General features: G+C 50.8%; 1 protein-coding gene, 1 long non-coding RNA gene and 1 pseudogene across 6 annotated transcripts; 2 read left to right on the top strand and 1 right to left on the bottom strand.

Moving 5' to 3' along the window:
• The first annotated feature begins 10,038 nt into the window (after positions 1-10,038).
• Positions 10,039-125,867, top strand: RNF144A (ring finger protein 144A). 5 transcript variants are annotated; one of them, XM_040622850.1, is made up of 9 exons: positions 10,039-10,162; positions 36,158-36,355; positions 85,183-85,328; positions 95,532-95,636; positions 95,786-95,846; positions 101,569-101,776; positions 105,394-105,541; positions 110,829-110,918; positions 121,593-125,867. In XM_040622850.1, the coding sequence occupies exons 3-9, from the start codon at positions 85,194-85,196 to the stop codon at positions 121,722-121,724; spliced, it is 879 nt and encodes a 292-aa protein (XP_040478784.1). In that variant the 5' UTR covers positions 10,039-10,162; positions 36,158-36,355; positions 85,183-85,193; the 3' UTR covers positions 121,725-125,867. The 5 variants fall into 5 exon arrangements, with proteins under 5 accessions (XP_040478784.1, XP_040478783.1, XP_008683606.1 ...); XM_040622849.1 differs by lacking the exon at positions 10,039-10,162 and adding an exon at positions 75,520-75,647 and having other exon boundaries at positions 35,687-36,355; XM_008685384.2 differs by lacking the exons at positions 10,039-10,162; positions 36,158-36,355 and adding exons at positions 68,887-69,187; positions 75,520-75,647.
• Positions 55,526-55,622, top strand: LOC121101132 (annotated as a pseudogene).
• Positions 111,303-115,299, bottom strand: LOC103657733. Its single transcript, XR_566954.2, has 3 exons — positions 115,161-115,299; positions 114,883-115,020; positions 111,303-111,531 (listed from the first exon to the last, which is right to left on the bottom strand). It is a non-coding gene; the product is annotated as an uncharacterized LOC103657733 (long non-coding RNA).
• Positions 125,868-130,826: the final 4,959 nt, after the last annotated feature.

Genomic DNA, 130,826 nt, shown 5'->3' with positions numbered 1-130,826 from the left:
CAAGCTCATTCCTGGAGGATCTGGGAAACGGCCCAAAAATAATTTATATTTTCATTCAGCGCCCTCTTGACTTGGCCCTGTCTGGGTCTGGTCCCAGTTCGGTACGTGAGGTTTCTCTCTACCACCGAGCAATTCTCCAGGACCAGTCGGTGCCCCACAATTCACCTCCACTCTGATATATGTGCCTGAGATAGCGGTGGGTGCTCGGGGTAAGGGTTCAGTCCACAGGACTGCCCCCCACGCCCGTCCTCAGATGACACTCTCAAGCCCAGGGCATCACCTGTGCTTCAGACCTGTAGATCAGCGGTTCCCACAACCCCTCCTCAGGTTCAATTAATTCGCTAGAGTGGCTCACTGAACTCAGAGAGACATTTTACTTTCTAGATCCCTGGTTTATTTTAAGAGGATAGAATTCAGGAACAGCCAGAGGAAGAGATGGGTAGGGCCAGGTATGGGGAAAGGGTGAGGAACTCCCATGCCAGCTCCAGGCACACCGATCTCCCCAAATCTCTAAGTCTTCCCCAACCTGGAAGCTCTCTGAATCCCATCCTTTTGGGTTTTTATGGAGGACTCGTTACAGAGGTATAGTTGATGAAATCACTGGCCATTGGTGATTGAAAATCTCCAGCCCCTCTTCCCTCCCAGAGGTCTGGGGGTAGGAATGCCAAGTTCCAACCTTCAGATTGCAGGGTTGTCTCCCTTGGCAACCAGCCAGCATCCTGAGGGCTTTTCCCAAGTCACCTTATTAACATAACAAAATCCACTTTTATTGCTCTCACCACTTAGGAAATTCCAAGGGTTTCAGGAGTTCTGTGCCAGGAAGTGGAACAAAGACCAAGTGCACATCTCTTATTATAAATCACAGTATCACACCCTGAGACCCCCTTAGCTCCTTGACTGAATAGACTGACCTCTAATCAGTGTTCTCTCTTGGGGTTTGGGTTGTAACCAACTTCCTGAGAACTCTTTCATGCAAGGAAGTAGTTACTGAGGAGTCAGAAAACCAGAGAATTTGTGAAGTTGGAGCCATGTCTTTTCAGGAGGGATGACTTATTGCTCCTTACCTCGTAAGTCAGAGATGTCACGTTTTCCAGGAAGCCTAACAGATGGTAAGCATTCAAGTGTTGTCCGAACTGACCTGACGAGCTCAGGCCGCCATGATAAACGACCACAGAGACTGTGTTTCTTACAGCTCTGCAGGGTGGAAATCCAAGATCAAGGTGCTGGCAGATCTGGTTCCGGGTGTTAAAAAAAAAAGGAAACATCAAGCCTTAAATGGAGGCATTTGGCCCCAGCACAGCAAACAAGATTGAAGGATAGTTCCAGCCTCTCCCTGGAACGTGGCCTTTTAAAAGCCCTTATGAAAGGTCCTGATCAGGTCTGGTGAGGCCATCTGCAGGATAAAACCCTGCTGTTGATTCTTCCCCCAAAAGAAGGTGTGCTGGGCTGAAACAAGCCTTTCTTCCGCTGCTAGCTTCTTGCCCACCGTCCTTCCTGCAAACACCTTCCACTGCGTATGGCTGCCGGAGGGGCTCTCCACTCGCTAAAAGGGTTACTACCTGAATTATGAATCACTTAATAAAGTCAATTTGATCTTCAAATTTACTGTCGAACCTTGTTTTTTTAACCCGGGTAATAATTCCCACTCGCCTGTCCTCACGTGATGGAGACCGCCATTCTTGGCCTCTGGGCTCCTCGACCGATGTCAGAATCAAGGTGAGGGAGAGAGCCGTTCCCTTCTCCTTCCCAACTGCAGGAGACCCAGCCTCCACACCCGTCTAAAGGTTTGTTTTGTTGTTTATTTATGTTAAGCTGGGGAACCTTCTCTTGATAGTTAGACATGGTGAATGTGTGTCTTCTTTTGGGGAAATGGGGTCTGTCCTTACCCCGTGGTCCTGGTGAGGAGGGAGCGGGAGGCATGCTGAGGACACTCCACAACCCCCACCCCCGAACTCCGGGATGGGACACGTGTGACATTCCCCAGGCGGGCGCCCCAAAACTAAGGGAAGGAAAAAACAAATGGTTAACTGATAAAGATCACAGTCCTGCAGGACAGGAGTCCCCATCAGTGTACCGATGCCTTAGTGAGATGTCTTAGTGATTTACAAGGAAAAAGCATTCTTATCTATAGCCTAACTTCCAGAGATCCATAGCTCAATTTCCTGGAGCCCTAACATCACCCTCCCCTCCACAGTGCTGTGGGCAGCAGAGGCAAAAGGGAATGTAAATAAAATCAAATGCCCTTATGACCTGCAGCCCATTGACAAGGATCTGTGATAGAGTGTAACATTCCTTAATGCTTTGTTAGAAGGAAAAACTACCTTGGCTTGACAGTAGCCACGCCCCCAGCATCCCGGGAGTCTTCTGGAGCATATGAAAGTCCTTTTGGACACCACCCTTTTTTCTTACCTCCCCCAACCCCCAAGTGTATCCTCAGCCATTCCTCACAAGCCCATTGCAGCCGCTCTTTCTGCTCACGGGTCCTGTCCTCCTGCACTAATAAAACCACCTTTTTGTACCGGAGATGTCTCAAGAATCCTTTCTTGGCCATGGGCTCCAGACCTCACCAGCATCCCCAAACTACATCATTGGGATAAGAATAAGTTCTTGGAAACACAGCCCAGTAGGTCCAACATTCATGCCTAGATATGAGATGGGGCGGGGGGAGGGGAAGGTGGGTGGCTAGATCTTCAGAGGCTCATCGAATGGGGAAGGAAAGAAGGTGCCTTCTTCATCCTAACTTTGCACTCAGCCCCATCCAGTGCCAGACACGCAGATGACATGAAGAGGTCACAGAAGTGCAGGGAGCGCAAAACTGATTGAAGCATCCAAAGGGGGGGGGGGTGCCTGAGCGGCTCACTAGATTGTGTCTGCCTTGGGCTCAGGTCATGATCCCAGGGTCCTGGAATCCAGCCCCACATTGGGCTCCCTGCTTGCTGGGGAGCTTGCTTCTCCCTCTCACCTGCTTGTGCTCTCTCACTCTCTCTCTCAAATAAATAAGTAAAATCTTTTTTAAAAAAAAGCATCCAAAGGAGTCATGGAGGTGTTACCAAAAGCATCAGTAGGGAACTGAGGTCTGAAGTATTAGGAGAGGTTTGCCAGGCTGCCAAGCGTTAGGGAATTCATGTGTGTGTATGTTGCCATGTTGGTGGTGATGGTGGGGTGTGTGTGTATGCGGAGGGAGAGAGAAAGAAAGGTTTTATGAATTGTCTGTATTTTAAGGAGATTGAATAATCCAAGACTAGCACATTGAAAATCACAGCAGAATACGTTAAATACAAACAAAACAGTTCTTAGAAAGAAACAAAAACAGAAACAGAGCACCTGGGTGGCTCTGTCGGTTAAGCGTCTGCCTTCGGCTCAGGTTATGATCTCAGGGTCCTGGGATCGAACCCCACATCGGGGTCCCTGCTCAGCGGAGTGTATGCTTCTCCCTCTCACTCTCCCTCTGTGCTCTCTCTCAAATAAATAAAATCTTAAAAAAAGAAAAAAACCAAGAAAGAAAGAAAGAAACAGAAACAAAACAGTTTCTAAAGAACTCTCTACATCTGTTTAGACCCAGAAAAGGTCTGCATAGACCCAATTCTATTCTTACTCTCCACGGTCCCCCCAGACCTTTCCATTCCCAGGCCCAAGCCCAGCTGCCACCTTCATTTCTAAGAGACAAACCCTCTGTTCTGTCGAACCAGACAATCTATCCTGGGGAAGGTGCCATCTGATTTTCCCCATTGCAGTGGCTGGAACTCTTCCCCGGTCCTCACTTACAGTGGTCGGGGCCCCCAGGAAGCATGTTCCGGGTCCTCAGGAAGCACGCTCCGGGTGGCTGTTTGCTGGCTGGAGATGCTGTCAGGACTGGCACCTGTAGAGAGTGGTGAGCAGAGGGTCTGGGATATACTTGCCGTGGACCCTCCTTGGACGGATCTGTGGGCTGGGACCCTTCAGGACTGGCCGGGCTTTAACTCTGCACGACAGACCAGTTATTGGAAGGAGCTGCCTCCAGAAAGGGGGTGTAAATTTGGTGCCGCAGCTTCCTTTGGGAGAGGATAATTCCTGGGAGGTGAGCTGCCAGCCTCCCACACGCCCAGCGGCTGGGGGAGTGAGTGCCTAGGTTCTGCGGATGGGTCTGGACGAGGCACTGTAGCATTTATTACACCTGTGAGATCTCACCCAAACCCCGGTCGGTGGACGCAGGGCCACGCCTGCCCTCCCCATCCTATATGCCTCTAACACAGGATACCGTGTGGCCACACCCACGAGGAATGTGCTCTGGGCTCCCCACCTCCTGTCCTGACACACTCCTGGTTTCCATGCTGTGTTTCCTTTCTGCTCAACTGATACGGGAATTCTTTCCCGGTTCCCTTATCTTCCAGGCTCTTTGCTACCTGCCTCAGACGAGCTCTCACGCCTAACACTTGGCAACCTGTTCTCCTTACTTGGTGATGCACTTTGACTCTCTTTAAGACACAGTATGATGAATTAATGCTACTCGAAACCCATCTAAAATGAACTCATTAGTTGGTTTAGACTAGACGAAGCTGCAGTAAGAAATACACCCTAAAGTTCGGTAGCTCAACACATGGGACTTTATATTCTCCTGGGAGTTGAGCTACGGGGAGACAACTCAGAGGTCCAGGCTGATTGCATTTTGTGACCCGATCATAAGAGGTGGCTCTGTGATCAGTCCGAGAGGGGTGGGCGGGTTAGAGGTCTTGGAAATCTCCTTTGTCTCAGCCCCAAAAGGACACCCCCACCCACAGTCTATTGAACAAAATGAGTCTTATATCTCTGCCTGACTGCAAAGGAGTTTGGAAATGTGGAGACACACGTGGATATTTAGTGAGCGTGCAATGTCTGCCCACAACTACGTCCCCCTCATGTTGAATATAATTTAATCACTCCTTCAGAACGGAAGAAGGCTTTTTAAATTCTGTTGAGCCACAAGGGCCATATTCTATTGATCACTATAGAAAAGCAGTGTAATAAAATGTCGAAAGAAGTCTGAATCTGCCAGGAGCCTTGAGTAATAGCACCGTTTCTGCCCCAAGCTCGCGGTGCTCTTGGGATTGTCAGAGGCCACTTTAAAACTCGGTGTTTCTACGTGTGTGATGAAAAGATCAGACTCAGCCTTCTCTCTGGTCTAAGTGTCTATTCGGAATCTATGGCATTTGCTTCTGAGCCACATAGAAGTACTAGTTAGCGAGAGTCGTAGAAGACGCGATTCATTTACTTCAACAAATCCTCACTGAGTGCCCAGAACTTGTCCGTCTTGAGCTGAGCGTGGTGGTGAGCGGGGCAGAAAATGTCTGTACCTTCTGGAAAGATGCCAAGGAAAAAAGTCTTACTTTGTTATTGGCATAGTAACCTTCTTCTTTATGATAGTGAATCTTAAAAATAAAGCTCCCAGTGATTTCACCTGCAAAAATGAGTTTATTCAGGAAGAGCAGAGAACTGCGATCTGGGACAAGCAGGCTATGGAAAAAACCATAGGCGAGTCCAGCAAACAAAGGAGAGGAATACTTTTACGAAGGAAACCGGGAAGGTGGGGAGGCCGTTATACACGGAAAGTCCACTGGGGAAACTGGGAGCTGGAACACAATGGCCCCTCCTTGGCTGAGCGGTGACAGTTTCTCGCTGGCTCGGCTGCTGTCCTAGAGGAGGGGAGCCTTCCTCCCTCCTGTGCGCGTAGTAAAGTAACATCCGCCTGGATTTACGACTGACCAGGGGTGAAAGGGCCTGAGAGCTCCCTCTGCCAACCTCCTGACGCCCCTTCGGTGAGGTGTCCCCTTATTAATGTGCACACTACTGTTTATTTTACAACCTCCGTATATGGCATTTTTATTTTTGTCATGACACTAAGGCTCTGCACTGTGGTCAGACGTGGGCACCTTTTCGCTGCATGTATCAGTCTGCTAGAGCAGCCGAAACAAAATACCAGGGGCTAGAGGCCTCAGACCACAGAAATGGATCATCTCACAGCTCTGGAGGCCAGAAGTCTGAGATTAAGGGGTTGGCAGGGTTGGCTCCTTCTGAGGCTGGGAGAATCTTTCCCAGCCTTCTCCTGGCTTCTGGAACTTGGCTGGCAACCTTTGTCAAGATTCAGTTGGTGGAAGCATCACCCAACCTCTGCCTTTGCGCTCACAGAGCATCCTCCTTATATGTGTGTCTGTCTTCAAACCTATTCTTCTTATAAGTCACACTGGATTAGGGCCCGCTGCCCTCCAGTATGACTTCATCTGAACTGAGGGCGTCGGCAGCAACCTTATTTCCATAGAAGGTCATACCATGAGGTAGTGGTGGTTAGAACTTCACCATAAGAATTTGGAGGCTCGCAAGTCAATCTACAGCAGTGCTCTTAAGTGACAGCAGGGCTGAATTTTTGTCTCCGCCTGTATTCTCTTCTTTGAAGTTTTGTTTTTCTTCCTCAAGCTATTATTCTTCTTGTTTTGACCACTTATTTCATGTGATAGTAATGTAAGCTTGCTTTTTTGCATCTTCCTCCAGCCTGCCTGGGAAAATCGCTGGAGTCTCGCATTTTTTTCTAGCTCCAAGGGTGCTTGCAGGGCTGGGGGCAGGGCCGCCTGAGGACAGCCCCTCTGCATCCTGTCTTATGTGGACGTTCTGTGCAAGGATGGGGTTATTTGGGATATGTAAGCTGGGAAAAAAAGAGGAGGCCTTTAATTTTTTAAAATATTTTATTTATTTATTCATGAGAAACAGCAAGAGAGAGAGAGAGAGAGAGAGGCAGAGGGAGAAGTAGGCTCCCCACTGAGCAGGGAGCCCGATGCGGGACTTGATTCCGGGACCCTGAGACCATGACCTGAGCCAAAGGCAGACGCCCAACCAACTGAGCCACCCAGGCGTCCTGGGGAGGCCTTTAAGAGGCAGGAGGCAGGAGTGCAGACGAGGGAGCTTTCCCAAGAAGCCCTGAGAGTGGCAAAGACTTGGCATTGCCCTGTGCCTCTCAGGCCACCTGGGCCACCTGGGGAGCTGAGCCTGTGAACGAGAAACTGTGGCCAGCCTGCTCAAAAGGGATAGCGTGGCTTGGAGGAGGCTGTCAGAGGACCTGGCCACATGTTGAGGATGAATACAGGTCACATCCCACATCCCCAGAACCATGAAACCCTCCTGATTCTTACGTATCCCAGCCAAGAGAGTCAGTGGCTGGCTACTCTCTGGCAACAAGGAATTGCATCTGAGTTGATTTTATTTTATTTTTGTAAAAAGATTTTAGTTATCCATTTTGAGAGAGAAAGAGGGAGAGAGAGAGGGAGCAGGAGCAGGGGGGAGGAACAGAGGGAGAGGGAGAAGCAGACTCCCCGCTGAGCAGGAAGCCCAGCTGGGGCTCCACCCCAGGACTCTGGGATCAGGAGCGGAGGCAGATGCTTAATTGACTGAATCATCCAGGTGCCCTCAATTGATTTTAAAAATTAAAGAAATGGTGCATTTTCTGTACTTATAGAATGTGTGATTGCAAATTCATACGAACTGTCTAAAATGTTTTTATTTTAAATCATGTGAATCTTGAGCTGCCCCTAATTTCATGTCGAGAGGAGAAACGTGAGAATGGAATTCCATTTCTCCAGTCTCTGGACCACGTATGGTGGCAGCCTGTTCACTGCCCAGCACAGAACCTTGCCTATAGTAGGTCATCAAAACGACACTTGTTCCACGAGCGACTGATGAGTCAAAAACACTTAGGAACAATAGGTATCTTCTAAAATGGGCTTGACATGACAGACCCTTGGGGGGAGACGGCCCCAGGTCATGACCTGTGAAGGCACTGCACTGATGAGTGGACATGACCTTGAGAGACACAGGCGGCTTGTCACTGGAGAGAACTAGGATGGTCGCTCCAAGGCAAAGCTCAGAGGAGATGATTTCACTCTTTATTGGGTGCTTAGCATGCCCAAGGCTGTACGGAGGAAACATAGACAAATGACTTCATCGCTATCCTACGGAATCTTAAGATCTAACAACCAGACAGTAAGTATCCACAACACAAAGTGTGACAGATGCCGTGATCAACACAGAAACACAAGCTCAATGTTCGACAAGTTCAGAGTTCTGGGGATAGGGGAAGAGGCCACGGATTGGGAAGACTTTATAGAAAACACTTGTGTTTGAGATGCATTGGATGCAAATTACATTATCACTGATGGCGTCCTCGTTCCCTGACAATCTCATTAACGAAGACAGAGTGGGAATGAAGTCGTTCCCACAGGTCACTACGGAAGCACGCACCCATCTCGGTTACACACTTGGCAGAGAGCACGGTTCTGCTCCTCAGCACCCTCCCTGCCAGACGCTTCTTCCCAGCTCCTCTGACATGATATCTACGTCCCTGTTTGCCATAGAAATGGTACCCAGTACGGACCATCCAGCACGGAGTACATGGGCTCATTACCATTCCTGGCGGATTTGCAGACATCCATCTATCTGCCCACTCATCCGTAAGTCCTGTCACACCGGGTCCTGCCTCGTGCCACCACCAAAGTCCAGGAGGGGTGCATACATGTTCTGTGAGGCTCTGACCCTACGCAGAGCCACTCTCATCTCCTGTGGGGAGCTTGGAGTAACCAAGTGTCAGGGTTCTTCTCATGTGCCTATTTCTTTCTTTCTTTTTAAAGGATATTTTTATTTATTTGAGAGAGAGAGAGAGTGAGAGCGTGAGCTGGGGTGGGGGGTGGAGAAGTGTGAAGCAGACTCCCTCCTGAGCAGGGAGCCCGATGAGGGACTGGATCCCAGGACCCTGAGATCATGACCTGAGCCGGAGGCAGACACCTCACCAACTGAGCCATCCAGGTCCCCCTCACTGTGCCTTTTTTTGGAATAATGACACTTCTATTAAGAATTTGAGAGGCCTCAGAGGTCAAGTGCCTGTTCATATCTTTGAGGAGGGGAAATATTTACCAGAATAACTTCTCAATGTAGATGAGACAGATTTATGCTTAAAAAAAAAGATGCTACATTGAGAATCTTGTGTAATTGTTTGAAGGAAATGGGAGAAATAAAAGCTAAACACTATGAAGTCCTTATAGTTTGGCGAATCAGTTATTTTGATACCCCTTTGTGCATAATTGACCTATTTAATCTCTCCCAAGATCGTTAGGACACAGGTACTATTATCACCTGCATTTTCCAGCCTCCCCCCCGCCCCCAAATGGAAGCACAAAGAAGTAACTGGTTAAGCGGGTCTGGTAGTTGAAGGCATTAGAATTCAGAGCCCACAGAGGAGGGAATGGTGTTAAGGAAGCTCTCATGGCAGGTTTTTCCATAATTCTGGAGAAAAGAGTCTATGCATTGAAGAAGGCATTGTTTCATACACACCAACAAGTTTTGTTCAGCTATGCGTGCCTGTCAGGCATATAATTTAACACTTGGCGAACTTGTAGCTACTAAAGGGAGTGGCAAAAATAAATCTTGCAGGAATTCTGCCTTCAACGGTCTTCGACTGCAAGGAGCCAGAAACTCTAAGAATAGGAGGTGGATTGCTATGCCTGGATCTCGGGTATCCGACCGTCCAGGTTGGCTCTCCTCCATCCATCAAAGCAACCAGGTAGTAGGATGGAAAGACATCGCCGTGACGCCTTGACAGCAAGGTCCTCAGACGGCAGGGATAGGGCTGAGCTTGTGCGGGCTCCGGTCTGGCCTGGGGCCGCCTGGGACTCGAGCCCGGGCCGGGCTGCCCAGCCCAGGGCTCTCCCATCACCCGGCTGAGGCTCCAGGGGGTCACCCGCTTCCTTCCCAGCTGGCTGACGCTTCCCCAACCCCGAGGTCGGCGGGCTGGAGTTCCGGCGGCCGCAGGCGAGGCCGGACCCCACAGTTCCCGGGGAGCCGCGGGTAGAGGCGCCGCCCAGGGCGGGCGGAGGGCGGAGGGCGGGCACGCGGCGGGCGGCAGGGGGCGCTGCGCGGCGGGCGGGGGCGCGGGCCGAGGCTGGGCGCCCGCGTCTTTGTGCGGCTCGCCGCCGCCCACTCTCCCCCCGCCGGCGGTGCGCCCCGCTGGAGGGCGGGCAGGGGATAAAGGGCGGCTCAGGCGGGCGCGGGCACGGGAGAGCGCACCCCGCACGCGGCCCCGGACACCCGGCCTGGGCGCAGCGCTCGGAGCCCCGCCCGCGGCCAAACGGGAGCGGAGGCCCCCGGAGCCCCGGCCGCGCGGGACCAGGTGGGTGACGCGCGTCGCTTTGTGTCGGCATCGCGGGAGCGGGGCGCGGCCGAGGGGGACGGAGGGATGTGGCCGCGCGGGGCGGGCCCGGCCGGGGTCCCGGGCGCTGGGGTCGGGGCGGGGACGCGCCGGCTCCCAGCCGAGGGCGCCACCCCGGCCCGGCCCTGCCCCTCGGTGGCCCCAGCGGCGCGGCCACTTGGGAAGCTCGGGTCCCGCGCCGCCCCCGGGCCGGGAGCCGCTCTGCAGCGGTGCGTCCCTGGAGCCCCGGCCGGGCGGGCGGGGGCGTCTCTCGGGCGGGGGGCGGCCGCAGGCCGCGGGCCCCTGGGTCTGGCGAGCGCGAACCGCCTGGGCGCGGGAGGCGGCGGGAAGGTCAGCCGCGGGAGGCGGCCGGGTGCCGCGCGTCCCCCGCTTTCCCCGTCCCCGCACCCGGGTGGCCGCGGCCGCTGCCCTCCTTCGGAGCCCTCCGCTCCTGGGGGTATCGGCACTCCGCCCTCCGGCCGTGGCTCCCCAGTGCCCCGGCACCGTCCTGGGCGCCGAGCTCTGGTCACTTAGGCAAGGCTCTGGTCACGGGGAGGAAGGGGCTACTTATTGTACCTTAATGACCTCCATAGTCAGGTCTAGGATGGTCACTTCGAAAGTTCTCTCTGCCTTTCTTTCCAGTGAATAAAAAAAATTGTCCAACAAATACCCTGTGCTTGTTTTGTGCCAGGCGGAAGTCTGGGTAACGGAATAGGGTTAGAGAAAGCCCCCTGAGAATATCCGGAGCAGGGGCTGCTGCCCTGGGGGAGGGGTGTCTGGCCCCTGCACTGGGAAGACCGCTGACTTGGACACATTGCAGTCAACTGTTCTGGCAAGGAAGCTGTTTCGTGGGAGTGGGGCCTGGGGAGCGGTAAGGACACATTGTAGTGAATGGGGTGGGGTGTGCGGGGTGCCCCCGGGGAGACATGAGCGCGTGGAGGAGCTGTGTTCTGAAGTCAAGGGTAGGGCACAAAGTAAATTCTTGCAGATGCCTGTGGAGCAGGAGTCCCCTGGAGGGAGAGGAGGGTCCGGGCTGCTTTGTGAGGGAGGGCTGTTGAGTCAAAGCTGGAAGGTGGGGCAGGTGCCGTGTGCTGGAAAGGGCATGTGGTGGGAGGGACCTGCTTGGCCGAGCAAGGGGATGGGAGCACAAGGTGTGTGCAGGCCGGAGACCTTACCCGTGGGACTGAGCTTCCCTTCCCCAGTACTGAGATGAGGGACCTGGTCCTTTGTGGTTTTCTAGTGACTTTATAATTTTGGTTTTATTATTTTGTAAAGAGTGCGTAGGAAATCTGAGTGGAGAGGTTAGATGGGGACAAATCATGGTCTTTGAACTGCAGCCGAGTTCGGTCTTGATCCGATGGCAGTGGGAGCCCTTGATGGTTTTGGAGGAGGAGGAGACTGAGTGAGTGAATCCTGCTTTGTGTCATGAAGGAGTTGTTGTGCACTGTGCTGAGTGCTACCTCTAGAATCCGACCCCCATCCCCCACCGCCCACCTACTGGGACATGAGTGTCCCCCTGTACCACTTATCAGAGGTCAGGCATGGCTTGCACACCTCAAGAGAAAATGGGATGCAAATAACCTAATTTTAATGGGATGGGAATTTTCCAGATCCAGCACAATTGGAGTTAGGAAGTTTACATGTTTTAAGGGGCCCTGATTCTAATGCCAGTAGCCCCAGAGAACTAAGGAACGAGGGGTGAACTCAGATGCTGGGGGGTGGGGCTGTACCCACAGGCGGTACATGGATGGAAGAGCGCTTTGAGGTACGTGTGTTTTATAAGCATATTCAGTGCCCCTGGTTTGACAGGGTGTCATTCCTGCATCCAGATCCGCACTAGAGCACGGTGCTTCTCTTGTGGACTTGCTGTGGTTTGGGACTTGGAAGGGACCCCACACACTCTTCCGTTGAAGCTGCTGACGTTTAGCGGGTGAACTTGGGGCTCAGCCAGAAGCTGGGAGCCACGTCGCTTGTTTTTCCCATTGTGGTTCATAATTTGGCCCTGCTGCCTTCTTTTGTTCAAATCTCTCCTCCTCTTGAGAGCCTTTCTCTCTGGTGGTAGAGACAGGAGGAGGCCTGTCCTTGCAGACTGAGAATCCCAGGGCTAGATGATCGCTGCACATTCCTAGCCCAGCTGCTCATTGGGACTCGGAGAGGAGAGAGGTCAGGGACCCCAGCCTGGGGACCGCCACACGGGGCTGTGGCTGGCTGGGCCCGGCATCAACGCAACTGCCTGCTGTTCTGTCTCCTGCTCTGCACTTGGGCCAGGGAGAATGGGGACACGTCAGCTGCTCTAGGGATCGGGTGGTCTGGAGCCACTCAGGGGGATACTGAGGCCTCCGACGCTTAGCAGGGCATCTGACCAAGCAAGGACCACCCCTGCCCCCGGATCTCTGGGCATGGCGTATCAGAGGGAGCCAAGAGGCTCGAGCAGAATGGATTGCTTCTGAGGATGATGGACCCTCTCCGTAGTCACTTGGGAGGCTTCCTACTGTGGCGATCCAAGAACTAAGTTGAAGGTGTCTTTCCTTAGGACTAGGAAAGTCATTTAGGGTAATCAGTCTCACACCAGCTTCCCCAGTCCTTTGTTTCTGCGTTGCTGACACACATGAATAGCTTTTCTTAATTAGCTGAAGACATTAAATTGCACCGACTGTTCACCTACCTGCTGGGGACGAGTCCGGAAGGACAGAGCTTGTACCACCTCCTGCCCCAGCTGTGTGACTGAGGGCAAGGGTCTTGGCGTTCTCACGTGGCCCCAGTTCCTTCCACTGTAAAACTCAGGTGTGGGCCGAGATGATTTCCAAGATCCAGAAATAACAATGTCCGCCTTAAAGGTGATTTCCGGGAGAAGCCGCACTGCGGGATAACTCACCAAACACTACCGATTTTAAGGATTTTTTTGAGAAGAATGGCTTTGCCTACAAAGGATGTGTTGAGAGATAGGCTTTGGAGGGGGTGGTTCTCGGCGACGAGAGTGTCCATCTTCCTTCACTCCTGGAATCTGAAACCTGAATTGGCACGTAGTTCCTCAGTGGCCTGGACCCGGAGAGCAGGGCTTCCTCTGAGGAGTAAGTTGACAGGTGGATGAGATGTTGCAGAGAAAAATCAGCCCCCTGCATGGCGGGAAGTAGTGTGTCAGCCAGCATTTTAGAGTTCACCGGGTGTGTGCCGCAGGAGAGAGCGGACACAGTGGTCAGTCAGGTAGCAGGCCCTGTGGCCCGATGGGGCCCTAGCCGTGGACCCAGTTCTCCAGGACAGGCCCTGCTACTGTCCCCACCGTGCAGAGGACGGAGGTGAAGCAGGCAGTGGTTGGGTTGTCCACGGCCATGCACATGGTAAATATTGAAGCCCGTGCAGGACTCTGAGTCCTCAGAAAAGGATATATTCTGTGACCTTGGGGCCGCCACAGTCTGGGGGTGGAAGCCAGCATGCTTGCAGACTGTTCTAACAGTGGGGTTGGTGTGCTGAGTGCAGCGGGGCGTGGGGAGGGGTGTGCCTGTTGGAGCCGGCGATGCCAGGGACTTGAAGGATGAATCCAGTTAGCCGGGCCACATTGGAGGGTCAAGGTCAGATTCTGGGCCTGGGAATAGCAAGCAATGGCCGGGGTGGGCTGGGAGCTTAGAGCCGGTTGTGCTGCTAGGGTCCTGTTCTCCAGGAGGCTAGCTGCCTCTGAACGCTGTTCAAACCAAGATTCCCAGGTGTAGACAGTTGCTTTTGTGGCTGGTGTCTTTTAGAAGTGTGGGATTTTCCTTGTTTCGTTTTGCAGCCTCTGTGCCTCCATTTCCCTTCCCCCCCCCCTGGAGGAGATTTGCTTCAGAGAAGGTGAGCAGAGCGATGGCAGCAGCCATCGTTTTTACAATCCAGGAACCTGCCCTCTTGTCTTCAGGGCCCCCTGAGCAAGGCCGCTGTGATTGCCCTGGTCGTTCGCGGCCTGTGGCCTGCTGTTGAGAACCTCGGAGCTGGGAGTCAGCCGCAGCAGATGACGGGGCAGCTGCAGGCTCCCGTAGCTTCTGCCCCAACTGGTACAGCTCTGTGGGCGGGAGCCTGCGCCCAGACCCAGTAGAACAGAGGGGAGCTTCGAGACCCACAAAGTTCGTATTGGCCGTGTCTCTAGTAGGGTTATTGGTTAAGCAGGGTTTTGTGTCTGTGTTCGGAATGCCTCCTACTTAGTGATTTTCTTTGGACCTTTTTGGCTGCCAAAGGGTCAGTTTCCAAGCAGTTTTGACTTTGGGGAAGGCTGCATTTTAAGGTTTTCTGGAGGGAGGTGGGCCTGTGCAGGCTGCATCAACCATGGAGAGAATGCCTCCCGGACTCTACTGACCTCCCGCTGGCCTGTGCACAGTGAGGGAGCCCTTCCTCCATGGTCTGTGTGCCTCTGGACATGAGTTAACCAGCTAGTGATGGGGTGGGCTGTGAGCCTCCCTACCTGCCCTCAGTGGCTGGCTTGTCGGCAGGCAGGCTCTCCTCCTCCCATCACTTGCCCTTCCCCGCCGCCCCCTTCCCCGTCAGGCTTGCCTGTGTCCTCTGCAGGAAGGACAACCTGCTGGTCGGAGAGGCTCTCCCTCTCCCCCGGCTTGTGGGTGATGGGAAGTGTCCCCTTCCCAGAAACGTGCAGACCTCTGCGTAAGGCACCTGCTTCTTCCTTGAGGTAAAATGTTCTCTTAAACAGGTGTTCTGAAGCTAGATTCAACACAGGAATTTTTTTACTTTCTTGGGAAGCTTTGTGTCGACCCCACTGGGGTCCCTCATCATCTCTCCATGGACCTCTTGTCACTTGGCTGCTGGGACACCCTCAGCTACCCTATTGCTTGTTGAGTAATGAGTGTGCCCCTTGGTTGAGCCCTTGGGATTCTTCACTGCTTGGCCCCAGCCCGTCTCTCCAGGGCTGTTCTCCCAGCAGCCTCCAGACAGGGGCCCTGGGGCATTCTCCTGCCATCTCCACGTGCCCCCTTCCTAGCGGTCCTTCCAGGTGCAGAACACGTATTGCTTTCTTCTGAAAGATGTAGAATCATTAACGTGGGGATTGTGGGGGGTCCACTTCCCAGATGCTGGCATCTTGCAGATGGGACACTGGAGGTATACAGAGCACAGGACCAAAGTGCAGGCCCCTTCCCTCCAAGCCCTGGCTCACTCTCTCCTGTCTGCAGGCCAAAACGTTCTCTCCTCCAGCTCCTTCCTTGGCAACTTTTCCTTCAGAATCTGAGATTGCACTTAAACTCTGTCATCTGATCTTAAGTGATGTATGTCACTGTCTGATTTCCTCTGCTAAATCATGAGCCCTATAAGGTAAGAAGTTACTCATTTCTGCATTACCTTAGCGCGTATCGTGCACTTTCTAAGCACATTTCTGTTAAGTGATTGAATACAAGATCGAGAAAGCTGGCTTACAAGGGAAACGAAGAAATGGGATTCCAGTTTACGTTCTGTCCTCCAGCGTGATCCGAGCAAATTGAGAGATCTGGGTTTTCTCCTTTGGGGGGTGAGTCCACTGAGCAGCGCACCGCAGGACTGTAAGACGCTGAGCACAGAGCTGGTGGGAGGGTCCGTTTGGGTTGGAGGCTGCAGGCTGGAGCGCAGCCCTGTGGGTCAGGGGTGCAGGGCAGAAGGCCCTGCCAGTCCCGGGCCCCGTGGTTGTGTGGGCAGCAGACCTCGTCAGTTCCAGGGTCAGACAAGAGCTTTGGGCTGCCTGGAGGCGGCCGTGTACCCTGGGGCACTCTGTGATGCTGGGGGAAGATGAGGCCCAAGTGGGCCTTGCTCTTCCGATGTGCACAAGGACCATGGTGTGCGACTCCTAGTGTGTGTAACGGGAACTCTGGAGATGGGCGTGAATAAGTACAGACTTGCAGGGCCTGGATAGCGTTGAAGAGGCAGCTCTGGGCTGGCGTGCCAGGAGGCCCAAGATACGGGGCCAAGTGGGATCTGTGCTTGAGGATACGGAGTCCGGGCTCTTGGTCAGGCCCTGCCAGGCAGGAGAGGGAGGTGAGTTCCATCGGCCTTAGGAGTTTGGATTTTTCCAGCGGGAGACTGAGGTGCTCTGGGTAAAGAGGTGGTTGGGGTTCCTAGAAAGAGTGTTTGTCAGGTAGACGCACTTTGCCCATTGATGCACGTGGTTCTTCCCACTGAGGAACTGAAGCGTGTCAGCTGCAAAGATCTTAGAGCGTGTGTGCGGAATAACTCATAGGATCCAGAGTATTCTCTGTTTCTTGAGTGCCTTACGCTCTCCTTTGGTCTGTGGTTCCAGTTTCCATTGAAAAGCATCACACAGGGTGTGTGTTCCAGAAGGAAGCTTTGCTTCGTGAAGTGTGAAGTCTTGGGGGGCCCCCGGGGGCCCCTGTTTGTGAAACAAACAGTCCCGGAAAGTAATTTTTCCTGACGCCCCCATTGCCGCACAGTACCCCTAGGTAGCACACACAGCGGTGGGCGGGAGTCCTAGGACAATGGAATAGAAAGGGCTTCCAGAAGACTTTCAGAGCTGGCACCTTGGGATGGGAATTTTTTGGCTACAACCGTGTCTCCTTCTCCCTAATCGCTTGGCAGGCACGGCGGTCCCAGTGCCTGGTGTGGATGAGACAGAGCTGGCGCTCTGCTGAGATCACAGTCACTTCTTTCTTCTTTATGTCTCAATGAAGCGTTAGCCACAGGCCCTGGGAACCGAGACAGTGCGGTTATGGGAGGCCACGGCGTGGCGGATAGGGCCGACGGAGCAGAGAAAAGAAGAGAAAAGGTGTCTGTATTCCCTCAGCTTATGGGGCCCTAAGAACCCGCCTCTGTGTCGGGGTGTGGTCTCCTCCTGCCAGGCCTGGGCACTGACGTCTTCCTGACTCCCCTCTGTCCACGTGCGTGGGGGCTGTGTCTACACTAGCGGGCGTCCCCCAAACCTCATCCCCAGTGTGATGTGTGAGGAGGTGGGGCCTTCGGGAGGCGCTTAGGTCATGAGTGGGGAGCACTCATGAATGGGATCAGTGCCCTAACAAACAGACCCCAGAGAGCCCCCCGGCCCCTGCTGCCGTGAGGACACAGTGAGTGCATGGCTGACTGGACCTGTCAGCACCTTGATCTGGGCCTGCCGGCCTCCGCCACTGTGAGAAATCCATGTGTGTTGTTTTCAGGCCACCCGTCTCTGGGACTGGGACTGTGGTGGTTGGAATGCACGAAGGTGGGCAGCCGCGGCTAGTCACCGGTCCGCCGGGGTTGGGCCTACTCCGTCGGCACACGTTCTCGTGATCGCCTACAAAGACCCTGAGGCGGTTGCATTCACAGATGCGGGGGTTAGGAGGCCAGCTTATCTTTTGGGGACGCAGTTCGACCTGTAACACATTAATTGTATGTCTTTTTCCCGTATGTTTGGCTCACGAGCAAGGACTTAGAGAAGCGGGTTCCTGTTTCCTCCGCGGCGAAGGGAGGGGTGGTTGGTGGCACAGGCGCTGTCCTGCTCTGTGCTGCTCACGAGAACCAGGTTCTGCTCTTTGGCTTCTCTGTCCTCGGCATGTCGCCCTCTGTCCTGCTGGGCGCCCCGGGGTCCTGATGGCTCAGCACCGCTGCCGGCTCCCTTTCCGTGTTTAGGTGGCGGGAGAGGTGGGACAGTTGGGCTGCATCTGTCCTTTCTGTCCCAGAAGAGCGGGCTTTTCAGAAAGCACGGCGGCTGCCTCTCTGCGTGTCCCGGTGAACCGGGCTGCCCAGCACTCGGGGAAGCTGGGGAAGCGAGAGGCCGCGGGGGCCAGGAGGACCGTCCTTGAGCGGACTGGACAGCACAGGGCACGAAGCCCGCTGCCCGTGTGGTGCGTGGCCAGACTGTGCTGCCGTCAACTGCCCTTGCTCGTCTCACCCGCTCTTCTTGGAAAGGCAGGAGTCCAACAGGCTGAGGTCCGGACCGGTGCGCACATGGCTTCGTGGTCTGGGTGTCTTACCAACGTGGCACGAGCGCATCGGAGCCTTGCCTGAATGTTGGCCGTGTCGGGCGTGGCGGGAGCAGGAAATCACTGACTGTCACGTTCATCTCTGTGCCCCTTAGCGGCTGGCCCGGAGTAGGTGCTCCATAAGTATTTGTTGAACTGAATAGGCCTCTTTTCCCTTCAGAGACACTTGGGTCCAGAAGCAGTCTCGTCCGATCCTCCATTCCTTCTTTTGTTCTTTTGCCCATTCATCCGGCAAACCTCCTTGGTTCCAAGACGGATGAAGGGATGCGCAGTGAGGGCCAGGACAAGGCTTGAGGGAGGGAAGGGGGCTGGGGAGGCCTTTCCAGAACAAGACAGGGTACAGTATTCTGTAATCAGCAGGCAGTATGACCCTCTTAAACTTTTAGAATTTTGTAAATTCCAGTTTCGCTCCAGAAAAACAGATGGTTGGGACACACCGGAGTTCCTTACCCTCTGGCAATGTCGCTCACCCTCCACTTTCCCTATTTGTGAAATAGCTCAAAACTTAGGGTGCATACTTTTTTTTTTTTTTTAATGCTGAATAAATATTCACTGAGTCCTCATCCAGGTACTGGGCTCTGGAATATGCAAACGTGAGCACGTCTCAGAAGGGAATGTTTTCAGTCTGTTCTTAAATGAACATTCCCATATCAGCTGAGTGGCCAGGGGGACAGTTCTTATCTGTTAATACTTTAATCACTCCCACGACTCCTCCTCCTTTGGCTCAATGCCCTGCTTCCTTGACGGTGACCTTGTTTTCTCTCAGTTCCTGGCCACGTGCAAGCTTGTGGGCACAGGCTTTCTCTGGGGACCAGCCCGGGACCAGCTTGGGCTGTGTCCTTCCAGCCTGGCAGAGAAAGCTGCTCTCTAGAAGATTGGGTTTATCTGGGGAGGGCAGGACCTCTTCCCGGTGCAGCATAGGCAAAGCAGAGTGGACGGGCAGAGGGAGAGAGCGCGGAGGGCTGGGCCGTCCAGCCAGTAGCCGCTGGCTCCCTGGGCTCCGGAGCCCTTGGACTGCGGCCAGTCCCAGGGAGCTGTACTGTGCGTGTGGAAAGCACACCAGGTTTCCAGGATCTAGTGTGAAACACAGACTATCTCAGTAATAACTTTTGTATTGCTTGCATGTTGACGTGATTTTATTTATTTAAATAAAATGTTACTAACATTAATTTCCCTTGCTTATTTTTACTTTTTAAAGAAATGTGGCAGGAGCTCCTGGGTGGCACCGTCGGTTAAGCTTCCAACTCTTGATTTTGGCTCAGGTCACAATCTCAGGGTCGTGAGATCCAGCCCTGTGTCGGGCTCCCTGCTTAATGGGGGGAATGGGGAGTCTGCTTGAGATTTTCTCTCTCCCTCTGCTCCTCCCCTTGCTCTCTCTCTCTCAAATAAGTAAATCTTTAAAAAAAAATTTTTTTAGGGGCGCCTGGGTGGCACAGAGGTTAAGCGTCTGCCTTCGGCTCAGGGCGTGATCCCGGCGTTCCGGGATAGAGCCCCACATCAGGCTCCTCCGCTGTGAGCCTGCTTCTTCCTCTCCCACTCCCCCTGCTTGTGTTCCCTCTCTCGCTGGCTGTCTCTCTCTGTCAAATAAATAAATAAAATCTTAAAAAAAAATTTTTTTTTAAATGTGCCAGAAAATGTAAAAATCACAGATGCGGCTCACATTATATCTCCTTGCTGTATCTGTTTCTTTGCCATAATGCTGGTCTGGAGGGCCTGGGCCCAGCATGTTTTTTTGGGGGTTCACAGGGCTTTCGAGCAGCTGCGCCCCTGTGTAGAGGGCCCAAGCGGGTGTGCGTGTGCTGGGACTGGGGTCACCCACTGGTGGGCCGCCCAGTGGGCCGTGTTCTCGTTGTCACTCTGCACCGACAGCGTCTGGAATTTAGCCCTGGATGCTTGAGATTCCTGCTGACATGCCCCATGTGTGCACCCTCTTCTCTGCAGCCTGTATTGTTTGGGGTATTTGGGGTCAACTCTTCAAGGGACTGAGCTCAATTCAGTATCAGTTCAGATGCAAATATCCTTGGACTGTGTTTTTTCCAGTGTATAAAATGAGGAGGTTGGGTTGGACAAACCCAACACTTTGCTTTTTGAATTTTGCCTCGACTCTCACCTTGGCATCAGGCTAATTGCTACAGGTCCTCCTAATTTTGCCCCTCTAGGGTCCCCGTGTCTCTCTCCCAGCCCCCGCTGTGTTTTTCCAGTACACTGACACTCTCCCCACCAGCCTAACAGGATCTAGGGAAGGGTGCCCACCGCCTGTCCTGCACCTTCGGGCCCAGTGAGGGCTGGTGGAGAGGGTGCCTTCCTCGTTGAACCCCAGCTTTTATAGCTGCTCCGTGTTTTCTTCTGCTTCTTGGAAGCCTGTGCCTTTTGCTGGCCGGTTCCATTCTCTGGCCTGTTGTCCCTGGCTGGCTGCATTTCCGGCTGTCACCTGACATGCCCCCGTGTCCAGGGCATCCCAGGGTACTCCCCGCCCCCGCATCACCTGCTTTTCCCTGCATCCCTGCTGCCTTCTCTGCCAAGCATCCTGCCAGTCCCCCTCCTGCCACTTCCTGGGAGCGCCACGTGGCCCCTTGGGCCTCACGGTGGCCCTGAGCTGCTCTGGCATTTTGTGGGTGATGTGGCGCGGAGACAGCGTCCTTTTACTCGCCGGACACAGTAGGCACCGAGCCTCCAGCCTATGAGCTTTGCAAAATGAAATCTTTTTAAATCTTGGAAACCAATATTAGCTCCAAAGTGTTAAAAAAAAAAAAAGCCAAACTGCAGAATCGATGTTGACACACGTGTCTTATTATGTCAACAAACGATAACTGCCATTTAGTCAAGAGAAACTCAAGGCACAATTTTATAGAAATTATGTTTAACCTGAAACAAGGACACTGTTTACTGGGAAGTAACATCCCTGACCTAGGTACTGCCCTTCGTGCTTCTCTCCTCTTTCCAGCTCTCCTGGGTGGTAGAGCGGGGACTCAGACGTCCGTGTTTATTTGTCACACTTTCTTGGGGTGCATTGCGGCAGGCTGGGCTCCTGGAGGAAGGGCATGTCTTACTCCTGTCCCCAGCACAGGACCTGGTACACTCAGCTTCAGGCTGTTAAACTTTTAACTCAACTCAATCCATCAAATAAATAAATAAATAAATAAAGGACCTTCAGATCTGCCTGAAGGTTTATGCATTCTTCTTTCTGAAGCATCCCCACAGGGTGGTTTTTAAACCCAATGGCATCTATGAGCTGATTCCAAGTGGCAAACACCCTTAACTGAGCTGCTAACAAGAATAATCATCTGGAAGCTGCAAACGTCGTTCATATGATTTTAGTTTAGATTATATATGGATCTTTCCCTGTATGGACCCTGTATGTTATCTTTACCATACTGTTTATCTAGAAGTTAGTCTGGTTACAATATAACTACCATTACGTGATAATAAAGACCTTGGTTAGTAAGAAAGATTGTTTTGGTAAACACGAACTTGTTATTTAAAAGGATTTCTAAGAGGAATTAGGTAAGAGGAACATTGGCAATATGATGAAGTGGGCTCCGTCAGAGCAGGAAGTGGTTAAGTATAAATCATGTCGGCTCAGCAGGAGGAATGCATTTCTAGGCCCAGCCGGGGTTGGGGGGAGGGGAAGGGATGGCTTGAGGATAAATGCTTGATTTTTATTTGCAACCACAAATACTTCGGACAGTGCACTTTGGGGAAGCTAGCTCAAGGAAATGATACTAATGTGGGGAAAAAAAAGGGAATCTTTGTGCACAAATGCTTCTCGTGTGTGTGTGTGTGTGTGTGTGTGTGTGTGTGTGTGTGTGTTTAATAGCAGTCCCAAATGGAAAACATCTAAGTTTGGTTAAGTAAATATGCTACTCTAATTAGACAAGATTTTTGGAGATTGTGGACATGGGAAAATGTTTATATAATATATCATGAAGGGAAAACAACTGTGAGACCCAGTTGCCATGTACAATGTGGTTCAAACCTGGAAAATATGCGAGGAAAGGGATCGTAAATCGTAAGGATTGTGGCATTTTCTATTATTTATTATTATTATTATTATTATTATTTTTTTTTTGAGAGGGACAGGGAGAGAGAGAGGAGGGACGGAGGGAGAAGGAGAGAGAGACTCTTATGCAGGTTCTAGGCCCAGGATGGAGCCAACGTGGGGCTCAATCCCCTGATCCTGAGACCATAACCTGAGCTGAGATCAAAAGTCAGACATTTAACTGACTGAGCCACTGAGGTGCCCCTACTTTTGATTTTTTAATTGCGGTTATATTTTACAGTGAATAAATGATTTGGGTTTTAAAATTTATTTCATTGTAAATTTTGCCCACCAACGCACACACATTTTATTATTTCACACACAACAAAGATACATTTCAGTAGATAAATTAGCTGTATCTCCAGTGGTTGTTCTCTGCCGGGGGCTCGAAGACGAACGGGTAATGAACAGGGAGAAAGCTCCTGTTACTGATAAATGAAACAAGCCATCTGAACTCCCACATCTTTCCTGCAGGGCGCTCTTTCGGGGTGGTTTTATGTCACAGCTCTGCACATCTGACCACGGGCAGTGAACATCGGGAGTGTGGCCGTGTGGCCCCAGAGCACCTTACACGCAGCTCAGCCGTGGAGGGCAGGGTTGCAAGTCTGCAGGGAGGGGGATCCGAATCCTGCTCCAGACTGCAGATCCCACTAGGCCTTCTGCTAAGACCTTGAGCCTCTCTGTAAACGTCCCATTATTCATCTAAAAAGTGAGAACAGTAGTCGGATTACCTCCTTTTCAGGGCTTCTGCAAGGATTAAATAAATCGGGAATAAGAAAACTTAGAGAAACCTTGGAAGGCCTATCCGTAAGGCAGATTCACAAGTAACTCTGGCGTTTCACAGGTGTGAGACGTGAGGAAGTGGGGAGCGCTGCCTGCTGTACCCCCGTTCCCTCTGGAAAACACTCTCTGGTGGAATAAAATACTGCCCTTCTGGTCTACGAAAACGGAAACCACTAGAGCTGTCAAGGCTGCTACTCTTTAGCTTTTCAACTAAAACGAGGACAGCCTAAAGGAAGTCATGCCGCATTCCTCCTTTCCCTATTGTCCCCTCTTTTAATTGTTGTTTTGCTATATGTTTTCAGTGACGATGCTCATGATTTTTGCCTAAGTTTATCAATTTTATGGATCTTTCAAAGAACCAGCCGTGATTTTGTTGTTTTTCTCTATTTTTCCTGTTTATGATTTCATTGATTTCTGCACCAGTTTTTATTGTGTCTTTTTTTTCTGTTTGCTTTGGGCTTAAATTGCTTTTCTAACTCTCATTTCCTGAAAAGGCAGTTTGGAGGGCTGACTTTAGATCTTTCTGCTTTTCTAATCTATGCATTTAATGTTCCCTGTAAGCACTGCTTTTGCTACGTTGTACTTATTTGGTAAGTTTTATTTTTATTTTCATTCAGTTCAAAATGTTTGGTTTTTTTGTTTTTTGAGACTTCCTCCTTGCCCCAGATGTTATCTAAAAGTGTGCTGTTTAATCTCCAGATAGTTGGGGATGTTCCAATTTTCTGTCGTTGACTTGTTATTTAGTACCATTGTGATGTGAAAGCGAGCTTATATGATTTAGATTTTGCTTTTTTATTTGTTAAGATGGGTTTTATGGCCTAGAACGTTCCCTATTAGCTGGAGGAAAGTGTATCCTGTTGTTGTTGGATGGAATATTCTATGTGTTGGATAAATCAAGTTGATTGTTAGTGCTGTTTTGGCCAACTATGTCTTGACTGATTTTCTGCCTGCTGGATCTGTCAGTTCCTGAAAGGAGTGGTGGTGTCTAGCTATGATTGTGGATTTGTGGATTTCTTGCTGCATGTGTGTCAGTTTTTGCTTCTGTGTTTTGATGCTCTGTTGTTAGTTGCGTATATGTTTAGTGTTATTATGTCTTGGAGGACAGATCCCTTTATCCTTAGGTAATGTCCCTCTTTATCTACAGTGATTTTCCTTGTTCTATAGTTGGCTTTGTCTGAAATTAACATAGCTACTCTAGCTTTCTTTGGATTAGCATTATCATGGTATATCCTTCTCCACTCCTTTACTTTTAACTGGAGCCTTTTTATTTACAGTGGATTTCTTTAAACAACATAGAGTTGAGTCTTGCTTTTTTATCCATCTTGAAAATCTCTGTCTTTTAACTTTTATCCAGTATATTGAGACTGTTCACATTTAAAGTGATCGCTGACATAGTTGGGTTAATATCTACTGTGTTTGTAATTGTTTAAGATTTTATTCTTATTTGTTTATTTAAGATTTAATTTTATTTATCTTTTAAAAGAGTTATTTATTTATTTGAGAGAGAGAGTAGGAGTGGGGGAGAGGGACAGAAGGGGAGGGAGAAGCAGACTTCCCAGTGAGCAGGGAGCCTGACTCAGGACTCAATCCCAGGAGTCTACACCCAACGTGGAACTCAAACTTACAACCTGAGACCAAGAGTCACATGCTCTACCACTGACCCAGCTAGGTATCCCTGAAGATTTTATTTTTAAGTAATCTCTACAACCCTGAGATCAAGAGTCACAGGTTCCACCCACTAAGCCAGATAGGTGCCCCATAATTGTTTTTTAGTCATTACATCTGTTCCTGTCTTCCCTTCTTTTACTGACTTCTTTGCTTTTGAATATTGTATATAATTCCTTTTCATCTCCTCTGTTAACATATCAGTTATACTAATTTCTAACATTTTTAGTAGTTGCCCTAGAGTTTGCAATATATGTTAAGTAAACTAAGCCCACTTTCAAATAGTACTGTACCACTTGATATGTAATAATGTTATAACAATATTGCTGGGTCTTCTGTCCGTTCCCTTATGACTTTGCTCATTCCTCTTATCCATATGCTATAATTACCCAATACATTGCTATTATTACCGTTTAAACACTTTTCTTTTAGATCAATTTAAAAAAAGAAAAATAAAATATTTATTTTAATTTTAAAAAAGTTTTGTTTATGTATTCATTCATTCATTCATTCATTTATTTATAGTAATCTCTACGTCCAGTATGGGGTTTGTACTTATGACCATGAGATTGAAAGTCTCATGCTCTTCTGACTGAAGCAGCCAAGCACCCCCAAAATATTTTAACTTCATTTATTCCTTCTCTCTCTTCTTATGCTTATGTTGATCTGCGCTTTTGACATGTCACCTTCCTTCTCTCTGAAGAAATTTTAATATCTCTTGTGGTGCAGAACAGCTGGTAACACACTGCCTCAGTCTGCTTATCTGAGAGTGGTTTTGGTTTTTTGGTTTTTTTTTTGTCTCACTTTTGAAGGATAGTTTTGCTGGAAATAGAATTTTAGGTTGGTATTTTTCTGTCAGCACTTCAGATATTTCACTCTGCTCTCTTGATTGTATGGTTTCTGAAGGGAAGTCAGACCTGATTCTTGTTCTTGCTGCTCTCTTTGCGCAGTGTTCCTCCCCCTCTCTGGCTTTTTTCAAGAATTTCCCTCTGTCTTCGATTTTTGCACTTGACCATGATATGACTAGGTGTACTTTTTTTTTGGTATTTATTGTGCTTTATGTTCTCTGAGCTTCCTGAATCCATAGTTTGGTGTCTGTCATTGATTTTGGGAAATTCTCAACAATTCTTGCTTCAAATATCCCCCCCCCCCCGTTTTCTCTTCTCCTAGTATTCCCATTACGCATATGTTATTTTGAAATTATCCTACAGTTCTTGGATGTTCTGTTCTGTTTTTCTTTTTACAGTTCTTTTTTTCTGGTTGTATTTTAGTTTGGACTTTCCGTCAAACTCTCTTCAGGCTGTTTTCTCTGTCGGCTGTGCTTAGTCTACTGGTGAGCCTGACAAAGGCATTCTTCATTCTTTAGCAGGGTTTTTAGTACCATTTCCTTTGGTTCTTTCCTGAAGATTCCATCTCTCCGCTGATAGAACCTGTGTGCTCTTGCATTTTGTCTACTTTTTCCGTTAGCACCTTTAACACCCGCATCATGATTATTGTAAATTGCCTGTCTGATTATTCTAATATCTGTGTCCTCTCTGAGCTTCATTTTGCTGCTTGCTGTCCTTTCGGATTCTGATTTTCCTTGCTGTTTGGCATGCGTTGTGGGTCTCTCGTTGTTGGTATTTGGTGTAGGAACTAAGGTAAAGGGCCTTCGGTGTGAGGTTTCAGGTTAATCTGGCTGGGAGCTGAATTGTGTTCATTGTGTGCTGAAGCTGTGGGTGCCAGAGGCTCCAGTTCCTCTAGCTCTAGTTTTCATCTGCCCTGTGATCTTTGGGGTTTTCTCCTTGTTGTGCGTTTCTTGCAGCTCTTTCAGCTGTCACTCATTGTGACTGTATGGGACCCCATTCATGGGCAGTACTTGGAGGGGCAGGGGAACATTCTGTACTCTCAGGATGAACCCTCAGTCTCCCAGCAGGCCTGTGTACCCAGCCCTCTCCAGAGTATCTGGGCTATTTTGTCCCTCCTTGGGTGAGCCGAGGAGGATGCAGGGCTGGAGGCCGGTCCCTGCCCTTCGTCAGGTTAGGGGAGGCCTGCGGGATGAGTCCGTGTTGTGCGGACCGCTCCAGGCAGCCTTCATGTGGTGTCTCTTCCCTTGGCCTGAACTGGGAATGGGATTTTCTTGGCTATTTGCTGTGAGAACCTGGTGGGATTCCTAGGGAGGGGGTGTGTGTGTCAAACCACGAAAATGTAGGGGCCCCCTCAATGCTGTGGCTCCTAGGGGTTTCTTTTCACTCTCAAGCTAGTTCAGACTCAGCCTCCAGCAGTTCATGAAAATTATCACGCAGGTGTTCCTATCAGCTGTGGCCCTGGTAGATTCTCCTCCTGGGGAGCAGATCTTGGCTGTGACTCTCTTTTTCTCGCCTCTCTCCAGATTTCAGGGGTTGGTTTGCCCTGTGACCCATTTTCTGATGGTGGCAAGAAGTGCTGGATCGTTGGTTCGTCCAGCCTTTTGTTGTTGAGGATATGACCATCAGCTTCCCCGCGCCGTGCATGTTGGAGCTGAAACCTCAAGCTCCCACCCTCAGAGTTTTATACCCACGTGTGCTCTTCTTCCTTGCTCTTGTTTGTTCATTTACAAGCCCTGTGAAGGCCTGGCCATCGTAGTGGACACAGGGCTCTCGCTGCAGTGTGAAGCCGGCCAATTTTGTGCATGTGGGCTTTGACTTTCTAACCTGTAAGTAAAATGTAATGAGCCCTCTGTTCCCTTCCAGCTTTGGCTCCAACATTCTGTTTCTTCTAGATGACTTATGATACCTTGCAAGATATTTGCAGCGGTTGTGTGTTCAGAATTTTCAGTTGACTGATAACCTTTGCACTATTAGGCAGAAGATGATTATCTGGATAACCTTTGCATGGATTGTTTCATTTCTCTGTCATCTATGGGCCATGATATAATTGGTTTAAAGATATTAGGCCTTCAGATATTTTTTTTTTTAAAGATTTTATGTATTTATTTGACAGAGATAGAGACAGCCAGCGAGAGAGGGAACACAGGCAGGGGGAGTGGGAGAGGAAGAAGCAGGCTCATAGCAGAGGAGCCCGACGTGGGGCTCGATCCCAGAATGCCGGGATCACGCCCTGAGCCGAAGGCAGACGCCCAACCGCTATGCCACCCAGGCACCCAGGCCTTCAGATATTTTTGAAAAAAATTTACAATGAATGACTTGAATAGAATATTTCCAGGAAATATTTGATTTAAGTGTTTGTTTTTCAAAATGAAGTACAAAAGAAGCCAGACACAAAAGGTCACTTATTGTGTTATCCCATTTGTATGAAATATCCAGAGTAGGTAAAACCTTAGAGACAGAATGCAGATCGCTGGTTGCCAGGAACCAGGCAGCAGGGGGTGGGGTGGAGAATCCCTGTTTAATGGCTGATGTGTCTTATTTTGGGGTGATAGAAGTGTTTTGGAACTAGAGGTGCTGATTGTACAACATTGGGAACGTAGTAAATGGCACTGAATCATTCACTTTAAAATGGTTAATTTCATGTTATGTGAATTTCACTTCAGTAACAATATATAGTACATTAAAAATTCAAAAATCTAGCAGTATAAAAGCTTTTATAGTGCAAAGCAATTCTTTCTCCTACCCCAGACCTTTAGCCCCCAATCCATTTCTTACATATACTTGCCTGCCAGCCCCCCTCACCTCCCTTGGTAAATGGGAAATACTGCATATTGCTTTTTGTTACTTAATCTGGAGATTTTTTCCCTTTATCAGCACATAAAATATACCTTATTCCTTTTCAAACTACATAGTCAAAGGAATTATTTTCTAATTTCTTTAAAGTTGGTGTATGCTTTATCTCACCATTCCAATCTTTTTTTCTTCTGTAATCTCTACTTCAACAAGCTTCTTATTTTGTGCCTAATTCCGTATCTATTTGGATAAATCAGTCAGCGCTGTGTGAGCAGGTTTAAAGCTACGAATCCCCTTCATTTTTAGGAGTCATTTCTCAGAATCAGGAATGATGGTGGAATTAGCCAAATGCCTTTTATCACAACAAGAGAATTTAAAAAACAACTCATTTAATTAATTGATAGTCAGTGAGCCAATGAATTTGTTCCATAGCTAATTTCACAAATGTCTTCATTACTGGAGAAAGTATTTTATTTTCCCCCAGAGAAGACAAATGTGGAATAAGTAACTGCAGGACAGCTCTAAAGGGACGCCTGTGGGGCCCTCTGTCCCCCAGCGTGCGCGGCCCTTAGTGTACAATGCCTGTAGACAGAGATCGCTTTCTTGAAGCCAGACAAGACCTCTATTCATGTTAAAGTCAAACAAATCGCGTGTGCGAAAACCTCCACTTACCATGGCTGCTCAGGCTGAAATGCATAGAACTATGTTGATTTTGGGAATAGTAACTTGCATGTTGGACAGCAGCTAAAAGAAATTCTCAACTTGGAAATTGAAAGACTGGGGAGAAGCAGGAACATTGCCTTTGGATTCCTTTTGTGTCTGTGTGTAAGGAGTTGTAGGTAAGTGGGGGGCTTTCTCTTCATGAGCACAGTTCTGTGCTGATGACTAATCGGCACCAAGTCTGAAAGTGCATTCATCATGGAGAGGAGGGAGAGAGAAGGAGAAGGGTGGGCTTCCACTAGCAAATCCCTGTAGAGATGTCAGAGCAGGCCACACTGAGGATTTGCCTCAGGGACCCGAGAAGGCAAAGCAGTGGGGCCTTTTTGTGGGATTTTAATTCGTAGTTGCAATATGTTGTACTTAATGTGATCTTTTGGGGGCCAAACAAAAATAATTTGTTTTCTCAATGTGTATTATCCCATGGGCAATATACTACATCAAAAATCTTTAGCTCTAAAAACTTAGAGTTATAAATGTAGAAATTTTTTTAAAAAGTTCAATTAGGAATAAAATGAAAAGTAAAATTCCCTTTAGTCTAAAGTGATTATCAACGGGTTTTCCCTTTTTTCTACATTCTTCTAGAAAAATTATGTGTGAGTGTATTATTGAAATTTACGTTCACAAATTGGATTGTTGTGTGAATTGTTTTGTACTATGTCTTTTTATTTGCTGTTATGTCTTAGACATCTCTTTATACCAACCTGTGGAGGTCTGGCTCCTTCTTGGCTTGCAGGGATGACACCGTATTATTTATTCACCTTGTCCCTCTTGATGGGCATTTAAGTAGCTTCTCAGTGTTTGCTCTTGCAAAGAATGCTACCACGGATATGTTTTTACATACACAGGATCTATTTTTGCCAGTCTATCTGTAGAATAAATAGGGTGGCACTTGTGGGTCAAAGGTGTGCGTGTTTTTTTAATATATATTTTTAAAGATTTACTTATTTATTTGAGAGAGAGAGAGTGGGGGGTGGGCAGAGAGAGAGAGACCCTCAAGCAGACTTCATGCCCAGTGCAGAGCCCGACAGTGGGGCTCGATCCCACAACTGTGAGATCATGACCTGAGCCGAAATCAAGAGTCAGACACTTAACCAACTGAGCCACTCAGGCACCCCTGCATGTTTTATATTTGGCTCTATTTCCAAATCATTTAAAAAATGGCACCCATCATTACACTCCTAAAACAGTAAATGAAAATTCCTGTTACAGCACACTGAACAATATTGAGTTTTTATCCAGCTATGTTGAATTTTTAGTCATTGCTGGTCTGATGGTATCTTTTTTTCTTCTTTAGTTTCGAGGTTTGCTTTAAAAGGCCTCCCCCCCCCCAAATAATTTAGTCTTTTTTTTTTTTTTGGTAAAGTTGTAGTTTTACCTTTAGGCATTGTTAGGAAACAAGCCTGATTTTTTTCCCCACTTGTAGCCTTTGTCCCAACACTGGTTAATGAAGAACTGGTCTTTTTCCAATTATTTGGAGACACTACAAAGAAGTATTTGAAGTATCTGCCTAGCAGAGGCCGAATGGTAGAGGGTAGAGGCAGGAGCTCTGCTCTGGACCGACTCGGGCTGCCCTGACCGGCTGTCTGGCCGCAGACCAGGGCTTTACGTGTCTTCTCGGGCATGATCGAAGCTCTTGTGCAGTGACTGTGTTCTTGCCAATGCTGCACCTGCCACCGGGTCCGCGAACGTATTTATCAGGGTGGGGTTGACACCTTTTCTCCTCTTTGCTGCTTCTAGCCATTGCTCCTCTTCCTCCCCAAACATCCCCTGCTCCCTTGAGACACGAGCATCAGACTTTCCCATCCCTGTTCCCTCTTGTTTGAGTCCTCTGCTGACCCCCGCCCCCCCGACCCTCCTCCTTGCCCACGGAGGATTTACCAACAAATCCTCTGTCTGCCTTCCTGTTACTGTTTTTGCCATTTGTCCATCTACATGGACGATCATTCTGAAACTAGGATCCTGTTTCTCCCTAGATCTCCTTTCCAGTCATCTTGCCTTCCGTCGTATGTCAGCTGCCGATTCCCGGAGGGGTGCCTGGTGACTCCGACATCTGCGCATCCACCTCCTACTCTGTCACCGTCCTCCCCGAGTGCAGCTTGTCCTTTTGCACCTGGTCGTCAGAAATAGTTGTCCCGACTGGGACCATCAGCCCTCTTTCCTTCTCGGTGTTCACTGCCCCCTTACGTTCTCACTCCCTTTCTTTCTGGAAAGTGGTCCTTTCTCCTCCTTCCGTGGTCACCTGGCAAAACCCAGCTTTGGCTAAAACACAGTTTTCTGCTGCCGTGTCCTTGTGCTTGAGCTGCTGCGTGGGGCTGGGGGGGCACTCATCCTGGTCCCCTGCCGCCCTGTTCTGACCACAGTGGTCCTGATGCTTATCTGAGGGTATATATGTATGTATATATAATACCTGAGTGTATATATGTGATATCTGAGTGTATGTATGTATATATATGTAATACTGAGTGTGTGTACATATGTGTATATTTATATAATATCTGAGTGTATAGGCATATATAACACATTTCTAAAGTTTTTTTTTTTAAGATTTTATTTATTTGAGAGAGAGATAGAGAGCACAATCTAGGGGAGAGGCAGAGGGAGAAGGAGAAGCAGACTCCCTGCTNAACAGGGAGCCCGATGTGGGGCCCGATCCCAGGACCCTGAGATCATGACCTGAGCCGAAGGCAGCCACTTAACTGACTGAGCCACTCAGGTGCCCCAAATTTCTGAAGGTTTTGAATACTTATCCCTAACCATGTTTCTTTTAGTGATTCCAGCTGTTCTTTGGTGAATTAATTTAACAGGGAATAATCCTATATATAACCCACTAACAGGACCCATTTATGTATTGACAGACATACAGTTGGTGAAAGAAATAAATGAGAATAACTTATTTAATTCATACTCTCGCACCAGATTGGCTTTCTCAGGTTACCCAGACAACTGATTCCTTTGTTCAAAATTCAATGCACTCTTTGTGTTCATATAAAGAAGTGAATTAATGAAATTATATTGAAATGAAATTGAAATTACCATAGGGGCATCCCCTTATGAAATGAGAAGACTCATCTCATGCTTTAATGTGTCGTATTTGCTTCAAGTGGCAAAAACGACTAAAAGTAGTTTCTTCTTTAAGCTCTTAAAGGGTAATGTGTGGATATGAAGATTCCTACAAGGTTTGAACTCCCTGAGAGTTTAAGATTTTATTTATTAATTTTAGAGGGTGGGGGAAGGGGGAGAGAGAGAATCTAAAGCAGACTCGCTGCTGAGCATGGAGCCTGATGCAGGGCTCGATCTCAGGACCCTGAGCGCATGACCTGAGCCAGAATCAAGAGTCGGATGTTTAACCGACAGTGCCACCCAGGCGCCCTACATCCCATCCATTTTTAAGTCTTTTTTTTTTTTTTTTTTTTTTTTTTTTAAAGTCATCTCTACCCCCAACATGGGGCTTGAACTCAGGACCCTGAGATCAAGGAGGAGCCTATGGAGAGTCACAGGCTCCTCCGACTGAGCCAGCCAGGCGCCCCACATTCCATCCATTTTTGTATCACTCCTACCTGGTATCTCAGCAGATGGGGGAGTGCAGAAAAGGTTGATAGCTGAGGACTTACCAGTGGTGTTTCGGCTCCACCACCAGTATGTGCATTCCTGGTGCTCCGCAGGGCTGTGCGCTAACAATGGCAGGGCTTGTGCGGAAATGTCAGGACAGGCACTGTCCGCTCACACTCCCTGCAGCTTCGTAGGCAGGCCAGTGCTAAGAGCAGCGAACCGTGGCTGGAAGCTGCCACAGCTCCCACTCCACATGGACAGAAAAGGCACCGTGGGAAACACCGTGGCACTTTAACTCCTGCCTGGTTGTTGGGCTGGGGTAGCGCACGCGCAGGCAGCTCCCTGGCGGTGGGGCTCCGGGAAGGTGGGGTCAGGGGCTTTGCAACCTGCCAACAGCCTGAAAGCCGCTGGGGCTCACGGCACGCCCCTCTGGGTCGAGAGCTCTGCAGTCAGCCTTCCTTCATACATCTTTTTAAAAGGCAGCTAGAGGGGCGCCTGGGTGGCAGAGCGGTTAAGCGTCTGCCTTCGGCTCAGGGCGTGATCCCGGCGTTCTGGGATCGAGCCCCACATCAGGCTCCTCCGCTGTGAGCCTGCTTCTTCCTCTCCCACTCCCCCTGCTTGTGTTCCCTCTCTCGCTGGCTGTCTCTATCTCTGTCGAATAAATAAATGAAATCTTTAAAAAAAAAAAAAGGCAGCTAGAAAAATCTCCTGGTGCACCAGCAGAGCAGAGAGCTCTCCTTTCCGGCTGAAGATTATAATTCTATCTCCTGGCTCTTCTTGCCTGGGAGAAGTGGCAGAAGCAGGTAGTAAAAGAGACTGTATTGTATTGTGTTTTGTTGGAAGCGTCTGGATTTATTGCCAAGTACAGGCAGAGAATAGATTTGCAAAAAACGGGATCAGGTGTTCTGGAGTCAGTATCTCGATGTGTCAGCACCAACGAGGTGCAGCTTTCCACAGTGGAGAGGCTGGCTCTGTGCCAGAGCCAGGCGACGCAGGGGGCAGGTCCGACTCTCAGCCTTCACGTGGAGGCTTTGGACCCTGGAGCCTGGTCTTGAGCAGGAGTTCTCTGGCTCAGGCCGCGCGTGCCAGCGCTTGTCAGTTTAGTCAAAGAGCAGCAAGGAAGGAGTAGCTGTGGTTTTATCTGCCGGGATGTGTCTCATGTCCACTCAGATTTAAACATTTGCTGCTCTCTGATGCCCCGCTTTGAAGTGACTAGAAGATCTGAATTGTGTTCTTTACTCCCTGACCAGAGACGCCTAAAAATAAGGCAAGTTCAGATTTGGTGTTAGGTTCCTGAGCAGACGCTGCACCTGAGAAAAGAATTTGGGGAATTCAGGGGTTATCTCGCCTTACTCTTTTTAAGCTTTTTCCAGTTGATGTTTCTTTCTTGTCTTTGTTTTTTTTTTTTTTTTAAGTTCATTTATTTAAGCAATCTTTACACCTAATGTGGGGCTTGAACTCAAAACCCTGAGATCTAGAGCCAGACGTTCCACAGCTGAGCCACCCAGGCGCCTCTGATGTTTCTTTTTTAATAATAGTTTCATTGAGGTACAATTCACCATTTTAAAGTACAGTGAACCCTCGGACAACACGGGTTTGACATGCATGGTCCGCTTATACACAGATTTCGTTCAATAAATACAATAAATACGGTACAGTTCTGTCCATGTGTTTTATCTTCCTTATGCAAGGAAGATCATTTCCTTTTCTCTACGTTACTCTATTATAAGAATACAGTATATAATACATCTAACATACAAGATATGTGTTAATCAAATGTTGAACATTTTTATGTGCTTATTGGCCATTGGAGTATCTTTTTTAGAGAAATGTCTATTCACACTTTTTGCCCACTTTTGATTTGGGTTATTTGTCTTTTTACTATTGAGTTGTATGGGTTCTTTATATAATCTAGGTAGACACGAGGTCCCTGTCAGACGTAGGTTTTGTATGTATTTTCTTCCCTTCTGTGGGTTGTTTTTTACCGTATTGGTGTTTTTTGACACCCGAAATTTTAAAATTTATTTTTTTATTGTGTGTGCTTTTGGTGAGGTATCTTAGAAACTGGTACCTAATCTAAGGTCACAAGGATTTACTCTTATATTTTCTTTAAAGAGTTTTGTAATTTTCACTCTTACGTTGATGTTTGACCCGTTGTGAGTTAGTTTTTTGTGAAAGGGATAATAAGGTCTGTGTCGTGATTCATTCTTGTTGTGTCTGTACCATTTGCTGAAAAGACTGCCGCTTACCCTTTAAAACGTCATGACATTCTTGTCAACAACCAGTTACTCGTTAATGTATGGGTTTATTTCTGGACTGTCAGTTCTAATCCAGTGATCTGTGTGTCTGTCCCTATGCCAGGGCCACACAATCTTGATTACTGTAGCTTTTTTTTTTTTTTTTTTTTTGACATCAGAAAGTGTGACTCCTCCAACTTTGCTTTTCTTTTTCAAGGTTCATTTGACTATTCAAACTCTCTTGGATTTCCATATGAATTTTAAGATCAGCTTGTGGATTTCAAAGCAACAAAAAAAAGAGAACCTGGGATTTGAATAGACATGACATTGAATGGGAAGATCGGGTGGGGGGCGTTGCTCTCTTAACAGCATTGTCGTCCCACCCATGTGCACAGCGTGTCTTTCCATCCATTTAGGTCTTTGGATGCTCAGAATGATGTTTGGGTAGTTTTCACTGTACAAGTCTTGTACATCTTTTGTTAAGTTTATTTGTAATTATCGTGTTCTTTTTGATACTATTCTAAAGTGGGTCTCTTTTAACAGCGTATTGTTTTACTCCATTCTGTCAGTTTCTGCCTTTTGGTTGGAGTGTTTAGACCATTTTATATGATTACCGATAAGGTAGAATGTATGCCTACCATTTTTGTGTTTGTTTCCCTTGGGTCCTTTGTCTTTTCTCTTCCTTTATTCCTCTGTTGTGACTTTTTTTATGCTAAGTCGTTTTTAGTATACTATTTTAATTCCGTTGTTTATTTTTTTATTATTTTTATTTTTTTTAGATTTTATTTATTTCTTTGACAGAGATAGAGACAGCCAGCGAGAGAGGGAACACAAGCAGGGGGAGTGGGGGAGGAAGAAGCAGGCTCCTAGCGGAGAAGACTGATGTGGGGCTCGATCCCATAACGCCGGGATCACGCCCTGAGCCGAAGGTGACGCTTAACCGCTGTGCCACCCAGGCGCCCCCCGTTGTTTATTTTTTAAAATATATTTTTGAACTATTTTCTTAGTGGTTACCTTAGGGGTTACAATTAAAATAGTCTTGTCTTATTTTTAAGCTTTTCCGTGGACCTGAATCTGTCCCTATAGGAATCCAGTTGGGAGAACTCTGATGGCTGTGACTGGAAAGGGAGGGGACAGAAGGAGTAACCAGGGACAGTTTGTTATCTGAGAATTATCTGTGTGGGTGGATTTATCTGTTAACTTCTTGGTGGAATTGGGTTGTTTATACCACAGACCTCTCCAGTGAACGGTGATACTTCCCAAATGTTTGATCTGATACAGTTTTTAGTAACCTGATCAGTAGCCTTCCCTCCTGGCTTGGAGATCTGAAAGCCCGGTGCTGGGGTGGTTGGAAGTCAGCATGGTTGGAAGCTTCCTCCTGTAACCTGTTCTCTGAGCTCCTGTGCTCTCCTCACGTTTCCCAGGTGTCGAGCCCCCTGCTGAGTGTGATACGCTCCCAGTCCCCAGGTCTGGAGGGACCCCAGTGCCCAAGACCTTCTCCCATAGCTCCTCATGGACGGCCTGTCTTGAAGGGAGGAGCCAGCTGAAAGCACGTAAGCAGGTCAGGACACCAGGATTTGGCCAGAAGACAGTTCCTCTCCTCCCCTCAGGACTTCGTGGAGGTAATTTTGAATTTGGAAAATGAAGGCTTGAAAACCCTCATTTATGTCTTAGTAGAATCTCAGCCCCTGGGAGGACTATAGCCCCGCGTGGCTGGATTTTTCTGTACCTCCTAAGCTACCCCGTGTAAGCAATTACCTAGTACACGTCTCCTGAATTAATTTTAAGGATGGTTTTCAACGTATTATGTTAAGCTGTTATAGTAATTAATATTTTATGAAGATTTCCACATGGGTCCTCATTTGCTGCTTATAACAAGCTGTGAAGTTGATATTGCTAGTCTCATTTGGTAGATCAGGAAACAGGTTTAGAAAACGTATGCAGGGTCTCACTGGTTCATTAATTCATCGAGAACCGAAGGGCTGTGCTCTTGGGTCCTGTTCTAACTCAGGACACGCAGTGAGCACAACAGACACAAACCCCTGCTTTCATGGGGATCCTAGTTTAGTGGGGGTGTGAGAGGATGGGGGTGGGGACAGGCATGGAGACCGACCACGCAGCTGATGGTGTGAAGAAGGAAATTACATGTTTCGTTCGTTACAAGGCATGAATGTAGTGGACTAGAGAAAAAGCAGACTTAGTTTAGGAGGGTGGGGCCCGTTGCAGTCTTAAAGGGAGTGGTTAGGAAGGTGTCATTGAAAAGTTGACATTTGAACATGGATTTAAGGAGTTATGCTAACTAACCGCTGGGTGTCTGGGATAAGAGCATTGTAGTTAGAAGAAGAGGTGGATGCAGAGGTTCACTGGCGTGTTGGAGAAACACCCAAGGAGGCAGGGTGGCCGGAGGGGAACTAGCAGAGAGAAGTGAGGTGGGGGGTGGTCAGGAGGTAACGGGAGCCTGACCACGTCTAGCGTTGCGTACTCTTGGGGAGTTCTAGGTTTGATGATGGGAAATCAGTGCAGGGTATTAAGCAGAGGGGAGAAAGGATCTGCGTTCCATTTTATGTTTATTTTTTAAAAGCTTTTATTTATTTGACAGAGAGAATAAGCAGGGGGAGGGGCAGAGGGAGAAGGGGAAGCCGTCTGCCTACTGAGCAGGGAGCCCAACGCAGGGCTTGACCCCAGGACCCTAGGATCACGACCTGAGCCAAAGGCAGATGCTTAACTGACTGAGCCACCCAGGAGCCCCTGCATTCCATTTTGATAGACTCATTCTGGCCTCTGTATTGATATAGGATGTAGGGGGTGGGGGATGAGGGTAGACGAGGAGACCATTTAGAGGCCAATGGAGAAATCCATCACAGTAATTCAGACAAGAGGTCACGGTGGTCTGCTCCACTGGTGGCAGTGGAAGTACTGAAAAGTGGTCACATTCTGGGTAGAGTTGGAAGATAGTGTCCTTAAGATGTCCCGGCAGAATGGGTGTGGGGTATGAGAGCAAGGGACACGTCTGTGATATGTCAAGGATTTTAGCTGCTGTAACTAGACAGAGTTGTTACCCAGTGAGACAGGGAAGTCTGCAGGTAACGAAAGTGGGGATACAAAAAGAGATTACAAGTTCGGTTTTGAGCATGTTGGGAGATCCTGAGACAGATGCTGAGTGCACAGTTCTGCACGGACCCCACAGTGGAGCACTGTGATCTGAGCTGGGGTATAATGGGGCTCTTGGGCCTGTGGATGGTATTTAAAGGAGTACGATGGGATGAGATCCCAGCGAAAGGAGAGTTTTGAGGACCAGGCCCTGGGACATTTCTAGCTCTCTGAAGAGCAAGAGAAGAGGAAGAGGCAGCAAAGGAAACCAAGCAGGAACAGCCAGAGATGTAGAGGAGGACCAGGAATGTGGCGTCTTGGAAGCCACATGAGATCATCTCAGAAGCTGATGGTCCGGGTGACATGAGGACTGAGAGTCCTCTTGGATCAGCGCCATGCAGGTCATTGGTAGCTTTGGTAAGAACAGTAAAATGACAGGTGGGTCTGGTGACCATGACAACAAGAAATGCCATTGGAGTGGGTTCAGAGGGAAGGGCGAGGGGGAGGAGTTGGAGACAGATTGCTACAGCCGTCTTGAGGAGCTTTGCTGCAGGGAGCAGAGTACGGGGTGGTGTCTTCTGGGGTAAATAAGGCCCAGAGCATTAATTGTCAGTTGGAAGCATTAGCATTGTACTTAGAGGCTGGTGGCGATGCTTCAGTAGAGACTGGAAGATTGATCATGGAGGATGGGGCGGGGGTGGGGGGATGCTGCAATCGCTTCTTGAGCAGGTGAGAAGTGCATCTGTGTACAAGCGTACTTGCTTTAGGAAGGTGGCGGGGGATAGGCTAGTGACAGATACGTGGGGGCCCAGGTGTGCTGCCCACTCTGCAGTTTTCTCCTGATTGTGTTTATTTTCTTTGTGAAATAGGAAACAAGGTGGCTAGCTGAGAGGGCTGTGGTGGAGAAAGGGTTGCAAATTTGGGGAGACAAGGGAAGGAGTGAAAAGTCCTCTGGAAAGAGTGGTCACATGGTAGCATTAGGGGACACACCTGCAGCAAGACCCCTATCCGTGTGATTGTGTGTTTCCTTAGACAGCTCAGCAGGGGAGGCGAAGGCACCCAGTAGGTCAAGAATTGAATTCTCGTTTGGCCAAGTGGAGGGGCCAGAATGAGAGGGTGGCCTGAGTTGACAGTGTATGCAGGAGGGAGGTGGGCCCCACGGAGCTTCAGATGCCGATGCAGGGGGGTGGCAAGGAGAGGAGGTGCAGAGGAGGGTCAGCGCTGTCGGGTTAGGGCACCTGGCAGGAGTAGCTGAGGGACACCGGTGCTGGGCTGCAGTTGTGCAGGGAACCGGGGACCTGGGACATTGGCGGGTACCTAAACTCCAGCGTTCCTCCTTGGAAGCCTCCTCGTTACCCTCCCTGGCTCCCGCTGCCTGACTTCAGAGGGCCTGCCCGAGCCGCCCCGCTGAACCCCGAACGGCAAGCCTGTAGCCAATCCGCCCCGGGAGCGGTGCTGGGAGTGTGTGGCTAGCAGCACGTTGCTTTGTGCAGGCAGAGGGAGGTGTGCGGAGGTGTGCGGCCCTCCGCACGGTGGAAAGGGAAGAGGAAATGTGGACGTTGACATTCACAGCTGCTCCTCCCCTTCTTCACATGCCTTGGAAACTATGTGCCTGCTAACCTTTTGCTTTTTAACCTTAACTTCAACATGTTTGGGTGATTGCATCTTTCTGTGCAGTGCACGTACCGGCCCGGAGATCTGGAGCGCGTCCTCAGGGTGAGGGAGACGGGAAAGCCCCCTGGAGAACATGCATTGCAAGGCCGGTGGAATGGCCTTTTTTCCTGCCCACAGCCACCCCCCAGGACGCTCTGTTTGGGAGTCTGTCTCCAGCAAATTCCAAGAGCTGTGAAATGGCTTCATAGTCACAAAAGATCCATGTTGAAGAGGCCAAAATACCAGAAAATGACATTCCAGCACCCGCAGAGCTATTTTTAAATGTTTAGGATTTATAAAGAGAAACAGTCTTCATGGAATATAAACCACCCCCAGTTCACACTTCTGTGATTGAAGTAGCTAAATCTGAAAGATAATTCTGGTTTGTTTTTCTCTTCAAGCGGAGAATGTCATTGGTGAAAAAAAGATGTCTTGGGCTGAGCAGCTCCGACCCGACCTTGGCCGTGACCGGCGCCAGGAAGGGCCGGAGCTGAGCGGGCTGCAGCTGCGCCCCTCTGCCCCGCGACCTCTGCCCTGGGCTAGTGAAGCTTTAGGGCAAAGGTCGTTTAAAACACTAACTAGCATTGAAAATATCAGTACCCTGCTTGAGTGCTCTTGGCTTCGGAGTGGCTGCGGTGGTTCAACGAGCAATATTTTTAGAAATGGGAACAGTTGAAGATGCTGTTGTGATTTGCCGTGGCTGAAGGCTCTGTTCAAATAAATCCTAACAACCGCATTTTCCACTTGTAACTCAGTTGCCGTTTCTTTTCATTTATTTTTGTCCCTTTTTTGTTTGCTGGAGAACCTTGGGCGGCTTTCGTCTCTGCTGCTCTCTGAAGGCTCTGCAAGCTGGCAGGTGTGTGGCCCGGGCCGGACTCTGCAAGCACTCTGGGTTTCCACCTGCCGGGTTTGAGGGTTCGAGGGCTCGAGGGTTTGAAGGCTCGAGCGGCAGACAGAGAGAGAACGCATTCCTGGGACTGCAGGCCTCCTGGACAGGTCAGCAGCTGACGTCCGGGGGCCATCGGTTACGTGCAAGGCCATGTGTGGGGCTGGGAGGGGCCGGAGAGGGTAGGCGTTTCTGCTTTAATGTTTCTCTTTGACTGAAGTTAGCGAGCGTACCACGTGGAACTCTGTTCCCCAAAGGGAGGCAATGAGGAGTGGGTGCTGAGGCTGGGAAGATGCCCTGCCCACTCAGACCTTGTGAGCCTGCTGTGGGAAGGGGACGGGGACAGAGAGGACAGAAGTCTCAGGAACCACATGTGCCAGACCCTGAATACTTGGACTTAGAATCTGTCCCGTGGCTGGTGGAGAACCATTAAAATTTGTGAAAGGTAGTGATAGGATTTTTCCAAAAAGTGTTGTGGAGAGATTCACTGGGGGCTATTGTGCTTCCAATGTGAAGAAAAGTTTGGAAGCAGTGAAAGAGTTAAAAGGGAAAGTTTGATCATGTGACCTAACAAAATTAAGGGACTTCCCCTCACCCCTCACCCCGATTTAAAAATACAGTACTTTTTTTGGTTATTCCTAAAAGCCTACCAACAGAGCCTCATAGACACATGCATACACATTTACCAAAGAAATCTCATGCCTTCTCTTGTACTTAGAGTTGCATAAATAACATGATCTTAGCTACATTTAACATTGCTTGATTAAATATCAATGAGGAAACCATTAGCATCAGGTCATTATAATTTATTATCAAATGGATAACATAATTCAATTACCTCAATCTCATTTTCATTCTGACTTTGCTGATTTTAATAATTGATTTTACGAGTGTGTTCCATAATTTATTTCTAGTATTTTAAAAAGTATCTCTCTATCAACACATTTATTTGAATTTAATACTAAGGTGATAGAAAGGAAGTCTGATTGGCTGATTGGTTTGGCAGTGAAAAGGGTCTTTGTCTTTTAGAACAAACTAAATATGCAAGTAATATGCACAAACATGTAATTGAAGCATTGTTATAATAAAGTCATGCATTGAGATATTTTATATGGAAAGGCACATTAAAATTTATATTTTTTCAAATTCTTTCTGAGTATGTTGGTTTAAACAAGGTACCTCTGTGAGAAAATGTAATGAGTACAAATAAGCAACATCTATAGCCGTACTGACGTACCTCCCAGAGATTGGACCTTGAATGATTGAGGTCTTGATAATTCATTTTCTTACAGATCAGGTGGTTTCCCAAGATTTTCTTTTGTAGGATGATCCAGTGATTAAATTATTGGCAGTTCACTGAAACTAGTTTTAATTTTATTATTATGTGATTTTTGGCATATATATGGAAGAAGTTTCATTTTTACACACATGATCTGTTCTCGTATATGTACTTATGTACAAAACTATCTTGAACTGGTGTTCTGTGGGAGTCCCGTTAGTAACCATGCCCAGCTATGGGAGCAGCCATATGTGTTGCAATCCGATGAATTATTTGCTGAGTTTAGGACTCATGTGAAGACCATGAATGGGCAGGGTTGGTGTGCAGGTGAGGAGGGGTGCCCATGGGCTTTGGGCATCCATCCCTGGAAGTTTAGGCCATGCAAGATGGCCACACAGTACCACATAATTTTGTTCTGGGTCCTCTTTGTCCAGTTCAAGTGCAACACTGTGGTGTAAGCTGAAGGGAGTACCATAGAATATAACCTTATCACCCCCCAGTAAGAAAATCAAATGCACTGTGGAGTTTTGAAAAATCGGAATGGAGAGCATTCTGTGATCTCTCCACTGTATAAGTAAGTCAATGTGAGGATTAACAAAAGCAGGATGTTTTGTGTGTAACAGTTTCAAGATGGGGAAAAATCATATTTCCTAATCTTTGAAGAGGGTGCTAGCCTGGAGAAAGCGTTTCACAATAATTTTTTTCTTTTTTTTAAAGATTTTTTTAAATTTATTTGACAGAGATAGAGACAGCCAGCGAGAGAGGGAACACAAGCAGGGGGAGTGGGAGAGGAAGAAGCAGGCTCATAGCAGAGGAGCCTGATGTGGGGCTCGATCCCATAATGCCGGGATCACGCCCTGAGCCGAAGGCAGACACTTAACCGCTGTGCCACCCAGGCGCCCCAACACAATAATTTTTTTCAAAGGAATCAAGAAGTTTTCAGTAGAATAGAGAATAAATCAAAAGTGCATGGTCTGAGGATGATTTTTGTTCTGTTATAGGACAGGACATGAAGGATGTCCTCTCTACTGAGGATCATGAAATCATGGATGTGAAGAGCTGGTGTTGGAGTTAAGTCTGGACCTCTGTAGGCTAGAGCTGCCTCTGGTGGTGGAGCTGGAGCCGTGGGGAGGGCGTGGATATCGTCCAAGACTTCTGTTCAGAGATCTGGCCACCAGCCCAGCTAGACCATCCATGTTCTCGTAAATTCATAGATGGTGAATCAACAGCGGGCTTTCTGAATCCATCCAGGGTCTGTCTTTGCTCTTAATCTCAGAATTCAAGTTTTTAAAATTTACCAGTTAAGCTGGTTCCGTAATTTTTAAATAAGTACACATACATAGTAAAACCATTAAAGTAAAACTACAGAAAGGATATTAAATAGCAAGTCAAATTGCCTCTTTGTTTTCCCCAGAGAAAACCAGTATGATTTTTTTTTTAGTTTACCCATCTAGAAAAATTTAGTGCTCATGAAAAGATACCCTTTTTATCTTTATTTATTTAATTAAAAAAAAAAGATTTATTTATTTTAGAGAGAGCACATGAGCCAGCAAGTGGGGGCCATGAGGGACAGAGGGAGAGGGAGAATCCTGAAGCAGGCTCCCCGCCGAGCGTGGAGCCCAGTGGCACAGGGCTCGACCCAGGACCCGGAGATCCTGACCTGAGTCGGCCACTTAACTCACTGAGCCACCCAGGTGCCCCAAAAGATACCCTTTTAAAATCTAAACCAGGTAAGCCATTGGACCATTCCAAAGAGGGCTTTTAAAGAAATGTCAGGTAGGACGTGATACATAGAAGTCCTGGTGTCTGGGAGTTACCAGGCACATGTGATGAAAGTCCGTGAGCCTGTGTCTTACACAAAGACGTTGTCATACTGTGGCATCCCCGTGAACGTTCCTCCGAATCTTCCCTTGCTGGTTTAGGTGGTCTGTGTCTCCCTAAACTATAGAATTTTACTCTTAGAAATGGGGTCATGCTGTGAGTAGACTTGTTCCCTCAGTGCTGTTTCTGCGACTTAACCACGTCGCTGTGTAGCTGTGTGTATTCACCTTACCGTTCTCTAATATTAGATCGTGTGGACACCGAGCATCCATGTGTCTTCCTGCCGGTGGACGTTGGGTTATTTCAGTGTCTGGCATAACACATTCTGCTTTTGATATCCTGGCACATGTCTCTGCTTCTCTCGTGTATCTTTTTCTTGATTATATAGTTAGGAGGAGATCCCGGGCCTGAAGAAAGGCTGATTCATGACCAACTTAACGAGGAAATACAATGACTTTGGAAGTGACTATACCAGGTTGCATTGTGATCAGCAGTGAAGAGGTTTCTTGTAAGATTCCTGCCTGTCTTTTCCCAACACTTAGTATTCTTAGGCTCCTTAAGTTTTGCCCAGTTAATAGTCAAATGAGTGTAATGTGCCCTGGGCACTGAGCTTTCTGCGCTCTTAATCACCACCTGTTTCCTCGTCGTAAAAACACCGTTCTTCTCTTTGGTCTCATTTTCTGTTGGATTGGATATGTTCTTCTCATTGATTTGAAAGCATTCTTTATATATTCTGAAGACTAATATAGGTTTCTTGTGTTAAAATATTATCTCCCAGTTTTTGGCATGTATTTTCACAAGATATCTTTTGATGAATAAAAGTTCTGGATTTTAGTGTATTTAATGTGTCAACCTTGCCCATTTATGGTTACGGCCTTTCATTTAAGATACTCTTCTGTATCTTGAGGTCAGAAGTTACTTTTATATTTTCCTTTACCAGTTTGAACATTATATGGAGTTCTTTTGGTATGTGGTGTAGGAATCCAATATGATTTTTATCCATAGGAAAAATAATTTACCTAGTACCATTTATTGAATGTTTTCTCCTTTGATCTGAAATACACATTCTGTAATGTATTCTGTTTCCATATGAGCTTAGGTTTCTTTCTCATCTTCTGTATTTATGTGTTCATTAATTTGCCCACCTCTGTATCAAAGCAGCATGCTCTTTTTAAAAATTATTTTATTTACTTGAGACAGAGAGAGAGAGAGAGAGAGAACAAGCAGGGGGAGGGGCAGAGGAACAAGCAGACTCCCCACTGAACAGCGAGCCTGGAGGCAGGGCTCCATCCCAGGACCCTGAGATCATGACCTGAGCCAAGGGCAGACGCTTAACTGACTGAGCCACCCCAGGCGCCCCATCATTCTGTTAATTATTGTAACTCTCTACTAAGACTTGATATTCGGTCCCCTCACCCTTTTTCCTCTTATTGAGTGATGCTTGGCTGTACTCAGGCTTTTGCCCTTCTGTAGAAATTTTAAAGTTAATTTATGAAGCAACATTTCATATTTTTATTTTAAGTTAATGATGACAATTATAACAGTAAAACCTTTTGGGTGTTTGCTTGAATTGCATTAATTCTGTACCTCCGTTTAGAAAGACTTTACTTTTTTTATATTGAGTCGTATTCATGAACATTGTATCACTATCTTTATATTTGTCTTCACAAATGTTTTTTGGTAGTTCTGTACTTTTCTGTAGCTGGGTTCCCACCTTCTGTGTTCTCCTAGGTACATACATGTTGTATCCATCTGCTCCTAGGTGCCTTGGTTTGGGACACTTTGGGAGATGGCATCTTTGCTGGAGTATAAAAATGTAACTGGCATTTGTATTTTGATCCTGCATTTAGCAATTTTACTGAGCCTTCAGTATTTCCAGTATTTTGACTGTAGATCTTCATATACAGAAAGTCATGTGTGACTAAATAAAGTATTGTTTGTTCCTTTTCAGTTCTCCTATTCTCTTGTTTTTGCTGTGTGAGTTTGGGCCCTTAATACAATGTTGCATTGAAGTGATAGAAGATGTCCTTTCCTTGTTCCTGATTTTTTTAAGGAATGTTCTAATTTAATTAAGAATGATGTTGCTGTTGTTGTTTTTTTTTTAGTGTTCCTTATTAGGTTAAGAAAGTCCCCTTATGTTTCTGTTTTGCAGAGTTGTGTTTTATGTTTGTAATCATAAATGCATATTGAGTTTTATCAGAGGCTGTTCGGCGTCCCTTAGGATGACCATGTGGTTTCCACTGTTTTTCTCTTACTGTGTTGTATTACAGGTATTCCAATGCTAAACTCTGTTTACTCCGAGGGTAGATCTAGCTTGTTCAACTTTATGGTTTTTCTCCCCTAAATACAATTCTGATACACATCTGGATTCTATTTGGTCTTATTTTGTTTAAATTTTTTTTTCTTTACTCATGAGTGAGTTTGCCTATATTTTTGCTTACTCTTACTGCTTTTGCCTGATTTCGAAAGAGTTTTATTATTTTTTTCTTTTGTTCCTACTCCTAGCAAGATTTTGCGTATGATTTGAATTATCTGCTCTTGAAATTTTGGTAGCACTCAGCTGAAAACAAGACCTAGTGCTTCGCGTGTGGGAAGATTTTTATCTGCTCGGTTTTTTTTCAAGGCGTATAAAATTATTTGAACTTTTTTTTTTTTTTTAAGATTTTATTTATTTATTTCTGCAAGAAAGAGTCGGAGGGAGAGGGAGGGAGGGAGAGAGGGTGGGGGTGGGAGAGGGGCAGAGGGAGAAGTAGGCCCCCTGCTGACTAGGGAGCTAGATATGGGGACTCTACCCCAGGACCTCGGGGGTCATGACCTGAGCCAAAGGCAGACAGCTAACTGACTGAGCCACCCAGGCTCCCTGAACTCCTTGCTTTTTGAGCCAGTTTTCTTAAATGATATTTTTCTAGGAGTATATTTAATATGCCCTATTTTCAAGTTAAAATCTGTACGAAATTTTTATTTAATTTTAAGTCTCTGCTGTTTGTGTTTCATTACACATATAGTTTATTTGGGCCATATCTTTTTTTCTTGACCAACTTGCCAGAGTGTATGTTTTATTATTATTTTCAAAGAAAAACACTTTTGACTTTGTTGACTCTCTTTATTTGTGTTTAATTTTTATTTTTTTCTGTAACGGGTCTTTCCTCCTGCATGTTTATTCTGTAGTTGCTTTCCTGACTTCTTAAGCCTCAGACAGCTCAATCATTTTTAGACTTCCCTTTTAATAGAAACATTCGAGATGATGAATTTCCCTCTCAGTACTGCTTCAATGGCATCTTAACTTTTGTTAAATAATATTCTCATTATTTTTCTGTTCCTTCTTCTGAACCCAGTGAGTTATTAAGTCTTTTACAGTTCTCGCAGTTGGGGACTCTTTTCATCATTGATGTCTGTCTTGACTGCACTGAGTGCAGAGTGCCTGGTCCATGCGATACCATGATTTGAGATTTGCCAGGTCATTTTTTTTATGACCCTGTGTGATGTCAGGTTTTGTAAATGTTCTGTGTAGCTTGAGAAGTTTGTGAATCTGTTTGTTGATTAGAAGATTTATGTGTTTATTAAATTTAGATTAATACGACTTTTTATATCTTTCATATTTTTACAAATTTTGTATGTTTGTTATATTAAGTAATGTCTAATCAGTTTCTCCTCTCATTGTGTATTTGCCATATTTTCAGTGACTCTATCAGTTTTGCTTTTTATATTTTGAAGCTATTCGATATATACAAATTTAGAATTATTATGGTTTCATAATGAAGTACTTCTGTTGTGTAGTTGCTTTCTTTTTTCTAGCTATGCTTTTTGGTTTAAATGCTAGTTTTCATGTTCAAAATCATTAGCCATCAGGGAAATTCAATTCAAAACCACACTGAGATACCACCTTACGCCAGTTAGAATGGCAAAAATAGACAAGGCAAGAGACAACAATTGTTGGAGAGGATGTGGAGAAAGGGGATCCCTCCTACATTGTTGGTGGGAATGTAAGATGGTACAGCCACTCTGGAAAACGTGTGGAGGTCCCTTAAAAAGTTAAAAATTGAGTTACCCTATGATCCAGCCATTGCACTACTGGGTGTTTACCCCAAAGATACAGACGTAGTGAAGAGAAGGGCCATATGCACCCCAATGTTCATAGCAGCAATGTCCACAATAGCTAAATCGTGGAAGGAGCCGAGATGCCCTTCAACAGATGACTGGATTAAGAAGTTGTGGTCCATATATACAATGGAATATTACTCAGCTATCAGAAAGAACGAATTCTCAACATTTGCTGCAACATGGACAGGACTGGAGGAGATAATGCTAAGTGAAATAAGTCAAGCAGAGAAAGACAACTATCATATGATTTCTCTCATCTATGGAACGTAAGAACTAGGATGATCAGTAGGGGAAGAAAGGGATAAAGAAAAGGGGGGTAATCAGAAGGGGGAACGAAGCATGAGAGACTATGGACTCTGAGAAACAAACTGAGGGCTTCAGAGGGGAGGGGGGTGGGGGAATGGGATAGACCGGTGATGGGTAGTAAGGAGGGCACGTATTGCATGGTGCACTGGGTGTTATACACAACTAATGAATCATCGAACTTTACATCGGAAACCAGGGATGTACTGTATGGTGACTAACATAATATAATAAAAAAATCATTAAAATAAATAAATAAATGCTAGTTTTCTTTTGGTTAGCATTTCCCTGGATCACCTTTCTCTGTCCTTTGACCTCCAATCTTTCCAATTTCTTAAGGTTTTCTGCATCTCCCTCCCTTTCTTTTTTACAATTCACTTTTATCATTTTTTTCTTTTGGCTGTCAAGCTTAATCTGTCTCTTTCTTACGATCTTTAATATATTTGGATTTTATCTCCCAAATAACTTTTATACTATTTTCTTTCTTTAAGTGCATGTTCGTTTCTTTGCATTTTTTTTATTTTATAACTTGGCAATTATGCATTCTGTTTTTTTTCTCTTAGTGGATACTGCTGAAATTTTACCATGTATTATACATAAAGTCTAAGATAAATCTCGTAATTCCTGGGTGTTTAAAATACACAAAGCTTTAGAACACTGTGATTGACTTAGATTTATAAGCTACATGTGCTTTTTTCTTTTCTTTTTTTTTTTTTTTGGTTCAATATTTTAACTGGGCTTTAGTTATTTTCCAGTGCGAGGGACCTTTATACAATCTGATTCATCATATTGAGAGGAGTGGCTGTTTCTCATTTTTGTTTTAAAGTAATTACATCTTTGTTGCTACTAAAGCCATAGTCTCTTGAGTCCTAAACCCGTTTGGGTATTGGGAGTACCCAGTGGGTGCTAACCCCTTCACGGCCAGGAAGGTTTTCATGACTCCCATGTAGACGTCAGTGGAGCGTGTGCAACGAGTATTAGTGTGAAGACATATTTGTTGGTCAGTTCAGACGAGGCGAATGATGCACATCATCGTGTATGTAAGTAGAGAGGCTCCTCCATCCATTATGCAAACATAAGGAAAGGACAGTGTTAACAAGGTATTGTAGATTTTTTTAATTCTGTAATTCCATTTTACTTTTATTTTCTCTAGTGTATCAGCACGTATAGGGAGATTCAGGCCATTACTGCCCACGAAAGAAAAGGCCCATAGTATATATATATTTTAAAAGAAACCTCTTTGTGCCATGTTTTTCTCAGGGACTTGGAATTCTGGGCCACATCAGGGTTTCATTATCAAATGTGTTTCTGAGGTGTCTGTGGCACGGTGCCAGACCCTATTAGGGCCAGATCAGATGTGCCTTTTCTCCTGAATGTCTCACGGTGTGGCAACACCCGCGTGTCTGGATACGGCATGGGGAGCCTTCAGCTCAAAGGAAATCGTGGAGCTCTGAGGTACAGCGGTTTCCAGAACTGTTTTGGGGAGGTGGTAGTGCAGTGGCCCTTTCTTCAAATATGTCTCATGGAAGCCTGATGTCTTAAAAATAAATGGAAATAAAAGTCAGAGCAGACTCAGATTGGAGCAAGCTTAGGGCACCAGTGGCCCGTACTAGCTAAGGCTTCCTCGGCCTGGCCTCCCGGTAGAGCCAGGACCCACCGACTGTCCTCTGCATTCAACCCCTTCATCTCAGCAGGAGAGAAACGGGAAGCTTCAAGGGAGTCACGGGTTGACTGGTGGCTGGAGCAGAGTTCGCTTCTTCACGGCCCCTTCTGGGCTCTGCAGCCACCACCTCGTTCCCACAACCAGATAGAGTGGCTACTCCCCGTGGAGCCAACTAGGACATGAGTTACACATTTCCGCCGCGATGATTTCTTCAACTCCAGATCCTGTCTGTCTGGGCCTGTTGCTTGGGTGACCCCAGTTTTCCAACCAGACTTGCCATGTCTCCTTAATCCCAGCCTCGGGTGTGCTGTGGGCTTCCTGGGGAGCCTGCCAGACCGATGAGAAGCCTGTCGATTGGCCCGTAACAGGGACAGGGCGACAGAAAGACGCGTCTCTTCTGTCTTCTGTCTGCTTCAGGCTCCTCGTCTTCTCACTGTTGGTCACAGAGGGATCCGTTCTTTCAAGCAGACAGACCGCATGCTATTTCTGTGCTGTAAATTTCCAGAGCTTCTTCCCCATCCTACCTCTCCAACCACACGCCGAATAAGCAGTGTGTTTGCTGCTATAATCAGCACACTTAAATACTAGTTAAATTCGGAGTGAGTACAAACTCCGTACAGCTCTTGACTTCAAAAGAACCTGTAAAAATATCATGTGGCCATAGCCTCCGAGACCTTTGACAACGACGTGATCCCTGCAAACTGTGTTAGGGCTTACGGGGTGTTCCAGAATAGCCCAGATGGCATGTGAAGGGGCTCTGGTTCAGAGAGAACTCTGTCTGACACCGAGGAGTCTCGGCTGCCGGCGGGCGGATTCCAAGTTTCTCTTTTCTTGGGGTAAGACACAATCCGAGCCGTTTATTTTCCTGTAAAGTCCCTGAGGACGACACCTGCCATAATCGTCCCCGCGTCCTCTGTGTGTACCTGGTGTGGCTGTGGGCAGCCGAGCTGCAGTCGGACGTGTTCAGAGCCTCCGGCTTCCCCGCCTTACTGCTCATTCGTGCGCCTCTGGTGTTTCCCCGCTCCTGTGCTCACGTAGTCTGACTGTCCCCGTGACCTCCCAGACAGGTGGTGGTGGGAGGCTTGCAGGGCGGGAGGGGACGAAGTGTCCGGGAGCTCCGGAAGCCAGCTTGCCGTTGGCTCTTGAGTCCGGGTCTGCTGAGTCTTACCCAGAGATGCTTCCCATTTCACTGCTGCCTCCGGGGAGATCCTCAGAGATGCTCCGTTTGGATCTCCTAGCATCTGGGGACACTGTGCAGCCCCACTCAGCGTGTCACTTCTGGAAGGCTCCATCGTGCGTAGTTCACTCCCTTGCTTATTATCTGACAGCGTCCACACACTATGGAGAACATGGAGGCCGTTTCCACATTATTGCTGGTTTCTCTGCCCTTAGGCTCTGGAGTAATTGCTCTAAAATGGCGAACATGAAGACACTCTGTTCAGAACTCCATCAGCGGCTCCCAGGGCCTCGGGGGCCAAGTGCAGACTCTGAATGTGGCCTGACTGCCATCTCATACTCTTGGCCCCCGTCGACCACCTGGCTGGAGTCCAGGGGTGGTTTTTCACTAGTTCCTCCCTCCCCTCGGTCAGGGGTCTGCAGGAAGCTTGTGCTGGGACAAGTCTGGTGCAGAGGCCCCTTCTCTGTCCCCTGCACTTGCTTCTGTCATAGCCCCCGTACCTGGGCTGCCGTCACGGATTTCCTTAGTGGTGACTGCACTGTGAGCTCAGCGAGGAAAGCCTTGCATCTGCTGGGCTTTGAGAGAGCACCTGAAGGTCGCTGAGTGAAGGAGTGGCAGTGATACAAGTCCCTTTTGCATCCCCTTGTAGCCGTGCAACGTGTGGCTCTGTGGAAGACTGGTGCGTGGGTGGGAGCAGGGTGCCGTGACTGCTGGGAGGGGGACTGGCCTGCCCGCTGTCCGCCGTGGCATTGGTGGTCCCGGCTGCACGTGCCTGAGGCACAGAGTGCCCCGGGGTCTGGGGGGGGCTCTGCACTGTCGATCCCTCTGTTCTTCCCAGCAGCTTCACACACTTGTATTTATGGGATTAAATAACAGTGTCATTTCTCTAGCTCATCAGACTGTCTGGGGGTTCTGGTTCTGGGCATCCTCTGAGACCCTAGAGAACACCTAAGGGTATATTTGGAGCACCAGCTCTGCAAAGGCTTGAAGTAGAAGACACGTCCTTTTGTGCTGTACCCCTTCCCCAGTCTCTGAAGGAGACACCACCTTGTGGTGCTGTGGGCATCTCTACCCCCAACCCTGTGTGTCTGGTTTTTAGCCACCTGATCCTGGCTGTGCCCCGTGAGGCCATCACAGACTCAGGTGGGCGGTTAGGATGCAGGGAACGTATGGACCGCCGCAGGGCTCCTGTCACGTTGTTCTGGGAGTGACAGATGGAAGCACACAGCCGTCTTGCGGAAGGTGGTCACGTGCCCCTCCCGTGGGGTGCTGGAACCCGGTCCCACTGCGCCTCACCCCGGCTGTCCCTTTGCAGCCTCACTGCTCCGACCTGCCGCTCCCCTCGAAAGGCTGGCCAGAGGTCCAGAGAGTCAAAGGGGTGTTTCAAGACAAAACCTGGCTGGCTTGCTAACTGCTGTGGCAGAGACAGACAGACAGAGGAGAGGACAAGCCTTCCTGCTTTTTCCCACCCCCTTAGCTACACCCCCGGTTTGGAAGGAGAGAGAAGTTCTGGTAGAGCAGCCTATTAAAGAGAAAGTTCCAGACCCAGATGGTCTAGTTGTGTGTAGAAAGTGACCCATGTGACCCTTTCTGAAGCCCCTGGTTGGCGGAGCTGCAGGCGCTCTGGGAAGTCGCAGAAGTCAGCCCTGACCCGCGCCTCAGCCGTCGCACAGCCACCTCCTCCTGAATCGTAGGGGTGCGTTCATGGGTCTTTGATGTGGCTCTTCTGGCCAAGCCGGACCCTCCTTGTCCACTATTCTGGGAACGTGCCTGTGACCATAAATGACTTCCCAAAGGGTTGTGGGCTGGCCGCACCTTCCCAGTGGGGCAGTTGTTCCTGGGAGTGTGGGCAGGGGGCCGTGCAGGGCTGGGGCTGGCACGTGGACGCAGACGGCCGCTCTCCCTGCTTCTGCGGCACGTGCCTTCGAGCACCGAAGTCAGAGGAGCCCGTGTGCCATGTGCTCCTTGCCTGCCTCGTTCTGGCTGGCAGGATAGGTGGCATCTGGCTGGCAGGATAGGTGGCATCACCAGACCGAAAGCCTGTGCACGGCTGTGGGGTGACCGTCCAGGTAATTCAGACCCTCAGGTGCCTGAGCGCTCACACAGGCCACGTGCTTGCAGAATGCTTTTGTTTCGGCAGCAGAACGTTTTCTTTGTCTTTTGTTTTCAAACCAGCTGGTGCGTGTGGTCTGAGCCGGGGTAGAGGACTCGGAACCCTGTTCTCTGCTCCCGCGAGGCTGCGTGGGGTGGCCGGGCCCTTCCCGCATGAGGCCGGCTGGCTGCTGGCGTCGCAGAGCCCCGGTCTGCGCTCTCCCTGTCCTCCAGCCACACGCCAGGGGTCCTGAGCTCTGCTTAATCTCCGTGGACATTAGCTCACACGTGCCAGGAGCCCCATGGACTCCAGGCCACGAGGGAGCTGAAGCCCGGCCTGTGTCCCCTGATGGGTCGTGGCCTTTGCCCGTGTGCTCAGAAGGGCGAATTTTGTCTGCACCTGCGCAGCGAGGGACAGACGGCCCGCCCACTGACCGCTTCTCAGAAGCATTTGCACTTCACGTGTGACGTGTTTTATTAAATGTTCGAGAGCGCTGGTGTCTTTACTTTGAGAAGTTTGAAAGCTCTCTCCCCTTCAGCTCTGTAATGAGCTCATGACTGCAACTGCCGTCACTTGTGAGGATTTCCTTTGTCCAGGCCCTGGCATTTTGCACATGTAACCTGCTTTATTCCTCGCAGTGACCTAGGAGGTGGGCCTTTCCAACTTGTTTTGGACAGGAGGAAGTGGAGACCCAGAGAGGTCGCGCTCGGTGCCACAGGGTGCTTACGTGGCTGACCCGTACGTAATGTCCAGTTTGCCCGTCTCCAAATCCTGCCTGCCTTCCTTCGCATCCCCTGTCCCCTCATGGGGCAGTCAGGGTGTGCTGTCTTCTGCTGGGAGGTCTTTGTACATGGGCGCCTGTTCCCCCGTGGCCCATCCTGTCCCCCTGTGGCCCGTGCAGCTCAGCATATGAATCTGAGGCTTCTGTGTAGCGAAAGGTCAGCTCCCTCACAAAACCCTCTGGGGAGAGGTTGGGAAAGAGGGCCTGGGCCGTGACCAGGGTCCGGTGTCCAGGGTGCTGCTGGGGTGGGTTGTGAAGACCACAGCCGAGAGCCAGCGGCCTTCTGCAGGCCCTTGGATACAAACTGAGAGTTCTCCTTGACTCCGTGGCTAGCCCCCAAATGATGCTTTCAGTGAGCCCACGTGTGGCTCACGGTCATTGCCCAGCAGTGCTGGCTGCCGGCTTGACCATTTCCTTAGTCCTCTAGGGCGGAGGACACATGATGGTCCCACTCAAGTACCCTAGACCTATTCCAAGCACACACCACTCCCCGTGGGAGGCCACGGCCCCTGGATCCTGCAGAAGGCGGTGAGGCTGGTGATCTCCACTGGAAGCATCCCAGCCAGCCTGTAGCTCCAGGGAGCTCTCCCGCCCATGTGCCATCTGGGAAGCCTTGCCTCTTTCACGGCCTGCTCTCTAGGGCAATGCCTGGGGATTGCTGGGGGCGGGAAGGTAGAAAGGAGGCAGAAGGACTGAGAGGTGGGGGCGGGGCAGAGAACTTTTGCAAAGTAGTTTGATGGTTGATTAAGAACTTAGAGACCCTGGGGTCCATTTGCTTGCCCACATTCTGGGGAACTATGTGTGGCCAGAGCAGCAAGTGGGGTGCCCGTGGCTTGTCTGGCATGACATAGGTCTCCGACCTCAGTGCCTGCTCTCACGCAGGGCCCACACAGTTAGCTCTGGGTCACTTCCTCGCTGTGACCCTTTGTTTCCCAAGGCCCCCACCGCAGCCCTCCCGTTCTGGGATTCTAAGAATTGGTTGTTCTTTAGAAACACACAGATTGGTTGTAATGTCTGGGAGGATGTTCTGTGACCTTGGAGGCTGGTGGAAAACTACATGGAAATGTAAACTGTGTATTGTTTTGGTTTTTTGTTCATTGAAACGCTTTGATTTTATTTTCTTCTGTTTCTCCCCCGGGATGGGCTAGGATGTGCAGCATGGACATTTGTGTCTTTGGAAAGAAATCTTTACAGCAGAGACGAGCCTCTAGAAGGTTCCCAGAGCAATGCTTAGAGTCTGCCTTAAGTTCTTATTTTTGAAAACTTAGCAAAAGTCTGCTTCAGATGCATGGAAGGCATGCGTGGAGGGAGCCTGTGCTTTTGTTTTGTGAGAGCAGTGGGGTGGAGTGAGGCCCCCAGGGTCCCTAGATGCTACTTCGTCAGGGCAATGAGAGTGGCCGGTGTGTGTTCTGAAGGTGATGACCGACATACACCAACTAAAGGAACTTGACCCAGTCTGAGAGGTGAAGAGAAAGCAGTCATGACTCAGAAATGCTCGCGTGCAGAGAGGTTTTGGAAGTTAGAAGGGCTTTTGGCTTGTTCTGTGCATTCATTTCTTCTCACTGCTCCCAACCTCCTTGTCTCCAGAGGGCACAGTCCTGCCTGTGATCTCTGCGCCCACGTGGGGTCCCGGTGTGTGCACCGGCGAGTGTCACGGGGTCCCGGCACCGCTCCCGGATTCATGTTCACAAGTGGTTTGTTTACTTCAGCTGAAGGAGGAACGGCCTGCGTGTTATTTTGAAATTGGCAGCAAAGGGATTGTGTGAGGTCACTGGTCAGTGTAATGCCAGTTGAAGGGGTGTGTGTGTGTGTGTGCACACGTGTGTGTGCATGTGTGCTGCTTTGGTGTTTGAAATAAACCTGGTCCCCTTGATATCTTTCTTGGTTTGTGGGTTTATCATGTGTCTTCTTTGTGCCCTTTGTTTTATTTTCCCTGTTAAAAGATCACGTGATAGTGCACTCATACTAAAAATTTGGAACCATACAGAGAAGATTAGCATGGCCCCCGCGCAAGGATGACACGCAGAAACATGGGATTCTTCTGCGGGTGGAAGAGAAATAATAAATGTCTTTCTTTTCCTACGTCTAATGTTAAATCAGTTCCTGGGTGTCTTACTGCCCCGATCACATCACAAAAGGGTTGGTTGCTTTGTACGTATTTGATTTATATTCCGATTACATTGTCTTCCTATAGCTGCACTCAGATGTTAAAATGATAAAATGCAGCACAGCTCTGACCAGGAAAGAACAAATTATTTTTTGACGGTTGGAGGTATTTTTATTTTTGAGATTGGACTCCTATAAAAGTACATTGTCTGTCTCAGGATGCTAACTGTACATTTAATTTCTGTATTAAGTACTGACTTTGTTCAGGGCTCTGTGAGTGCAGCTTTTGGGGCTGCAAAGAAAGGCGTAGACCCAGCCCGAAGGAGATTTTAATGTACAGAGCAAGGACCCCGTTAGCGTTTCTTTCAGCGAACGGGAGCTCTGGCGCGGACGGGCTTGCCGTGGGTGGTTCCGTAAGGCCAGGCCTTCCCGTGCAGAGTGTGGCTGGGACTGTTTCTTGTCTCTGGTTCTGCCTGGAATCACTTTGCTCTCACGTAGCAACATCGGCCCGATCCCGGGGGGCCCTCTTCCATGAAGCATTCCTGGTGAGGCCCCCTGGAAACGCCACCTCCTCCTGGAGCTGCTGTCCCTGGAGGGCGGGGTGGACGTGCCACTCGTCGTGTCCGTTGGCATTCGGAAACTCCTTATCACTTACTATAAACACATGTCCTGTTTTCTGTGAACTCTAACCTTCTGGCTCAGTGTCCTCACCTGTCAAGTCAGGGTAACACGTAGACATCTCTTTGGACTGGGTTATAGCTGCATTCATGTGATAGGTGGGCTTAAATAGGTAATACTGGGCAGTCAGTCAAACATTAGTCTTTCGCTTCTGTTTTATGCAGTTAATTATGCGTGTGCGTTATTTTATCAATGACATGTAAGCTTCCTGAGGTGGGGTGTCCTTAGCCGGTGCCCAGCCCAGGCCCTCACACACAGAAGGTCTGCAGTTCGTGACTGGACAGCCTCATGCTCTTCCCCTGGCTGGTGCCATCATGAGGCCTGTGCTGAACCTTTGGGGGTCTTTGAACTGTGCTGGGGTTGACCAGGGAAGAGAGACCACGTGAGCGTAATGATTTTATTTTATTATTATCTGTTTAGAGAGGGGGAGAGAGAATGGGGAGGGGCAGAGGGGGAGAGAGAATCCTAAGCAAGCTCCATGCTCAGCACCAAGCCCGGCATGGGTCTCGATCTCACAACCCTGACGTCGTGACCTGAGCTGAAATCAAGAGTTGGAAGCTTAACCAGCTGAGCCACGCAGGTGCCCCAGCGTAACGGTGGCTTTAAGAGATGGTTGAATAAGGGGACTGTCCTGCGCGTGGAAGCAGGGGCCCGGGGAAAAGTTGTACGTAGACTGGAATGAGGCTCACAAGGCCAGGAGAAGCAGTTTGACGCCTGAAATCCAGTTTCTGTGTTTGAGACGTGTGAGGACATTGCTTTCTGAGCTGCGCCTCCCAGACACACCGGGGGTCTGGAGAGAAGGGGGCAGGTAACCTCGAGAGTTCTCAGCTGAGAGGAGCATGAAGTATTTCAGGATGGAAGCCTGACTTTTGCTGGGGCCGATGTTCGCCCTCACTGGCCAAGCGAGGAGTCTTCGGGTTGCAGTCGGCCCGTGCGTTTTAGAGATGAGAGCACGTCTGCTGGGTTTGTCGTTGGGGCCCTGGAGCTAACGCGTAGCCGTCCCGATCAGTTGCACTGCGTCGTGCTGGCTGCGTCGTGCTCGCCGCGGCGCTGGCGCTTCAGCCGGGGAGCGTGTCGCCGTCCCAGCTCCCAGACATCCCTCGTCACGTGGTAAACTGCTCCTGGGCGTCTTGTGCTCTGCGAAGCCACTTTGTCTGGCTTCGTTCCCTGCTCAGAGCGAATGTGTGTCGCTGAACGTGTGGCTCCACGCAGACGCCCTCTCCCTGAAGGCCTCCCCCAAGAATGACAGGATGAAAGAACGTGACAAGAGAAGAGGCTCAGATAAACCAAGGAGTTTAACTTCCTTCCCTCCCTTCGTCCTCCTCTCGTACTTCGTGTTGCTTCTCTGCTCTTCTTCCCTTCCTTGTCCTTCCTTGTAATCGAAGAGGAGAAACCTTCTCACTGGTTCCTGACGCGTCTGGAGGTAAAACTCAGGGTTTCTGGGCCATGTGTCCTTTCTGTGCAGTCGCTGGGTGAGGCATTGGGGTTTTTAAGACGAATTTAATGTGGCTTCTGCCCCCAAGCAGCCCCACCTGAGAGGAGGGTGTGGGGCACGCACTCTGCATGTGGTAGGGAGCTTTCCTTTCGAGAACTGTCCCTCCGGGAGCTGCGCTGGGGACTGGCGGCTCGAGTCTCGTATTCTCCCATGGCCCCCATGACCAGCTCGGAGGCAGAGCTGTACAAGGACTAATGAGGGGGCGCCGACAAGAGGACACCGTTGCAGGAGGAGCGGGGATGTAGAGGAACGAGCAACAAAACCAACAGCCAAAGGGCACACGCCCTGCGGTCTGAATTCTCCTTCCGTGGAATCCTCGTCCTGTGGTTTGAGATCGAGAAGATTGCGAGGAGAGTGGGTGCAGAAGTTGGATCCTGCGTCTGAAGGAGTCCTCCGAGTACTTCTGCAGGATGCTTCCCGTGGAGTGGCGCATAGACGAGAGGTCCCTCGGCTCCGTGGGCCGGGCGCTGCCAGGATGGAGCATTGAACACTCTGTACACAGTGGTTTGTGCTGTGGCCAGGAGGGGACATGGGACGCGTCCTTGGTTGCTGCAAGGGGGTGTGCTGGAGGCCGTGGCGGGAGGCTGAGCTGCTCGGTGGTGTGTGTGCAGGGCCAAGCTCGCAAGGGCCGGTGGGAACGTCGGGTCAGAGGGCTGGCAGCCCCCAGCCCCTCCTGCAGGGAGGGTGTTTTCTCTCAGTTACCCAGTTACGGAAAGGTCTGTGTATTTAGGGCTTTGATGCATTTCGGGGACCATTATGAGGGGTTGGGTACCCCGTTACACTTTTGGACACGGACGTGAATTCACTCAGAGAGCAGGTGCGTGTGAATGCAACTTCACTGGAGCACAGAGTGGACGGCCCGTGGCTCCGGGTTCTGGAAAACATTACAGGGCTTTGTCTTCCGGACTCTGTGGATGAAGCCATTTCCCTGTCATTTCCAGATAAACAGTGAAATAAGCACAGCATTTTTTTTTTTTGGTAATTAATTTTGTAATATTCAAAGGAAGTCTCTGTTTTCACAACCACTATGTGTTCCCTGGGGTTTTCATTTATTGTTTCCCATTTTTATTTTTATTATTATTTTTAAAAATTTTATTTATTTATTTGACAGAGAGAGAGAGCACAAGTAGGCAGAGAGGCAGGCGGAGGCAGAGGGCGAAGGAGGCTCTGCTGAGCAGGGAGCCCGACGCGGGGCTCGATCCCAGGACCGTGGGATCATGACCTGAGCCGAAGGCAGACACTTAACCGACTGAGCCCCCCGGGTGCCCCGTGTTTCCCATTTTTAAACAGGATGTCCATTTTAGTTTTGAGAGAGTTAAAATTTTACTGTTATTTAAGAAGAAAGAAAGAAAGAGGAAAACACCCCAAACACCACAAGCACACATTCAGTCGGAGAGAAGGCATTCACTCAGCAAACAATTGTGTGCCCCGTCCTGTGAGGCCCTGAGTTTGCCTTGTTTCTTAAGCCCTATATTTAGTAAGACAAAGAGGTGATGTGGTCGACTCCGTGAGTCTCATCATGACGCATTGGCCAGGGCGGCTCTGGAAGATTTTAACGTTGGGCTTATTCCCCACATGGTGGATGTTGTCTTCCCAGGGCACAGAAACCAGAACAGCGGAGCACACGGACGGGACCGTCTCTGGTCCGCAGGAGCGGCTCTGGCCTTCCCAGAACCTGCAAGCCTGTGCTTTGAGGTTTGTTTTGGGAGAAGGACAAATTGCCACTGTCGAAATCCCCAATTACCAAAATATCCCTAACAGCCTGTTATAGAAAGAACATTTTAAGGTAGAGGTTACTAGTAGCTCGATCCCTTTTCCGTGAGGGCCTCCTCCCTTGGCATTCTGCCGCACAGTAAATAGTGCTTTGGAAGCTGGTCTGGGGTGGTCTGACCCCCTTGTGCAGTAGACTAAGAACCGCGGGGTGTTCTGTGCGCAGGACTCGGAGGGAGCCCGCGGTTGGCCGAGCGCCCGGGTTCTGCACGTGCCCTGATCCCCGACGGGCACACGGCCAGGTTCCCTGCCGCAAGCCCTGTGGTCACACCTCGCGGGCATTGCCTCCTGGGTGCCTCTGTTCTTGCAGGTGCGTGTCTACCCTGCACAGGCTCCTTTCCCCAAATCGACCCTTGAGTTCCTGCCTGTTTTCTGCTAAGAGGGTCATGAGTTTTATAGCCATCTGCAGGACATTTTGGGGACCCCCTCCGTCCGTGTGTCCTCATGCACACCCCCAGTCGCCACCCCTGCTGGGACTCCCTGATGGTCCGTTGTTTGCTCCATGACCCGAGGCTCTTAGCAGTTCACAAATGGAGTGGAATACATTCTAACCCATCTCTGTGCCTTTGGGCCGTTCTTCCTCCAGTTAGAGCCACTGACAAATGACCGCAAATCAGGCTCTGAAAATGTTCTGTGGAAACTGGAACTCCTCATCCACAGAAGGGCCCGGCCCCTTGTCGCCTTCCACAGGGGAGCTTCCCGGAAGCACAGGGCTCGGGTGCGCCCAGCCAGGGAAAGGGCAGGAGCCCCACGGCCTGCGAGGACCACACCCCTGCCCCCCAGCACCCCCTGGCCGGCCGTGGGCACCTGCATCTCCTTGCCCGAGGACTTGGTCTGAGGGGCAGCAGATGGGGAGATAGCACCCAGCCTGGCCTGGAGCAGCCCCTGCTCACGGAGAGCTGTCTCCCTTGCCTCTAGGATGGGGTGACGATGAGCAGGGAGTGACAGCAGCCCCCCACCTTCCCCAGAGGGATTAGCTTCCACTAGCTGCCCTGGCAGCTGCTGGCTCGCGGGTCCTTGCTGGCCGCCTTTCCCAGCCACCCTCACTTCCCCACAGCAACGGCTGTGCTTCTGGCATCGCTTCCTAAATTAGCTACTTGACTCTCTCGGTGTCTCAGGGTCTGCTTCTGGGGGAAGCGAGTTAAGTTTCTTCCATAGATTTCTGTTTTCCTGTGTGTGAAACGAGGAAGAACCCGGGAGTTTGCTGGGAGAATCAGATCAGTTGAAGGACGTGAGCACACTTTTGAACTCAAAGCACGAACTTGTTTGCTTTTGGAATCCATATTTTGGGGGGGCACCTCTTGTTAGCATTTCAAGGAACACTGATGGTTTCCAGAAATGGGTCACTGCGTGCCATGAGATACTGACGTCTGTGGCTTAGGGGAAATGGTTTCCTCTTGAAAGGAGTCTTAATTCTCTAGGATTTGTTGTTTTCTGCTTTTAGATGTGGGCCCCTCCTGCTGTGGGGCACTGCAGCCGTGACGTGGAACAGAGGGGACTTGTGGGGAAGGCAGTGTGCTGTCGGCTGGGACGGCGTGAGGCTAAGACAGCAAGGCCTGGGCTGACAGCGGCGGGGGTGGTGGCAACGGGAGCTAGCCCACCTAGCCCTGCCTGGGTCCCTTTGTCAAGTGTCTTCTCTCGTAGCCGCTCTGGACATACGTTCTAGAACCGTCTGGCTTTCCTTATTTGCATTAGAAAATACAGAATGAGAATATCCTTCGGGATGACTCACGAGTTAAAATATGTTGGCAAAGGACATTTGTATTTTATTTTGGTTGAAGGAGGAGGACAGTGAACATTTAGGGCACAGAAGGAAGGCAGGTCAGAATTAATGCCAGAACAAACTTCTGGTTGGCAATATCCAACCTAGCCAATTGCTAGTCACATCCTTAGCCAGGGCAAACCAACGGTTTATTCTGGGAACATGGCACACTGGTCCAGTAATTACAGTGTGGCCGGTGGCCCTGGCAGGAATGAGGCCCCGGGCTTCCCAGCCGGACTCCTGGGGTGGAGGACCCCCTCTGCTCCACAGGGCCAGCCTGGTCTCCTCACAGGAGACAAACCCACTTGACAACTTGGTCATTTTCTCCAGCCGTACAAAATAGCAGCCAGAATTACCTGTAGATTTGTCTTTTATAAATCAGTTGAGCCACAATGTCTAGGGAAAAACAAAGTAACTCTTCTTTAGGACAAAGGATTCACTTTTGGACCCGATAGGGCAGCTGCCAATGCCTCCGAGAATCACCCTCCTCAAACATCAGAACGGGCAGTGACTGCCATGCCGCGTCCTCTGAGCGCCTCCCGCTCGCCGGCAGTGACGTTATCGGAGCGTGGCTCACTCCTGTCGGTCAGATGAGGTCTCAGGTTCAGGAACACCATGGCCATGGCCTCGTGCACCTTGGGTCTCCTGCCTGCTGGCCCGCGAGAGTCATCACGACCACGGCAACCGTCATCCTTCCTTGCAGAGCACTGACTGTGTGTCAGCAGCGTGTCACATCTGGTCATGTGTCTGGTCCTCGTGACGGCCCTGAGCACTGCTAAGGGCTGTGTGCCCCCAAATTCATGTGCCGAGTCCTGTCCCCAGGACCTGGGAATGTGCTATTATGTGGAGACAGGGCCTTTCCAGAGGGAATCCGGTAGAATTGAGGTCACTGGGGTGGGCCTTGCATGAGCATTGCAGGTGTCCTCCTGAAAAGGGGGAATTTGGAGGCAGACACATCAAAAGGGAAGATGGTGGGAAGAGACACAGGAGGAAGACAGCCACCTGCAAGCCGGGGAGAGAGAGGCCTGGAACCGATCATTCCTCGGAGCCTCTGAAGGAGCCAGCCCGGCGACGCCTAGTCTCAGACGTCAGCCTTCAGAACTGCCCGACGGTAAATCGTATGCACCACCCGGTCTGCGGTCCTTGGTTCTGGCAGCCCTCGCGAACTACAAGTGTCACCATCCTTTTGTAGATGTGGAAACTGAGGCCCGGCTTGGCTCAGTGACTTGCCCAATCCCCTGGAGAGCAGGGGCTGCAGGCCATGAGGTACCAGGGTCGGTGCTCGGCCACCAGGCCTGGGAAGCAGGCGACGTGAGTCTTCTTTCTGTACGACCTCTGGGGCCGCGTTTCCTGCAGTGACCGCTCAGCCGGCCTGGTGCTTCCTGCCCTTCCCCCAGCCCCTCGTCCCTGTTGGAAGTTTTGAGCCACATTTACGCCCCCACAGCCATGGCCCACACAAAATTTAGTGCACACAAATGTTTCTTAAAGAAAATGAAGAAACAAATTTCGAGGACATGAATTTTGTGCCCTGAAATCACTCCTGGCTCTACCTTATTTTCCTTAACGTGTCTTTTCTCGTTGCCGCATTTTCTTACCTGTTTTATTATGAAGGAGAACACGCGCCCTGTAGAATATTGGGTGAGTGTAGAAAATCAGAAACACTGATCACCGTTTTATTTTACTTTATTGTTGTTGTCTGCTGGTTTCCTGCCACCCCATTGTGTTGTCCTTGTTCCAGAAACTCCAGCTGGCTTGAGGTTGGCCCCAGGCCGGAAGTTCCCCGGGCCCTCTGGGAGGGCTGTGCAGACGGGTGTTCTCTCTCTGTTCCCTCGATATCCAAGAGCCTGTGAGGCATGGCCTTCAGTTGTCTGGTTTCTCGAGTCGGCCTGATTTCTTTGGCACCGTGAGATCTGCCGGGGGTGGGGAGGCCCCCGCTGACGGGCCTGTCTGGCATATGGGGTAATCCTGATCTTGTTCAGCGTAGATACCGGGAAGATCCTGAATGTTGCAAAATAAACGACGCAGCAGCTTTTGTGATGGGATGACGATGACCGAAAAATAGGTGGGGCTCTTAGGTGGGGTCTGGCTAAGAACGAGAGAGTTTCAGGATGACGGTGTGTTTTCCCTGACCCTTCTCTCTGGCAGACATCCTGCTTTCTGCCCAGCATTTCAGCCACATGGAACAGCTCGCTAGGAATGGGCCGCTTTAGAATAAGTGCAGGCAGCCCTGGGATCTCAGTGGGTGGCCCGGCAACTCCGACGATCTGGGCGTTAGGAGTCCTGTCTTCTGGCTTGATTCTGCCACTGGGCTCCGTGGCAGTGGAAGCCTCTTGTCTCTGAGTGACGTAGAGAACAAGGGCTTGGACAATAGGATTCCCAAGGCTCTCCCTCGCTCTTTTACTGTATTTTTGGCGTGGATTCAGCGCCTGGTTCTCTAACCTGCACCTGTACCTCCACCTTTGAAATGAGGCCTTGAAAGTTTCCTACTGCAAATGAAGAGAGTATAAAAGGGCTATTTCTAGCTTCCTGCTTGGCTGCTTTTGAACGGAGTGCAGTTTTCTTTCTGGTCTTTTCTTACCAGTTTGCAAAGGGGTGAGGGGGTGGTGTCCTGGGAGGGATGGCTCTCCCCTCCATGCCTACCACCTCGTACAGGTAAAAGCCAACCAGGCTGGAGCCGGTGGCATGCACCTGCTTCCGTGGAAGCCTGAGCAATGACACACCCCTCAGCAGAGTCTAATTTTAACTGGTCCCCCTCCTCCTTCACCTCCCCCTCCTCCTCGTCCCAGGCAGGTGTTGTGGGCACATGCTCGCTCATTTGCATGGCGGTTCTGCAGGGAGATTGAGTGACAGTGAAATGCTGCCATGCCCCTTTGCTCGTTTGTCAGACTTTGGGAGACAACTTTCCCCCAACCTGCAGCAGGGGTATTATATAACTTCTGGTGTTCTCCCCCACTCATCTTCTTAAACTGCACGTCGTCATATGCTTGAAACTTATTTTTACCTTTAGAAGATTTTTTTCGAGTGGGTTGGGTTGAGTGGAAACAGCCCCAGGTGGTTTCTTCTATGGGCTAATAGCTATTTCCTGGAGTGGAAAAGTGGGGTTCGACTCCTGTTGGCACCCCTTTCCCGTCTAGGTCCCCCACTTCCTAGCCCCTCTAGCTTATGACCACTCCTACCTGAGAGATTGGCTGCTTACTGCAGATGTGTCTGGTGACTGTGGCTGACAAGGCAGCAGCTGTGTGTCTCCAGGGTGTGTCCAACCTGTACAGGCTCCTGAGGCCAAGGTCAGGGGTCCCATTCCTGGGCTGTATCCTGGCTGAAACTTCCAGAGGGACACGTTTTACAGATGTTTGCAGCTGGTAAGGCAGGTGATCAGGCAGGACGGGGTCGTGAGATCAGTTCTCCAGCTCACCTTAGCCCAACAGCACACACCTTCTACCAACGGGGGCAGAAGAATCCCAAAAGCACATGCTGAATGATCAGCGACAGGCAGACACCATTGCCAGTGGCGCCCACGAGGCCATGGGTTATGGTTGGAGCTGTGAGATCTGCATGGCTTTGGTGATACTGGGCTCCGATATTTAACACGGGAGACTTTGCGGGACTTCAACCTCTCAGTCTTCTTATCTATAAAGTGAGGATACGGGTGTGCAGTTCACAGCCAGTGAGAGGGTTAAATGAAGCAGTATGTGTGTCATGTTGTTCAAGATGGCACTACAGGAACCATGAGCCTTGCGGGACTTGCCACAGTAGCGTGCTGCCATGGTAACGTGGTAGCTGAGCTGGGATTCAAACCCAGTGGCTTCTAGTCCCAGAGACACACACCTTCCGTGAAGGATGTTGTCTCTGTCAGGCTCCCGTGGTGTCTTATGCTCCTTGGGTAAAAGAGACTGAGGATCTTTTCTCAGAATCACATTCCCTGTTTAACCACAGACTGGCTGGGTGCATTCTGTGGCATGTCCTAGGCCTCTCCGCGGAGATGGGCACAATAAGGCCGCCATGTTGTCATCAAACTTGCAGAACAAAAGCTACGAAGAGTCAGGAGCATGAGGCCAGGTGGCGTGGCTTTGACCCTGAGAATCTTGTAAACTTACCGTGGAGGTAAATTGTGGGTGGGGTCCCTCAGACACGGGGCCCATGAGATTCACACGGGGCCCTCAGGCTGGTGCTGTGGGGGTCTTGGGAGATGCCTCCAGCGGGCTCGTGAGGGATGGACGCAGATTCACTAGGTGGAGAAGGAGAGGGGTGGTTGTTAGTGCCGTTGGAGCAGGGCCAGTGAAGGCCGTGTGTGGGGAAGGCCCAGAACTTCCGCAGGCAACAAACACTAGGGCGCGTGGCCAAAATCAAATTTTCTTTCTCGCTGTAGACTGGGTTCGAGTGCTGTGAGGCCACGAGGGCGGTGTGGGGCTCTGAGGATGAGGTTGTGACGTGTCTCCACAGCAGGCTCAGGCATTTTGGACTGGAAATGAAATTTTAGGGGCAAAAACTTTGTTACACGAGTCAACTGTGTAGAGAAGGGGAAAGGTTGGAATGGCGGGCAGGATCGTCACCAACCGCGTCCAGTCCGCTGTGTCGTGGGTGCATGAGGGAGGGGGAGACTTACACCTGTTCTCCAGGAGTGTTGTGAGCAAACCAGAGAGAGTCCTTCAGAAGCAAGAATGCGTTAAAGGCATGATTCTGCACGTGGCCAGCAGTGTCACCACCTCGTGACACCTGTGGCTTCGCAGAGTCTAGTTTCATTTGAGACGAGAGAGCCCTGTGGGCAAGAGAGCGGGACCGTGACCATCTCCGTGGCGGGCCTCCCTGTGCCCAGGACCCTCTGCCAGATGCGGGAGGAGGCCAGGTGGCCGAGGGGTTCTCAGTCAACAGTAGCTATTATTACTATTTCTTAATTCTTATTTGAATTAATGCCACTTTTGTTTTTTTTCACCTTGTGGGAAAACCAAAAACTCTCCCCCAAAGCCTGGCACTGTGAAACCCTTTCTCCTTGAGCTGACAGGTGCCTGTCTGAAATCTCAGCTCTGAGAGGCAGCCCGTCAGAGGATGTGGAACCTCTTGACGACAAAATAAATGTCAGATCTTAAATTCAGATGAGACATGTAGGAGAGCAGAGATACACTGACATTTTTGGAACTCTGAGCCAGCTCCGAGAAGAAAAATGCTATTAAATATCATTCGGAACTTTTCTTTAAATTTATGTAATAGTGACGTACGTTTCCTAACTTTAAGTAGGCGAGCAGGTGTGTCAAGTGAATAGACACTATCCCTTGACTGAATGAAGACTGGAAGAGCGACCCTTTCTTTATCCTAAGCTATCACGAGTATATTTAAATTCATTTTATTAGAACGTTGTAATCTTAACCTGTGTGCTGCCGAAGCGAGCACAGAATTTTGTAATTTAAAACAGGGATGTCCACAGTGTTTGCAAGCAGATTTATTTAAATGTAAATATGGTAAGTTCTCTTTGCCTCTGTGCCCGGCCATCCTCTCCACCCTTGAGCCTTGCCGGCCGCGTTAGGAAGCTGTTTTAATTAGGATCCAGGGTATTCATCCACCCTTTCTTTATGCAAATAAAAATAAATGCAAGTATACATGAGGTTCACACAGTGTTGGGGCATAATACATACCTCTGTGTACTTGGCTCTTTTTCCTTAACGTGTCTTGCAGAACTTTCCATTTTCATGCTTAGGAAGCCCTCTGCGCTGTCTGCTGTGGCCCCGTGTCCACAGCGTGGATGTCCCATGGTTTATTTCACTAGTCTGGCTTGGATTGGTTTTCATCTTTTGGTGTTTGAAACAGGACCGCCGTGACTAACTTCATGTACCGCTCCCATGCCCACAAGTGGGGTTTCTGGGTCAATGGGTCAGCGTAGGTAAAGGTTTGTAGATTTTGACCAAAAACTCTTCTCGCGGGCTGTATCATTTTGAACTGCAGCCGGTGCACCTGCACTTTTCCATTCTTCTGCTTCTACAGGTTTGAGAACCTTTTAAAAAATTATGTTTATGCACTTCAAGTTTAACCATGTTCTGGGAAATACCGTAATGAACATTTTCGTGCCCCTGATGTTTTTAATTCTGTGGGCGAATTCCTAGACGTGGGGCCTCCCTATCAAACGTTTTAAACACTGTTCAGGGCATCGGTGAATGTTGCCTATTGCTTGTCCAAAAGGCTTCTCGTTACATTCGCAATGCAAATGGATCCGTTTCTCCTTAACTCTAACCAAGTTATTATAATTTAGGAAATGTGCAGTTGATTTTTACAGGTGGAAAATGAACCCTATCATTTTCTACGTGCGTGCATCGGAGCGCCGAGCCCTTGAGGTCTGCCAAGGTCATGGAGCTGGCTGAGGGCAGAGCTGAGGCCGGGAGCCAGCACCCTGGTTCCCAGGAAGAGAAGCCTGGCACATTTTCTGTTCACACCATGGTCCTTTGGGCAATTTTCACATCAATTTATTGGGCCAAAATGAGTGTTTTTATTTCACTGTAGAGAAAATCACACTTAATTGCTTGTAGTTACTGAGCCATCCACTCAGCAAATATTGACTTTCCACATAGCACACATTATACCAGGTGTAATGTCGAACATTATACCAAGTAGTTGATGTTACACAGGCGTAAGATTCTCCCTGTTACTAAGGGAGCTCCTCGGATAATAGAGGAGGTGGTTCTTTTAGCACCGTTACCCAGCTTTCCCCCGGCAAGGAGTTGTGGAGTGTCCGATCGTGCCGACCTGCTCTCGTGGAGTGTGTCTGCCGTGAGTACTGTTGCGGGACGTTTGGTTACAGGAGTGAGCGAAGCGTGTGGGGATTGCTGCCCTCAGGGAGAGCACATTCTAGAGCGGGACAGAATCCACGAGACAGTGATAAGTGCCGGGGAGGAGAAGAAAGCCTGGAGGGATGTCAAGAAGTGTGGGGGGGGGAGGTTGAGGAGACCCTCAGTTTCCAGGGGGGGAAATCTGATGTGGTCATGGTGCTGCAGGTGCACAGCTGTGGGGGGGCCCTGAGAAAGCCCCCCTCAGCCCCTCCCTTCGTCTTTGTGCAGGTGGGGGGGTGGTGAGCTGGCCCGGAGAGGAGAGGAGGCGAGACTCGGTCTTACACAGCCCTACAGAACTCGGGCCTGCTTCCTTCTGGAATGCCAGGAAATTCGTGCACGGCTGTGGGTGTGTCCGAGGCCAGTGCTAACTTGTGAATGAGGAAAACATTGGTTGGACAGAGTGGGTTCTATTATTTTTGGTCCTGTGATTCTATCCTAATGATTCTCAAGTGACCGAAGAGTTTTACGTCTGTAGGAGAACACAGTCCCATTAGACCCATTATCGCTTCAGCAGCTCTGTCCTTCCCTGAAGCCGACGTCTGCGGCGGCTGCGTCTGTGCTCCGCGGCCGAGGGCTCCGCGCACAGGGCCTCCGCTCACCAGTCCTGGGAGGGAAGACCCAGGCTGTCACGCCAGGCTGCCAATAAACACGGTTTATAGACTTGTGTTATTATGGGTATTCCCAGCAGGAATGCCTCCGTTTGGAAGCCTGCTCCCAGCTTGTCGCTCCCAGCTGCTCACTGCTGTTTTCCTGGGAATAATCTGAAGTTCGCATCTCTGCTTCCCTTCAGGAAAGGTTGCATCAGTTTATTTGATTATGTTCCATTCCCTCGGGGGTGGGCTTTGAACAAAGCTTCATGTTCAGGAAACAATGAGCGGGTTTGCGGTTGGAGCACCGACCCTGGTCGTCCGGGGCTTTCCTTCTCTGAGTTGAAGCTCTGCTCCTGCCCCGCGAATCCACGCCACCATGTCAGAGCTCATTTTGAGTAAGTTTTGCTGTTTGTTTTTCTATCTAGTAGAGCTCCCGGCTGCATCTGGCAGACAGATGCAGCGTGGGGGCGGGTGAGGCACTGGGAACAGGTGGGGTGTGGAGGGGTTCCCAGCATCGCCACCATCACTTCTCTCCATGATGACTTTGGCGGCTCTCTGTCCACCTCGTGAGCTCATCTGCACGTGGGGTCTCCCCGGACAGGGCTGAGACAGGGAGATTGGAGTGGCCCTGCCAGAACGTGAGTTCTAGAATGGCGGGTGAGGGGTTGAGCCTGGGGTCTGGATATGCAAGTAATGTTGGGACTCGTCTCTTACTTGGTGGGATGGAGCTGCGGTGGGCAGCCCTTCCTGACCTGCTGGTGGTCCTGTGTGAGGACACACCGAGGGCCAGCCTTCCTCACGGCGAGGTTAGGAGGCTCACGTCCGAGGAGAGATTTTCCCCTCTGGATACGAGCATTTGCAGTCTTTGACATTGACTTCAGGGGAAGACAAGAGCCTTCATGTGGTGATGACCTGTCTTCTCATTAGGGAAGTTGAGTGCTGGATTGACTCCTGCATTTTAGCCAACTAAATGGTTTTATGGTTAGCCTCATTAAGCCAGATGCCTCCTGTAACACCTGGAGGGTTCTCTGTGATGAAAAATACTCTTCTCAGGCGGGAAAATTTAAAGCATCAGTGGTCCATGTCCTCAGAGGGTGGCCTCTTCTGGTTTCTACAAACTAGGACAGTCAGGTGAGCGGTCGCCTCTTGTGTGCTGTGGATGGGCGGGCGGGCGCCTGGTGGGGGAAGGAGCCCTTCCAGGCTCCAGCAGGCGGAGCGGTGGGGTGAGTGGTGGGGTGAGGGCTTGGGATCTGGTGCAGCCCGGGCCTGTGGGGCGGGAGGGGACTGTGGACTTCCCAAGTCAAGAGACTCGGGGTGGAATCCTGGAGTGGCCGCTTGCTACTGTGGGACTTCGTGCAAATCGTTAATCTTCCTCAGCCTCACCTCTTAATGTGTTAAGTGAAGGTAATTGAGCTGACTTCCTGCCTCTGTCGTGTTGATTGAGCGTTTAAGGAAGAACAGGTGGGACACAGAAGCCAGAAAACAAGGTGGCAGGTCCCGAGGGCATCACGATATGCTGTTCCGAGTATTCGATCAAAAACAGTTCTGTGGGAACCTCCTCTCTCCTGTCTGTGCGGGCGGAGTGAGCCGTCCTTTGCTTGACTCCTTGGCTGTTGGGGAAGGGAATCGTCCCCCAACGAGACCTTCATCACCCCATGGAGGTGGGGTTTTCCTACCTAGTTAATTAGGCAGTAAAGGAGAGAACAAAATCACGTATGGCAGTGTTTTCCTTAGAGTGTCAAATGGTAATACTGACCCTCCTCCTGGAGCTTACGTTCTTAAGGGGGAAGAGAGCCAATAAAACCAGATGTGCTCGTAGTGCATGTCAGAGCGTGCTGTGGGGTGCCAGGGAGGGGAAGGTGACAGGAAGTGATGGGCGGTTGGGGTGCGGGCGGTTAGAGGGTGTGGGCGGTTAGGGGTGCGGGTGGTTGGGGTTGCGGGCTGTTTTACATGGGTGATCAGAGGATTGTAAGGAAGTGGGGGATATAATGGGTTGTAGGCCATTGTGCTTTGGAAAACATAAAGGTCAGTGGCGTGATTGTCACAGTCGTCATACTGCAGGGGTGACACACCATCCCTTAGGCTTGTTGTGCTTGTTTTCTAAAAATAGAGCCCTTAATGACAGTTCTCAGACTGTTAGGACACAGGGAAGGTAGTTGAGGCCTATGGACCAGAATGCCGTGGACGCTGCCCAACTCCGTGCACAGCGGGTCACAATTTATTAGTCATTAACAGTGAGCTCCGATGACACCCAAAGATAGCGATCCAATTGGAGCTATCACAGGAAAGATCTGGGACAGGTGCGATGAGTTCCAGGTCAGGGAGAACCAGCCCTGTTCTTCAGGTGGGACTCGCCTGTCTGTCCCCTGCCTGCGATCGGCAGGTGTCACATGGTTCCGCCTCCAGATCTAGAGACATGGAGCCTGAATGTGGCCGGACTCCCATGAGGGCTGCAGGGCTTGTGTGGGGGACCCAGTGCGAGCTCCTGGCCGTGCTCCCAAGAGCAGCGGACCGGGGCTTTGGAGGCTCCTGGGGGCTTTCCCACGAGAGGTATACCCAAGGCTCAGGGCGTGTGGGCTGGGCCCCCTGGCCCATGCTGAACTCTTTCTAGAACACATCCTGGGAGCCTGTGGGTCTCAGCGGGCGGGAATGTCCTTTACAGGCTGCACCCCTCTGCCATGAGTCCTCGTCATGTCCCATCCTGGGGAGGCAGAGGTCCCGGCATATGGGTGAGCGGTCACACTTCTGCACGTGCTCAGTGGCGTTTTCAGGACTCTGGCTGCTCCAGTCCCTGCCATGGCCCTGACCTGGAACCGGCTCTCGGGGAGGGTTTCCAGAGTCTCTGTGGGCCTTGTTCAGGAGCCCTCGGTTGGCCGCATGTATGGAAACCGAGTTACCCACCGATACGGCAAGGGTCAGTGGACTTTCCTGGGAAGGGCCAGATAGTGAGTATTTTAGGTTTTGCTGGCCTACATTTCTTTGTTCGCTTGTGATTTGGTTGTTTCATAATCTTTAAAAGTGTAAAAAAAGTATCCTGAATTTGAAGGCCGTCCAAGGAGAAGGCCTGGCCCTTGGTCCACAAACCAGGCTCGGAAGGCCCTGGGGAGCTCTGCCTGGCCCGGCGCCTGCCTTGTCTGCCTCATGGGGAAGGAGGGGGTGGGCTCAGGGGGTCTCACTGATTTTCCCACAACCAGTGGGCAGATGCTAGAGAGCTCTGAAACCACCCAGACCTGCTCCCCCCGCCCCACTTCTGTTCTGTCTGCTTGGTCGGAGCCCGGGGGCCGCGTGACTGCCCTCGCTCACACTTGACTGTTGGCCTTTTCCTTCAGAGTCTGTCCAGAATGTGAGCACTTGTCATCGGCCGTATTTGTCGTCGTGCCCTGCAGGACAGGCCGCGACCTCTGACCTGGATTGTTGTAGCCGCTCCCGACAGGCCCCCCTTCAACCCTCCCCCCGCCCTGGTGTAAGGAGCACTTGCCCCCACTCCCCATCCCTGCTGAATGTCCCCCTCGAACACACAGTCCTGGCTAGCACCCACTTACCTGATTTATGTATTCCCCCCCCCGCCCCACGGAGTGTAAGCTCCCAGAGGGCGGGGCCATCTGTCCATCCGCTCAGGGCTGACATTGCCCATGACTGGAGCAGTGCTGGAACCCGACACGGTGGGGTCCCCTCGGTTGGTGACTGGGTGGTTGGAGGTCCCCGCCATCCGTGGCAGCAGGTGTGAGCTGAGTAAGGTTTCCTCCACCCCAGCAACATAGATCCGCATTTCAAAAATTCCAGTGTGTGTGTACACGTGTTAAAAGATGAAATTCAGCCAAGTAAATTTGAAGACCTAATGGGCTTTCTTGAGCAATTCCTGAATCGGGCAGCAAGTGGAGAGACGCTCCAGCAGCGGAAGGTGTTTGTGGGAAGGACGGTGGGCAAGAAGATAGCAGCGGAAGACAAGAAAGGCTTGTTTCAGGCCAGGCCAGGACACCTTTTTGGGGAAGAAAGAACAGCAGGATTGTTTTGTTTCATTTTTTAATATTTTATTTATTTATTTGAGAGAGAGAGAGAGAGCAGGGGGATTGGCAGAAGGAGAAGCAGGCTCCCCGCTGAACAGGGAACCCCATGTGGGGCTCGATCCCAGGACCCTGAGATCATGACCTGAGTGCAAGTCAGACTTCTTCACCGACAGAGCCACCCAGGCGCCCTGCAGCAGGGTTTTATCCTGCAGATGGCCTCACCACAGCTGATCAGGACCTTTCAGAAGGACTTTTAAAAGGCCACGTTCCAGCGAGAGGCTGAAACTGTAATCAAGTCTTGGCTTGCGGTGCTGGGAGCCGGTGACTCCGTGTTTGGCTTCTTTCTTCTTGTTAACAACATATACCTTTTCTGGGTGTGCAGAGCCCGTATGTTGCTGACCTCTGGTGTGTTCTTTGTCCTGGCCTGCCCGTGCACCACCAGACCTAAGGCTGGGGCCATTTATGCCTCTTGGTTATTTGAGACACATGGTTGGGCCCCAGTGCCTTGCTGCCGATGCTGTGTCTGCCTTCCTCACCGAAGCCCCTTGCCTCCTCTGGCCGCCAGGAGAGCCGGTTCCTGCCTGTCCTGTGTTTCCAGGGCCCCCTGCCCTCCGTCACCCTCCCCATCCAGCTCCTGGACAGAAGGCAAAAACAAACTCCAGATATACCTGAACTTAGAATATCAGTGTGGTAAGAAGTCTTTGGAAGCTGCAAATCTTACTTAATTTTCTGGCTGAAGTAGATCACATAAGTTAAAACCTCAGCCTGATGTCGATACGAAGGTGATTCCTCTCGCCTTCCCGAAAGGTTCTTTGAACAGATTCCTTGTCCTTTTCTACCTTTCACTTGCTCCCTTTTCTTCAGGATGAGATCTCCCAGGGAAGGTGCTTTAACCAGAGGAAGAAGGTTCTGGTTATCAGTCAGTGCTTCTGGCTCTTGCAATCCCGTGTCTAGAACAGTGCTTAGTACTTGTGGAAACCTACCGACATTGGCTAACTAACTTACTGCAGTGAAAGGATTGGGGTGTGCAAAAAAGGAATAGGAGGGGGAGGGCCTCTTGAGGTGGAACTGGTTGCTAAGCCAGGAGGGTGCTGAATGCTTACAGGATCTGATGGACAGAACAGGACTCATAGGCGCGGGCACATCATGTGCTCGGAAACAGACCCCTAGTGGCGGGGTTTGATCAGGGAACGTGCTCTCTCGCATTGAGACCCGTTTCCCACCTCCGGGAAGGCCTTTGTTGCTGTGGCAGCAGCAAGAGTGGGAGGCCTCTCTCGGGAGCAGAGTTACACCTGTTCAGGTGGGTCAGAGGAGCAAGGGGCTCGCGGGCCTCAGGAATCCCGGAGGCGTGAGCTCTCGCAGCCAAAGTGGAGGTGAGGCCATTGGTCCACGGAGGGATGGTGATGGGCCACAAGGGTTGCATGGTCAATGAGCAGCAAAGCCAGTTTCTTGACTCTTCCCAGAGGCCGGTTCCCACCCCCCTGCATGCTCCTTACTCCATTACATCTTAATCCCTGAATTCAAGGGATTGACAAAGCCCCAAACACAGGAATTTCCCAGGCTCATCATTCTAGCAACAGGGCTTCTGCCTGGTGCCTCAAAGGAAGCAACCGCTGTGTCTGACCTGCCGCCCACGTGAGCTGGCCAGAGGCGTGCTCCCAACCAGCAGCGACTTACAGGAGCAGGGAGTCTGCCGGAGACGCCGTGAACCGGCCTCCCGCAGCCCACACGTGTCCTTTGCCGGATTGCGATTAGGGTCAGTCTGCAGCAGGGACCCGGGTGGCTCCCTGCTGCTCAGGCTTTATCGTAGATGTCCGTGTCTTCTGCTGCTCATTGCTGTGTATCCTTACCTGGAGGAAAGAAAAGGGACATAATGACTGCATCACCCGCAGGGTTTGGCAAGAATACATTAGGGAGTTTATTCTCAGGTAGAAGGAAGTGGTGTTGGTGCGGGGGTGTGTGTGACCTCTTAGCAAATCCCTTAATGGCTCAGAGTAAGGAAATCCTCTCTGAGAGGACAGACAGTCGGGTCGCCTGGGTGGCTCAGTCGGTTAAACATCTGCTTTTGGTTCAGATCATGGTATCAGGGTCCTGGGATTGAGCCCTGAGTCTGGCCTGCTGCTCCCCATGCTTGTGCTCTCTCTCTCTCTGTCAAATAAAAAAAAAAAATCTTGAAAAAGAGGACAAACAATCCAGAGACCCCCTCCAGCCTTATGGTGTAATGATTTTCTATGTTTGACTTTTAAAGCGTCACTTGCTGGTAGCCAAAGGGTAATGTTTATGTGGGCAAATTGGAGTCAAAACAATAGGTCCTTCGTGTCTCCTCTGCATTTCACTCCGGGACAGCGGTCAGAGCAGCAGACTTGTCTGGGCCGTCTGTGGAAGCCGATTGTAACGTGGAAGTTACCACGACATTTGAACCTTGCATGTGGAGTATTTTATCCGCCTCGGCAATGAGAGCGTGGGTTCTCTGCCATGAATGCCGACTGTGGCCCAAGCCAGGCCTCCCACCAGAGAGGCAGCTTCTGGAAGCCAGTCTACAGACCCGCCCAGCCAGGGGAGGGAGAGTCTCTAGGCCCTAGCCCTGGCCGTCACTGGAAGTGTCTCTGGGCCATTTTCNNNNGCAGGAATCTGTCACGTCTGTGTGGGTTTCCTGGGGGTTCACTGTCCGGTTGTTGCTGCTGCAAATGACGGAGCCGCTCTTCTCCCTCCCTGTGCAGGTGTGTTTGAACAAGAGCAAGCCCACACAAGCTGCGCGTAAGGCGTCTGTGGCTGTGTCTCCCGTGGATCAGTGAAGAACGGGTCCTCTGCACGGTGGCAGCCCAGACAGGCTGTGGCCCTCTCTCCGGTCTGTGGCTCCTTCTTTGTTGATTGTGTCTGCTCTTCCCCGCTCCCCTGCAAACTCTGAGTGCAGGGAAGCTTGTTTCGGGGAAACAACTAAGAGCACCCCCCCACCCCCTCGAACATTGATGGTGTGTGGTTGCATCTGAGTGAGTGTTTGCCCCTCACACTCCACGCCCTTCTTGGAGCCTCACTGTGTTTGCCAGAAAGTTAAAAACCACAGGGAGTTTCATGGTTAAAAATAAACAAACCTGTCCAACTAGATTCACACAGTATGTCTCAGATTTTTAGTGTCACCCTTGATAAGGCCATTTGGGAAAACAAACACAGGCTTAAAAACGTTACTCTTTCCAGTTGACCCTGCATTTCAATAGGCTTATTTGGGTTTCAGTGGAAAAGTAAAGTTGGTTTTTCTTTTTTTTTTGCTAATAAGTGTTTTATTTTCATGCAGTTCAGATTTAGATGTACAGATTTAGATGAGATTCGGTTAGCAGATTTGGATTTCAGTTTTTTTAAAATGACGCAGATAGGAGGGACGGGGAGCTCGCCCGCGCCCGCTCCCCTGCCTGGTGACGTCCACGGGAGCCGCTGCACTTGTCACAGCTCGTGACCCGGCCCTGGAATGTCAGCGATGGAAGTGCACACCTCACTCCCATGTCCGTGCTTTTTACCCAATGTCATTCTCCGTCCCAGGGCCCGTCCCTTCCCGACACCACAGTGCATTCCGTTCTCCTGGCTCCTTCGGCTTCCCATGCCTCTGAGAGTTTCTCCGACTCTCCTTGCTTCCCTGACAGTTGTGGGGAGGGCCAGTGGGTATTCTGTAGCTGCCTCTCGAGGGGGTCTGTCTGATGTGTTCCTCATGATGAGGCTGGGGTTGTGGGTTTTGGGAAGAAGACCACGGAGACACAAGTGCGCTTTCTGTCCCGTCACATCAGGGGTCCATGCGGTCGTCGTGACTCACCACGGCTGATGCCGCCTGGATCACCTGGCTCAGGTGTGTGCCCGCTTTCTCCAGCGTGTGGTGACTCCCCGCTCCGCGTCCACACCGTCCTCTCTGGAGGAAGTCACCCTGCGCAGCCACACTTAGAGTTGGCGTTAGGCTCCAGCTCCTGGCGGGGAAGCCACAAAAACTACTTGGATTATTTTCTGCTGGAGAGAAGTGTCTTTTCTCTCCCACTTACTTATTTTTTCAACCCTTTATTTACATCAGTATAAGCTTATGGACATTAGTTATTTGCTACTTTGTGTTCTAATCCATACGCTTCGCCACTCGGATCGTTCCCGTGTGAGGCGCTGGGAGGCGTGTGGCTCCCCTGTGGCTGTGACGGACGCCCAGCAGCGTGGCTGGTGGTGCGTTCGAGCACTTCCTTGACTTGTGGTATTACAGGACGTTCCACAATCAGCAGGAACATTCCTTGCGCAGGTCCTTCAATCTGCCATTGTACCCTCGTTCCTTTTGTCGGAGCGTGGCCTTAGGAACTGAGATCTGGGCATGTGGTGTGCTGGCTGCCGGCGGGGGTGTCCTTGTGTAAACATGTGACTTGCTTCTGTGCCCTGTCAGCTGGCGGAGCGCGGAAACAGCTGTGTGCCCAGGAGCCTGCGCGCACGCACGTGTCTCTAAATGGTCCTGTTGGGAGCCGTCTGCACCTGGATGAGGCGAACCGCGAGTTCCCGCTGATGTCTCCAGCTCTGATCAGGACCACGTGGGTCATTCCAGCCGCCTCCCCTTGCTTGTCTGGGACCTTCCACTCCCAACAGAGAGAAACCTGGCTCCTGCCTCCTGCCGTCCGCTTGCGTATTTGTTGATCCCAGTGTGCGGGGAGAGTAGTCTCAGCATCGTTGACCCACTCGCCTGGGGAGACGGCTCTGTCAGCGAGGGCTCAGGGCCTGTAGACAGTTCTGTCCGCGCGTGGCCTGCCAGATTCCACTCGTTTCCAGGTCAGCATTTCCCCCGCCCCCGCAGTGAGGTGGTTGTGTGCGTTTGTGGTAGCATTGGATTCTGTCTTCTCCGCCTGCATCCCGTCCCAGGATGCCCTGACTTCCTAACTATTTTCTTTTTCAAATGTGCATGCATCCAGGCTCACTGTCTGTGCTGTGAAGTTTTGTTTTATGGGTTTTGGTAAATGCCGAATGGCATATGTGTATCATGGCAGTATTATACAGAATACTGTCCATGCCCTAAAACACCCCTTGCGTCCCACCTATTCGGACCTCCTCCTCCTCCCTCCCTGTCCCCTGTGATTGCTGATCTGTTTACTGATTCTGCAGTTTGCCAATTCCAGAATGTCACATAATTAGAACCATACAGGATGTAGCCTTTAAAAAAAAAGAAGACGACTTTGTTTCTCAGAGTTTTAGGCTCATAGCAAAGTTGATGGCAAAGTACAGAGTTGCCGCATACGCCCTGCCCCCATACACGCACAACGTCCTTCACCTTCACTGGTGACATCCCGCCCCAGAGAGGGCATCTGTTCCATGGATGAAAGCGCACGGACACATGAGAATCACCCGAAGTCCGTCGTTTACCGCATCAGCTCAGGCTGCATTCACAAAACACCGTAGACCAGGCGGCTTAAACAACAAGAGTTTCTTCCCCCAGGTCGGAGGCTGGAAGTCTGAGATCATGTGCTCGTGCGGTCAGGTTCTGCAGAGGGCCTCTGTCTGGTTCCCGATGGCTGCCTTCTCCCTGTGACCTCAGACGCAGAGAGAGGCAGTGCGGGGAGGGGGAGGGAGAGACCCAGATGGTCCTCTCCTGTAAGCCCCACTCTGTACAACCTCACGCAGCCTTAATGACCTCCTAAAGACAGAGTCACATTGAGGGTTAGGGCTACAACATCGGAATTTGGGGAGGAGGGACACAGTCTGTCTGTAACATGTACAGTGGGGCTCACTCTTGCTGTCGTACATCGTGTGGGTTTTGACGAATGTATAATGACATGTATCATTTTTGACTATGTATGGCATGTCTGACATGTTTGACAAATGTATAATGACCGTGCAGTATCGTTCTGAATAGTTTTACCGTCCTAAAAAAAAAAATCCTCTGTAGCTCGGCTTTCTATCCCCCTGCCCCCTGGCAATCACTGGGGGTTCCCGAAGGTCCTGTAGTCTGAATCAACAGTATGCAGCCTTTTCCGATCGGCCTCTTTCCCTCAGGAATATGCATTTACGTTTCCCCCGTGTCTTTTCATGGCTTCCTAGCCCATTTCTTTTTAGCTCTGAATAACAGTTTACAGTTTATTGTCTGGGAACACCACCAGTTACATAGACTGGTACTGAAGGTCATCTTGGTTGCTTCCAAATTTTGGCGTTTGTGAATAAAGCTTCTCTACACATCCTGGTGCAGGTTTTCCTGGGAATGCAAGTTTTCAGACTAGTCGGGTAAATTCCTGGCAGCCCGGTTGCTGGACATCGTGAACTTTGACCCTTGAGCTGTGGTCCTCTCCTTGGGAGGAGGTAACATCCACGCTTCTTCCTGAAGGATCACGAAACCGTGCATTTGGATGAGTTGGCGTCTCTACAGTTAACTTTCTCCTCAGCTGCCATTCTCATGTTTCTGCTGCCGCTGACAGCCCCAAATTATGAGGCTGCAGCTTTCCACCGCCTCTGCCAAAATGAGTAAGGCCCGGGGAGCTCGGAGGCAGAACTGAAATTCCTTTCTCTTGTGTCTTTGCAGACCGAGGAGGCCCCGTTCTCCTGTCCCCCAGAAGGAGATTCAAAGGAGGTCTAGCAGGGTAGTTCAATGCCCGCGTGTTCGTGTCTTACACACTGCTAGTCAGTGGTTGTGCGTGCTTGAGCCGGTTACCCAACCTCTGTGCCTTGGTTTCCTCATTTGTAAAACTGGAATAATGGCAAACTACTAAAGTCTCAGGGTCCTCATGCAGATACATGAAATAATGTATGAGTGACTAACATAATGCCTGATGCACTTGAAGCAATCGAGATGTGTGTATATACATACATACGTATAGACACACACGTAAATAATACGAAGATCTGCCTATGGCCAGCACTGTTGAGAGGACAGGAAATAGCACTTAGCCTTGAGTAATATATTGTCAAGTTGAGGAGATGAGCTAACACACAGCCGACGTGGAAAGCCACGCACCCCCAGAGAGACATAAAAGACAATAAGTGAAAGTCAATATGCAGAGTCTAGCCCAGAGCCTGGCAGACACGGGCGCTCCATGGTGGTGTTTGAGGGGCCAAGCCTTTGTCGGGCTTCAGCCCACATGGGCTTTGGAGCCAGTGGACCTGAGTGGGGAGTGCTGGCATGATGCAGACCAGGGACTCTCAGACTTCACTGTGCGTGAGGCTCCCCGGGAAGGCTCACGGAGACATAGATTGCTGTGTCGCTCCCTGCTCCCCGCTCCCCCACCCCCGCGACTTTCTGATTTTGTAGGTCTGGGTTGGGGCCCAAGTTGTATACTAGCAAGTTCTCCTGCAGTGCTGATGCTGATGTTTTGGGGGGCGTGTGTTCAGAACCAACCGACCACAGACAGCAGAGACTCTGAGAAAGAGGGCACAACTGAGGGGGTGAGAGAACTGAGGGAGACCTCACAACACCAGGGGTTAATGGGGGCATGGAGGGCTGGGAGGATTCAAGCATGTGGTGGGGACGGGGAAGGGGTGCGGGTGGGAGGAAACGGGCGAGACTCAGCCAGCTTGGGCGAGCGGGAGCTTGTCAGAGTCATCAGGAGAGGGACAGGTAGGCAGTGACGGGCCGACAGGTACCCTGCCTTCCTGTGCTGTCTTTGCAGGGGTGAAGGTGGGGAGGATAGGGACGTGCACAGCCCCATAGGGGTGGGACGGCTCTGGCCCCGTCACCAGGGTTTGCTTGTGTTAACATGCAGACTGCCTTCCCTTCCAGCCTTTCTCCTCCTAGTCCGTGCATCTTGCACCGCAGTGCCCACTCTGCATGACCCAGCAGCACGTAACAAGTTGCTTCCCTCAGAAACACTTTGAATTACTTACACTGAGTAATGCTTATGATTGACCAGATGTTCTTAAAATAGTTGGCTTCATATGACTTGACCTTCACATTAGAAAACAAAGACTGTTTTCTCTTTTATTGTGCATTGTGATTTTCTTAGCAAATTCCTAGTTCAAGTTTGCAGCTGTTCAGTGTTTGCAAAATCATATTCAGCCCATCCTGTGTGCAAGGGAGGTCCATGACAGGCTTAAACAGTATCTTTTTTTTTTTTTTTTTTTTTTTTTTTGGAAAAAATGTCCCGTTGTCTACGTTTAAATTCTGATTTGGGGCGCCTCAGAGAGTAATCTCGAGGGGAAGAATGGTGATGTGGTGCCAGGAAGTCAGAATTTGACCTGCTTCAAGAGTAGTTCTTGGGCAGAGAAGTGAGGGGCCACGGCTGACATGTGCCCAGGGCAGCAGGAAGCCACACTGTCTTGAGGTCAAGTGGAAATCATGGTCCAGGAAGAAAGGAAGCCAGAGGTCAAGCCTGCAGTTTGTGCGAAGGGTCACGTCTTCAGAGACGCTGTAAACAGGAAACAGAGCCAAACCCAGAGGCTGGGAGGAATGAGTAGAGTCTGGGAGCAGACGAGCCAGGAAAGGACAAGTGGTCCAGCGTGGCGTCAGAAGCCCTTTCTGGGGCAGCCGAGCACTCACGTGGTGCACAGTCTGCCCAGGACTTGCGGTTGGGCCTGCAAGGATTGTTGAAGGGTTCGTCCCTAGATGCCCCCCGTTCTGCTGTGCGTTCTGGGGTGCTGTCCGATCGGACCACACTGACGGCGGACAGTGAAGCAGGAGGCTTTGGGGGCACCTGGGGGGCTTAATCAGTTAGGCGACCGACTCTTGATTTTGGCTCAGGTCCTGATCTCAGGTGGTGAGATCGAGCCCTGCGTCAGGCTCTGTGGTCATCGTGGAGTCTGCTTGGAATTCTCTCTCCTTCTGCCCCTCATGTGTGTACTTTCTCTCTCTCTCTCTCTCTCTCCCCCTTTCTAAAATAAATACATCTTTAAGGAAAAAAAAAAAAGCAGGAGGCTTTGGTTTTGGTTTGCTTCTTCCAAAGATTTCCACCATCACAGGGTCTTCCTGAAAGACTGAGTTTACCCTATAGTTTCTCTGCTCAGCCTCTTGTCTCTCCTGTTAGTCCGTATGCGTTCATGTCCAGGGTCTTGAACCTGACATATGATAGTGACTTCCGTCTACCAGGCAGGTAAAAAGTCCCAGAATTTTAAATACATTTCTTCTCACTCTTCACAACAAGTGTACGTGGGAGGTTATGGTGTTTAGTTTTAAGAAGTAAAAACACTAAAGTTCCTAGAGGTTATGTAGTTTCTTCAAAGTCAATGACCAAGTTGCAGAACAAGGGTTTGAACCCAGGTCTACTCCCTTCCAAAGTGGGAAGCTCTTTCCCCTGAGACCATTGCTGTAGTGCCTTCCAGATTCGGAGCCTGGGCCACAGCTCGCCGCCAGGTACCCCCAGCTCTCCGGGAGGGACACGCCCCTCAGCAGCCTCTGCCCCAGGCCTGCCATGCTTCTCGGACAGGTTCTGATCCCTTTTTAAGGCTAGCTAACATTCATAGTCAAAACCTAATTGTCAGTCTGGACAGTGAGCTTTAAGCAATGTTACATGAAAAAAAAAAATCGTTTAGGAGTCAAACAAAAAAAGATGTAGAGGAATATAAAGAAAAAAAACTCGGGGCGCCTGGGTGGCACAGCGGTTAAGCGTCTGCCTTCGGCTCAGGGCGTGATCCCGCACTATGGGATCAAGCCCCACATCAGGCTCCTCCGCTGGGAGCCTGCTTCTCCCTCTCGCACTCCCCCTGCTTGTGTTCCCTCTCTCTCTGGCTGTCTCTATATCTGTCGAATAAATAAATGAAATCCTTTAAAATAAAAAAAAAAAAAGAAAAAAAACTCACCCTGACTCATGAGCCCAGGATCTAGAAAATGCTGTGGACATCTAAAATAATAATAATAATAATAACAATAATAAATACACATAGATTCAAGGTGTGGAGGAGTGTTCCAAATGAAAATGAACTCAGGGGAGTGCTCCTCTTGACGCTGGTTCCCTCTGCACCCCCAGATAGCTGAGTGACCCCAGATCATGAGTGCTGGTCCCATTGGTGGCAGGTCAAATTATGAGGCTTGTTTAAATTATTTGGAAGGCTCCAGCCAATCCAAAAGTTATTTGAATTTGTTTCAAAAAGAGTTCTTTTCTAACAGCAGAAAGTACACCTTAGACTAAGGTGTTCCTGGTTATTAGTGTCCTGGGAGGGGTCCCGAGTCATCCTGGACGCTGTCCCTTTCCTGCCCCGAGGCTGATCTCCATCCGTACTCCCGGTGCCGATTCCAGCCGGGCTTCAGCAGCTGCCCTCATTTGCTGGGGCTCTGCAAGCTTATCTGCTTGTCTGGGAGTTCACAGCACTGACGTTCCTTTGTTCTTTGTCACTGTGTCTTACGTCCTCCGAGGCGTTCAAGACTGTGCAGTATCTTCTCCCCCACCCTGGACGCCCAGTGTGGAGTCCACAGAGCTGTGTCCTCCCTGAACACTTGCTAACTGGTACCCAGTGAGCTCCGACTGACGAACCCTGAGACAGGGATATAAATACATTTCCAGAAGTTCTCCTGACGGCTCCTTGTCCCTACGGATAACGTGTACAAATGGTGGAAATGTCTAACACCTCAGAGTCTTTCTCGCAGATCCGTAAAAGGACGGCTGAATGAGACCTTGCAGGGAAGGGGGGAGGGGTCTTTCCTGAGCATTTCCTGTATGTGCCAGGTCCGCACAGCCACCCTGGGGGACGGGGTTGCCTGCCCCATCACACACACGCCGCACCAAGGCCGGTCACGGACCCGCAGCTGCTCCCACTGGTTCTGGGCGGCCTGTTTGTCGCAGGGCAGAGAGTTCCTTTTGCTCCGACCACGGGGCCGGCACACTCTGTCTGGTGAGCGATGTTAGCGATGCCTCGTGAAGTGTCACCTCCCTTCCAAACTCAAGCTTCATCTTCCTCATGAAGCTCTTCCGTTTTGACGATTCTCCCCGACTTATTCTCACCTTTACCCCGTACCGGGAGCATCGGTTTCTCACATAAACCATATCCTGCCTTCTAGGATCAGTTAACTTTTTATTTGCCAAAGAGTGTTCCTGAACTGAATCTGAAGACCCGAAGGCGGGGAATTGTGTCTCCTCCGGCTCCGGATCTTTCCAAGACGCTAAAATCCTTTTGTGTACCTTCCGGTCGTTCACTGGTGTTTGGATTTGTCTTTCCTTCGTGTGTTCCATCTCTGTCATAACGTGTACCTGCCTTTGCTGCTGTCAGTATGTAGCTGGACAAGACAAGCGGTCCTGTCATGGCCTCGCCAATAGCAGGGAATGCAGGTGCCTTCTGCTGTCCACAGCCTTTGTCCCTCAGTTCGAAGGCAGGGTTGGACAGAGAGGGATGCCGGGTTATCCAAATCTGTTTGGATCCTGAGAGCTGGATAGCAGGAGCTCCCTCTCGGCGTTCAGATGGCCAGGGACTGGGTCTGAAATTTTAGCAGAATCTGACTCAGTTCTGAGTGTGGGGGGCAAGGGGCACGCGTACCGATTGCAGGTGCACAATAACTCTCACGGGCTTCAGTCGAGTGCCCGGGGTTCAGGGTGAGAATGCATGTCCCTAGAGGCAAGGATTTATTCGTTCACACGACAGGCAATTGTGGCGAGGCCATCGTGGGTCGGGGGCTGGGCTACGAGCTGGAGGCACACACCTGCCCTGCCTCCCCAAGCAGCGAGCCATGGGAATCAGTGTGGTAAATATAACTAGAACAACCCACGCTCTCAGGAAGCAGCCTGTGGGCAGGTTAGGGAGTAGCCGGAGGATGTTTCAGGAGGACGGGCAAGTGACGGCAGCTTTTATTCGTGCGTGTGGGGTGTCTGGTAAACATCGGGGACTGTTAGATGCACTTGGCCCACATGCATGAACAAGTCTGCCCTAAGGCCCTTGCCCCTCTGAAGCTTACGTGTTAGAGAATCTGGCAGAGCGTAAGGAGGCAGTGGTGTTGGGCCGATTCTGGAGGGTGAGGTAACACCGGGGCAGTGTGGCTGGAAACCAGTGAGGAGAGGCGCCGTCCGTTCGGAGGGCACTGAGGATGAGGAGGGGGGCTTCCCGCACTGCTTCCCCTGGGATGTTCCTACAACAGAAATCAGAGAAGAGTTTTATCTGATCAGACTGTTGTAACAAAAGCTTCTTTTCCACATTTGCTAAGGTTTTGCTCTTCTGGTCTAGGTGCTTGGTTGGTGGGAGGGGTCTTACTCAATGCCCAGAGGAAGGATGGAGGGACAGAAGGATGGAGAGATAGAGGGAAGGTGGGATGGGATGGGAGGGTAGACACAATCATTACCATCAGCATAGGAAAGGGGGTCACCCACACACACAAGTCAGGAACCCTTGGTTACAGCTCAGAGGACCCTAATGAATTGTCCAGAACCGTGGGCTCCTTCCCGTGGCCCCAGCTGCAGCCGGAAGAGATTCCCGCCTAGGTTCTGCTGGAGAGTTTGCACGAGGGTGTCTGACGGCCTGCGCTTCTCTCATTTCAGACTGCTCTGCCATGACCACAGCGCGGTACCGGCCCACGTGGGACCTGGCCCTCGATCCGCTGGTGTCGTGCAAGCTGTGTCTCGGGGAGTACCCAGTGGAGCAGATGACGACCATAGCCCAGTGCCAGTGCATCTTCTGTACCCTGGTTGGTCTTTCTGGGAGAAAACAGCTGTTTAAACCAGTTTCAGGAGAAGGCTTCCGTGTTTGCTTTTAGTGACCTCAGACCCCACTTTTGCCAGGGACGGAGTCTCTCATGCGGTTACTGAAATCAGTCAGGCACCCAAGTAGATTTCCATCGCAGGTGCTCGAGATGCAAAAGTTAGTCGTGAAGCAGAATTTTAGAAGCTGGTAATGCAATTGAGAAAACCTGATCATGACACGTGCTTTCCTTTTCAGAAAGAAAAAGCCTTACCACATCTCATTTTAAATTTAACAATTACGTGCTTGATTGAGATTATAACAGAGTGCTAACCTAGTGAGTGTGCAGTGAGAATATTTGGCTTTTCATGTTGGCTTGCACTGCTGTCATGCTACAGGTGATGTTGAAATCACATTTAAATTTCTGTAAGACCTAACCAGCATTATTTGGGGCCAGACGATCTGCTCTTAGTGATTATAGGGACTTCTCTTTTCATCAGGCCTAACTCAGACCCAGCATTTCGCCCATCAGAGAAAATGAAGATATGGGGTTTATTTTCAGTTCATCTTATTGAATTCCACTGGATTTTTCTTCCCATTCAAGGAATAAAAAAGGAAAAGTCCAGAAAAGAAAAAAAGAACTGTTTTCTTCCAACTATAAAAAACCCCAAAAAGTTGCTTCTGAATTTAACTGTGTTATAAATGGACCATCTGGGTGGCCTGCCTATGTATTTTTCAAATGTCTGGGTTAACATCTGTCACTAGACAGCCTTCCCTACCCTTTTGCAGAAGCCGTGTTCTCCCTTCCTGCCCTTGTTTTATAGACCTTACTTTGTGTCCCCTGATGGCCCTGGGTTGTGGGCATGTTCCATATTATCATGTCCATTTCGGGGATAGGGAGATGGAGCTTTACAGACCTTCATGTCTCCATCTTCTGACTTCTGACGCTGGCTTTCTGGGGGGCAGGATTCTGTACCCCTTAAACACCTGGTCTACTCAGGACTCAGGATTGCTAATCACTAGAAGTTCGATGGATTAGAGGCAGTGAGTCTGCCTCAGTGTTATCTGCAAGAGATGTGTCTCATTAAAGCCTCAGGAAAGTCACTTCAACCTGGAGGGCAGGACATTGCTTTTGACATTTTCCTGAGATGGGAAAGGATGGCAGGGAGAGAGCTGTGGGAGAAGCAGAGAGACAGACCTCCAGCCAATTAACACCCTGAATGGGACGCAGTTGCATTTCTAGAGGAAGAGCTAGGATGGGGGAGCAGTGGGCAGGGATTAAAGAATTTGCTTTATGCAAATCCCCTTCCCCTTGCCTGAGGGAAAGTCTTCTGTGGTTTCTGTGGGTGGAGTCCCTCCCCTCTGCCCCGTGCCCTTGGGGAGCTGGCTGGGTCTCAGTCACCTGCTCTTCCCCTCCCCCCACCTTTCCCCTGCTCTCCTTATTTCGGTTTTGTGTTTCTTGAGAATTGGAGTAAAAGCAAGTAAGTAACTCTAATTCACATCAAATGCTTAATTTGAAGGGAGGGGAATAGCACTGTCCCCTCAGAGACGGGCATCTGCACTTCTAAGAGAGAGCAGGACGATGGAGATGTTTTTTTCACAACCAGGTATTAAAAATGAAAATGTTGAAAAAGAAAGTCACGCTTGTTTCTGCAGCATGAACAGAGGAAGCACCTGGCGTTGACAGACCCGGAGTGGGGGTGGTGCCCGTCCCCATTTCTTCCCTGTGTGTGGGCCTCAAGTCACCCAGCCCGCCCGTAGCCAAGGCCTAGGGCCAGAGGAGTTGTAACTGCCCCTTTCCTGGGGCACAGACAGGAGAAGGTGGGAAAGAGGAAAGAGAGAAAATTGTCTAAGATGGAGGGAAGCCCTCTTTGTAAATTAAGTCATCACTGGAGAATTACGGTTAAGTTCCTAACCGAGGGAGGTTGACCTCGGGGAAGGAAGGGCCCAAGGGGAAATCAGGATGGTGCAGTCAGGCATCTCTGCCTTGAGATGCCCATTCTGTTTCTGACCTCGCCGGCCTCTTGGGCCTCCTCTGTGTGTTGCGTCCCCCAGTAGTTAACGGTGGAAGCCCATCGTGGAGGAAGCCAAGATGTGGGATTTGTAGCCGAGTGTTCTTTCCATAATGGCAGCCATGGCTCCTGAGGCAGACGGTGCCACATAGACAGTTGGTCTCACTGGAAAATGTACCCACGATCTGGCCCCCAAGCTTTCTGTGCCCTGTGTGGCTCTGGCCTGGAGGGGAAGTTGAGGACGCAAGGCTGCCTCAGAGGGGCCACTGCCTTTCTGGTCTCATGTCCCCCCAGGCCCTGCCAACTCTGTCAGTGTTATGCTTTAGAACCCAGTGGAAACCCTTCCTAGCAAAACCCTCCCAGTCCGGCCTCCTCATCCCATGACACCCCCACTTTTGCTTGACTCTCCGTGATGGCTCTAGCCATTCACGCTATCCTCAATAGCTAGCTCAAATGACCCCTCTGTAGTTCAGACCCTCTTGGGTGGAAATGCCACCACTTAATCAGGTCCCTGCCTTTATCCAGGCTCAGAGCTCATTCCCCACCCTCTCTGCACATCCTCAGTCCCTACATCAACTGTTCCAAACTACTGGAAGCTTCCAGCTCCTCTTATATCTGGTTCCTTTTGTCCCACTGTGTTGTCATGATGTCTGCTTACCTGTGGCCCCCACTAAAGGAGCCAGGATTTCGTTTTGTTTCATTGTCCCCTAAAGTTTGGCACGTAGTGGTGCTCAAAAAAATGTTTGTCACCGGAATGGTCATTGCTTGAGTTGTAAGTGGCTTTATGTCGTTCGAACAAGATGTTACTCTTATTTTTCTTACTTCCGCTATTGCGACTGCTCTTGCTGTAGTTCTGCCTCTCCTGCTTCTCTGAGACGTGTCTAAGAAATAGCGTCTTCAGATGTTGGGGAAGCTAACTCTGGCTCACCACATGGTAAGAGGGAATCCTGTTGCTTTCAAAGTGTCCTTCAGCTCAGGGTCTCTACTCAAACAAAAGTCTACAGGGGAGACTAAACTATGTCAAGTGGTTGAAAGCAGGCCTCTGTCGGTGTGGAGCTTGGGGGCCATGAGCCCAGTGAATTATCTCTGTCCTGCACATTGGCTCCTGGGGACTCTGAGCACCCTGGGGCTCTGTGGGGTACAGCTCCCCAGCCTCTGCTCTGTGGGCTGGGACCCAGCCGTGTAGAGGGTCTCGTCCTAGTCTTGGGTCTCTCGATGGGGAAAGGCATACTTGCAGGGTGAGTTGGCTTGAGGTCCGGGGCTGAGAATGGACCAGAGGGCTGGGGCTTCCAGCTGCCAACATGGCGGCCACATGGACACGTAGCTCAGCGAGGCCTTTCTGTGTCCCTGTGGCAGACCTGCTTCCTGATCCCTCAGATTCTCTGCCCACACTGCTCACAGGCACGCCACAGTGGTTTTTGTCTTTATCTCTGGCTTTTAGTTCCCTCTAAAACTCTGCCTTGTGGGTAGAAAAGGATGGGGAATAACATTTGTTAATTGCTGGTGACATACCACATTTATCTCACTTGTCATAAAACCCTGTGAAGCGGGCAGAATTCTCCCATCTCGTGAGGAGACACCGCAGCTCAGAAAGACGAAATGGCCTGCTCGAGAATGCTCTCCGCTTGCCTCCAGTCCAGCGCACTTGTTGCTTGTGCCCAGATCCAATGCTTATCTACTAACGGCCCCTAAGAAAATGCGGACTCCTGGCATCTGCTCTGCTGGGAGACTCCACACAGGCCTGGAAGGCTGCTCTGGAGTCATTTGAGGGCCACACTGCAGGTCAGGGGCTGGGGCCTTCCTCCATACACCTCTGGGTCCTGGCACCTGAGGAAGCGTACTCGGGGTGTGCTTTCTCTCTCCCTGTTTTGTGCACTTGCTCTCCATCCCCCAGCCCCCTCCCTGTTCCCACCCAGGAGACCCATCCAGGTCTCGTGCAGTTGGAGCCCTGGAACCCTGCCCCGTTGTTGTCAAGGTATCCCAGTGGAGACACTTAGCGGTCCCCTCGTGCCCCCGGCCCCTTCTTATCCACGAGGCAAAGAACAAACACACACACCGTTGGTTTCTCCGATCGATGGGATAACCTTCCATTCTGTGGACAGTTGAGACAGCTTAGCGTAATGAGGCGAAGCGAGTGGAGCCTCCCTCCATTGGAATGAACCCTCAGACATCCCGATTCTGAGTAGTTGTGCATGGACTCACTGTCCCTGCCTGGGCCTCAGAGTCACATATTGGCTTCCCCTTCTGTCTCCACACATACACGGATCCCACAGAACCGCACATAGCAACACACTGGCTCTCCCGTTAGCGGTAGTCCCCCGGGGCTTCTCTGCTCCTCTTAGTTTGGGCTACTAGACTTTGGGTACAGAGCAAATCACTGTTTGTTGAGTGGATGACGTGCTGGCTTCTCAGTGCTTCTGTGTCTAACGGATGCGTGTTCACACCCTCCCACCGCGTACCTCTGACCTGCGTTCCACTGGGAGGTCGTCGCGATGGAGGTGAGGGTTGCTTAAAGACTCCTTTTTGCTCCTCTGTGACTTTGGTTTTTCACAGTCAGCAGTTAGAAAGCCTTGTCCACGCTTGCTGCTTCTCTTGCAGCTTGTTTACAGGTGTGATGGGAGAGGTGTGTGCCCCCTGCAGAGGAGGTTGTGCAGGGAAGAGCCTGTGCCCCCCCAGGAGGAGCCTGTGCCCCCTGCAGAGGAGGCTGTGCCCCCCCCAGGGAGGAGCCTGTGCCCCTGAAAAGGAGGTTGTGCCCCCCCAGGGAAGAGCCTGTGCCCCCTGCAGAGGAGGGAGTGCTGCACTCTCTGGGATCACCCCCCTCCCCACTGGTCTGTGCAGCCCCTGCACCAGGAGAAGGGGGTCCAAGATTCCTGGTCTCTGCAAGAGCAGAACGCACAGCTTCAACTCTAGGCTCTTTGGTCTATGGAGAGCAGTGATGCCAAGGCCCGTGAATCCCCAGAAAAGCCCCCAGGTTGTCAGAGAGGGACCAAGTCCTCTTGAGACCGTCCTAACCCTCGTCTCCCGGTCACCCCCAGCCTCACCCTGAGCTCCAGTCTGGGTCCTGCCTCATCAGCCTGCCCGTCACTGACCACTCTGAGAACAGTCCTCCTGCACTCCGTCAGCAGGGCAGGTGACCCCTCCCCCTCGTGCAGGACTCCCCAGGGGACACCTCGTTTTGATGGTCGATTTTTCCAGTCCCTGCTGGTTCTAGGCCTGGCCGTAGGATGTGCCCAGCTCCCCCCACCACGAGCTGCCATGGCTGTCACTTCCCGAAGCCAGGGCCACACACTGCCCTGATGGGGGCTGTTGGCCTGAGCCACCTTACCTGGTCTCCCTGACCCACTCAGGTTTACCCTCACGCCGCTGAGACTGAGTTCTTGTGGCGTGGCCTCTGCTGGGGTAAATCCGCTCCAGCCCCCCGGGGAATGAGGCTCCAGCACCTCCACATAGGAAGCCCCCCTGCTCTGCGCAGACCAGGCCCCCTCCTGCCTCTCTGCTCCCCCCGGGGCCTCACACCAGCTGTGGTGTTTGTCACACGTGTGGTCCAGCCAGCCCTTCTCCTGGGGTTGCTGTGCTTCGTGTGGACCCGACACAGGAATGGGCTCTCTGCTGTGCCCACACTGAACGTGCACGCCCCTGTCCAGCGCCGTCGCACGTAACCCGCGGCTGGCTTGTCTCTCTCTATTTGCTTTGATTGTGGTGAAGGAAGGCCCCTCAAGTCTTGCCTCCCCCGGCACGGCTCCAGCATGGCCTCTCACGAAGCAGGTGCTCCGTGCCTACCGACTGAATTGACCCAGAAACCCCAAACAGGTGACAAACGCACACCTGTGGGCTTCCGACTTGGTGCTCTTAAAGAGAGTGTTTCACTCCAGATCTGTGGCTCCGCGTCCTTACTGGGCATCTGTGGTCACAAGCCTGCCGAGGGCTCTGCGTTCCCTGGGTCCCTACCTGCATGCGGGCCAGTCGTGCACTAATACTCGGGGTGGCGGTAGCTGTCGGGGCTGCTGTACTGACGCCCATGGAAAGCACGTGACGCCTGCCTGAGCAAGTGACCGTAGCCACCTCAGGTCGGTGTTGTGGCTGGAAGGGGCCTGGTGGTGGCAGGCTTACCTCCTCCCACAGCACAAGGAATGGGTGCTCCGGGAGGTGAGGTTCCTTGTGCACAGCTGGGGAGCAGGTAAGCCGGGATTCAAACCCAGGTTTGTGACTCCAAGGCCCTTGCTCTTCAAACAGTGTTCACTGGGGTCCCGCCGCAGTTGCTTGGACCTGCCTGTTCAGAAGTCGTGGGTCCCTGAGCAGCACAAACTACTCTGGCTCCTTGGAGCACAGTTTCTGAGCTGGTTTCTGCTCTCAAAGTCTTCAGCAGCCAGCAGGCCTTCAGGTGGGAGAACAGACACCACCGAGACTTGCCGTAGCCCAGGCAAGGCCGCTGACTCTGTGGCCCACTTTTCCTTGGCAGGAAACCGAAGCAGGGGTTTCGTAGCAAGTCTGCAATGCTGTCTCCTCTTTGGAACTGGGTTTCAGACAGTTGGAAGACAAAACGGAAAATGAAATGCCTGGAATGTTCTGTGGCTCTCAACACTTCCCCTCCCTGCTTCTGCCCTTTGTGCAGTGGATGCCCCCTTTCCCGGGATGTCCTTGTCCCTCTGGTCAGTGTGTCGCCTCTGGGAAGACTTCCTGACCTCACGTCAGGGGGGGGGACCCCCACTCCCCACTAGGGTGTCAAGAACAGGGTGCCATCAGGACCTGCAGGAGCATCTTTTTCCCGCAGTGGCCATGGGGGGCCTGGTGTCTCAGACCATCGTTGCATCCAAGCTTCATGGGCCTGTACAGGTGCGTTCCAGGGTGACTCGGACTTTGCCAGTTTAATGTACATACAACAGGGGTGCCTGGGTGGCTCGTTCAGTTAAGGGTCTGACTCGATTTCAGCTCAGGTCTTGATCTCGGGACGTGAGATCAAGCCCGTCATTGGGCTTCATGCTGGGCGTGGAACCTACTTAAAAAAAAACAAAGTACATACAATTCCGTGTTCTAGTAAATAAATGTAGGAGGTAACTGAAAATATGTACTCAGGGATCGCATGTGAAAGAGTTCTTAATTGAGGAAGAAGGCAGAAATTAAAAACAAAACACAAAAGCCCCCCTCTTTGGAGTCAGGCACCTGTGAGCCCCAGCACCTCTACTTACAGAGTATGTCTTTGGGCCCGATCTTAACTTCCCCGAGTCTTTGTTTCTCATCTGTAAACGGAGCCATAACGCCTGGCGATTCTCGTGGCAGTGGGCTAACGCCGCTCAGGTGAGGACAGCTGACCCCTGAGCTCCAATCAGTATGATAGGAAATCCAGCGATACCTGCTTTTGGACTACGTTTTTATTTTTACAGAAGTTTCTCTGCCCATTCTTTTGTGCTCCTTTTAAGCCCTCTTTTTGCTATTCGAATGAAAAACATGGCTTGTGAGTCATGACCCACTTCATATCTGGAAGGAGACTGGGCTGGTTTTCCGTGGATGGTTGGCCAGACACTTGGATCCTCATCTCTTTTTATACAGTAAACAAATCGATACTCGCAGAACATAGTCATTTTGCGAATTGTGCGGAGGCCTCTGAGTGATCGAGCCAGACGTGACACACTAGTTGTCTTGCTGTATGCCAGTTCTTGAGCAAGGGTGCTCAGAGTCGCGGAGATCCCCTGCCGTGGGTTTCCCACAGGCGTTAGGTGTTGTATTTTCTTCTTGGGGAGCACAGATCTCGGGGTGCACTGCCCCGCCCGCATGGTGCTGTGAGTGTTCAGGGCATTCCCGTGTTCTCCAGAGATCCCAGATAGACAAACTGATGATAAAAAGTAAAATCATCATCTCGTGGCTAAGGTTTTGATCTATTTTTATGCCTCGGACTCTAGGAAACATATCACACAGACAAAGCAGGGGTACCAACGGTTGCAGTTGGCAGAGCTGGTGCTGTGTCCTGGAAACTGTGCCAGGTGCTTTTACGTGCTTTCTTACAATCACAGAAGCCCAGCAAGGTGGCCATCCCGTTCTATGGTCAAGGGAGCCGTGGCCTCCGCCTTCAGTGGTGCCATGAGTCTGTCTAGCTCCAAAGCCTGCAGTCCCTCCCTCCTCACATGTCACCCAGCCATACACAGCACATTCCAGGTTCCTCCCGACTGTAACCACACCATTGTTGCCAGAGTCGTAGGCCACCAAACCACAGTGTGGCTGTCTCCTCCAGATGGCTGCTGTGGCTCTCAGAGCCGGCAGCAGGCCTGCTGGCGGCTCCGTGGGACTGCCCCCTCCTCTGTCTGCTGTCCTGCTTCCTTCTGGTGTGGGTTTTGATGAGTGTACCTTTGAGACCTCAAACAGCCCTCCCACATGGGGCTCATCCATACTCGGTTCTCTGGGAGCTCTCCATAACCATTGTGCTGGCGAGATGTCAACGGTCTGTGTACCGTGGAAGTTCAGGGTCTCTGCACTAACAGGGAGCCCTGGGCAGGACCAAGAAATGCAGGCCGAACTCGGGGCCTGTGCTCTGGGCGTCCACGTTGCCCTTGACGCATGAAGCCTCACGTTCTGTTTAGCACGCTTGAGAAAGGCTGTGGGAAATGACTCTTTCTGAGGATTACCTTGATTTGTATTTTTAAAAGAAACAGCTACCTCGTGTCTCCAGTGGATGAAATATTCTGATGTGCTAGAAGGGTGGGAATTACCTATTTAGATCAAATTATTATTTATATCGTCAAGCATACACTGTTTTCCGTGTTGTCTTCTAGATTCTCTTGCATGAAATTCTTACAGCTCCACAGTGGGGTGGGTTAAAGCTCCCCAAGTGCAGGTGGGGAAAGTGAGGCCGGTAGAAGGAGGGTAGCAGACGTGTTCCAGGCATAGGCATGGAGCTAGCAGGAACTGCAGCTGATTCCAGTTCTCGCACAGCTGTTAGTCAGGACCGTGCATCCTTCTAGGGAAATGGAGTGCACATTGAGGGGAGGTAGAGGCTTAGGAAACATAGCTAATGGGCTTTTCTTGATGAATCACTATTTTTTAAAAATATTTTATTTATTTGAGAGAGAGGATGAGTGGGGGAAGGGCAGACAGAGAGGGAGACAAGCAGACTCCCCACCGAGCAGGGAGCCCAACGCAGGGCTCGATCCCAGGACCCCGAGATCATGACCTGAGCTGAAGGCGGATGCTTAACCAAGTGAGCCACCCAGGCGCCCCTAATCGCTATTCCTCTTAATAGTGTTATTATAACAGGGGTGTTGGCATCAGGACCCCCAGATGACTGGGGCTGTGATTGCAGTTGATCTGGCGATGCTGTTGTGATGGTTTTTACTGGTTTCTCCACTTAGCGGCCCCAGTTTCTGTGCTCTTTGAGTTCTCCTGTGAGCGTTTCAAAGTCTATCTCTTGTTACTTTTGGTAGTGAGCCTACCAGGAGAGGCTGTATCTTTTCTTCTAATTGTGCTTTACAATGCGCTCTTCAGGGGAGCGTGGCCTTCCCAGGCTCATGGACAGAGGCACGAGTAAGTCGGTACTGTGTCCGGCCTCATCCTCCTCGATAGACTCTTCTGTGTCTCCCACATTTTCTGTCTCACTGACCTGAGACTTTCAGCAGTCCTTCAAGTAGGTGAAGTTGTAATAAGTAACTGGTGGGGACGTGGGTGTCGGGTAAGGGCTGGCATCTCTGTGCAGGTTATCGGGGAATGTGGGGGCATTTCCAAGGTAGCCAGGCTGGGCTTGACTTGGGGCTCTGCCCTTGTCCACTGGCAAGCCCCTTCTTTGGTGACTCAGCATTCACACCTGAAAGGTGAATCTGTCCTAACTTTCTCGTAAGAATGATCGAAGGCGTCCGTGAAACGATGGAATATAAAGGATTGAGTACAGTGCCTGACGTCTGATAAGCATTTGACAGATACTCCTTCCCGACCTTCCTCTCCGTCTTTCCTCCTACTGTTAGACTCACGGGTGTGGTGTTTGCAGGGATCCCACCTGCAGCCTTTGTTCTGTGGCCAGCCGGGAAGGGGGGGCACCCCATAAATATTCAGCGAGTGAACAGAACCTCTACTTTGGTGTTGCCGTGGGCTATGCCGGGAAACTAGGAAGCTGTGATGGGACGGTGTGCTGGATTATGCATTGCTGCATCTTCGCCCTTAAGCAAGTAAAGATGTTAACAGGTACTTCTCTGTTCTTTGTTTTGTTTTTTTTTCAGTGCCTGAAACAGTATGTTGAGCTCTTGATCAAAGAAGGACTGGAAACTGCGATTAGCTGCCCTGACGCTGCCTGCCCTAAACAGGGCCATCTGCAGGAGGACGAGGCATGAGCACCTGAACAAATCTGGTTTTTAACGTGTGCAAGGGCGCCCTGCGTAGCTTCGCCAGGGGTCGTGGGCTCTGCTTAGGCCGACCTGGGCTGGGTTCTAGCCCACAGCTTGTTATACTTGTTTGTATTTTTTTTTCTTCTTAGATTGAGTGCATGGTTGCCGCCGAAATTATGCAAAGATACAAAAAGCTACAATTTGAAAGAGGTAGGTGCCCCGGCGTGTTAGTGCGTTACGATTCCCGCGGTAGAGTATGGATACCTCGGGGTGGGGGGTGGGGGATGGCGCTTTCAGCGGATAGGATTGTACATTGTTTGGCTGCAGTGGAAGCGAAAGCGTCGATGTAAATTAGATTTCTGAAATGTCATTGGCATTGGAATTCTCTGCAGAGCTCCCAGTTGGAAGGCCTTTCTTGGGGTTCCATTTGGTAACAAGAACGAATCCTGAAACACAACTCCTTTACAGGGATTTGGGCATAGGGGGTGGTTTAAAGAGATCTGACCCTCATGGGGCATGATTATTCTCCAGCCAGATTAGGGCTAACAGTTCGGGGTCTAAATTCTTAGTGCAGAATTTAAAAGATCTAAAGGCGTAGACGGCAGTTGGGGGGCCACACGTAGGTGAAAGTGTGATGACTGGCGTCCTGACAGAAAAGTATAGCCTGTCCCTTTGCACCTGGGGTGGCTCTGGACATGTGGGCACCTGGTCCCAAGTCCCTTGTCTCAGGAAGTATCCTGACGGCCCTGCAAGCTTGTCCCCTTCTGTTAACATGGCCCCCACAGAGGCTGACTGACTCGCCCAGATTTCCAGCTCTAGTGGCTGGTGGGACGCAGTGGGACCAGATCTGCCCCCCATCCTGAGTGTCCTGCACGCCCTCTTGGCAGAGCCAGGCCCGCTGCAGAACTTAGGGTTCCCCAGGAGCGCGGTGTGGCACATGCGGAGCGACAACTGGCCTTGCCAAGCATTGAAACACGTTGGATGCCCAGGACCAGTCTTTGGCTTGGCTCTCTGAAGTGTGCCAGGGTCATAAAATGATGTTTTAAAGAGTCTCTGGCTTCCATTTGGCTTCATTCTCCTATATATCCTGGACCTTGGGCTTCACCTGAACAGAAGCAGAAGGACATGTTTCGATGGTGCTCCTTATGCACGACTTCACTGTGAAGACACCGCAGCCAAACTCTGACCTTTTCGGCTCCGACTGTCACCATTCAGGTGTGCTCTCCCCTCTTCCTGCTCTGCTACGGAGCCTTGTCTGCCATCAGACGCTTGTACCGAGATACAACCCTGGGCTGCCTGTGGACAGAACACCCAAGACGGGAACGGGACGCAGAACACAGCAGAGGAAAGGATCGAGAGATTCTTAGCTTAGCTGAATGTGGAAAGGCCGCCTGCCTTCCTTCCTTCCTTCCTTCCTTTAAAGAAATGCTAAAGATAGTTGCATTTCCTCTTGGGGCTTACTTCTGGGGGAAAAAAAAAGCAGTGTGTGGCCAACTTAAATTTAAAAAATCAAACAGGATCCTGATGGCATTGAAATTGTTTTCAAGAGCTTGTTTATTTAATGGCATATATCATTTGGTTTGGGGCGGTTTATAGTTTAAATGTAATACCATGTGATACAGAAGTCAGCGTGTGGAGCTATAAAATGGATGAATTTGGATTTCTGAGACTTTCAGGCTCTTCTGAAAATATTTTGCAGAGAGAATCTCGACAGAAACTGGTAGTTATTTGGGTTATAAGAAAATTAACTTTCTCTGACCTTGAATTTCGTTTAAAAATGCAGCTGGATAAATTTTCCTACCTAATAATTTCAACTTTGTACTTTCAAATACTTTGTCACTTCAAGTGCTTTGGCTCAAAGATTTTTTTTTTTTTAACTTTGCATAAAAATGAAGCCAACTTGACTTAGGTTACAAACTCTCTCAAGCCTGTTACTTGAGAACATTTTGCCAGCATTATGTGAAAAGCAACAAAAACACAAAATGAACTCAGACTTAATGTGACCGAAGACCTGAGTGAAATGTTAAACTGTTGGAGCCGAAGTAAAGCAAGTGATTCTAGCTCGTACATCGAATAAGTTTTGCGATATGATCAGAAGATGAGTTTCAGCCTTTTCTGTGAGTCTGAAATGCAGTCAGGGAGGACCACCTGGAAGAGAACCCAGCACGCGGGTCCTCCGACAGCACTTGGTTCCTAATTAGTTTATTGCAAACATTGTCTCCGTTGGGTCTTAGAATGTCTCCTCTGATGTAACAGCCTTGATCTCTCTTTTTTATAATCGGAAGGACGGTTGACACACAATGTTATATTAGTTTCAGATAGAGCAGGCTTGATTTTCATCCATCTCCTCCACTCCTCCAGTTGGGGTCTTTGGCAAGGAGGCTGTGGGCTTGTTTTGCCTTCTGAGTGCCCACTTGCCCATGGGGGAGACTCCAGAGGCTGATGGGGGCAGGCTGTGCAGGGGGCTCACTCCCTCGCATGCCCCACCTTGCTATACCCCTACTCCTGGCTGAGCAACGACCGTGCCAGGCTGCAGCTGTTTCTTGGCCCGTCCCTCGCTCCTGAAGCTCCTGCCATCCAGAGGCGGGCCCTGCCACCTCCTGCATTCTTTATCCTTGGGACTACAGGTCCGGTGAATGCTGAAGTCAGGTTTTGTCCTGCGTGGTGTTGACGCTTTCCGCGAGAGTAAAGCCCAGAGTGATGAACTCACTTGCCGAGCTGATCCATCAGTAAGCAGGCCTGACCGGAGCCAAGGTCTCCCCGCAAGGACTCCCCACTGGGGTGCAGCCAGAGCGCGAGCCTGGCCAGCCACGTAGTGAGAGCCGGAACCCCACCTCTCCTAGCACGCTTCTCCAAGAAAACCACACTTAAAAAGAAAAGCACCTTTTTAAAAAATCTCGGGCTTTTTTATAAGCAGAGCTATTAGGGACCTGCTTCCTTACTCTATTATAAACATGTCTTTGGGAGATGGGAGCTGAGATTCGTTTCTTCTGGTGTGCCAGAAAATAGGCTGCTGGCCTTGTTTGAAAACCTCTGCTCTATGCAGATATGTCTATAGAAGACATTCGATATCATGTATAGAAGATATAATGTGCCTAATGTGTATTATTAGGTATGTATGTGATTGATCGCCCTAGACGTCTGTACCCACATACTTCCTGAAAAGCAGAGCTCTCTGGTGTTTCCTAGTGTGGATTTCCTTACTGATCGGTTCCTGTCTTGTACACCAGCTGGTGGAATTTGGCATGGGGGTCCTGAGGGGGATGTTAGTAGAAGTCCAAGGGAAGAGCCCCGGGGCTGTATTGGCAGGGTTTGAGGTGTCCTGGCAGCGTGGGAAGGGCATTCGCCTTCGGCAGGTTGGGACAGACTCTTTGCCCTTTACCTCTCTGATAGGGAATCTCTTCTCTGGGGACAGGCAGTTCCTGTCACAGCTCCGAGGACAAAAGTCACAGAATTGAAGTCATTACCATGGAAACCTTAACTAGGTCTCCTTGCCCTGTGCTCCATAATATAATTGGGCCTAGTAGCAGCATTTGCTGTGTGAGGAGAGTGAATGGGAGGTGGGACATGGCCACGGGGTGCGTGAGGAAATGCAGGGGCCACAGGCTGCTCACAGTCCAGGCAGGGGCCCAGGGCAGGGGAACCCGTGTTCACTGACGCTCTCAGACCAGCCCTAACCAGTGTCACGATGGGAAGAGAACAGAGCAGGCTGGGAAGCTCTCTCCACGTGTCGTGTGGTGGTTAGTGTGCCAAGTGCCCACACCCTGCACTGCCCTTCCGCAGATGCTGTGCTCATAGGGGACCCCAAAATCTAGTTGGGGCAGAGCTGGGCTCCCCCAAACTACTCACTAGCCCCGAAGACAGGGAGCCGTGTGGGGACCGTCATGAGGAGGTGAATCAGACCAGGGAGGGGAGGGCCATGGGGTCACCTGCCTCGCTTTCATTCCCTGGGGTGCGGACCTCCATGGGTGGCTTCTCTCCCTCCTCCTTTCTCCTGTCCCCTCAGCTCAGGTGAGCTCCCCACACGTGTGCATCGGGGACAGCCGCTGCGTTGCCCCAGAGCAGCCCCCCAGATCCGATGGCCACAAACATTCCTAGAAAAGCAGACCCTGAAACTCAACTAATGACAAGAGCTGATTCTCCTCCTTCCCTTACAATGAGGACCATCACGGAGATTTTACATTACTGTAACGGAGATCAGCTGAAAAGTAGCCTATTTTCCTAGATTCCAGAGTGCCTTTATGTTAGTGGGTTCTCCTAAATCTTCCCAAGATCTACCAACTTGTAGTTCCCTGCCACTGATTAATTCTCCCTTCCAAACAACAGGTCAGGGGAGGAGTTAGACTGGAGTGGGAGTGGGCCAGCCATGGCCAGTGGCCCAGAGTGGCCCGGCCCATGGCCTGGCGTTGTAAATAAAGTTTTATTGGCACACTCATTTGCAGGTCAGCATGGCTGCTTTTGGTTACAATAGCAGAGCTGAGGCGTTGGAGACAGACCACACGACTCTCAAAGACTAAAATATTCTCCCTGTCTGCTCCTTTGCAGAAAATGTTGGCTTGTTCCTGGAATAGAAGACCGTTTTCAGGGTTGTACCTGACACAGCTTATTCCTAGAGGGCTGAATCTGGCTTCCCGTTTAATTGGGGAACATGGCACACCTACGCGTGTCCTGTGGCAGCCCGTGTAGGTGAAGTCTGGGCGCACGTCCAGCCCACGTCCAGCTCCCAGGCGGTGGTAGAGCCCAGTGCGTGCAAATCCTGTTTTCAATGCAGGTGAACTTAACCCACCCCTGGCTGTCGGTCGGTCACACGGCCAGGAAGCTCATAAGTCCCTTTCATGGCCCTTCCAAGTTTCCTGGCAGAGTCCAGTGGTCTCTGGTTACTTCCCCAGAGCCACGCCTGAAAAGCTTACAAACCAGTGGCCTACTTGAAGGCCTTTGAAAATAGCCCCAATCCGTTGGCCTGTGAGAGCTTTTTGGCAGAGCCTCAGGATTCTGTGTGGTTTCCTGTTGGGTTCTCGCTGCCACGGCCCCTCGCTGAGGATTCGGTGTCACCCCGGACAGGCGGTGAATGAAACGATTAACCAGGTTCGCGAGGAAGGGCACCTCGGGACTGATCAGGACTGGAGACGTGAGGGTATCCTGTTTTTCAAAATAAACTCCGTCACTAACTTCCTGTAATGGGCTTCCTTAGGCAAATGAGCCATTTGATGAGAAGAATGTGGCCGTGTTCCTTCCCTCCCTCCTTCCTTCCTTCCTTTTTTTTTTTTTAAGATTTTATTTATTTATTTGAGACAGAGAGAGAGAGAGCTTACAAGCCGGTGGGTGAGAGGCAGAAGCACACTCCCCACTGAGCAGGGAGCCAACATGGGGCTCCATCCCAGGACCCTGGGATCATGACCCGAGCCGAAGGCAGACGCTTCACTGACTGAGCCACCCAGGCACCCCTCTTCCCTTCTTTCTTTCCATCCTCCTCACCAAATGTCTGAGGACCCGCTGCGTGCTGCACTGGGCCAGGCTGTGAGGCAGCAAGAGTGAAGACGCAGGCCTGACTTCAGGCAGCCACATCCTGGGGAGGCAGACAAGGGAGCAGAAGGCACGCCTGGACCTTGGCCTGTGGGCATTCAGAGAGAACCCAGACCGGCCGTCGGTGGGGGGGAGTTGCTGCCCAGGAGCCACCGGCATTCTGGGTGCTGGCAGCAGCATCTCTAAAGGACTCTGGGTGTGTTTGGGTGGGGTCAGAAGTGGGGAGTGTTTGGAGGGGAGGAGAAAGAGCCAGACAGGCACCAGGTCATGAAGGACGTGGAAAGACTGCATGGTCTGGACATTCCCTCCCTGTTAAAAATACACACTGATGTGATCCCTCAGTCCAAACACCCCATGAGATCCCCCGTGTGCAGATGCTGACTTGCCTGTTTTTGTCTCCCTGTGCTAGAGGTGCTCCTGGACCCCTGTCGGACTTGGTGCCCGGCGTCCACGTGCCAGGCCGTGTGCCAGCTCCAGGAGATGGGGCTGCAGACCCCGCAACTGGTGCGGTGCAAGGCCTGTGACATGGAATTCTGCTCTGCCTGCAAAGCCAGCTGGCACCCTGGCCAGGGCTGCCCGGAGACCATGCCGATCACCTTCCTTCCCGGAGAGACCAGGTACCGTCCGCACAGCTACCGCAGAAGGCGTGGGCAGAGGGCTGGGGAGAAGGAAGAGAAGGAAGTCGTTCTTCCTTGAATGTGTCTCCGGAAGACATGACTGCGTCTGCATCAGTCTCTTCCTCTTGAGCCTCATTTAAACCTGGGCGGATGGGTGGGTGGGTTGATTATTTTTGAGACCCGATTATGTGTCAGGTACTGTGCAAAGCATTGGTGCTATAATGACGCACGGGAAGCAGACTGCACTGTCTGTCCGGAAAGACAAATGTTTGGATGTTTACTACCGTCAGGAGTTTGAAGTCTTGTGCACCTAAAGTTTTCCAAGACTCCGTTGTGTGGAAGGTGATCTGGGACGGGGATGGGAACAAGAATAGGTGGGCAGTGGTTACAAATACAGAGGAACAAACTGAGGGCTACAGAGGGGAGGGGGTGGGGGAATGGGATAGGCCGGTGATGGGTAGTAAGGAGGGCACGTATTGCATAGTGCACTGGGTGTTATACACAACTAATGAATCATCGAGCTTTACATCGGAAACCGGGCATGTACTGTATGGTGACTAACATAATATAATAAAAAATCATTATTAAATAAAATAAAAAAAAACCCCAAAAAACAAATACAGAGGGATCGCCAAAAATAGGGGCCTGAGAGCAAGGGGCTGCACTTCCCTAGAGGAGCGGGCCGGCAGGATGATGGGGGCACGCATGGCTGCAGCTCTGCCCTCTTGTCCCCTGGTCAGACCCTCAGGCCAATGCCCAGGTGGGCCCTGCAGCATCCGTGTGCGTACCTTGCAGTTCAGTAGGGTGGGTCATAAGAAATTGGTAATATTCAGCTGTTTATGTCCTATAAAGTCTGTAGTACAGATGGTTCCCCAAGGTGGTGTTGGCCCTGTGCCTGTTGAGACCAAGTTCTTGAAAGGGGGACTCCCACCGGCCACCAAAGGTGTGGTCACCAGCTGCTCCCTCTTTTCCTCTCCCCATTCTGCTGCCCCGCCCCCACTCCCCACGGTTCCACCTGCAAGGAGAACCTCTTGGCCCATCCTTCCTGTCCCGAGTCTGCACATTCATACCTGGGCCTCACACCTCCTCCTTTCCTGGAGACTCCTTGCCATCCTCGGAGACAGGCCTCCCGTCCCGCCTTTGTCAGGCTACCCTGATCCCAGGGCAGGGCTGCTGACCCCACCCTCTGTGCCCCCACTGGAGATTGTGTGTGTTGGTCACAATACCAGCCATATTGTGCTGGAGCTCATGTGTGTGTGTGGCCGATTCCTCCACTGGGCTGAGCTCCCCACATCACGGGCTGTGGTTGCTCGAACTTCGTCAGCCCATATCTTGGCATCCAGCCAGCACTCAGATGCTGGAATGAATCGCCTACCTCCTATATCCATGTAGTAGGTTTGCTTTACGTTCCTTCTCCCCTTAAGCCAAGTTCCCATCCACCACCTGACCAGCTTCGATTACTACGATGTGTCTGCCCCGTGTAGATTGCGAGGAAGCGGTCAACGACACCTTATCTACGTTCATAAATTTGAGTTCATAGTAAGGGTTGTTATTAATAATAATTTGAAATATAATTCAGATGCCAGGAGATGTTTGAAAACCATCGTCCATACCATGTAAATTTCTAGGCATGCCACACCACACCAGAACTTACGTATTTGAACTATTTCCATGTTAAAGTCTTCCTGAGAGATGGTCTTCATTCTCCACCGATACTCTGACCCCATTCATGGGATTTCCTTCAAAATGAGCTTATGAATCACATGAGGAAATTAGTTTCATGACTTTAGGGTCACAACTGGCTTTCAAACCAAAACAATGTTATCTAACCTGATAGCCAACCTCCGTCACTGGATTTGGTGCCTCGTGACTTTTGGGCTCTTTGCAGCGTTGGGCGGGAGGGCACAGCTCGCGTTTGCGCAGAGCTCACTCTGCTCCCTGGGCCCGCTGGAGGCCCTTGCGTGGGACCGCCCGGGCTCATTCGGACTCACGTTCTGTGCAGCCAGGTTGCTGTGGGTTTTGCCTTCACGTTAGACAAGAATTAGAGCAGGAGAGAGTGTTACCTTCCAGGGAGACTATAATAACTGCCACTTGCTGAGTGCTCACTTCCCCGGGCCAGGTCCTGGGTGTGTGTACTACGTGCACGGAAACCCTCTCGCACCCTGACGTGGATGCTGTTAGCCTCACTTGGAGCAGTGGATGGGCTCCCTAACGCTGCTGGCACCCGAGCCGCAGGGCCAGGGCTTGTCTGTCTCTCGATCCCGTGCTCCTCACGGCGAGGACACCTTGCCTCCTGCCGGCTTGTGCTCACTGGTCACCACCTGCTAGTGAACAGCACAGAGCCACATTCAGCTGGAGCCTCTCCTAATTATCAGATAGCTCATACTAAAGGCAAACGATTTTTAATCGTTATGTTTACTCTGATACTTGGGGAAGATCCATCCACCGGAATGCACTCCAAATGCCAGAGTTTGCTCACTTTCAGTGAACGTATGCTCCTGAATGCATTAAGTTCTAGAAGGGCTGCTCACTCCGATGGGAGATCCATTTTTCTGGAGATGTCGGACTGATGCAGGGAGTTCAAATAATACAGCAAATGCATTCCCATAATCAGAGGTAACTTCTTGTAGCAGTTTACCATTTATTCTTGCAAATGTTCCCATGCATTTTTTTTAAAGATTTTATTTATTTATTTATTTGACAGAGATAAGCCAGCGAGAGAGGGAACACAAGTAGAGGGAGTGGGAGAGGAAGAAGCAGGCTCATAGCGGAGGAGCCTGATGTGGGGCTCGATCCCAGAACGCCGGGATCACGCCCTGAGCCGAAGGCAGACGCTTAACCGCTGTGCCACCCAGGCGCCCCCCATGCATATTTTTTTTTTAGCTTTCTTTTTGAATTTAAGGGCATGGGATGGACATTCTTCCGGAGTCACACCAAAATATGTCATCTCTTTACGAGCAGCACGGAATGACTGCTGTCATTTACGGGCCAGCCTCACCCGTGCTCGAGGCTGCAGTGTGCTGTTGCCACGTGTGAATGTCCCGTGCACTCACACTGAGAGGGCTGAAGCCCAGGGTGGCTGTCACGCGGTCAGTTTGCAGAGCACAACACGGGACCCCAGGCTTGCAGCCCCCGTCATGCTACCTACTGCAAGCCTCAGCAGACTTCTCAGGAAAGTGATTCTGTAAAGACAGGCCGGTAGGTCTAACTAATCGATGAGCACGTATTGGTAACATTTATTTTTTTTTCTGATAACAGCAAAGTACATAACAATGATCATCGATCCTTTGGAAATTATACAAACATATGAATAAGGACATAAAATTTGACCATAATCCCATGACGCAGACACCTTCCTTGTAGGCTTTGCCATAATTTCTTTTGTGCGTCTACACATGTCTAAACTTGAATACATACTGGTACTTTTCCCCCCTTAAATCTGACTGGTTGATCCACAGGTGTTTTTGGCGATTGTGTTACGGAGTCTTAGTTTCGTTTTATAACATTTAACCACCAGTGGCCGTGGCCCTGTAGTGGCGCGACTCCCGCAGCTTAGCTGGTGCGGACGGCCCCGCCCAGGCCGGCTGAGCCCGGCGCTGACCGACTCTCTCCCGCAGCTCCGCGTTCAGACTGGAGGAGGATGAGGCCCCCATCAAGCGCTGCCCCAAGTGCAAGGTCTACATCGAGCGGGACGAAGGGTGTGCCCAGATGATGTGCAAGAACTGCAAACACGCCTTCTGCTGGTACTGCCTCGAGTCTCTGGACGTGAGTACGGCCTTGAGCTCGGCTTTGAGGTTCAGCCCGGGAGCGGGAAGCACACCAGCCGTTCCCTGCAGGGCTTAGAGAATGTGGCTGGGAGACAGACATAATGTTCTCAGAGGCTCTTCTGTGCTCATGGACATACGAATTCACCAAGTGCAGTGGTACCAGGACTTCTGGGGAGCAGAAGGTCAGCTCAGGCTTGGGGTTCAGCCCAGGTGTCTTGGGTCTTAGGATCCGGGGTTTTGTCTCTGGAGACCGTCTTAGCTCAGTCTGCTGTCACAGAACACCAGAGGCTGGGAGCTGAAACAACAGACATTTAGTCCTCACAGCTCTGGAGCCTGGCAGCCCAAGATTAGGGTGCCGGCAGATTCGGTTCTTGGCACTTGACCCCAGTGCCAAGAGAGACAAGAGAACCCTCCTCTTGATTTACAGATGGCCGCCGTCTCACTGTGTCCTCATGTGGCGGAGAGAGAAATTGGTGTCTCCTCCTCATTGTGTAAGGGCACTACTCCCATCATGGGCCCCCATCCATCTCCTGACCTCATCTGAACCTACGCACCAAAAGACCCCACTTTAGTTACCATCACATGCGGCTTGGGGGATTCGTCTTCAACATATGAATCTGGGGGATGCAAACGTGTAATGCATAGTAGGGACTATAAGTGGAATAGGGAGGATAAACAGAGGCAGGGGACAGGGAAATGGGGTGGTGGGGGCACAGTTACTTCAGTGACCTTCTCTCACCTTCAGGGCGGAAAAACACACTCTGAGCCATTTGGCAGAATGGAAGTTCCCAGCCTTACATGGCCACGTTCTCGCAAGCATGCCCTGTGCTGAGTGTTTCTCAAACACTCTGTACCACAGTGTCTCTGCACAGGCTAAGTTCCTCCTGAGAGTGCCTGGCCCTCCCCTCTTGAAGCACCTGGTTTTTTCTGGAGCTTCAAGGCCAGATGTGAAGGACACTTCTTTTCAGTTCCATATTCTCCTTCCTCACCCATATTAGGAGAACGGGCATCTTGCCAAAGGGATGACATTCTGACTTTAGTTTTAGAAGAGTTTATTTGTACATAGGTTTCCCCCCCCCTTAAGATTTATTTATTTATTTGAGACAGAGAGTGCATGCAGTGGGGAGGGGCAGAGGGAGAGGGAGAGAGAATCTTAAGCAGGCTCCATGCTCAGAGTGGACCTGACGCCGGACTCTATCTCATGACCCTGAGATCATGACCTGAGCCGAAACCTAGAGTCAGACGCTTAACTGACCACGCCACCCAGGCACCCCTGTACATAGGTTTTTAAAACTACAGTTAAGTAGCAGAAATAATCCTCTGTTAAAATCATTGTTTGTGGTTAATGACTGTCAAAGCATATCAAGTTATGTGTCCTGTGTATTTACATATGTCTGTCCTGTACAGCAAGGATGACTCTGTCCAGCTCTTCCAAAAATAGTATTAAGCCATTAAGATCTAACTAAAATAAAGGAGGGTTGCCACAGATCCCTGCTTTATCTTGTTAGGAGTTCACTTGTCTGCAGCCTGCCCCTGCGTCCCTAACTCTGTGACATCAAAGCGCTGGTCTGGGTAAGTGTCCCTCCCAGGGGCCACTTCAGAGCAGTCAGCTTAGTTCCTGAGGGCCGAGAAGGGCCACCTTCTCAGGGCTGCCAAGGTGAAGGAAAAAGGGTCCCTAACGGTGCGCTGAGTGGAGTAACTTTGAAAGTTTACCTCTTGTCCTCAGAATGGGCCTGCAGATTGTCAGGAAGAAAGTAAATGCCTGTTTGAGATGGAATCTTAAAGAAGGTAACAGGTCTCTAACTTAAAGGCCACCTTTAAAAATATTAGACAGATTGATTCATTTGGGTATTTTTTTTTGTTGAGAAGTCTGTTGTTCCTTTGTTAACTATAAATTACTAAATGTACAGTAGAACCGTGTGTAGCTGAACAATCTTGGGAAGATACTACCCTTCTGCTATCCTGGAGGCTTCATTTTCTTATCCAAGGCAAGTTTAATAAATCAGTTTGGCAAGATTAATCTTCTTTAGCTTAGATCCAAACAGGCGTGCTCCGTGACCTCGTGTGGTGGGAAGAGATGGTTAGAAGGATGTCTCAAGCCCTACAAAGTCCTTAGGGCCTTAAAGTGTTCATAAACGTGTACTATATAAGTATACAGTGTATATATACATATAGTCTTTTTCTGTAGTATGTATATAATTTTGTATTTTACCATATTCCAATTTTGGGGGGAAGACTGATTTTTAAATTAGGATCTGGTCAGCAGTTTGCCACTCCTTATAGCTTTTCCTGAAGGGGAACGGAAGGGAAATGTCACTTTTACTCATGTTGTCCAGTCTCCTTGAAGAGTTTTGGGGGAAGTATTGGAAACAGGCTGACAGAAGGTGTAGTTTCGGGGTGATCACTGCCCTGCTTTGATGAAGCTGTAGGACCGGGAGTGGTCTTCACGGAGCACAAAGCTGTTGACCTGGCTCTGGTCCCTGGACAAACGCCTGGCCGGCTGGCTGGCTGGCTGAGTTCTGAAGCCCGGCCATCCCGACTTTGCCCGAACTAAGGACACGGGCGCCACCCTGCCCTTTTCCACCTGGAAAGTCCTCATCCTCCTGGCCAGGCGTTTCCTGTTTGCCTTTGTAAACGAAGAGCTGCTGAGAAATGACCCTGTGGCCATAGAAAGCAGATTCTCAAGGAAAGGGAGTCTGCTGGTGGGCAGTTTATCCAGGACAATCCCTGTGATTTAAGACAAGTGTCTGAACGTGTGGCTGGAGGCCAGCAGGGCTTCTAAGACAGGAATGCACTCCACTTGTCTTTCTCTTGCGCGTGTATGCACGTCAAGGAGTCACAGATCCTGTGAGGCTGCTTGCTTCCATCATGTGCCTTCTCCCCTTCTGCGCCTGGCCCGGATCCTCACGGGTGCACCCGTCTCGCTCCCCCGCTGTGATGCCCCCCCAACCTTGGCCACACAGTTGCAAGGGACACTCGCACTTGCTTTCTTCTATTTTTTCGGGGGAGTAGATAGATCATAGTTATTAAGGTAATTGTTTGGTACCCACGCTGTAAAATTGGTTCTACACACCCATTTTATTTCATACATGCATTCTTTCTGTGAGAGTTGGAATTATCTCCTTTCCCCAGGGGGAACCCAGGAAGATTGAACAGCCTTTCCTAAAAGTACCGAAGGAGTGAGGAACGAACCAGCATCCACTCATCTTTTAGTCTCTAAAAAACAACAGTTTGGGGTTAGACCGGCCACAGGCCAGAGTTTGACACAAAAGGCCCGAGGGGATTTATTTTTATCTTTGGACGTCTCGCTGATTGCAGCTTTCTGTGGTGCTCCATTGGTCCTGTTTCCAGCCAGGGGCCTAATGAGACTTCCCTGAACAATAGTCAAGACAAAGGGTCCCTGTCCCAGAAATACACCTAGATTCCTGGCAGGTCCTAGGGGTTGTTTGGCCCAAGGCCTTGCCAGTAAACTTAAAGTCACAACGAAATCATGTATATTTTGTAAAAGCATCTTAGAGTGCTTTTGTCAGGTATAAGAAAGGTACCGTTTGAACAAGCTTCCGTTCTGTCCAGGAAGCCTGCCAGGCCCCATGGACGCCTGAGCGGCAAAGCCCATGACCTGGCGGGGCTGGGGATCGCCCTGTCCATTTTTTTGGATTGTGTTTCAGAAAACAGATTCAGAAGCTGTTCAGCCTGCACTGCAAGGCTTTGTGATGGGCAGTCTGGGAAAACGAGACGTCGCAGTGGACTATAGCTCATCTCCGTGGATGAGTGAATGTCCGTGGAAGGGAAAGCAGAATTAAGAGTTTGAGGAGGGGCGCCTGGGTGGCTCAGTCAGTGAGGCCACTGACTCTTGGTTTTGGCTCAGGTCACGATCTCAGGGTTGAGCTCAGTGTTGGGCTCCGCGCCTAGCTGCCCCCCCGCCCCCCGCTCACATGCTCAATCAGTCAATCTTTAAAAAAATTCAAGGAAGCAAGGGTTCACAGTGGACAGATGTTGTCAGAAATCGCTTCGGAGAAGATGAAGCTCCAGATAGGACAGGCTTTCTCTTCATTTATGCCTGGGCTTCCTCCCATGGTCGAGGGGAGTGGGTCAGGGGGGTGAGGCAAGGCTTCCTGCCGCTACCCCAGAAAAGCCAGGGTTTCATGATGTGCACTGCGCACTCTGGCACCAGAAGGATGCCCTGTACGATCCGCGGACTGCAGGCCAGCACCGTTGTCCGGAGGAGAACGGGGTTCGCCAACTGTGGCCCCCGGTCTGGTTCCAGCAGAGCTGATTTTAAGGGCAGACACCAGGCTGTATGTGCGGCATTCCTGTGCTCTCGGCGACATTGGGCCCGGTGCTTCTTTACGTATTCCTTTCTCAGGAGGAGGCTGTCTGTTTACACCGTCAGTTAAATGAGGAAACAGCCCTCGGCCCCTCCTTAGTGCTCTTTACGGAGCCGTCTTCGTGTGTGCCACGGGAGAGAAAGTGGTACTGCCCGTTCGGTGGGCGGGGAGCAGAGGGGTCTGGTAGAAAGCCCATTCCTGCACAGTCAGCCTGTGCTCGCTCAGGGTTGGCGTGCCAAGCACTGAGCCGGGAACACAGTTCGAGATGGTCCTCAGCTGAGGGTCCCAACTCTAAGAGTCCAACAGCGGCTGGAGGTCGATGGGAGGTGAGGGCGTTGGGAGGGCGGCAGAACAGGATGTTTCTGTGAGTCAGAACTCACTCGAGAGTCACAGGAATTGTAGGTGGCAGATGGTTCCCAAGCCAGTTGGTGCTGAGTAATGAGTACGCTTTCGTGGTCCGAGCTGAAAGGAAGAAGCTCTTCACAGGTGAGAAGCCTGGCAGTGATGGAGGCGGGTGACCCAGAGATGAAGGGAATCCTCTCCTCCAGGGGTAATCCTGCCGGCGGGCGGCGGGAAGATGTGAAGGCCGGCGTGCTCCCGTGGAATCAGACCCAGCCAGGGCCGGGAGCAGCTCCTGGGGTAGCAGGAGCCTCTGACCTACTTGTTCACAAGCCCTGCATCACGGTTGTCGGCCTGCGAAAGCGGGAGGCTGCAGGCTGGAGCAGGGCTCCCTCTAGTGCCCGAGGCCGCGTCCCTCTGGGGATGCTCCAGGGAGGATGGGGGATCCCACCAGGCCCCCCAGCGCCCTGAGTCCTGTCATTCCTCTGCCCCCCACTCCCTCTCATACTCCCACTTGCTTTGGGCCTAAAGAAAGAAACGCAGCCCTGGCAGGACTCACTCACTGAACCGAGAGGAACCTGCCATCGACCCTACTCTCTCTCTCTCTCTCCTTCGCAGGATGATTTCCTCCTGATCCATTACGATAAAGGACCCTGCCGGAATAAGCTGGGCCATTCCAGGGCATCCGTCATCTGGCATCGGACACAGGTAGGGGGTGACTCACCGGGAACTTTGATCTCCTGGAGAGAGAATGTGTGCGCACGCCAGTGGGTTGGAGACACACTGTATAGAAAAGCAGAGCTAGTCAACACGGCTCCCGCCTGAATTTTTGTTTTTGCTCTAAGATCATGCTGATGGCAGCCCTGGCCCAGAGCTGTAGTAAATATGCATCGTGTTTAGCACGTGACAGCTCCGTAACGTCACACTGGAGTACCTGCGTCTTACCCAAGGCTGGGGGGAGCTTTCTCTAGAGGCCTTGAGGTAAGCAAGTTAGTCCCGGAAAAGGAGGACAGAGAGAACGGAAACAGTCCCTCCCTGGTAGTGTCTGAGCAGCCTGTGGGGTTTACAGAGGGCCAGTGCATTCATGTTTATTCATACTTTGAACACGCACTTATTTCCTGCCGCACGCCGGGTACTCTTCTAGGGGCTGGATGTACTCCAGAGAATAGGATCGATGCGTCCCTTTCTTGTGAGACCTGCGTTCTGTGCAGGAACAGGGAAAACAGGTGCTCGAAGTTCAGCTGGAGAGGTGATGGGATGGCGTGGACGGGAAGGGCCGTTGGAGGTGGTGCCCGTGGCGGAGTGCTGAGCGATGGTAACCCTAAAAATAAAACATCCAGCTATTTTACCAGCAGAAATGGGTTTATTTGGGAATAGAATAGGAATGCCACTTGGGACAAGCGAGCTACGCCTAACCATGGGCAGTTCTGGAGAACAAAGGAGAGCAAGTCTCTTTGATAGAAGAAAGGCAGCCGTTGGGGAGGCTGTTAGAAGCATCAAAGGTCCTTCGGAAGAAGCTGGGAGCTGCAAATGTCGTGGCTTCTCACTGGCTCGGTTGTGAGCATCCCTCAGTGGCTGGGCTGTTCCGGGGGGAGTGGGAAGGAGGACACCGTCCTTCCTCCTGCTGGGGAAGCAAAGGAGTAGCTAAAGTAGTGACCCAGTGCGGTCCCTGTTGGGTCAGCCTTTGAGGACAGGTGAGCTCCACCTGCTGGCTCCCTGATGCCATTTTAAATGAGGTTTCCTTTGAATAATCTTCATAGTGATGAGGAGGGGCTGGCTGTGGGAGGGGGGGATGGGGCAGAAGGGGGACAGTCCAGGCAGAGAGGGAACAGTCAGACAGAGGGGGGACAGTCCAGACAGAGGGGAGACAGTCCGGGTAGAGGAGGGACAGTCAGACAGAGGGGAGACAGTCCGGGTAGAGGGAGACAGTCCGGGTAGAGGAGGGACAGTCAGACAGAGGGGGGGACAGTAGACAGAGGGGGGACAGTCCAGACAGAGGGAGACAGTCCGGGTAGAGGAGGGACAGTCAGACAGATGGGGGACAGTCAGACAGAGGGAGACAGTCCAGGCAGAGGAGGGACAGTCAGACAGAGGGGGGACAGTCAGGCAGAGGGAGCAGGGCGGGTTGGCAGATAGATCCGTGGAGTGAAGGTCTGAGGGGACGGAGCAGGGGTGAGGTGGAGTGGTCAGAGATGGTGTGAGAGGACAGATCTTATCTGCTGTCAGGTTCTCTGCACCTGTGCCGTGGGCTGAGGCAGGTGCAGCAGCCCAGCTGGGGGCGGAGGGGCTGGTTTCAGGGCAGATGTCCCATAAGTGCCTGACTCACCGTCACTACAGCCCTCATGGCGGAGCTGACGGGGGTCCTCCGGCAAGGGCCCTGTAGCAGATAGTGTTCTCTGTGGTGACTGTCCCATGTGCCCGGTGGGGAAAAGCAGCTGTCGACAGTATGCCAGCCCAGAACTGTGGCTGCTTCCAGAACAGCGCTAAGAAGGCAGGCGGTGCACCTGCCCGTGGCGACAGTTGCGCAATCTAAACCCAAGGAGCGCCAGGGAATCGCGCACCTTGCTGGGTGGGTGGGAATGGCTGTGGAGCGTCTGGCCCAGGAAAGCTGTTAGAGACCTGGTGCGGGGCCACAGCGCTGACCCGGGTCTGGACAGCTGCTGTAGCTCCGTGCCCACGTCCTCTCCCCCTTCCCCCTCCCCTCCCCCTCCTCCGCAGGAGCACAGAGCAGCAGAAGCATAATCCTCCCCGTTCTGGAGCTGAAAGTCTGGCATCGGGTGTCACGGGGCCACACCCCCTCTGAAACCTGTGGGGGACTCCGTGCCCTCTCTTCCAGCTTCTGCCGGTGGCCGTCAGTCCGTGGGGCTCCTCCGCTCACAGATGGGTCCCTGCTCCCCTTCGCCTTGGCGAGGGCATCTGTCCTCCGTGCTGCTCTGTGTCTGTGGCCAGATTTCCTTTCTGATAAGGACACCAGTCATATTGGACTAGGGCTCACCCTCATCACCTCCTCTTGACATGATGACCTCCAAAAACATCCCATTTCCATATAAGGTCACATTCTGAAGTATTGGGGGTCAGGACTCCACCAATAGCATGTCCGGGGTCATGGTTCTACCCGTAACAGTCTCCACACCCTCACCCTGTACAGTGACAGGAACTGTAGGGAGGCCACGTTCCTCCTTCGCTGCGTCTGTGGGACGGATGTGCATGGGTCTGGGCGCGCTGCCCGCGCGGAGCCGCCACGTGAGCGGAAGCTCCGTGTGCATCCACACAGACTCACTGGGAATCAGAGCAAGGGAGGACTTGGGGATCACGTTGTTCTGCTCTGGCCTTTTCTGTGTCGGGAATGAGGACCAGCGGAGGGAAGGTGCCTTTACCCGGAGGTGGCGTTTGCGCGTGACAGACCTCTCGAGACGCACGGGCTTCAGAGCCTCCCGTGCACCTTGTTCACGAGTCTGCCGCGCCAACGAGGCCACACTTGGCATTAGTGGGGGCGGAAGTGCTGTCAGTGTCGTGGGGACATGGACGTGGCTGCTGGAGCTCAAGCTGGAGCTCCTTCACGTGCGTCTCCACGCGGCCTGAGCTTCCGAGCCCCAGGGTGGCTGGTGGCGAGCATGACACCCCAGGTGAGCGCTGGGGCAAGGTGGAAACCGTGTCACCCTTTCGACCCTGGCCTGGGTGGTCACACCTTCTCCCCTGTGCCTGTTTATTCAGGCGAGTGCACTGCGTGTCCCTGGGGAGTCCTGGGCCGCACTGAGTTCTGGTAACAGCCATTGGCATCATCGAGAAATACGGGTGAGAAGTACAGAAACCAGGACACAAGGGTCTGTGCCCCGCACTCTTGCTCAGGAAGGAGCCTGGAGCACCTTCCCGCCAGCTCCTTCTGGCTTCTGTGAGCAGCTCCGAGGCCCTGGAGCCCCCGGCTGCCTGGATCGCAGGGGTGCAGGTTCTCGCAGGCCTCTGCTGCTCTGTGCGCGGTGCTCCCAGGACGTGAGGGCTGTAGGTAGAGCGGGAGGCTGCCCACGAGTGAGCGTTAGATTTGGGGAAAGTGGTAAAATGTGAGCGGACCAGCATCAAAAGGAAAATGCAGGTCTTCACGAGAAGTAGCAGAGCGTGGGAGGTATGAAGCAGGGACGCGGAGGCCTGTCGCTCGGGACTCGCTGGGGGACACGCTGTGCGGCGGCAGACGTCACTGGAGCAGACAGTCCTTCCTGGGCAGACCCTGAAGGCCCAGCTCTTCCCAGCCTCAGTTCTGACGGTGAGGACCGGCCACCCCCACAAGCTGTAGAAGACCCTCCTCCAGAAGACGCTTCTGCTCCCGTGGCTCGTCTTTCGGGGGCACATTGGCCTGGACCCTGACACCCGCCTCCCTTCCCGCGTCTCCTGCCTTTGGGTCAGATGGGGCTGTCGGTTCCCATCCCCTTCAGGTGGGCTCCTGCTTGGGCTCTGCTTCCCTGCGGGCTTGTTACCGACCCTGGGCTGGGTTATGTTTAGTGCAAAGCTGCTGCGGCAGAAATGCGGGTGTTACTGTCCCCCAACAGTTTGTGCCCGGAATGTCTGGTGAGCGTCTGAGAAGCACCCGGCGGGGGGGGGGGGATGCCCTGACACTCCAGGACGGCAGGTGGGAACCTGGTTCCAGGGCCCGGCAGGTGACTCCCTGCTCTGCACTCACCAGCCTTCGGGACGGTGGTTCTGCCAGGCCTCCCTCTCCCTGCCTCTGCCAGGCTCTGGTGTCCTCCCGGTCTTCATGGCTCTCTTTCCTCTGCTTGTCCCGGCTCGGTGCACGGAGATGCTCCCCTTTGGCTACAGCCTGGTTCAGGGCAATGTACTCCGTGAACCCCCACCCCGCCTGTCACCAGACCCGCCTCCCTCACCCCGGCTCTGCACATTTCTTTCCACGCCGATTACTGCGACTCCCGCCAGTCTTCCCCTCTTGAGCATGTGTCTTACCTCTTAGGAGAGCGAGACTGTCCTCCATAGCAGGGACTTGTTCTTGCTCACCTTTGTGACCCTGCGGCCCTGGCCCCACGCCTGAGCCAGGCACATGCTCCGGGAAAAAACTTGGATGGAAGCAGGAGTGATAGGTTTGGCTATCTTGTGACGGGTTCACAGCCTCCGTCTGCAAAGCCAGCAGTCTCTGGAGGGACCTGTCCTTGCTCCCTCAGCTATTTTTCTCTTTGGGTGGGACAGGAAGGAAAGGGGCCTGTCTGGCCGGCCCCTGTTCTCCGGAAATCCCATGGGAGCGGCTGGTGTCCAGGCTGTGCTCGGGGCGGGGGCGGGGGGGGCAGGATGGTGGCCGGGACAGGCCGTCGGTTTGTGACCAGAGAACATACCGTTGGTGTAGTTGGGAGGTGATGTTACTTGTCCCTCTCCAGGGGACACAAAAAGCTCCTGCTAAGAAGAGAGGACTCTGGACCTGGAGCAGTTGTGTCTTGTCTGGAGCTCCTGCCCAGTGTCGGCGTCATCCGCTCCTTGGGGAAAGGCTTCTGTCTCTGCCGCCGGGGCCTGGTCCAGAGCAGACCTCAGCAGCGCTCCAGACGTGGCCCTGAATTCAGTGACCCGTGGCTCCCCAGAGTTCCTGCTCCTTAGCTGTCCTGCTTTTAGATGCGAAGTTGGGTAAAATTGTTTTAAGAGACTTTTTTATTTGAGAATGGTTGAGTGCTTCCTCGTGATCATTGTGGGCTGCTCTCAGTATTTTTGTGGGAGTAAAAATATTACACACCACATACGCTTACCTAGAGCCCTGTCAGATGGGGTTTCCTCGCGGGGTGTCACGCCCTGAACAGAAACGATGGGTCTTTGTCATGTAAAGGTTTGACACAATTCCATTTTCCCAAGTGACTTTGTTTTGTTGGCTGTTCATAACAGAGTCTTGTGCTGAAACGGTGCTCTTGCACACAGGAAGGGGCGGTCGTGGGGTGGCTTGGAAGGCTCTGGCTGCAGGGGTGGGGAGATGTCCTACTTACCACCAGCCGCGGAGTCCTAGATGTGAGCGCAACACGCTCACGGCCCTGCTCGTCCATCTGCTCCTTGCTCGTCATTTGAAACACGGTTGCTGTGAACCGTTTGCCCTGTTTCTAGTGCTGGCTCAGAGATGAGAGGTGCGTTTCCTCTGCCCTAGATAAATCTACGTCCTGAGGACGCCGGCACCTGACCCGGGAGGGTCTTTGCCGCCCTGGCTGTTCTTCGCTTCCGAGCAGGGAATCCCCAGACCCCCCTCACAATGAAGGGAGGCTCACTTTTAGCCAGAGGATGGCATTGAAGGTAGCAAGCAGATGGCCGGTCTCTGGATCCACACGTGTGGATCCACACGTTGGAGCTGAGCCACGAACGCCGGCGGGGGCCGGGCTGAAGGGTGGGAGTGCGTTCCACAGACACCCCTGTCCCCGAAGCCTCGTGCAGGGAGCACAGAGCTCAGTGAGATGGGCACGAGTAGTCTTGTACTTGACCAGGATGCCAGTCCCTTCTGTCTTAAACAAATTTCAAGACTTGGCATCGCTTCTTGGCCACAGATTTTGCACTTGTGAAACAAGACCAGTGGAGTGGATTATAATGCAGGGGTCAAAGGTGACTTACTACTTTGTGTTTATAGGGAGGTGGGACCAACGCTCCTGACCCTGGCGATGGGGAGCCCTACTTGGGTATTCCCGGCCCCTGCCGTGACCACATGGCCCCCGCGGCTTCCATCCGCCCCTAGCTATCTCTGTGTGGGTGTCAGAACATGTATGAGCAGAACTTAGATTTTCCCTTGAGATCCCTTCCTCCTCCATGTCCCCCTCGTTTCAGGACGTGCTTCTCCAGCCTCCATGTTGCTCAGACCAAAGGCCTGCGTGACCTGGACCCCCCCACTTCCTCCCGGGCTCACTCCCCTGCAGCCAGTGTGTCTCCTTTGTGTGCCCTGAACCCCATTTCCAGGCTCGCTCCCCTTCCCACTTCCCCAGAGGCACCACCACTGCCCGGCACTCTAGGAGATGTGTTGGTTCGCCTGGCCATGGCCGGCTCTCTGCCCCGTGGAACTTGTGGCCCATCTTGCAGGCACCTTGTTGTCTGGGTCCCAGGAGCAGCCGCGGTGCGGAGGCAGAATGTGGGTGCCCCAGAGCCCTCTGGAGCCCAGAGAGGAATAGAGGGAATCGAGGAGAGGCCTGTCTAGAGGATGCAGGCAGCCCGTTGGGGGCACCCAGAACCAGTGCGGTGGGACCCGAGTCTCCTGGAGAGGGGTGCTGTGAGTCCAGGCGTCCGTCCCCGTGACGGCTGTGTCAGCCCTCCCTCCCTCTCCACTCCACTCAGGGCTTCCCTGACACTCAGCTCTTCCTGACTCTCCTACAATCCTGGGCTCGCTTCGAACTGCACATGTACCAAAATCCTACCATCCCGACACTCCTTGCTGGTGTCCTCCTTTGTTAGGGGCTGAATTAGGGCCCCCAGAATTCATGTCTTGCAGCCCGCAGCCCCAGAGCCTCAGAATGTGACTGTATCCGGAAGCAGGGCCTGCAGAGAGGTGGGTAGGTTACAGCGGGGCTGTTGGGTGGGCCCTGATCCAGTGTGACTGGTGTCCTTCTAAGAAGAGATTAGGACACAGACAAGTGCAGAGGGACAGCCGTGTGAGGATGCATCTTGGTTCCAGACTCCTCGCCCCTAAGGACCGTGGAAAGACAGCTGTCCGGTGTTTGGGCCGCATCTGCGGTGCTTGGTTCTGGTGGCCTGAGCCGATGAGTGCCTTCGAGATGGCCTTCTCTTCTGCACCCAGATGGTGGGAGGGCTTAATTCGGTTGCTTTCCTCAATCTGTGCTCCCTCCCTGGGAGGCAGTCGTCCACTTGAACATCTGTGTGCCGAGGGTCCTGAAATCTGCCGGCTTCTCCCCAGATTTCGAGATTCATGTGCCCACTGCCTCATAGATATCTTCATGAGGGTGCCCGCGGGTCGCTCAAACTCAGAGCATCCAAATGGAACTCATCGTTCTTCTCTTATTACCAAGATGGCACGTCCGTCCCCTCAAGCCAAAACTGAGTGCAGGGTTCTTGGATCGCCTCGAGTCTTGCAGATTTTGCTTTCTGAACATCCTTCTGCTCTGAGCCTCTTCTCCATGTAGTCGTCCTTCCTCCCACCTGCCAGGCTTGCTGGGAGTTCTAGAAGGGGCTCCTGTCTCTGTCTTCCCTCCCGTGGACCCATCCTGCACAAAGCCCCTGGAACTCACCCGCCTCCTTGGTTTCTCAACAAGACGAAGGTGAAGCTTCTGAGTGGGGATCCTGCGCTCCCTGTTTTGGCTCCGGTGGACTCCACCCCGATGTCCTGTCTGCACGCATCTGGTTATCTGCGTTCCCTCTACTCAACTAGACTGTCCTACAGCCGGTCTGAAATTCTCTCTTCCTGCCAGCTGGAGTGGCTGCCTCCCCGGGAAGCCCCCCTGAGCTTCCCAGCGTCTATTTTCTGCATCTTGAATCTGTATTTGGGCACTTTTCACCCCTTTGTCATGACTGGCGTCTGCCTGTCCTCCCACCAGAACCCATTCTTTCAGAGAACAGAAGCAGATCCTCATGGGTTCAAAGCAGCAAATATTCATCAAACAGAGGAAAGAGGAGCTATTAGCAAAGGCGGGCAGGAGGGAGCTGGGACCTGTCACCCAGTGAGCGTCGGTGTAGACTCGGCCCGCTGCGGGCTCTCTTACCGCATGGAACCCTCGCCTCAAGCGCAGACCTCCAGCCACGTGATAGTCAGTATTTAACTGCTGGCTCCCGGGCCCAATCTGCAGTGTCGCGGTGTCGGCTGCTTCCTGTGGTGTAAACACTCCCTTGGTGGCTCTTTCAAGCTCCCACCATGATGTCACTGCAGGGGGAATTGGGAAGAGACATGTGAGTGGCCACAGCCCTCAGTCCCTCACCCGTCCCTGTCCCGGCCTCTGCCCCATCTAGCCTGTGCTTGGCAGGTGTCGATGCCGTGTGCAAATGCCAAGCGTCAGTGAATTAAGGACGTTCCTTGCATTCCCCTTACTGTATCTTTGATTTTGGCTTATTGTTCCCCAGCACTGGGGTAAGGGTTGTAGAACTCTCCAGAGGAGAGGATTCAGAACATACCAGATTCGAGGCAGCTGGTTGGTCTCCTAACCATCTATTGCACGTTTATTATGGGAGATGCAGTGGTCTGTGCGTGCTCAGAGAGCCTGTGCTCCATCCATTCAAGCTGCGATCTGAGTTTGCGAAGCTCAGCCTGAGGGGTCAGCCGGCCCTTGAAGTCTCAGAAATTGCCAGTTTGAACAGGGCTGCGCTCTGCCGTGATCGCCTCGGGAGCCTGGTCCTGCCGACCCGTCCGTGTCTCCGGCAGCATATAATCCAGTGCTTAACACACATTTATAACGTGTGCACTGACTGGTTATTTTTGTTTTGTGATATTTGCTTCCTATCTCATTCTTTACCATTGGCTGCTTTCCTTCTGGCAATATCTGTGTCCTCCTGTCACCAGTTGGTAAGAGATTGGTAACCTTGCTTACGAAATGGCACGCAAAGTGAGAGGCAAGAGGGTGAAAATGAAGGTGTTATTGGCCAAGAATGGGAGCATTTGGTCAGGGATTTTGGTATGTTTTTGACTGCAGGGACTCCCTGGCTGCTTTGAGACTGTATCTTCCAAGTAGTTGAGATTGTACGAGGGCCCTCAAAATAACCCCTTCCTGGCATTTTCATGTATTCTGAAGTATCGGTGTGCACGTGATTTTAACAAAGCCTGATCTGATTTCACATCCCGTGAATCCACCATCAACCTTACGTTCAGACAAGTGGACTTAGCCGACTGGGCGGGAAGCATGGACTCCTAGCCTTAGCAGTGTGATCTGTAAATGCAGTGTGGCCTGCGTGCGAATGTTTTTAGGCGGAAATCTAAGGGAAGGTATATTTTCTTTCACACATCTGGGAGTGCCGTAGCCTGGTATCACACTTCAGAGCTGATCATGGCCCTTAGAGAACTTGTACCTCATTTGTTTATGTTATATTTGAGAGAAATGGGACACAGAGAGAAGGGAACCCGCAAGTCTGCATTAGAACGGAGTGCTCTGCACGTTCTTGTATTTATCATTGTGAACACTAGGTGGCGGTCTGACTCTGTGCTCAGATTGCAGGTGGGCGGGGCTCTGCCTGGGAGGTGTGCCGCCAGTGCGGGAGGCTGTCAAAGAGGAAGCACCCTGCTTTTTTGACCAGCTGCACTGCCTGACCTCACTGGCAACATGTCTACATTTACTCGCACCTAGGCGTAGGCATGTGTTATAAAACAAAGTCAAAAAATGGGAACACTCAGTTTTAAAAGCAGTCCTGGGGTTTAAACTCTGGAAATGACACAGATCTGCTTCCTCCCTAATGGGCTGTGACTGAGTCTCTCCCGTTCTCCCATCTGGAATGCCCTATCCTAGTCCTTCCCATGCACTAACCACCTCCTCATCTTCGTGATCTCAGCCCCCCTTCCTCTTAGCAAATGTCCGACCCTTGGTCTCCCTTTATACCTGGAACGTGATGGCAGTTTCTGTAAAATGTTTTGTCAGTTGGTTAAATCTTAGTCTCTTTCCAGAGAACGGGGTGACCCTCTAGAATCCATGATCTGATGCGTTTCTGTATTTGTAATACCTAGTACAGCGTCCGGCTCAGGGAGGCTTGTTGGCTAATTGGATGTATAAATGGATGGTGGTTTGGGTGCTTAGATAGAGGGAAGGGGGGAGGAAAGGGAAAGGAAGAAAAAAAAATGAAAGAAAGGGCAGGGGAGTGAAGGGAAGGAAGTGAAGGGAAAGGAGTATTGGTGGATGGGTGGATAAATGAATGGACAGATGATGGATGGATGGGGAATAGAATAGGTGATGAATGGGTGGATATAGGGATAGATGAGGATGATGGGGGGTGGATGATGTATGGATGGGTGGATGGGAGGATGGAAGGATGATATATGGATGGATGGGTAGATGGATGGTTGGGAGGATGATGGGGGATGGATGATAGATGGATGATAGATGGGTAGATGGGAGGATGGATGGGTAGATGGATGGTTGGGAGGATGATGGGGGATGGATGATGGATGGATGATAGATGGGTAGATGGGAGGATGGATGGGTAGATGGATGGTTGGGAGGATGATGGGGGATGGATGATGGATGGATGGATAGATGGATAGCTGGGTGGATGGATGAATGGATGCATGGGTAGATGAATAGTGGATGAGGGATGGGTAGACGATGGGTGTACGGATGGATGGTTGATGGATGAATGGATAGCTGGGTGGCTGGGCGGGCACCTAAATGGATGATGGATGGGGAGAGGATGGGTGGGTGGATGGTTGTGTGGCTTATACTTCAGCTATGGAACCTGCAGACTAGCCACCTTACCCTCTGCTCCTGTGTTTCCTTCTTGCAGGTCGTGGGCATTTTTGCTGGATTTGGGCTCCTGCTGTTGGTGGCCTCGCCTTTCCTGCTCTTGGCCACTCCGTTTGTACTTTGCTGCAAGTGCAAGTGTGGTAACGGTGATGACGACCCGTTACCCCCCTAGAGGCGGGCACGACGCTGGAGCAGGACCCCTGCCTCTGGGAAGCGTGGCTCTCCCCCACCCCACCCTGCCGTCCCCTCCCACTAAACATCTTTCTTGCCTTATGTGCCCCATTGAGCTTCACAGTGTCACGCCGGACGCCGTGATTTCAGGGACTGGTGTCGGAACGCTTGCTGAGGCCCCGGGTGCAGTGACCTGGGCGTGGGGAAAGCAGGCTGGCGTGGGCAGGGCACGTCGCCGCGGTCCGCCTCTGCCGACTTGACAAGGGAGGTGCTGCACGGAGCGCGCCGGGCGGTTTTCTCCCAGTGGGGATAGACTAGGAGTGTCTGGTGGTTGCTTAAGAGACCCTCTCCTGCGGAATGTTGCCCGTCTCCTCCTTGGCCTCAAGGTGGCGCCACATTGCTGAGAGAAGAAGTCTTTTGAGGATTACAACTCACTTCAGACAGAATCTGATAATTCTGACTTGAGAAAAGCACTCTGTGTATGACAACTGTTTTTATTACTAATGGCATTTAGTAAAATCCTTTTTAGAAGGTGGTTTTTTTTTTTCCAATTGAGTAGTGAAAAATCAACAAGGTGCACCTACACCATCCTATGCCTTTCTTGAAATGTGCATTTTAGAAAGATATCGTTAAATGACTTTCCTGGCTCGGCCACTTTTCAGGAGATTTAGAAAGCCTTACGCGCTCTTTGTGTTTTTCTTGAAACTTGTGACGACGTCATGAGCACTATAAGCCGTGTACTGTTATAAACGTGGGTTCCTATGTTATTGCATTTCTTTGAAAATACTAATGTATTTAAAAGAGTATCTTCATCGTTAGATTTTCCTTTTTCTTCCCCTCCTCAGTTTTGGGGCTTCTCTCTTCTCATCCAGGTATGAGCAAATATTTTTTAATGTCTTTGGAAACCAAATGCTTTACTCGGGAATCATTCTGCTGGGAGTCACTGTGGTTGGCTGCTCGCCCCCGCCTCCTCGTGGAGACAAAAGAGAACAGTGCTCTTGGTCTTCACCAACGGGGCTTCCTGGCAGGACTGGAGGGCTCCCGGGGACTGGGAGAGAAGCTTCCCAATTTTCAGTTTTTGAAATGACTTCCCAATTTTCCATCCAAAGTTATTTTGGAGAAATCTGTGTCTTACACATTTCCAAGCCCTGTCGCTAACCATTTTGCCCCGCTGGAAAAAACCTTCCATTTCACTTAGTTATTTCGATTAGGGGATCTTACCATTCAGCCTCTCCCAGGCTGTGGGTGACTGTTACCGCGGCAGCGGAACGCGCGGATCGATAAGACACGTGGTTCCATCGGTTGACTTTAAAAAGTGGAGAAAGCGTATTCTTTACAGAGAGTTGGCTTGAATAGGACTTTTAAAGCCACCTGTGCTTTTAAGGAGCAAGCTGATTGCATTGAACTTGGGACTTCGAAAAGTAACAGAAAGGCAAATGTAGATTTATTATAGTGGAGCTTTTTAAAACTTACTACACGTTCCACAAAGGAGTGAAATGGAAACAAAATCAGACTTGTTTGCTTGTTGCAAGCACATTTGTAAAATGTGGTGGTTTTTTTGTACTCTTGACTTCTACGTTTGTGTGTTGGCCTTGGGTCCTTGTTTGCTTGCCTGTGTAGAAACTTCTTCCTTGTTTCTTAACGTTTGATAGGTTAGAAGAAACAGTATCTGTTCGCTCCCCATCTGTAGTATTTATTATCTTTATGAACCTGAAGCCATTAGGAAGCTAGTCAAAGTCACATTCAGAACATTCTCCTTACGACCACGGTTCAGTTTTTAATTCAGTAATGAAACAAGAACACGCCTAAGATCGTCTTTTCAGTGGAGCCTGGGCAGTGAGTCTCTGTAGCTCGAATTGTTGCGACAGTATTCTGGTGGTAGATGGCTTTCTGGAGAGGGTGACGTTCCAGGCAGGAGTCCTAGGATCCAGTCGGTAGCCCAGCCAGACCCTTTAAAATGCCTGTCAACGACAGCAGCAGGCTCGAGGCCCAGTTCCCAGAGTCCACGGGGCAGGCCTCGCCCCGTCCTGGTCCGCCTTTGCTGTGCGAGCTGTTTCCCATTGCGTGTTGTACAAGTCCGCACAGTAGTCATACCCCTTTCCTTTGGGGTGGAACCAGAGCCTTCGGGAGGGGTGCATTCTTTGGGCTCAAGCTCAGATGTCTTTATTCCTGGCAGATTGGGCTGTTCGTCTAGCCTGGAGAAATCCATAAGCAAATCACGCATATCTACAGCCTCAGCCATCCTTGTGCCTTCACCTCTGACACGTTTCACAAGCGCGTGTTTCGACCCAGGTAGGGGCCACAGAGATTCTGGGGCCGGCCGCAGCCAAAGTCGCACCTGCTTGCTCTGAGTCTTTGCACCAAGCATGCCTCTGTTTGCTTGGTTTGATTTCATAGTAACACACCTAAACTCGTCCATTCCTTAGGAAGATACCAGCAGGATTGCATTGAGGTCTTACCTAAATTTGCATTTCCCCCACTGATACCTTTGATTTCAGTCGGGAATGCCATTCCCATCGTTCATGGGATGTAGTATTAAGCACGCATGATGTACAATGTAAGCAGAACGTGGGAAGATGGCCCGTGTCTTGGATTTTAACCTTACCATCACTCCCGGGTGAGACTGGGGGGTTCTACGCTTGGTAGGGGGACTGTTCTATGGCAGAGCTTGTCTTAATTGAAAATCACATTCACTTTCACGGATGGTTTTCATTGCTGATGTTCTGGAAGCACATGTATGTTTATTTCTTTGGAGGCCTTGAAATCCTGGAGGGGAGGAAGGAAGACCCTTAGACTGTGGCTGACTCGACTGGTGTCTGATGGGAGTGGTGCCGGAAGCTGCGGCTGACCTTCCGTCATCTGTGTCCCTCTGACCCCGTCGTGCCGTTTTACTGGACGTGCCTGGTCTCTGGGTCTGACTCTGTCGTGCACCGTGCAGCCCGGCCTTTGGGCTTTGAGACTCACGGAGGCCAGTGCCCCCCGCGGAGAGGTGCCGCAGATGTGCACGTAGCAGAGATTGACTCGGGATCTGAGCATAGTCAGATCCTTTGATTGCATGAGCCGCTGGCGGTCCAGATCCGTTCTTCCTCACCCCCCAGGAGTAGCCGGAGACTGGGGAACCAGCATGTAGCACCCTTTCAAAGGGGAACACATTCTCTTTACAGCATACGATTCCATAAAACCAGTGTACGAACCAGGCTGCTTCCTGATAAGAATGCAGGGCCCACGGGGAAAGGGATTCTCAGCTACAGAAAACTTACTCCAAGATGAGTCTGTCTCTTTCATCTGTATTGCAGAGTTAAAAGTTGTTTAACAGATTTGAAGAGGACATTTTCCCTTGGTAGTCTTTAAAAATTAGGGGATTGGAAAGAACCAGGGTGGGCTTTTTGTATATTTCTCAGATTCTCATTTATTAATAAATACCCCTGTATATAAATATAAATATATATGTATAAATCACAGTGAAATCATCAAGGGAAAACATTTTGCATGTATAAAGCTTCATGAAGGTCTCTTTAAAAAATACCAAAGCTTGTTTATTCCTTCTAATCAACCCAAGCCCTTATGGAAATACACGAAGTGAAGCGATTATGACTGGTGTTGCCAAAAATGCCACACGGAACAAAGGGCCTGCACTCAAACATAGTTGCTAACGCGTCAGTACCAGGAGAGCATGCTGTTCGGGTAGGTCAAGCCCACGGGCTCCGTTCTTCCTTTGGTTTGTATAATCCTGTCTTCCACACTTCTGGGAGCCTTCGGTGGGGTAGGTACCTGCCACACACCTGACCTTTCCTTCACTCTTCGCTCACTTTACCATGGGTGTATTTTAATCTTGTATAAACATGCATGAATGGGTCACACACGTGTATACAGTACGTATTTGACAAGCGGTGGTAAAAACAAAAGTTCGGTTTGTGTTTTTTGAAATGTCCACTTTGTGCCACTAACACTGTGATGTATAAAAGAGCTGTTTGAATGCCTTTTAATGTTGTGTTTTGTACTTTGGAATCACATGGAAAAGTTTGATTTGTAATTTCAATACATATTTTCAATGTATTGTGTCTTACGTAGTTTGTCCCCCCTTTAGAAGGGATTTCTTTTTAAAAGAGATTTTGGCTGGAATACAGGTTACTTTTGTAAATCCTGTCTGGCTCCATCTTTTGTATGTTCTTCGTTGATGCCTGGCCTGGAGATTGAAAATAAGACGGTTGGCGGGGGAGGGGGAGGAAGGCTCTTCCAGGACTGCGAGGAGCACTTTTCTGTTCTGAGGTGTTCCCTGTTGGGAGTGTTCTCAACTCTCAGAGCCACAGGGATCTGAGTGGCTGGGTAAGTGGCCACGCACCCTCCTCTCTTCCTCATGGTGCCAGCCCAGTCACATGGCGTCAGAAAGCATGTCTACACTGGCTGCCTCCCTGCCTGAGACAAATACTTACAGTCCTATCAGAATTGATGGGCAGCGTCGTAACAATCAACAAGCATCCTTTTACTACTGGGGAAAAAGAGAATACACACAGATGCTGTTTGCTTTCTTAGTAACTCTGATAACTCACCTTGATTTTCATTCCCTTCGTTTAAACTTCACGGGAGAAGGTCTACCTCATTCGTTAACATGAAGCAGCAGGCTAGGAGTAGGCACCTGTTCCTGGTACCGTGATTACATCTTAAAAACAATCCTTAGAATCTTGAGGTACAGATCAGAGGAGGTGTATTTTGTTAACCAGTGATTCGTTGCTGGCCACAGAGACACTGTGTCTAGTCACTAGGAGCTCCTGGTCTGGAGGGGAGGCAGATCTGCCGAATAGCGATGAGAATAAGGTGTGACAGGTGCTGGGGTGGGCATTCGCACAGCCCTCAGCCAACGGGGCAGGTCAGAGGAGGCTGCTGGAGGATCCCATGTGTGACCTGGGTCTTGCAGATAAGTAGGTGTCAGCTAAGCAAAATGCAGGGCAGGAGCGTCCAAGGGAATGGCCAGTCCGTTGGTCCAACTGGTATACCTGGGGCCCCATTACTCAAGTGTCCAACCTCGAGGGCACAGTGTGCAGAGCTCGGGAGCTCGGCCTTCATTCTAAAGCTATGGGGAGTGTGGTAGAGGGCTGCCATACAAATTACCACACACTGGGGGCCTTAACCAACAGAAATTTATTCTCCATGGTTTTGGAGGCTGGAAGTCCAAGGTCAAAGTGTCAGCAGCATTGCAGGTGAGGACCATATGGAAGAAACTGTTCCCGGCCTCTCCCCGGCTTCTCCTGGCTTGCTGGCCATCTTTCATCTTCCTTGCCTTGTGGATGCATTACCCCGATGTCTTTCATCTTTGCATGGTATTCCCCTGTGTGCGTGTCTGTGTCCAAATTTCCTCTTCATGAGGACACCAGTTATTGTATTTGGGCCCACCCTCGTCCACTATGACCTCATCTTAACTTGATCATCTTCAAAGACCCAATTTCACATTCACAGGTCTTGGGGGGGGGGCAGGACTCCAACATCTTTTCTGGGGACATAACTCAGCCCATAACAAGGAGCATGGCCCACGGGTGGACAGTCCTGCCCCAGCGAGGCCAATCAGGGAAGGCAGACAAGAACAAAAGGTGAGGGCTTGCCCAGGTGGGGTCCAGAAGCTCCCGTTGCTGAAGCCCCCTCTCCCCAAACAGTCCTTCCCTACTCTGGGTGGGCTTTGATTCCTTGAGCTAACCTGGATTGAGGGAATAGCCCCAGAGAACACTCTGCTGAGAAATAATGACTTTAAAGGAAAATAAATCTGTGTGTGTGTTGTGTATATAGGCATGCGATTTGTTCCCCTCCTGCCTGCCAAATTCCCTCTGTGGTGGCATTTACCAACATTAAAGACTCAGAGGAACCCCAGACACTAGGCACCAGAGGTGGGGCTGTGCTGATGGGCAGCATGGGTGCGGGGAAGGTTATTCGGAGTTGAGCTCAGTGTGTGCAGGCATCACTCGGGGGATGGAAGTTTCAATGTGGCCAGACCGTGAGACAGTTTCCAGTCCTCACTTTCGCTGGGCTGTCCAAGCCAGTGAGTGACTCAGCCATTTAGAAATAGCAGTCACTGCTCATCACTTGGTTTGTGCAACCTTTTCCCTTTCTTAAATCGCTCAGGTGTGCGTTTTAGGGATGGGGCTGACACTGGGGGGGGAGGCAGAGTGGCAGGATCAGGAGTGGGGCCACTGCGGGCAGGGCGGCCTGGAAACACGTCCCCGATGTGCTACGATCTGGGCACGTGACCACCCGGGGCATCTGTTCCCTCATTTGAAAACGAGGGTAAAAATACCTCATAGCATCTTTCTAAGGATAAATGGGGAGGTTCAACTCAATTGTAGAGGAGAGTGTTTGGTAAGATGTGAAACCATTAATGGGTCCTGGCAATGCTGGGGATGACGGTCCGAATGCCCGCTCACTTCCTCTAACTCCCAAACACTCCCCTCCAGATGTTGTCTTTCCAGAGCCCATGAGTCCGACGGGGCCTGACCACTTTCCTGCTTGCATCACGGTCCACGCTACCGGGGAAGCTAATGAGTGGCTGCTCACAGCTGTGGTCAACACTAAGGAGAAAGGGGTAAAACTCTCCACGTGGGAAACTCAAAAGTCATTCACTCGTACCCTCGGCAATTATCTGCATCTTTTTAAATATATATTTTTTATTTATTCTATTAATTTATTTTTGTCACTGACTTAGAACATGCATAATTGTGTTGCCCACCACACTCGAAGGACCCAGCAGGGCTTGGTCTGTTCCCACTCCTCGGGATCTCCACTTATCGCAACTTTTATGAAAGGCCCAAAATGTAAAGGGGAATAAATTTTGAGAGGTTCTGACAATTGGACTTCATTTAATCTAGAGATTTAGGAAATTAACAACATTAATAGGAGATTTTCATGTTTGTATCACCAACTCCTAGTATGGTGTGACATTCAGTAGGGACCTATTAAATGCTTGTTCCATGGAGGAACTCAGCTATTGCCGTGTGTGTGTGTGTGTGTGTGTGTGTGTGTGTGTGTGTGTGTTTGGGGAAGGAGGGTCGGTCACTTGGCTAAAAAAACCAAATTTGAACTGGAGGTGTATAGACAGTCTAGAAGCAGATGTCTCATTATAGGTGTAAAAAATCACTGTTATGAATTGAGACCCTCTTATGAGCCACTTTGCTTACTGCCCTACGCTGGTTAATCTGAATGCTCACAGACCTGCAAACATAATCTCCGTATTACAGTGAGGAATTGGGGTCTTGGGGAGCCATCACCACAAGTGACACCAATAGGAAGTGGCCACATGGTGGGGAGGCACCCAGGGCTGCCTGCTGGACCAATGTGTCCCCACTACACTGTTTTCCAGTCCTCCCTTTTCTGATCCGCCCTTGTCCGAATGCAGAGACAGCCTTGCACGGTATGTGGTGGCTTGTTTGTCTTGTGCCTGGGAGGGGTTGAACTCTGTGTCTGAAGGTAATATCGGATTTGAAGGCAGATTCCAGTCCTACAAATATTCATCCTGCCCAATGAGTGAGAAGAGTGGCCAGGGAATCCTGGGGGAATAATTCCTCCAAGGCACATAGGCTGTCATGGTTGCTTTCAGATACAGAGAACAAAACATGTCTCACCACCACCCCCCGTTTATCACACAGCAACCTTTCGGGGTGTCTGGATCCATAGCTGGCTGCAGATGGTGGCCGTTGCAGGACACTGTCCCCAATCAACATCATGTGCTGATGAAACATTCTCACAACAACCCTGGAAAAATTATTACTGTCAAAATTCTTCACCTTACAGATGAGGGAAACTGAAGGTCTTGTTAGGAATGGGCCCAGTAGCAGTGACTAGTAGACTGTGGAGCAGAGACCCAACCCCACAGCTTGCAGAAAGAACACTCAGGACCTGAGCAAGACCTCAAAAGGCACATCAAGGGCAAGCGCCTGTGGTGAGCAGGGGGACCTCTCTTCAGAAAGCATTTCAGAGGTGGGGGAATAGGGCAGCCTTGCTGGGATCGAGGGGAATTCACAACAGCATGAGGACTTTCCAAACTGTGCTTCCAGGACAGCAAAGTACTTCCTAGGACAGGGTCACCTTGGAAATGGACATTCCCCACAGTAGGAAATGGAATAAAAAGAAGAGCCAGGATGAAACTGAAAACTGCACACCTAAGTGTTGGCAAAGGCCACTGAGCCCCTTCTGGAAGAGACTGATTTTAGCTGAAGGCCAGGTGTGAATGAGCAGGTGATGGATGAAACAGTGGACAACTGCTTTATGGATGCCACCGATAATGAGAACGCCAAGAGGTGCGAAGCTATCTAGCCCCTGTCCTCATGGGGCTTGAGGTCTAGTGGGGTCTACGGGTGAACGAGCCACCGTCCTACCTGAAAGCACAGGGACTGTGGCAGGATCTAAATTCTTAGTGATAAAAGCAACAGACGAGAAGTGACTAATGAGATCACATAACGTCCCTGGGGAGAGAGAATCTCTGGAGATTTTGTTTTCTGGTTCCATCTAACAGCCAAGATCCGGAAAAATAATCCGTGTGATCCACGACGCAAAAAGGACAAAAACTCAACCGCACTTGGCTACTGGAGAAATTTTCCAGGACAGGAGGATGCGGGTGCCGTTAGAGCATAATCTGTTTCTCGATTCTGCACCACGGACTTGTTGTCCTTGGACCATGAATGTTAAATAATAATTTAATGTTTTTTTTATTAATAACAAAGGAGTAATCAGCATGTTAATGAAACTCGCAGATGATACTAGATGGGGAGTTATTATGAGCATCAGTTGGGAGAAGCAGACAATGCAGAGGGACAGAGAAGAAGGAAAGTTACAACCAAGCAAACTTTTGGTTTGCAAAACACAAGTGAAAGCACCTGCAAAAAAAACGCCCTGGGGGGGGTGGTGCAGAGGGCAAGGCAGACGCAGGTCTGGAAGGGAGAGAAGCTCTCCTATAGTTTCGCCCCCTGCCCTCTGCCCTCCTCAGCCCACTCCAGCATGCCACCTCAGGGTCGCTTGCCTCGGAAATCTCGCCTAGGTCATTGTAGCTGTGAATTCTGCACACACTGACCACACTTTCTGTCCTCAGCGCTCTCCGAGCGTGTTCCCAGCCGCACCCCTCAAG

Source organism: Ursus maritimus, unplaced genomic scaffold (assembly GCF_017311325.1).
Source record: "Ursus maritimus isolate PB19 unplaced genomic scaffold, ASM1731132v1 scaffold_6, whole genome shotgun sequence".
NCBI lineage: Eukaryota > Metazoa > Chordata > Mammalia > Carnivora > Ursidae > Ursus > Ursus maritimus.
The sequence above is the reverse complement of the archived record's forward strand: the minus strand, read 5'-3'. Positions and strand labels throughout refer to the sequence as shown.

Coding starts and splice junctions, on each gene's coding strand:
- RNF144A (XM_008685232.2), top strand. Junction 95,637..95,785: donor GCCATCTGCAGGAGGACGAG/GCATGAGCACCT, acceptor TTTTCTTCTTAG/ATTGAGTGCATGGTTGCCGC. Junction 101,777..105,393: donor TTCCTTCCCGGAGAGACCAG/GTACCGTCCGCA, acceptor TCTCTCCCGCAG/CTCCGCGTTCAGACTGGAGG.